Source organism: Nycticebus coucang, chromosome 16 (assembly GCF_027406575.1).
Source record: "Nycticebus coucang isolate mNycCou1 chromosome 16, mNycCou1.pri, whole genome shotgun sequence".
Classification (NCBI taxonomy): domain Eukaryota; kingdom Metazoa; phylum Chordata; class Mammalia; order Primates; family Lorisidae; genus Nycticebus; species Nycticebus coucang.
This window is the reverse complement of record NC_069795.1, coordinates 71,284,752-71,419,059: the sequence shown is the minus strand read 5'-3', so window position 1 is coordinate 71,419,059 and position 134,308 is coordinate 71,284,752. Positions and strand designations below refer to the sequence as shown.

Here is a 134,308-nt window from a genome sequence, read left to right as displayed (position 1 = left end):
TGCACTTTCTTCAAGTATTTTTATAGTTTCATGTCTTAAGTTTAAATCTTTTATCCAGTGAGAGTCTATCTTAGTTAATGGTGAAAGGTGTGGGTCCAGTTTCAATCTTCTACAGGTTGCCAGCCAGTTTACCCAGTACCATTTGTTAAATAGGGAATCTTTTCCCCACTGAATGTTTTTAATTGGCTTGTCAAGATCAAATATCGGTAAGTAGCTGGATTCATCTCTTGATTCTCTGTTCTGTTCCAGACATCTACTTCTCTGCTTTTGTGCCAATGCCATGCTGTTCTGATCACTATCGATTTATAGTACAGTCTGAGGTCTGGTAGCGTGATTCCTCCTGCTTTGTTTTTATTGCTGAGTAATGTTTTGGCTATTCGAGGTTTTTTCTGATTCCATATAAAACGAAGTATTATTTTTTCAAGATCTTTAAAAGTGAAATAATATCTTTAATGGACTAAGAAAATAATTGGCAATACAGAATTTTGTATCTGTCAAGAATAAAGGTAAATAAAAACTGAGAGGTTTCCAACAAAAAGAATTTCTAATGTCTATACATTAGATAGAAAATAATCCTATATAGAAGGTCTATGATGTAAGAAGTACAGAGCAGTGAAAGTAGTAAATAAGCAGGTAAAATAAAAGAAAAATTGATTATATAAAACAATAATGATGTGCTCAGTGAATAGGGCGCCAGCCATATACACTGAAGCTGATGGATTGGTTGGAACCCAGCCCGGGCCTGCTAAACAACAATGACAACTGCAACCAAAAAATAGCCAGGCGTTGTTCCGGATGCTTGTAGTCCCAGCTACTTGGGAGGCTGAGGCAAGAGAGTCACTTAAGCCCAAGAGTTTGAGGTTGCTCTGAGCTGTGATGCCACAGAACTCTACCGAGGGTGACATGGTGAGACTCTGTCTCCAAAAAAAAAAGTACTATTTTAAAAGATAATGAAAATACATGTTAAAAATAATATATAATTCGGAAGGGGTTTATGTGGTATTAAGCTGTTCTGTGGGCATTGTGTTGTCTAAGAAAAGACAGTCATTAACTATAGAATTTGATAAGTTTGCATGTTGTAATTTCTAAAGTAGCCTTTAAAATAAAAGCAGCAGAATATTTAATTTCATGTCCAGTAGAGGAAAAACAAATGTTTAAAAACCATCTAAAACAGCGGTTCTCAACCTGTGGGTCATGGCCCCTTTGGGGGTTGAACAACCCTTTCACAGGGGTTGCTTAAGACCATCCTGCATATCAGATATTTACATTACAATTCATTACAGTAACAAAATTACAGTTATGAAGTAGCAATGAAAATAATTTTATGGGTCGGGGTCACCACCACATGAGGAACTGTATTAAAGGGTTGCGGCATTAGGAAGGTTGAGAACCACTGATCTAAAAGAAGGTAAGAAAAAAAGAGAAAAATATGTGTGGGACATGTGAGATGAATAAAAAGTACAAATTAAATGATAGATTTAAGCTGAAATGCATCACTAATTACAATAAATGTAATAGTAATTGATAAACAGGTGCTGTGATTTGAATGTGTCCCCCAAAGTTCATATTTTGAAAACTTAATCCTAAATGAAACAGTGTTGAGAGGTGGGACCTTTAAGAGATTAGGTGATTAAAGTCCTTAATGCAAGGGTGGGTCCATTGTCATGAGAGCAAGTTCACCTCCCCTCCCATGCGTGCTTGTGCTTGTGTGCTCTCTTATCCTACCAGCTTTCATCATGGGGTGATGCAGCAAGAAGCCCCTCACCAGAGATGGGTCCCTTGACCTTGGACTTCCCAGCCTCCAGAAAGGGAAGAAATACATCACTGTTACTACACATTTATAAATTACTCAGTCTCAGGTATTCTGTTTATAGCAGCACAGAATAGACTAAGACACTTGTCTTCCCTGTTGATACTGTAAAGCCCATTTCTCTAAAGGCATCTTGTACTGTCAGTCTTGCCTAGAGATAACAGATGTTACTGTATTTCCAACAATGCTTGTTCCCCTCTCACCAGCACATTTCTGACCACCTTGGTTAATGCAGTATCTTCCAGGCCCTCCTGAGAAACAGTTATGGACTTTCCAATTTTGGCTCATTCTAGTTGGCTCATTCTAGCACTTTAACTTCTCAACGCATTTTGAGCCTTTCTTTGCAGTTTGCCATAGCACTTTTGGCAAATATAAATTGGTTTACTGTGGGCTGTACTTTTTTTAGTCTTCCAAGAGCCAGCCCAGCACACATTAGCACTGTCACCTAGGACCCTGGCCACGCATTACTTTATACCCCTTAGGTTTTTATTCTGCCTCTCTTGATCCAGCACCCCTAAGCTTACTTTACCAGTTCCTGCCAGTACACATGAGCTGGTTCTATAGCTCCCTTTGGCATATTTTCTCTCTCTTCCCTTAGGGAAGCCTTGTACTTCCCCAACTAGGTTTTCTTTTTTGTTTGTTTTGAGACAGAGTCTCACTATGTCGCCCTCAGTAGAGGCTGTGGCATCACAGCTCAGAGCAACCTCAAACTCTTGGGCTTAAGCGATTCTCTTGCCTCAGCCTCCCAAGTAGCTGGAACTGCAGGTACCTGCTGCAACGCCTGGGTATTTTTTTGTTGTTGTTGCAGTTGTCATTGCTGTTTTAGCTGGCCCAGCCAGGTTTGAACCCACTAGCCTTGGTGTATGTGGCTGGCTCCATAACCACTGTGCCACAGGTGCCGAGCCACCCAATCAAGTATTGATGACACTTGATCATCACAATGTGTCTCGTGGCCAGATAGAAGGTGGGGGCAGAGCCTGAATAGAGTTAGCATTGCCTTATAAATAAGGTTACCATATTTAACAAATAAAAATACAGGGTACAAAAGATTGTAATAATAAACAATAAATCATGATTTATCTGAAATTAAAATTTAACTGAGCATCTCACATTATATCTGGAAACTGTATTGGCAGAGCAATGCCTTGCTTGACATCTCTTTATACATGTAGGCTTTAAGCAACAGGTGGGCTCTGTCTTCCAACAAGGGAGAGCTAGTCATTTCTGCAGACTCGGAGGTTCAGGCAATTAAAAATTCTCATTAAATCTTCAACCTGACCCTCAGTTGTGCCTGCTCTCCTGCTGCAGAAAATGAGTGTCTTTAAATGTTGTCAAGGAGATACTCTGACTCTCACTCTTTGCTTAACGTTGTTAATAGATCTGAGCCTGTGATATTTCTTTCTGCAATGAACCCATAATGATTACCAACAGCTACCCAAGTTGACAATCCTGCCTTAAAGGTAATATTGTTCCCATAACTCTCAACTGCCTGAGACAGTAGTTTCTAAATTTGTCAGTACATAAGAATAACTTGGGGATTTTCTAAAAATACTAGTGCCTGTGTCTTAACTGTAAAAGATTGTGATATAATTAGTCTTAGGTGAGTCCTGGGCTTTTGAAGCTTAAGAGATTCCCCAGGTGACTTTACTGTGCAGTCCACTGAACACTGGCCTAGGATACTGTGCTGGTTAAGGCACCCCCTTGCACCTATATCCACTTATGGCTCACTGCAGGCAAAAGTCTTAGTAATCCACTACCACAGTGTCTTAGGTCATCCATGCTGCTACAACAAAATACCTAAGGCTGGGAAATTATAAACAAAAAAAATTATTTTTCACAGTTCTAGAGGGCTGGCAAAAAATCCAAAATCAAGGTGCTGGCAAATTCAATATCTGATAAGGGCCCTCTCTCTGTTTCAAAGATGGTGCTTTGTTGCTGCATCCTCACCTGACCAAGGGCAGGAGGGTAAAAGGGAGTAGGTCACTTCTTCAGTCTCTTTTATAATAGGTCCCAATCCCAATTCTTGAGCTCATGACTTAACCACTTCTGAAAAGGTTCCCACCTCTTAATACTATCGCATTGAGTATTATGTTTTAGCATTTGAATTTTGGAGGGACACGTACATTCAAACCACTGCACAGTGTCCACGCAGTACTAACGCCCAGCCCTATTGCCATCCAGCTGGTGAATAATCCAATTACAAAATTCCACCCTTAGTGTTTACTTCCTAGAACCTTTCCTAGTAGCAACTCTCCTAAGCAGACTTCTCTAAGACAAGGAATTTTATCCAAGTGGTATGTGTGGAATGCTCTTGGGAAAAGAGAATGAGGAAGGCAGGATGGGGCAGGGTAAAAGTCAGCAAGAATGTGGCCTTAGCTGGAGACCAGCTTTAGATTCTTGGAGCCTGGTCTGGTGGGGAGCCCTAGAAATTCTCCCACAGAGTTAGGCCTACCTTGAGGCAAAAGGGTAACCTTTTGTACCCCTACCTCAGTTAATCATTGGCTGCTGTCTGAACCTAGAGTCTGATGGAGGGCTGGAGTGTAGCTTCTTTGCCAAGGCCATGATTGGGGTGAAGTGTGCAGTGTAAGATTTGAGGGGGTGCCAAAAATCCCAATAATCAAGATGAATACTATTTTAATGTCATATATTAAATAAATCAAAATTAATAAAAAATTCATGATTAATAATATCAAATTTTAAATAAAGATAGAATTAAGGGAGGAGGTTCTTACTGGGCCAATGGCAAGTCTCGAAGACAGGGCACTGTTTAGGTTGTTATCAGTTAATATTTATAGCATCTGGGGGATGGGTACACTGGCCAGGTAAAGGAGGGACTTGAGTAGGAAACCAACAGCATCCATTATACCACCTTTTCCATATTCTATTTAAGTGTGGGTTAATTCCATTTCCACTAGGAGGGATCAGGATAGAACAATACTTGGGCCTGTTAATAAAGTTAAAAGTCTCTGGCCATGGTGATTGCTTCAGGGATGAATTTATTTATTCATTTATTCATAGACAAAGTCCCACTCATTGCCCAGGATAAAGTGCCATGGCATCCCAGCCTTGCTCACAGCAAACTCAAACTCCTGGGTTCAAGTGATGTTCCTGCTCCGACTACAGGTGCTCACCATGATGCCTGGCTAATTTTTCTACTTTTTAGAATAGATGGGAGTCTTGCTCTTGCTCAGGCTGTTCTCAAAATTCTGAGCTCAAGCAATCCTCCTGCTGCTGCTTCTCAGAGTGCTAGGATTACAGGCTTGAGCTACTGCACTTGAGGGATGAACTTGTGACCCAGGTGAGTACGATAAGCATCCTCTGAACCTTTCTCCTCAAGCAACAGATAAGATGCTCTGGATAACGTAAGTTAGAGCTATCTGTGGCCACCTTTCCCAGCTGCAGCTGCATGGAGGAATATGCCTATCATGGGAGAGAGGGAGGTCAACATGAAAAGCCAAGAACAAAGCTAGAAGGAGGAAAACTGGCCTAAAAACATGGATTGTTCTTTTAGACTCAGCTAGGCCAAAACATTCTCACTCTGTGATGTATCAATTGGAATATGTTTGTTGCATAGAACAGAATGCCTTACGAGGAATAAAAACAATTTGAGGAATAAAAATGAATTTGGAAGAGAGAAGAAGAGAGAGAGCAAGAGGAAAACAATTTATTGGCTTGCATGCCTGAAGAGCCCAGGATGAGGTTCATTTCAGGTGTGGCTGCCAACAGGCCCTGCTGACATCACCACCATCTAGCTCTCAAATCTCCTTTCTTAGAACTGGCTCCATCTTCAGGTTAAACATGAACCAAACAATAAGCTAAGCGACAGATACTCTAGTTTCCTCAAAATCTACTTATCCTCTTTTTGACGATGGTTCCACGATTCCTAAATCAAGGATCCATGCCTGTGTTCTTTCTTTCTTTAGCATGAATTATTTCCTAGTACCCTCTTTTCCCCTCCCCATAATCACTTTTACCTTTTAGCACAGGACTTGAGCTCAAATTGTACTTCCCCTTCTTGCCCCAGTACAACAAATCACTGGCTCACTATTCTGCTGCTCTCAGAAATTTTTTTCTTCTATAAATTCTCAGACTATCTTACTTCACTCTGCTACCCTTTGGTTCCCAGTTTCTCTTCTTAAAACTTTTTAAACTTCTGCAGGATAATGCAAGCTTTGTTCCTTCTTCCCAAGATAATGTATGTTGGATATTTAACACAATGCCTGGGACACAGTGTGCTCAATAAACAGCACTGTTGATGTTGATGAAGAGGAGGAAGTGGAGGAGGAGAGAACAATGATGCACCTTACATAGAAGTGGGAAGATTTAACAATTGTTTGCAGTACGTAAGACTCTGCTGATCAAGATTTTCCTTATGTCTCTACCTATATTTCCTGCTGCAAATAAACCATTTCTAGTTAAATTCTGAATATAAGCAATTATTCGGGGATGCTGAAAACTCTTAAAATTCTCTTAAAAACTCTTAAAATTGAGCTTCCATCTTGTTTCTTTAAGTCTTCTTCAATATGTATTTTTTCCAGCTATGACTCTTTAAACCCTGAGAACATTTGCACATATTAAATATGCATGGCTGGTTTGGACACAGGAACAGGATTTATCTTTAACATTAAAAAAAGTATTCCCCCCTTTTCCCTTTCTTTTTACATTGATAACGAGAGTCTGAAATAGACTCTAAAACTGTGACTCCAAGAGAATTCAACAAGTATATTGAAAATTGGAAGAAAATTAGTAAATCAATAAAAAAAGTGTAAAAGAATTGATTTGACTGTTTGGGTTGACTTTCTGTTTCTTTTTAACTTAATGTTTCCCATCAAGTGTTTTTACAGAGAGTGTGAGGTCTGAAGCCTGAGGGCAAATACTTGATGTGTGCAGTTAAAAAATGGCAAGTGGGCTGGCAGAAACAGCATGTAACTAGTTTGTGTTACCAGTAGGCAGAGTAACTATACTCTGACATGTTCTAATAATAAGCTTCAGGTGTATGCTCTGGGTTGAAAAACATGACTTTAAGAAAGAGTTTCAGTTATTTGGCAACCAGTGTCCTGGAAGCACTCAGTTCCTGCTTCCTGCTATGGGGCCTGTGCCTCTGGTTTCTCACATCAGAAATGAACCCCTGCCCTACTTCTGTGCAGGATGTATGATAGAGAAAAGGATATTTTCACCTTGGTGACTAAATTAAAATCTGTGCTCATTTCCTGACTGGTGTTCTTGCCTCCAGTTTGCACAGCCCTCCCGTACCCAAACCATCCTCTGCATGGCTGCCCCCAAGATACTGGCCTTCTAAAATCTTGGCTGGGAGGCTCTGGCCATTGAGAGACCCTGTTTTTTCTCCCTCAGCCTAACTGCTTACAATTTCACATTTGGTAAGGATAGAGCTTCCTGCTGCCTTGAAAGAGAGGTAAACACACTTACTGAATGTCTGGAAATAATCTTGACAAAGGGAAGATAAAAGAGGTTCTAGGAAGAAGGCTTTGGCCTCAGAAGGTAAGGATGGAAAAGTCCCATTTGCCTAAGTGCATGAATCATCCCAGTTCCTAAGTTGAGATGCTGAAAGTGGGAATTCACGTGAGGCTGATGCAGGAGGAGTCATAGGAGGGTTTCTAAATTTCAGCAGGGTGTGGGGGGACTTCTGGGCTAGTGTTATGTGGAAGAACCCACACCTATGCCTATAGCTCCATGGGGCTTCCTGTTGCCCTTCTTCCAGTGTTACTGCTCACTTGCCACTCTACCCAACCCTGCTGACACAAGCTACCCAATTGCTTGTTTGCTGTGAGAGCACATGCAGTAAGGATAAAATGGAATTAGTCAGATGAAAATCAATATGGCACAGTTGGTTTAGTTAGTTTAAATTTTAAGTGACTTTTTTTGTCTTTTATTTTTATTATTTAATAAATTTAATTTTATTTTAAAAATGTCTATCAAATAGTTTAAATAGATTAGCTTAAGAAATTAATTTTTAAAATGGAATGTTATAATAGATTATTAATTTATGCTGATTATTATTTAAAATAAAAGTTGGGCAGTGCCTGTGGCTCAAAGGGGGAGGGTGCCGGCCCCATATGCCAGAGGTGGTGGGTTCAAACCCAGCCCCGGCCCAAAACTGCAAAAAATAAAATAAAATAAAAGTTAATGTAGTCTTTAAACTTTTATGTATAAAACTATAATTTAAAAAATGAAAGAATAGAGCAGTCATAGAGAGGCTACTCTCACTGTTCTCCTGAGTCACTGGCCTTCTGACAAAGTTTGATAAACCTATCCCTGTCTCTACGCATTAACTGACAGTAATAGGTGGCTGGATCTTCTTGATCTGGTAACATTTCTGGTGATCACAAAGGGACCCCGAGACTACTCCAGTAAATGTGCCAAGAAAACCTAGCAGTTGCCAGGACAAGCAGGCCCAGTGGTGCTGGGCTCAAACACTCCTTGCAGCACTACAGGGAGATTTCTCTTCAGGCTGTGCTCTCACACACCTGCCGTCCCTCACCAAGGTCCACCTGCTTTATTCTGGTTATGCACTGAGAACTTTAGTTCTCATCAGTTCTGGTTTTGTTCTCCAAAAAATCTGGTGTTTCTGGCTTAGTGCCTGTAGTTCAGTGGTTAGGGCACCAGCCACATACACCAGAGCTGGTAGGTTTGAAACCACTCTGGGTCTGCCAAACAATGACAACTACAACTAAAAGAAAAATAGTAGGGTATTGTGGCAGGTGCCTATAGTCCCAGCTACGTGGGAGGCCAAGGCAAGAGAATCGCTTGAGCCCAAAAGTTTGAGGTTGCTGTGAGCTGTGATGCTACAGCACTCTACCAAGGGTGACATAGTGAGATTCTGTCTCAAAAAAAAAAAAAAAAATCTGGTGTTTCTATACCTAGTCCATATTTTAAGAACTCAAGCCTCAATAAGGCTGTCTGATTAGTCTCATAACTGCCTATAACTAAAAAACAATGAAATTTTACTGTAACACAGCCTGACTAATAGATCATCTTAACTCTGAAGAAAAATTGCCTTTGAATAGATCCTTGAATTATTATAATGTTACACTATTTAAAATAACAAATCATATAAAATACTTAGGTTTATTTTCTCTTAATAAATTCGTAAGTTTAAATACAACAATTAAAACTATATTTATATATCTAATTTACAGTGTGTAAAAATAATTAACAAAAAATAACTTAAAATAATAACTAAAACCTAAGTAGACTGCTAAAATAAATAAATTAGGTAATGGAAAAAATTAATAATCTAAATAAAAATGTATATTTAAAAGGCAACAAATATAAATTCTGCTTCTGTCCATATGTCTGTCTGCTTGTGGGTCTGTACATGTCATATGCCTGTGACATTTCACTACCAAAATATACCCAAAACTCTAATTAATTGGCTTAAAAAAAAAAAGTAAACATATCAAATATTTTATCAAGAAAAAAAGAACTCAAATGCCTTTTTGTTCAGATAACTTTAATATTCTTTGATAAATAATATTAATTATAAACTTGTTAAAGTTCAGATGTTTAAAAATTATAAAGCCTTGGGCGGCGCCTGTGGCTCAGTGAGTAGGGCGCCGGCCCCATATGCCGAGGGTGGCGGGTTCAAACCCAGCCCGGGCCAAACTGCAACAACAACAAAAAAATAGCCGGGTGTTGTGGCAGGCGCCTGTAGTCCCAGCTGTTTGGGAGGCTGAGGCAAGAAAATCGCGTAAGCCCAAGAGTTAGAGGTTGCTGTGAGCCGTGTGACGCCACGGCATTCTACCCGAGGGCGGTACAGTGAGACTCTGTCTCTACAAAAAAAAAAAAAAAAAAATTATAAAGCCTTCACCTCTATAATATTTTGAAATTTACTGGATTTAACTGTGAGCTTATGTTCTTGATTTTGAGCCTCTGAATTCTGAGGTCAGATAGATGGCTGTGATGAGGCCTAGGGACATGTTATCCTTGCCTAAGACAACAGGTACAGGGCACAGTCTAGCCAACGTGGCCCCCTCCCTGCTCTAACTCTGCCCCTTGGCTGTTTTAGGAAAAAGTAAACCCTCCAGTCTTCCTGCTTTCTGTCTTGAACTCTGTACCTGGTAAATGAATTAAGGACACAGATAAGTCCCTGTCCTTTACAAGCCTATTTGATACCAAGTGACTATGTGAGACTTAAGAGAAACAGAAAAGATATCAAAGATAACACCTAAGTTGTGGTTTTAAAACATTTTTAATAACTTAAAGCCTTAAAGTCATGTTATGTTCCACAAAATATCTCTCATTTGTAAAATATAATACTTTGGCTATTTAGATTATTTTGAAAAGTAAGACTTTATCAAAGTTTTTGCCTTTTTAAAATCTTCTAATTATCAATTTGGCTGAATAATTAACTTTATAGTAAACTAAAATCCTGTTTTATAAAAAATAGTTTTTTGAGAGCAAAATAGGTTAAACAGAAACAAAATAACATTATATTAAAAAAGATCTTGTGTAATAAATTTTGTCCTGAAACAGAATGACTGGTTATTTAAAAAAATAAGAGAAAACTCCAAACAGAAAGTTTAACATGTTTGTAAATTATCTATGCAGGTTAAATAAAACTCATAAAAGACAATTTATAAAATATTACATATAATCCAGTTAACTATAATTTATAAAATTTAGTTACCTATTTCCCTTTAATTTAAAAAACTACAAAAAGTGTTTTTTTGTTTTTTTTTTTTAACTTTTCAATAACTGGCCTGAGAAAAACAATCCCTCTGTTACCTATGTTAAAGTTTTGACTAATTAAAAAAGACTAAACTTGGAGGCAGAGGCAAGATGGCTGACTGGAGCCAGCTTTCCACAGAGGTTCCCATCCAGAAGGAGAGTTAAAGGACATAAGTTTAGCAAGTCACCTGGTAGATTAGAGCTGAGCCAAGAGGGAAGGTTGAAGAATATACATCGACCCTGCTGAGGCAAGTTGCAACCCTAAGGATACAAATAAAAGGTACAAAATCCATCGCCAAGCGGACGGGAGTCCCATCCCCATGAGAACAGCTCACAGTATTCCATACAAACAAGCGAGCAGAGTTCAGACATCCTCCCATTTTATCTCATGGGAGAGACCCTCTAAAAACTGGACCTAGTTCCCCTATTAGGGTGCCATGGCACTCCCCTGCCAGGCACAAAACTGTATATATTCTCTACCTGCAATTCTGAACTCCCAGCATTCCCTTCCACTCTCACTCCAAGGTCTGCAAGCCTGTCCCCCAGGAGTCCAGATTCTTGGGTATTTTCTCGAGAGGTGTGGACAGGGCTTGGCCTGCTGCTGGTCATTGCTGATTCTGCTGCATGGGAATAAGGCAAGGATGGTCAGCTGAGAGGGAACCATACAGGAGCAACAGTGCTCTGAAGCACAGAGCAGCAGGGGCAGCAGTAACAATAGGGCTCACACCCCTGGATATTACAGAGTCACATACCCTGTCTCTCTGGGCAACCAGAGGAGGCTGGGCATCTTTTCTGGTGGCAGCCACTGGTGGAACAGATCCAGGATGGAAATGTAGGCCCCATGAGTAAAGGGTTTGCCTGAGGTGATGCCAGTCTGAGCGGAGCGGGACTAGAATACATGCACATGCAGAGACCGCAGACTCTCAGGGTGGGGCTGACCCAGAGGACCGCTTTACTGAGCCTAAGACACACCCGGCCCTCAGGGGATCATTAGCCAAGACAAAGGAGGGCAGACAAAGGCTGAAACTGACAGCTAACCATGCCACTCTAACACAAACTGCCGCTGACACCGGGCAGCGGCACACACTGGGCCTGCGTCACAATTTCTGTGAACTCAAACACCTGATCTCCAGGGGAATATAGCCAGGACAGAAACAAATTATGCAAAGTTGTTCTGTTCTGTCAGTAACATCAATCAGGGGTGGGGCTGGAACTGAGTGAACAGCCCCAGCCTCCATTAAGCACCTGAGGTTGTCAGACCTCACCTGCCCCTGCTGGATAGTGGCAGAGAGCAGCAGCCTGGCTGAGGGAACATAGATCTCCCTGTGATTCAGGCAGGTGCAAACCCCTGGAGTATCTGCTCATTGGAGGCAACTGGGTCACAGCCCTGCAGAGTTATTAGTGACTGGGTGTGACACAGGTGCAAGGTGGGGAAGGAGGCATCAACCTTCCCAGACTAATCTATTTGCTGGGTGGGAGCACCAGACCTCATGGAGCACCAGAGCAAGCCATATTTGAGTTGCCAGCAGCCCCTGTGATCTAGTTGCCAGAGACCTTTTGAACTCTCCCACCTGAGACAGGTGCTAAGTGAGACAATTTATTTGGACCTCTTGAACTGGGCGAATCACCCAAGGACAATCCAAGTGGTACCTGGGTGTGGTTGTGGGAATGTTTGATTTTCCTTTTCCAATTGTTGCCTGTGGGGGGCAGGGTGACTTAATTCCTGGTATTTCTCCACAGCTGAGACTTCAACCTAGCATAACTGATTCACTAGGATAGGACAGAGACCAGCTGAAAACAAGACAGAGCCACTTAGCCCCACCACACCAAGCAGATCCCCAGTTTCTCAGGCCATAGCACTGTACGGGTCCTTGGTAAAGCTCCAGAGGAAAAGGTACAGACACCAGTCCCAGATTTGGGGCAAAGGGCTGGTTAATCACTACTCCTGGATGCCCCAACCCAACTTCTCTGTGTCTGCTCATCTAGTCAAATGGTGTACAATAATCATGGGGCGGAATCAGCAGAAAAACTCCTGTAACATGAATAACCAGAGTAGATCAACCACCACAAGGAAAGATATAGCAAACACAAGAGAAGATCCCATTCATAAATAGATGGCTGAGATGTCAGAAATCGAATTCAAAATTTGGATTGCAAACAAGATTAATAGAATGGAGGAAAAGTTGGAATTAGAAATTCCAGGAGCATTTCAAAAGTTGTCTCAAGAATTCAACAAATTTAAAGACAAAATCACCAAAGATTTTGACACATTGAGACAAGAATTTACAGCCCTCAAGATCTGAAAAATACAGTAGAATCCCTCGGTAACAGAATGGAGCAACCAGAAGCAAGGATTTCTGACATTGAAGACAAAGCTTTTGAATGCTCCCAAACTCTCAAAGAGGAAGAGAAATGGAGAGCAAAATGGATAATTTTCTCAGAGAGCTCAAGGATAATTAGAAGAAAACTAATATTCACCTTAAAGGAATCCCTGAAGGCAATGAAATGGCTTCGCAAGGCACAGAGGCTCTTCTTCATGAGATTATGAAAGAGAATTTTCCAACTTTCCAGGAGGTTCTGAAATTCTGATAGCAGACAGTTTCAGAACCCCAGCACCACTCAACCTGAATAAGACATCCCCCAGGCACATCATAATTAACTTCACTAAAGTTAGTATGAAGGAGAAAATTCTGAAAGCAGCCAGACGTAAGAAAACTATAACCTACAAAGGGAAGGATATTAGAATGACTGCAGATCTCTCCGCTGGAACCTTTCTAGCCAGAAGAGGGTGGTCATCAATTTTTAATCTCCTAGAACAAAATAACTTTCAACCCAGGATCCTGTATCCAGCTAAAATGAGTTTCATTTATAATGGAGAAATTAAATACTTTAATAACATTCACATGTTAAAGAAATTTGCCATAACCAAACAAGCTCTTTAGGATATTTTCAGACCTATCCTCCACAATGACCAACACAATACTCTATGACAAAAGTAAACTCACTCAGAAACTTTTCATCAAACTCCAACTTCCACAGTGGCGAAAGGATTAAAAATGACCACTGGACTTTCAAATAACTCAATACCCAAAATTCTACCAGGCTTATCGATATTCCCCATTAATGTGAATGGCTTAAATTGTCCTCTAAACAGGCACAGGTTGGCTGACTGTATACAAAAACTGAGGTCAGATATCTGCTGCATAGAAGAATCTCATCTTACCTTAAAAGATGAATATAGATTCAGGGTGAAGGAATGGTTATCTATATTTTAGGCAAATGGAAATCAGAAAAAAGCATGTATTGCAATTCTACTTGCAGATACAATAGGCTTTAAACCAACAAAAGTAAGGAAGGATAAGAATGGTCACTTCATATTTGTTAAGGGTAATAATATGATGAGATTTCAATTATTAATATTTATGCATCCAACCAGAATGCACCTCAATTTATAAGAGAAACTCTAACAGACATAAACAACTTGATTTCCTCCAGCTCCATAATAGTTGGAGATTTTAACACTCCTTTGGCAGTGTTGGATAGATCCTCCAATAAGAAGCTGAGCAAAGAAATTTTAGATTTAAACTTAACCATTCAACATCTGAACTTAACAGATATCTACAGAACATTTCATCCCAACAAAACTGAATACACATTCTTCTCATCAGCCCATGGAACATACTCCAAAATTGATCACATTTTAGGTCACAAGTCTAACCTCAGTAAATTTAAAGAAATAGAAATTAATTTTTGCATCTTCTCAGACCACCATGGAATAAAAGTTGAACTCAGTAACAAAGGAATATGTATACTCATACAAAAACATGGAAGCTAAATAACCTTATGCTGAATGATAGCTGGGTCATATGTGAGATTAAGAAGGAAATTACCAAATTTTTGTAACAAAATGACAATGAAGACATGAATTATCAGAACCTCTGGGATACCACAAAGGCAGTCCTAAGAGGGACATTTATAGTGCTGCGCCTTCCTCAAGAGAATGAAAAGAGAGGAAGTTAACAACTTAATGAGACATCTCAAGCAACAGGAAAAGAAAGAACATTCCAATCCCAAACCAAGTAGAAGAAAAGAAATAACCAACATTCGAGCAGAATTAAATGAAATTGAAAACAAAAGGATTATACAATAGATCAATAAACCAAAAAGTTGGTTTTTTGAAAAGGTCAATAAAATAGATAAACCTTTGGCTAACCTAACCAGGAAAAAAAAAGTAAAATCTCTAATTTCATCAATCAATCTCTAATTTCAACAAAGATGAAATAACAACAGATTCCTCAGAAATTAAAAAATCCTTAATGAATATTATAAGAAACTTTATTCTCAGAAATATGAAAATCTGAAGGAAATTGACCAATACTTGGAAGCACGTCACCTTCCAAGACTTAGCCAGAATCATGTGGAAATGTTGAACAGGCCTATATCAAGTTCTGAAATAGCATCAACCATATGAAATCTCCCTAAAAAGAAAAGCCCAGGACCAGATGGCTTCACGTCAGAATTCTACCAAATTGTTAAGAAGTACTAGTACCTATATTACTCAACCTTTCCCAAAATATGGAAAAAGAAGGAATACTACACAGCACATTCTATAAAGCAAACATCACCTTGATCCCCAAACCAGGAAAACACCCAACAAGAAAAGAAAATTATAGATCAATATCACTAATGAATATTGATGCAAAAATATTCTACAAGTCTTAACAAACAGAATACAGCAACACATCAAACAAATTATACACCATACCAAGTGGGTTTTATGCCAGGGTCTCAAGGCTGGTTCAATATATGTAAATCTATAAATATAATTCAGCACATAAACAAATTAAAAAACAAAGACCATATGATTCTCTCAATTGATGCAGAAAAAGCTTTTGATAATATCCAGCATCCCTTCATGATCACAACACTTAAGAAAATTGGTATAGAAGGGACATTTCTTTTTTTTTTTTTTTTTGTAGAGACAGGGTCTCACTTTATGGCCCTTGATAGAGTGCCGTGGCCTCACATAGCTCACAGCAACCTCCAACTCCTGAGCTTAAGCGATTCTCTTGCCTCAGCCTCCCGAGTAGCTGGGACTACAGGTGCCCGCCACAACACCCGGCTATTTTTTGGTTGCAGTTTGGCTGGGGCCGGGTTTGAACCCATCACCCTCGGTATATGGGGCCGGCGCTTTACCGACTGAGCCACAGGCACCGCCCAGAAGGAACATTTCTTAAACTGATAGAGACCATCTACAGCAAACCCACAGCCAATATTATATTGAATGGAATTAAATTGAAATCATTTCCACTTAGATCAGGAACCAGGCAAGGTTGCCCATTGTCTCCACTGCTCTTTAACATTGTAATGAAAGTTTTAGCCATTGCAATTAGGGAAGAAAAGGCAATCAAGTGTATCCATACAGGGTCAAAAGAGATCAAACTTTCACTCTTCGCAGATGATATGATTGTGTATCTGGAAAACACCAGGGCTTCTCCTACAAAAACCCTAGAAGTGATCAAGGAATACAGCAGCATCTCAGGTTACAAAATCAACATTCATAAATCGGTAGCCTTTATATACACCAATAGTCAAGCTGAAAAAAATGGTCAAGGACTCTATTCCCTTCACAGTAATGCCAAAGAAGATGAAATATTTGGGAGTTTATCTAACAAAGGACGTGAAAGATCTCTATAAAGAGAACTATGAAACTCTAAGAAAAGAAATAGCTGATAATGTTAACAAATGGAAAAACATACCATGTTCATGGCTGGGAAGAATCAACATTGTTAAAATGTCCATACTACCCAAAGCAATATACAATTTTAATGCAATCCCTGTTAAATCTCCACTGTCATACTTTAAAGAACTTGAAAAAAATAATGCTTCATTTTATATGGAATCAGAAAAAACCTCGAATAGTCAAACATTACTCAAAAATAAAAACAAAGCAGGAGGAATCACGCTAGCAGACCTCAGACTGTACTATAAATCAAGAGTGATCAAAACAGCATGGTACTGGCACAAAAACAGAGGTAGATGTATGGAACAGAATAGAGAACCAAGAGATGAACCCAGATACTTACCGTTATTTGATCTTTGACAAGCCAAAAACATTCAGTGGGGAAAAGATTCCCTATTTAACAAATGGTGCTGGGTGAACTGGCTCGGTGACCTGTAGAAGACTGAAACTGGACCCACACCTTTCACTATTCACTAAGATAGACCCTCACTGGATTAAAGATTTAAACTTAAGACATGAAACTATAAAAATACTAAAAGAGCACTGCCCCTTCTCCCAGCCCAGTGCTGTTAGGGCAGGGAACACTGCTGTGCTGGCCAACAGCACAGGCTTTGCAATCAAATGGCTAGGATTTGAATTTTTGTTCTGCTGCTTACCAGCTATGTAACTTTGGACAAATTACTTTACCTTTCTAAGCCTCAGTTTTCTCTATACAATGGGCATAATAAGGTGTTTGGCAGTGGTTACTAGAGATAAGACAACAAGATGTGGGAGCATGATGGCGGACAGGACGGACGTGTAGCCCACCTCTCCCAAGCCATCAGGTGAGAGGAAAGGCGTTCTGGACCTTCCCTGTGTGTGGATTATTGGAGTGGACAGACAGCTGGAGATGCCCAGCAAACTGGCGGATTGCTATATACGAGGGGTAATTTAAAATCACAGACTCTTTGTAGAGATTCTTCCCTGCTCAGCCATGCCAGCCAGCAGGCCCCTCCCCTACAGAGGTCAGCAGCTTGTAAATGCTGACAAAACCCAAATGACAAATAATTATTCCTGAACTGAGGGAGGCTTCCAAAAGGAGAGCCACTCAAAACCACGGGGAGCTGGGCAAACTGTTGGACAATTGAAAGGAAGGGATCCTGCCTGGGAAACAGACATTTTGAACTACCCAAAAGGGCGGGCACCTTTCCCCAGGCGTTGGAGGGGGCTGGCGGTTTAGGCTACGCAGTGAACTGGCGGGCGCCCATCCAAAAGGGAAACTCTGAACCATAAAACCCAGAATAAGTCCCCCGAACGCTCCAACCACAGGACCCTGCTTGAAGCTGCGGACCCTGCTGAGGCCGCAAATTTGGCTTCAGCCCCGGGAGCCAGCTGCAGCAGATAAAACCGCAAGCCCGCCAACAACCGCGAGAACTCAGCACCACTCCACCTACAGCCGATTGCAGTCGCCAGTTTGCAGGAGAACCTGGGAACAGGGTGGAAAGACTTGAGAAGCGTGGACACCTGCACTGAGTGGGAAGGTCAGTTGCAAGTGCTGTCTGGAAAAGAACAGCCGAGGTTACACAATTCTTAGGTGACAAACTTCTGCAGAAATTCCAAAATGGCGATTGGCCATGGAAGGTGGTTACCATGGTAACACTGTAAACTGTACATCAGGTATACGCCTCGGAACCATTCACAGCGCCACCTGGTGTCCAGGAAGTATATTGCAGTATGAATATATTCCTACGAAAGTTGATCCCTACAGCAGACATATAGATATATATAGGTATATTTCCACACGCAAGAATATTTTTGTAGTTGGTGCCTTTTTTTTGTTTTGTTTTGTTGGGTTTTTTTTTTTGGTTTTCGTGGGTTTTTTTTGTTTGTTTGTTTTGTTTTTGTCTGTTTTTTCCTCACCATTTTCTTAGAGGAGATTTTGATAATTTTTTATTATTACTTTTTATATAAATATATTTTATATTTCTATGTCTTCTAATTTTAATTTCTTCTTTCTTCTCATTTAACATTCCTACTAACACCACTTTTCTCTCTCTTTTTTTCCCTGTCTTTCAATTATTTTACAATTATCACTATTTTTATTGCAGTTGTTCTTATATTGCTGTTGTCGTGGCTGTTACCTGTATGTCTATGTGTTTCCGTCTGTCTCTGTATCTATGGGCCCATGTGCCTGGTAACCTTTGTATCTGTTTATTTGTTCATTTGGTCTCAATGAGCTTGGTGTTATGACCTGCAATTCTGAGCTCCTAACACTCCCCTCCACTATCACTCTGTGATCTGGAGACCTGCCCCCCCAGGAGTCCAGATTCTTGGGTGAACTCTCGAGAGGTGCAGACAGGACCTGGACTGCAGCTGGCCAGTGCTGACTCTGTAGCAAAGGAGCGAGAAGATGACAGTCGGCTCAGAGGGAATTACACTGGAGCGGTGGTGCCCCGAGGTGCAGAGCAACAGCCGTCTTCAGCAATAACAAGGCCCACCCCCAGATATCCCATAGCCTCTCATCCTATCTTCCTGGGAAACCAGATGAGGCCGAGCATCTTCTCAGATGGCAACCACCATGGAACAGACCTGGGACTGAAACACAGGCCCCGTGAGTAAAGGGTTTGTCTGAGGCGGCACTGACCTGGGTGGATCACGGGGACTAGAAAACACACCCGCAGAGCTGGGAAACTCCCAAAGTGGGGCTGATCCAGAGGACCGCTTGACTGAGCCTAAGATGCACCTGGCCCTCAGGGGATCACCAGCCTATAGACAAAGGAGGCCAAGAGGCTACAGCCGACAACTGATCGTGCTGCGAATACAAACCCACAGGATTAAAGACAGGGCCTGAGGCACAGGTTCTGGGAACTCAAATCAGCCTCTCCTCTGCAGAAGAATCTAGCAGGGTCAGAAACAAACTCCCACAGGGAGTTAATTTATGTTACCGTTCACCCAGTAACATAAATTAAGGGTGGGGCTGGAACTGAGTGAACACCTCCAGCCTCCATCAAGTGCCCGAGGTTGACAGGCCACACCACCCCCTGCTGGATAAAGACAGAGAGTAGCGGCCTAGACTAGCAGACACAGACTACCCTGTGACTTAGGCAGGTGCAAACCCCTGGAGTATCTGCTTACTGCAGACAACTGACTGGGTCACAGTCCTGTGGGGCTAGCAGCGACTGGGTGTGACAGAGCTGCAAGGTGGGGAAGGAGACATCAATCTTCCCACACTGATCTATTTACTGGGTGGCTCTTCCTGACTCCACGCAGCACTGGAGCAAGCCATATTAGAGCAGTCACCAGACCCCTGTGATCCAGTTCCCAGGTACCTCTTGAACTCTCCCACCTGAGGCAGCTGCTGACTGAGACAATTGATTTGGACCTTTTGAACTGAGCCACTCACCTGGGGACTATCCAGGTGGTGCCCTGGGTGTGTGGTTGTAGGAAGGTTTGATTTTCCTTTTCCATTTTTTGCCTGAGGTGGGTGGGGTGACTTAATTGCTGGTATTTCTCCGCACCTGAGACTTCAACCCAGAGTAACTGTTTCACTAGGGTCAAATAGAAACCAGCTGAAAAACAGACAGAACCACTTAGCCCCTCTACACCAAACAGGGCCCCAGTTTCTCAGGCCACAGCACTGTACGGGTCCTTGACAAAACACCAGGGGAGAAATCAAAGGAAGTAAAACAATTATGGGGCAGAATCAGCGGAAAAACTCTGGTAACATGAATAACCAGAATAGATCAACCCAATATGTTCTATGAAGCAAACATCACCCTGATCCCCAAACCAGGAAAAGACCCAACAAGAAAAGAAAATTATAGACCAATATCACTAATGAATATACATGCAAAAATATTCAACAAGAGTCTAACAAACAGAATCCAGCAACATATCAAACAAATCATACATCATGACCAAGTCGGTTTTATCCCAGGGTCTCAAGGCTGGTTCAATATACTTAAATCTATAAATGTAATTTAGCAGATAAACAAATTAAAAAACAAAGACCATATGATTCTCTCAATCAATGCAGAAAAAGCTTTTGATAACATCCAACATCCCTTCATGATCAGAACACTTAAGAAAATTGGTATAGAAGGGACATTTCTTAAACTGATAGAGGCCATCTACAGCAAACCCACAGCCAATATCATATTGAATGGAGTCAAATTGGAATCATTTCGACTCAGATCTGGAACCAGACAAGGCTGCCCATTGTCTCCATTGCTCTTTAACATTGTAATGGAAGTTTTAGCCACCGCAATTAGGGAAGAAAAGGCGATCAAGGGTATCCACATGGGGTCAGAAGAGATCAAACTTTCACTCCTCGCAGATGATATGATTGTATATCTGGAAAATACTAGGGACTCTACTATAAAACTCTTAGATGTGATCAAGGATACAGCAGCGTCTCAGGTTACAAAATCAACATTCATAAATTGGTAGCCTTTATATATACCAACAATAGTCAAGTTGAAAAAACAATTAAGGACTCTATCCCATTCACAGTAGTGCCAAAGAAGATGAAATACTTTGGAGTTTATCTAAGAAAGGACGTAAAAGATCTATATAAAGAGAATGATGAAACTCTTAAGAAAAGAGATAGCTGAGAATGTTAACAAATGGAAAAATATACCATGCTCATGGTTGGGAAGAATCAACATTGTTAAAATGTCCATACTACCCAAAGCAATATATAATTTCAACGCAATCCCCATTAAAGGTCCACTGTTATACTTTAAATATCTTGAAAAAACAATATTTCGTTTTATATGGAATCAGAAAAAACCTTGAATAGCCAAGACATTACTCAAAAATAAAAACAAAGCAGGAGGAATCACGCTACCAGACCTCAGACTATACTACAAATCGATAGTGATCAAAACAGCATGGTACTGGCACAAAAACAGAGAAGTAGACGTCTGGAACAGAATAGAGAACCAAGATATGAATCCAGCTAATTACTGTTATTTAATCTTTGACAAGCCAATTAAAAACATTCAATGGGGAAAAGATTCCCTATTTAACAAATGGTGCTGGGTGAACTGGCTGGCAACCTGTAGAAGACTGAAACTGGACCCACACCTCTCACCATTAACTAAGATAGACTCTCACTGGATTAAAGATTTAAACCTAAGACACAAAACTATAAAAATACTAGAAGAGAGTGCAGGGAAAACCCTTGAAGAAATTGGGTTGGCTGAGTTTTTTATGAGAAGGACCCCCTGGGCAATTGAAGCTGCTTCAAAAATACATTACTGGGACTTGATCAAACTAAAAAGCTTCTGCACTGCCAAGAACACAGTAAGTAAAGCAAGCAAATAGCCCTCAGAATGGGAAAAGATATTTGCAGGTTATGTCTCCGACAAAGGTTTGATAACCAGAATCCACAGAGAACTCAAACGCATTAGCAAGAAAAGAACAAGGGATCCCATCACAGGCTGGGCAAGGGACTTGAAGAGAAACTTCTCTGAAGAAGACAGGTGCACGGCCTTCAGATGTATGAAAAAATGCTCATCATCTTTAGTCATCAGAGAAATGCAAATCAAAACTACTTTGAGATATCATCTAACTCCAGTGAAACTAGCCTACATCACAAAATCCCAAGACCAGAGATGTTGGCGTGGATGTGGAGAAAAGGGAACACTTTTGCACTCTGGTGGGAATGCAAATTAATACATTCCTTTTGGAAAGAGATATGGAGAACACTTAGAGATCTAAAAATAGATCTGCCATTCAATCCTGTAATCCCTCTACTGGGCATATACCCAGAAGACCAAAAATCACATTATTACAAAGATATTTGTATTAGAATATTTATTGCAGCCCTATTTATAATTGTTAAGTCATGGAAAAAGCCCAAGTACCCATCAATCCACGAATGGATTAATAAATTGTGGTATATGTACACCATGGAATATTATGCAGCCTTAAAAAAAGATGGAGACTTTACCTCTTTCATGTTTACATGGATGGAGCTGGAACATATTCTTCTTAGTAAAGTGTCTCAAGAATGGAAGAAAAAGTACCCAATGTACTCACTCTTATTATGAAACTAATGTAGGACCTTCACATGAAAGCTATAACCCAGTTACAACCTAAGAATAGGGAGAATGGGGAAAGGGGGGGGAGGTAGGTGGAGGGAGGGGGATTAATGGGATTACACCTGTGGTGCATCTTACAAGGGTATATGTGAATCCTAGTAAATGTGGAATGTAATGGTCTTAGCCAAATAACTAAGAAAATGCCATGAAAGCTATGTTAACTAGTGTGATGAAAATGTGTCAAACGGTCTATGAACCAAGTGTATGGTGCCCCATGATCATACTAATGTACACAGCTATGATTTAATAAAAAAATAAATAAAATAAAAAAATACTAAAAGAAAGTGCAGGGAAAACTCTTGAAGAAATCGGCCTGGGTGAATATTTTATGAGGCGGACCCCCCGGGCAATTGAAGCAGCATCAAAAATACACTGCTGGGACCTGATTGAACTAAAAAGCTTCTGCACAGCCAAGAACACAGTAAGTAAAGCAAGCAGACAGCCCTTAGAATGGGGGAAGATATTTGCAGGTTATGTCTCTGAAAAAGGCTTAATAACCAGAATCCACAGAGTACTCAAATGTATTAGCAAGAAATGAGCAAGTGATCCCATCTCAGGCTGGGCAAGGGACTTGAAGAGAAACTTCTCTGAAGAAGTCAGGCATATAGCCAACAAACATATGAAAAATGTTCATCATCCTTAATCATCAGAGAAATGCAAATCAAAACTACTTTGAGATATCATCTAACTCGGTAAGATTTGCCCATATCACAAAATTGCAAGACCAGAGATGTTGGCATGGACGTGGAGAAAAGGGAACACCACTACACTGCTGGTGGGAATGCAAATTAATACGTTCCTTTTGGAAAGATGTTTGGAGAACACTTAGAGATCTAAAAATAGACCTGCCATTTGATTCTACAATTCCTACACTAGGTATATACCCAGAAGACCAAAAATTACATTATAACAAAGATATTTGTACCAGAATGTTTATTGCAGCCCAATTCATAATTGCTAAATCATGGAAGAAGCCCAAGTGCCCATCAACCCACAAATGGATCAATAAATTGTGGATATGTACACCATGGAATATTATGCAGCCTTAAAGAAAGATGGAGACTTCACCTCTTTCATGTTTACATGGATGGAGCTGGAACATATTCTTCTTAGCAAAGTATCTCAAGAATAGAAGAAAAAGTGTCCAATGTACTCAGGCCTACTATGAAACTAATTTATAGCTTTCATATGAAAGCTATAACCCAATTATAACCTAAGAATATGGGGAAATGAGAAAGGGAGGGGAGGGAGGAAGCTGGGTGTAGGGAGGGTAATTGTTGGGATCACACCTACGGTGCATCTTACAAGGGTACATGTGAAATTTACTAAATGTAGAATATAAATGTCTTAAACACAGTAACTAAGAAAATGCCAGGAAGGCTATGTTAACCAGTGTGATGAAAATATGTCAAATTGTATATAAAACCAGTGTTTGTTGTCCCATGCTTGCATAAATGTACAGAGCTATGATTTAATTTAAAAAATGACTAAACTTCAAAAAGTTATAGTTTATGCACTTATAACCTCCTATTATACCTTTAAAATCTTTTGACTTATGATCCTAAGTCATATTTGACAAATCTTCTAAAATCAAAACTCTAAATTCAGTCTTTTTAAAATACTAAAACCACTGAAAGTCTGAGAAACATGTTAGGCTTCTTCAGTGTGTTAAAACTATATTAAAAAATTGTCAAATGTAAAATAATGGTTAATTTTCTATAAATTATGTTTATATGTACATATGTTCTAATAGCATAAAATATTAATACCTGAATATGTGTTATCAATAATAATGTTTAATTCATCTCAGAAAAATTTCTTTTTAACTAAGTCCAAAGTCTTTCCTTCAAAACAGGTAATAGAAAAGCTATCAGGTTCTCTGAAATACAAATTTCTAATAACTTATAAATTAAATACCATTAGACTGAAAACAAACCAAACTTCCAGGACTTTAAGTAGAAAACTAACATGTCCACTAATATTACTAACCTAACTTCAAACAGAACAGAAATCAATGGCATAAGACTAAGCTGATTTTTAAGGACTTTGTATTTAAAACATTGCTGATACTTTCTGTGTTCTGTTTTCCAGAAGCACAACCACCCCACTCCCAAAAAAACCCCTTTTTCCATTTCTTATTTATAGCCTACATAAACAACATATATACATATATATATATACACATATATATGTAAACAAAATTTAAAACATTTCTTTTTCTTTCTCCTTAATTTCTTTGGAATTTAAAAACTATTTATAAATATTTCTAATTTCTGACAATATAGTTATTTACATAAGTTCAATTAAAAAGAACTGTTTTCTTCTATAAGACACAATAAAAAAACACTGGTTATTTTACCAAGACTTTAACTAAAATAACATATTTTCAGAAGTGTCCAGACTACATTAAAAAATTAAGGTTTTTAATAAAAAGCCCATTTATAAAACTAGCCAGATACCTTATCAATAACATTTCTTAATCTGTAATAAATAAAAAATGCCACTTTATGACAAGTTTAGAAATTCCAAGTTACTTTGAGACCTCAAAGAAAAACAAAACAAAAAGAATGATTTTCCCAACACATACGGATATCTAATGGCACAGATAAAACCTTAACTTGTGAAAGACTTTCAAACTGAACCTGAAATTCCTTATAAAAAGTTCGAGAAAAGCCAATAAAAAAACCCTAAATGATTAATAATTATTCTTACTACATTTTATACAAATAATCAAATCCAATATACTAAAAATATAGTTTATTTTAACAAATAAATTAATCCTACTATAAATTGTTTTTAATAATTTGTCCCAACTACTTGGGAGGTTGAGGCAAGAGGATCATTTGAGCTCAAGATTTTGAGGTTGCTGTGAGCACTGATGCCATGGCACCTTACCCAGGGTGACAGAGTGAGACTCTGTCTCAAAAAAAAAAAGAAAGAAAGAACTGTATAAGGAACAGATGGAGATAAATGGCTACACAAATGAGAAGTGTTTTGTTATATGCTGGGAAACACAGCTGTAACAAGTTTTGGAAATTTTTCTGTAAAAGGGTGTTTGTCCTTTTCTGTTCTACTTTCACCCTGCCAGCACTCCACACATCCCTGTGCATGCCTGTTTGAGTCTTTGTTTTCTGTTTCCCACCTCTCCATACCATGTTTTTCAATTCATATGGTATCCAGCCCCCATTTCCCAGGAGGACCAAGTACCATTTGGCTTCTTTTAAGTTCAAAAAGTATTATGATTTCATAAAATGAGAGGTTTTGGTTTAGTTAATAAGTACGTCTACTGAAATCAAGGGGAGATACACAGCATATACTTACCTACTGTGCGTTCTGTGATCTTGCTTCATGTTGGCCATAAAGAACTGGTCTGGTGTGAATGCTCTGAAATAATGGGTCCTGGAGGCTGAGCTGGGTGAAGGGATGATTATCCTGGGTTAGACACAGTTTCCCTGGGTAGAGGCAGTTTCTTTAGGGAGTAAATATAAGGGTGGGAAAACAAGGTCCAGACCTGGGAGGAGATGCTGATGGTCAGGCCTAAGTGTATGGCAGGGATAGGTGCAAGGACAGGAGGCAAATGAGTGGTCAGAGCTATGGGGGTTGCTGACATGTTGGCATGTCTGAGATCAAACTGCCCAGGCAGTTTAGGGCTAAGTCTGTGCACAACAAAAGAATACTTGCTTATTCAGTGGTTTTCAAGTTCCCACTGGGAAGCCTGGAGCTCCTCTCTATGTTGGCCAGTGGTCAGGGTCATGGTGCTAGTTTGGGCAGGAGAGTGTTGAGATAAAAGCTAATTATTGCTGGATGGTATTCTATGATCCAAGGTATTCTATTGATCGACAATAAATCCTTATGATCCAAGGATTTATTGTCTATTATATGCAGTCTGGGTAGTGAGGTATGTAGCCCATTACAGGTAGTTATATTTGAACTGGGTTTTCAAGATGATCAAGATTCAAATAAACAGTAGGAAATAGGAAAAAATATTCCAAAGATACAGAGTAACACGCATGAAGACAACCCAGATAAATGCAAGTTGTATTAGCAGAATGAACAGCAATTAAATCTGCAGGATCATGGTTTTCCAAGATACTAAGAGGAAAACATAAAGTTTGTAAGTACTTGAGTAAGTTTGTAGTCACATTGTTGATGACTTTGGATTATAAGCTGAGGGCAGTCGATGGTAGAATTCTTGGAAACGTTAAACAGTGGCGTTCCAAGTAAGATGGCAGACTAGATATACACATCTAGTTCCATTACTTTCTGAAATTCCACTAAGACTAAGGAAAAATTGTTTTTTAATTTTAAAGGCAAAAATTAGCAAGTGCAAGAACAGGAAAGGAGACAACAGTGACAATAGTTTGGAATCTAAAAGTAGATGGATGAGTGGTAACTGACTTAACAAGCCAGGGCAGTCAAATCTTTTTTTTTTATTGTTGGGGATTCTTTGAGAGTACAATAAGCCAGGTTACACTGATTGCATTTGTTAGGTAAAGTCCCTTTTGCAATCACGTATTGCCCCCAGAAGGTGTAGCACACACCAAGGCCCCACGCCTCTCCCTCCTTCCCTCTCTCTGCTTTTCCTTCCCCCCCCCATGACCTTAATTGTCATTAATTGTCCTCATATCAAAATTGAGTACATAGGATTCATACTTCTCCATTCTTGTGATGCTTTACTAAGAATAATGTCTTCCACATCCATCCAGGTTAACATGAAGGATGTAAAGTCTCCATTTGTTTTTAATAGCTGAATAGTATTCCATGGTATACATATACCACAGCTTGTTAATCCATTCCTGGGTTGGTGGGCATTTAGGCTGTTTCCACATTTTGGCGATTGTAAATTGAGCTGCAATAAACAGTCTAGTACAAGTGTCCTTATGATAAAAGGATTTTTTTCCTTCTGGGTAGATGCCCAGTAATGGCATTGCAGGATCAAATGGGAGGTCTAGCTTGAGTGCTTTGAGGTTTCTCCATACTTCCTTCCAGAAAGGTTGTACTAGTTTGCAGTCCCACCAGCAGTGTAAAAGTGTTCCCTTCTCTCCACATCCACGCCAGCATCTGCAGTTTTGAGATTTTGTGATGTGGGCCATTCTCACTGGGGTTAGATGGTATCTCAGGGTGGTTTTGATGTGCATTTCTCTTATATATAGGGATGATGAACATTTTTTCATGTGTTTGTTAGCCATTCATCTGTCTTCTTTAGAAAAGGTTCTATTCACGTCTCTTGCCCATTGATATATGGGATTGTTGGCTTTTTTCATGTGGATTAATTTGAGTTCTCTATAGATCCTAGTATCAAGCTTTGTCTGATTGAAAATATGCAAATATACTTTCCCATTGTGTAGGTTGTCTCTTTGCTTTGGTTGTTGTCTCCTTAGCTGTACAGAAGCTTTTCAGTTTAATGAAGTCCCATTTGTTTATTTTTGTTGTTGTTGCAATTGCCATGGCAGTCTTCTTCATGAAGTTTTTCCCCAGGCCAATATCTTCCAGTGTTTTTCCTATGCTTTCTTGGAGGATTTTTATTGTTTCATGCCTTAAATTTAAGTCCTTTATCCATCTTGAGTCAATTTTTGTGAGTGGGGAAAGGTGTGGGTGCAGTTTCAGTCTTTTACATGTGGATATCCAGTTCTCCTAACACCATTTATTGAATAGGGAGTCTTTCCCCCAAGGTATGTTCTTGTTTGGTTTATCGAAGACTAGCTGCTTGTAAGATGTTAGTTTTGTTTCTTGGTTTTCTATTCGATTCCAAGTGTCTATGTCTCTATTTTTGTGCCAGTACCATGCTGTCTTGACCACTATGGCTTTGTAGTACAGACTAAAATCTGGTATGCTGATGCCCCAAGCTTTATTTTTATTACTAAGAACTGTCTTAGTTATCCGGGTTTTTTTCTGGTTCCATACAAAATGCAGAATCATTTTTTCCAAATCTGGAAAGTACAATGTTGGTATTTTGATAGGAATGGCATTGAATAGGTAGATTGCTTTGGGAAGTATAGACATCTTAACAATGTTGATTCTGCCCATCCATAAGCATGGTGTGTTCTTCCATTTGTTAAAATCCTCTGCTATTTCCTTTCTGAGGATTTCATAATTTTCTTTATAGAGGTCATTCACCTCCTTCGTTAGGTATATTCCTAGGTATTTCATTTTCTTTGAAACTATGGTGAAGGGAGTTGTGTCCTTAATTAGTTTCTCATCTTGACTGTTATTGGCGTATACAAAGGCCACTGACTTGTGGACATTGATTTTATATCCTGAAACATTACTGTATTTTTTGATGACTTCTAGGAGTCTTGTGGTTGAGTCTTTGGGGTTCTCTAAGTATAAGATCATGTCATCAGTAAAGAGGGAGAGTTTGACCTCCTCTGCCCCCATTTGGATTCACTTTATTTCCTTGTCTTGCCTAATTGTATTGGCTAGAACTTCCAGCACTATGTTAAATAGTAAAGGTGACAGAGGACAACCTTGTCTGGTTCCAGTTTTAAGAGGAAAAGCTTTCAGTTTTACTCCATTTAGTAAAATTTTAGCTGTGGGTTTGTCATAGATAGCTTCAATCAGTTTTAGAAATGTTCCACCTATGCCTATACTCTTCAGTGTTCTAATTAGAAAAGGATGCTGGATTTTATCAAATGCTTTTTCTGCATCTATTGAGAGGATCATGTGATCTTTATTTTTGCCTCTGTTAATATGGTGGATAACGTTTATGGACTTGTGTATGTTAAACCAGCCTTGCATTCCTGGGATGAAACGTACTTGATCCTGATGTATGACTTTTTTGATGATAAGCTGTAATCTATTGGCTAGGATTTTGTTGAGAGTTTTTGCATCTATATTCATGAGTGAGATTGGTCTGAAATTCTCCTTTTTGTTTGGGTCTTTTCCTGGTTTTGGTATCAGGGTGATGTTTGCTTCATAGAATGTGTTGGGGAAGACTCCTTCTTCCTCAGTTTTTTGGAATAATTTCTGCAGTACAGGAATAAGCTCTTCCTTGAAGGTTTGATAGAATTCTGGTGTGAAGCCATCTGGACCAGGGCATTTTTTGGTTTTGAAGATTTTTTTATTGTTTCTTTAATCTCATTGCTTGAAATTGGTCTGTTCAGGAGCTCTATTTCTTCCTGGCTAATTCTAGGGAGAGGATGTGATTCCAAATATTGATCCATTTCCTTCACATTGTCAAATTTCTGGGCTTACTTCTGGCAGCTTGTAGAATCTTTTCTTTTGTCTTGACTTTGGACAGGTTCATCACAATGTGTCTTGGAGAAGCTTGGTTAGAGTTGAGGCGACCTGGGGTCCAATATCCCTCTGAAAGTAGTGTGTCAGAATCTTTGGTGATATTTGGGAAATTTTTTTTTATAATATTCTCTAGTATGGCTTCCATTCCTCTGGGGCATTCTTCTTCCCCATCTGGGATTCCTATAACTCGTCTGTTGGAACGCTTCATAAGGTCCCATAATTCTGACAGTGAACGTTCTGCTTTCTCTCCCTTCTTTTCTGCCTCTTTTACTATCTGAGGTATCTCAAGAACTTTGTCTTCTACTGCTGAAATTCTTTCTTCTGCATGGTCTAACCTGTTGCTGATACTTTCCATTGCTTCTTTAAGTTCCCTAATTGAGTGCTTCAGTTCCTTCAGCTCTGCTATATCCTTTCTATATTCTTCATATCTTTTATCTCTTATTTGATTCTGTTTTTGGATTTCCTTTTGGTTATTTTCCACTTTATTAGCAGTTTCCTTCATTGTTTCCATCATTTCCTTCATTGTTTTCATCATGTGTATTCTAAATTTCCTTTATGTCATTCCTAACATTTCTTTATTGGTGGAATCCTCTGCAGTAGCTACCTCATGGTCCCTTGGAGGGCTTGTTCCGAACTGGTTCTTCATGTTGCCTGGAGTTTTCTGCTGATTCTTCCTTATGAGTGATTTCTTTTATCTGTTTCCTTGCCCTAATTTTCCTTTCACTTCCTCTTGCTCTTTAAGTTCCTGTGCCCATGGAGTAAGGTTTTGATGAGTCCTTTTGGTATAGGACCAGAAGGATGAGAAGGTTGAAAAGCAAGAAGGGATGAAAGAAAGAAGGAAAGAATGAAAAGAAAATAGAGAAGGGATAAGGGGTGGGTAAAAGGAATATTGACAAAAAGAAGAGAGGCACAGAAAGAGGGAGACAGAGCAATATAGGTGTACAGTAGGGTGCTTTGACACAACCTTGAAAAACTCCAACCTCTGGGGGTGCCCGGTTCCCTTGAGGTGAGCAACTCTTTGCTAACCTGATCAGACACAGTACCCCACCCCCACCAAGTAGAGAGGAAAGACAAAAATGCTATAAATCAAACCAAAACAAGCAAACAGAAAACTTTATGGGATAAAATTGGGTGAAAAACCAAATAATAAGGGTAGAAACACCAGCAAAAATGAAGTTCTAGTTATTGAAAAAGGCAGCAATGGAAAATTGTATTTATACTAGAAAACTGGAGAAAGAAATGAAAAAATCTGTACTGAAAAGATTGAAATTAAAAAACAAAACAACAACAACATCAAAATGAACAACAAGCAAACCAACAAAACAAAACAAACAAAAAACAACCAAAAACAAAGCAGTATATATATCTTGTTGAATATTATCTGGGCAACAGGTGGTATTCTGGGGTATGAGATGTTAATTACAATGCTGATATGACTGGAGGCCTCTGCTGATTTCTCATACCCCACGGGGTAGACACCCTAAGTCTCTCTTCAGCCCTCTTAAAAGGCACTTTAAGCTTCTAAACTTGCTAAGCAGAAGCTTTCCCAGAAAAGTGCTTGTCACTGGAATCACTGGTGAAGTGGCTATCTACTTACAGTGTGCCAAAACCGGTCTCTCTCTGCCCCGGAGGGTTAGGGCTGTAAGGCAGCTCAGACCCCGTCTTTAGGCTGCTCAGTCACTAGGTTACTAGGTCCGACCCGATCCTTGCTCTGCAACCCCTAGGGCCGACCTTGTTGGGGCAGTTCTCTCACAATGGCTCCCTGCAGCCCACAGCCAAACACTATTAGCTCCATCCGTCTGGCTCAGCAACTCAGTCTGGGGTCCCAGACAATGCCCAAAGTTCTCCGCACTTCCTCTCAAGGTCTCCCAAAGGCAGTTCAACTGAGTGCCCAGTCCAAAAACAACAAAACAGTTCACAGGTAAGGCCTTTCTGGTTTGCAGTCTTGCTGGTACTGCACTTTCAGCTGTCAGCGGGATAAGACCAATCAAACACACGCAATTACTTGCCAGTTTTCCACTGTTTTTGTCCTTCTCTTGGGGTCCAGAAGTCTCTTGCTGACTCCCTATATCCTCAAAGGGATGATTATAGGCAGATCCCCCCAGCCAGAGATGCCTGGAGTCTTCTCCCCCCAGACTCACGGTGCCCAGATGCAAGGAAGCTGTTACTCAGCCACCATCTTGCTCTCTCTGGGGCAGCCAAATCTTACTTACTTACTTACATTGGCAAACTCCAAAAAACAATATAATTTATGTTCCAGAATTCTCAAAAGCCTCAGGAACTGTCAGGACTGATATCTAATTAAAGGGCGATGGTTGGGGGAACAATGAAGGTCAAAATAGGGAGGACTGTATAAGAGTTGTGTGAGCAACAGTTAGAGCTAAGCTCTCCCCTTCCCCACTCCACACCACTGAGCACCATCCCTCTCCCACCCCAGAAGAAGTCTGTAGTCTTTTTCTCTGGAGACAATAAGGCAGACAGTTTGCATTGGGAGGCATTTCACACATTTCAGGATAGTATTATCATATTGAAAACACGTGGTTTATGTAAATTTGTGCATATTGAATAAAGAATGCAGAGACCCCCCACTTTAACCCCCATACCTATTTGGCTCCTAAAATACTGGTGGCCACACCTCTACCTTCCAAGTAAGACAGTGAAAAATACCAGCTCAAGAAGAAAGACCTAAAGATGATTTCCCAAGAAGTCCTGCTCCAGGTGCCATTACAGTAAAGTTGACAAGCCCATCTATAAACTTAGATCCTCCAAACAAATTTTTGGTTTCTCACTCTTAATCATAAATAATCAAATATTATCAGATATCTGAGGAATCCTCCAACATGGAAGATATAGACCAAAGCAAAGAAAGAATGAAGTTGGAAGATAAAGCTTAAAAACAATCTATTGTTAATATCCTCAGAGAGCCAAGAGGTCATATTGTAATCATAAAACTAGACTCCTTGCAGAAAGAAATACAAAAACCAAAAAAGCCTGGAAATAAAAAATTATAACAGAAATTAAAAATACAACAGAGAGATCGGATGATAAAATTGAAGAAATCTTTAAGAAATGGGACAAAAGACAAAAGGTGGACAATGAAAGAAAAATAAGAAAAATAGGAGGATTAGTCTTGGGGATCCAACATTCAGCAATCTAAAATGAGAGAATAGAGAAACAGAAGGAAGAAAATAATCAATGAAATAATTCAAGAAAATTTCCCTGGAGAGAAGAACATGAATTTTCAGATAGAGAAAGCCATCTAAGTGTTAATCACTGTGGACAAATAGGCATTCCTTGACAATGTTTCAGAACATTGAGGAGAAGATCCTAAAAGCATTCACATAAAAGATAGGGATTCCATTGTGATAAAAATGTGTCAAATGGTCTATGAAGCGAGTATATGATGCCCCATGATCATATCAATGTATACAGTTATGATTCAATAAAACAATAAAAAAAAGATAGGGATTCACCTATGTATTCAATTTTGATATGAGGACAATTAATGACTCAGTACATGGTGAGGGGTGGGGGAACGGGAGAGCAAAGAGAGAGAAGGAGGGAAGGGAGTGGAGGAAAGGAAGAGCAGAGAGAGGGAAGTGGGGGTGAGGTCTTGTTGTGTGACACACCTTTTTGGGGCAAGACACAATTGTAAGAGGGACTTTACCTAACAAATGCAATCAGTGTAAACTGGTTTCTTGTACCTTCATTGAATCCCCAACAATAAAAAAAACAACAACAATAAGGATTCAGAATATTTTTAGGCTTCTCAACAGCAACACTAGAATCTATAGATAATAGAGATATTTCCAACCCCAAATTCCATAGTAAGCCAAACTATTAACTAAGTAGGAAAGTAGGATAAAGGTATTTTCAGATACACAAAATATTGATAAATTTATTCACCACATATCTTTTCTCAGAAAACTACTTAAGGCAGCTACTGGAGGATATGTACCACCAAAATAAGGAAGTAAGTCAAGAAAGACAAATATATGGAGCACGGGAAATAGTAGATCCCATTTAGGGTGACTTGTTCATCAGACCTAGGGTGTAACTTGTCCAGATTGCAGCGGTTTTAAAAAATTTGTGTTTAGGGGCGGCACCTGTGGCTCAGTCAGTAAGGCGCCGGCCCCATATACCGAGGGTGGTGGGTTCAAACCCGGCCCCAGCTGAACTGCAACCAAAAAATAGCTGGGTGTTGTGTCGGGCGCCTGTAGTCCCAGCTACTCGGAAGGCTGAGGCAAGAGAATCGCTTAAGCCCAGGAGATGGAGGTTGCTGTGAGCTGTGTGATGCCATGGCACTCTACCAAGGGCCATAAAGTGAGACTCTGTCTCTACAAAAAAAAAAAAAAAAATTGTGTCTAAAGACAGTGCAGCTTTCTGTATTTTTAAGTTTTCTTCTAGAGTGAACACGTAGACATAGTTAAAACCAGTGGAAGCTCACTTTAAGATCCGCAGTGATGCCAGCATATGGGTAAGACTGAAAATGAATACAACTAAGACATGTATTTTTTTTGTAGGGGATGTTTTTTTGTGTGTTTGTTTTTGAGGCACAGTCTCACTCTGTTGTCTTGGGTAGAGTGTCATGGAGTCATCATAGCTCCCAGCAACCTCAAACTCGTGGGCTCAAGCTGTCCTCCTGCCTTAGCTTCCTGAGTAGCTGGGACTACAGGTGTACATCACAATGCCCAGCTAGTTTTTCTATTTTTAGCGGAGAAGGGGTCTCACTTTTGCTCAATATGAAGGGTTACACTGAAGCACAGTTTTCTCTTAATCATTCTAGCAAGAGTCTTTTAGTTTTCTTAGACTGTGGGGTAGAATAAAACCAAAGCTGCATGAATAGAGAGATACTATACATACACTTACAGATGGCCATAACAATGTGTCCATGGAAGGATACATGGAAAGCTGGAGATTAGAGTTGTGTGGTGAGGGAAAAGGAATGTGAGGGAGGCCTTCTTTTCACTATTACCTCCTTCGTCCTCCTGGTGTTTTAGATAGAATGTAGGATGCAGGGTAAGAGAAACCGGAGACAGGATCAGTTGGGTGGTGACTGTCATGTTCTAGGAATGAGTAAGGAAGGGCCTGAATGAGAATAGGAGTAAGTGGGAGGAATGCTTGCCTTGAACTGATCATTGAACATGATAGGAGGTTGGGGCTAGGCAGTGGGTTCTGAGGGAAAGGTCAGAGGCAGTTGTCAGAGACTAACCCAGACATTAATTCTGGGTTAACAAATGTGAGGAAAGTGAATGAATGAAACTGGATTCAGAATGGTAAAGGAAGCAGGGGGGATTGCCAAAGAATAATAAATGTCCAGGATGGACAGGAAGGAGTCAGAGGCAGCATTATACAGTTTGCTTTCCCTTTAATTCAAATCTCATTTTCACTGGTCTTCTGTGTTATATAATCCACAGAGTTGAGCCTTGTAAGATAATGGAGTGGGTTAGGTCAGGGATGGGTCTGCTGGAATCACCACCTCAGGGTGCCAAGGGAACATAGCACAAGATGTGGGGCAGGTACTCAACCTGCAGCCAACCCAAATACTGTCTTTTGGGTGGTGATTTACAAAGTTCTTTCCGGCACCGCCACTTATAAAGTTAACAATATTGAGTAAGCTACTTTGACACATCTCTGTGCTTTATATTTCATCATCACTGAAATGGACATAATATCACATTACCTATATCACAGGGACATGCTGAGAATTAACTAGTATAATGAGTTAGAGGTTTAGATGAGTGTCTGGTACATGGGAAACATGCAGTAAAATTAGCTACTAGTATTATTATACCTAATGACCTCTTTCAACCTTCTTGTTTTGCTTTCTTTTCCTCCAGACTTGGAACCCAGCACGTCAGAGAATTTAATGTACAAAGAAAGGGTGTTTGCACCAGAGGGAATGTTAATATTTCATTCGGTCTTTAAACAAGTATGTTTTGAAAGAATAAGAGAGAGCTCTGGAAATAAAACATAATAGCAGAAATTTAAAAATACAGTATAAAACTTGGAAATCTTTAAGAAATGGAACAAAAGACAAAAAGATGGACAACTATCTTAGATACCTGGGATCCACTGGTGAAGAAGTTAGACACATCCCTGCCCTCCCAAAGTCTAAATAATTTTCTGGTTCTTCCTATATGGGGTATGTATATATGTGTGTATCCATTTGTTTTGCAATCAGAGTATCTTCAAGGAATATTTTAACATTAAGCATTTGTAAAATGTATATGTAAGCACATAATTTGACAGTTACACAGTATAAAAGGTTACAAACTCAAAAGTAAATATCCCTTCCTTATTCTGAATTTCCTAGTTGTTCTCAGACACAACCATTCTTACTTGCTATTTTTTATGTCTCATCACTGACATAAACATATGGAAACCACCGTTCTTATATATTGGTTGGGGGCAAGGGAGGAGATGATTTGGGATGAGTGAAAGGTTTCTAGCTGTAGAGATATCAAGAGAAAGGAATTACATTTAGAGGACAGAGTGGGGAGTGTCAGATGACTGGGGTGGAGTAGTCTTGTTGAAGTGGAAGCAGAAAATGTAGACTAAAAGCCTACAATAAATTTAATAAACTAAAAGTCTAACACATATTTATTTGGAAAACTTTGTACATAACATGGGAGAAATGAGCCAGGTGCTAAGAGCTAATGAAGGCAGGGGCAGGGCACAACATGGGAATATTACAAGGATGAGATTACTAGCATAGCTATTTACAACCATCTAGGATCCTTCGCAGAAAATAAACAGAACTGTTTTTGTGGCTTGGACCTCCAAAGCTCTCTTTAGGTTTGTACTGAGGTGGCTCCATCCCTCACTGATCTTGCCTTGAAGCCAGGCTTTCTAACTCATTTTCCTCTCCTGTACCCAGTTTTCCTGTGGTTGCTTTGAACATAAATAGTCCTCAAAGGCAAGTTTGCTAGGTCTCAGGCCAGCCCATATTCCCTTAGGACATCTTCAGGCTAAGTAGGCATCCAGTCCTAGTTCTGCTCCAGCTCTTCCTCTCTGCCAAGGGCTGAGAGTCCTCAACGTTCTTCCCTCTATCTCAGTATCAAGATGATGGCCATTGCTCCCCAGCTCAGCTTCCAGCCAGAGGACATTACAATAACCCCTCCCAACCACCAAGGAAATTGCTGTGTGTTATAAGTCCAGTTAGGCAGACTCTCCATCTCTTGCTTGTTCCAAGATTTATTGAAGGATGAGACAGACTGTTGATCAGGATCTCCCATTTTTTTCTCTTTTGAGTACACGTTCTTTCACAGGCCATCACTCAAGCAGTTCTCCCAGAAGAAGACACAAATGCTCATGGGATCCAGCACTTTGCTTTTTATTCAGTGCTTTCTGCCAGGGCTTATTGGGCAGGTGGAGCCTCCTTAATATTAGCAACAGACCAAATAGAGTGGCTTCGGGATCCCAAGTTGGTTCTATCTCTATCTCTCCTGTTTCCCAAAATTTACATGATTGTCTGTGTCCTAGGCTACTGTTTTCTTTACTGTCCCTGGCAGAGGGACAAACACTCCCTAATAGAAGAAGACTTTTCTTTAGAGCCTAGTAATTACATTACCATACCATACAAGGCTTTATATTTTAAAATATTAGAACTATCACCCAGACTGAAGGGGGAGTTGTTCACTCACAGGTGCACAATATGAAGTGAGGCACCACCTTTAAATTCTGGGCAGATAGGGAGCTCTATACAAAGTTAAGAAAGGAATATGAACTAAAACAGGAGGCATTTGTCCTTAACATCATTCTTGGGCTAGGAACCACCAGATGAGCTTCTCTTTTTTTTTTTTTTTTTTTTTGGTTTTTTGGCCGGGGCTGGGTTTGAACCCACCACCTCTGGCATATGGGACCGGTGCCCTACTCCTTGAGCCACAGGCACCGCCCCAGATGAGCTTCTCAAGTGAACAGAAGCAGTGAGAGAATTAAAAGTATGGCAGACTTTAATAGCCCCCATTATTTATTTTTATTTTTTTTGCAGTTTTTGGCTGGGGCTGGGTTTGAACCTACCACCTCCAGGAATATGGGGCCAGCACCCTACTCCTTTGAGCCACAGGCGCTGCCCAATAGCCCCCATTATTAAGAGTGATGTTTTCTTGCTTTCTGGTGGAAATAAAAAAGGTTGCCCAAAAAATTGCAAAAGAGAGAGCTAAAAGTATGGATATTTCGATGGAGGAGACAAGATGGCTGACTGAAACCAGCTTTCCACAGAGGGTCCCGTCCAGAAAGAGAGTTAAAGGACAGAAATTTAGCAGTAACCTGGTGGATTAGAGCTGCGCCAAGAGAGAAGGTTGAAGAAAGCACATCAACACTGCTGAGGCAAGCTGCAACCCCAAGGATACAAACAAAAGGTACAAATTCCATCGCCAAGCAGATGGGAGTCCCCGCCACCAGGAGAACAGCTCAGAGTATCACATAAACAAATGAGCAGAATTCAAAAGTCCTCCCATTATATCCCATGGGAGGGAACCTCTAAAAACTGGACTTACTTCTCTGACTAGGGTCCCAAGGCACTCTCCTGCCAGGAATAAAACTGTATAAAACTGTACATATTCTCGGGGCGGTGCCTGTGGCTCAGTGAGTAGGGTGCCGGCCCCATATGCTGAGGGTGGCGGGTTCAAACCCAGCCTCGGCCAAACTGCAACAAAAAAATAGCCGGGGGTTGTGGCGGGCGCCTGTAGTCCCAGCTGCTCGGGAGGCTGAGGCAAGAGAATTGCGTAAGCCCAAGAGTTAGAGGTTGCTGTGAGCCGTGTGATGCCATGGCACTCTACCCGAGGGCGGTACAGTGACACTCTGTCTCTAAAAAAAAAAAAAAAAAAAAAAAAACCGTACATATTCTCTACCTACAGTTCTGAACTCCCAGCACTCCCCTCTACTCTCACTCTGAGGTCTGGAAGCCTATCCCCCAGGAGTCCAGATTCTTGGGTATTTTCTCGAGAGGTGCGGACAGGGCATGGACTGCTACCGGTCTGTGCTGATTCTGTGGCATGGGAGTGAGGAGAGGACGGTTGGCTGAGCAGGAACCACACAGGAGCGGCAGTGCCCTGAGGCACAGAGCAGCAGCCGTTTTTGGCAACAATAGGGCTCACACTTCTGGATATTCCAAAGTCACACCCCCTGTCTCTCTGGGCAACCAGAGGAGGCTGGGCATTTTCTCTGGTGGCAGCCATTGGCAGAACAGATCTGGGACAAAAACGCAGGCCCTGTGAGAAAGGGTTTGCCTGAGGCGGTACTGGCCTGGATGGAGCACGGAGACTAGAAAACGCACGCACAGAGCCAGCAGATTCCCAAGGCGGGACTGACCCAAAAGACCGCTTTACTGAGCCTAAGACACACCTGGCCCTCAAGGGATCATCAGCTTAGACAAAGGAGGGCAGACAGAGGCTAGAACTGACAGGTAACCATGCTGCTAATACAAATTACCGCTGAGACCAGGCAGCAGGACAGACAGGGCCTGAGGCACAGGTTCTGTGAACCCAAAACAGCTTCTCTTCTGCAGGGGAATTTAGCCCAGACAGAAACAAATTCCTCAAAGTTGTTCTGTTCTGTCAGTAACATCATTCAGGGGTGGGGCTGGAACTGAGTGAACAGCTGCAGCCTTCATCAAGCATACGAGGTTGTCAGGCCTCACCTCCCCCTGCTGGATAGTGGCAGATAGCAGTGGCCTGGCTGAGGAGACATAGACCTCCTTGTGATTCATGCAGGTGCAAACCCCTGGAGTATCTGCTGTTTGGAGGCAACTGGGTCACAGCCCTGAAGGATTATCAATGACTGGGTGTGACAGAGGTGCAAGGTGGGGAAGGAGGCATCAACCTTCCCAGACTAATCTATTTGCTGGGTGGGTCCTCCTGACCTCACAGAGCACCAGAGCAAGTCATATTTGAGTTGTTAGCAGACCCCTGTGATCTAGTTGCCAGAGACCTTTTGAACTCTCCCACCTGAGACAGGTGTTCAGTGAGACAATTGATTTTGACCTCTTGAACTGGGCCAATCGCCCGAGGACTATCCAAGTGGTACCCTAGGTGTGTGGTTGTAGGACGGTTTGATTTTCCTTTTCCAATTATTGCCTGTGGGGGCAGGGTGACTTAATTCCTGGTATTTCTCCACAGTGGAGATTTCAACCTAGAGTAACTGATTCACTAGAGTAGGACAGAGACCAGCTGTAAACAAGACAGAGCCACTTAGCCCCACCACACCAAGCAGGTCCCAAGTTTCTCAAGAACTAGCACTGTATGAATCCTTGGCAGAGCTCCAGGGTAAAAGGTACAGACACCAGTCCCAGCTTTGGGGCAAAGTACTGGTTAATCACTACTCCTGAAGCCCCGAACCCAACTTTACTTTATCCACTCATCTAGTCAAACGGTGTAAAATAATCATGTGGCAGAATCAGTGAAAAAACTCTGGTAAAATGAATAACCAGAGTAGATCAACCCCCACCCCCACAAGGAAAGATATGGCAGATGTAACTGAAGATCCCATTCATAAACAGATGGCCAAGATGTCAGAAATCGAATTCAGAATTTGGATTGCAAACAAAATTAACAGAATGAAGGAAAAGTTGGAATTAGAATTTCCAGGAACAATTCAAAAGTTGTCTCAAGAATTCAATGAATTTAAAGACAAAAATCACCAAAGATTTTGACACATTGAAGCAAGAATTTGCAGCCCTCAAAGATCTGAAAAATACAGTAGAATTCCTCAGTAACAGAATGGAGCAAGCAGAAGAAAGGATTTCTGACATTGAAGACAAAGCTTTTGAAAGCTCCCAAACTCTCAAAGAGGAAAAGAAATGGAGAGCAAAAACAGATCATTCTCCCAGAGAGCTCTGAGATAATTTGAAGAAGGCTAATATCCGCCTCACAGGAATCCCTGAAAGCGATGAAGTGGCTTCTCAAGGCACAGAGGCTCTTCTCCATGAAACTATGAAAGAGAATTTGCTAGACATGCCAAGAGATTCTGAAATTCAGATAGCAGACAGTTTCAGAACCCCAGCATGACTCAACATGAATAAGACATCCCCCAGGCACATCATAATTAACTTCACTAAAGTTAATATGAAGGAGAAAATTCTGAAAGCAGCCAGACAAAAGAAAACCATAAGCTACAAAGGGAAGAATATTAGAATGACTGCAGATATCTCTGCTGAAACCTTTCAAGCCAAAAGAGCGTGGTCATCTGCTTTTAATCTCCTAAAACAAAATAATTTTCAACCCAGGATCCTGTATCCAGCTAAATTGAGTTTCATTTATGATGGAGAAATTAAATACTTTAATGACATTTACATGTTGAAGAAATTTGTCATAATCAAACCAGCACTTCAGGATATTCTCAGACCTATCCTCCACAATGAACAGCACAATTCTCTACAATAAAAGTAAACTCATTCAGAAACTTTTGATCAAACTCCAACTTCCACAGTGGCAAAAGGATTAAAAATGTCCACTGGACTTTTGAAAAACAAACTTGATACCCAAAATTTTACCAGGCTTATCAATATTCTCTATTAATGTGAATGGCTTAAATTGTCCTCTAAAGAGGCACAGGTTGGCTGACTAGATATAAAAACTGAGGCAAGATATTTGCTGCATATAAGAATCTCATCTTACCTTAAAAGATAAATATAGACTCAGAGTGAAAGGATGGTCGTCCATATTTCAGGCAAATGGAAATCAGAAAAATGCAGGTGTTGTAATTCTATTTGCAGATACAATAGGCTTTAAACAAACAAAAGTAAGGAAGGATAAGAATGGTCACTTCATATTTGTTAAGGGTAATACTCAATATGATGAGATTTCAATTATTAATATTTATCCACCCAACCAAAATGCACCTCAATTTATAAGAGAAACTGAGCAACTTGATTTCCTCCACCTCCATAATAGTCAGAGATTTTTAACACCCCTTTGGCCATCTTGGATAGATCGTCCTATAAGAAGCTGAGCAAGGAAATTTTAGATTTAAACCTAACCATCCAACATTTGGATTTAGCAGACATCTACAGAACATTTCATCCCAACAAAACTGAATACACATACTTCTCATCAGCCCATGGAACATACTCCAGAATCAATCACAACTTAGGTCACAAGTCTAACCTCAGTAAATTTAAAGAAATAGAAATTATTCCTTGCATCTTCTTGGACCACCATGGAATAAAAGTTGAACTCAGTAACAACAGGAATCTGCATACTCATTCAAAAACATGGAACTTAAATAACTTTATGTTGAATGATAGCTGGGTCATAGATGAGATTAAGAAAAAAATTGCCAAATTTTTGGAATAAAATAACAATGAAGACACGAATTATCAGAACCTCTGGGATACCACAAGGGCAGTCCTAAGAGGGAAATTTATAGCACTGCAAGACTTAATCAAGAGAATGGAAAGAGAGGAAGTTAACAACTTAATGGGACATCTCAAGCAACTGGAAAAGGAAGAACATTCCAACCCCAAACCCAGTAAAAGAAAAGAAATAACCAAAATTAGAGCAGAATTAAATGAAATTGAAAACAAAAGGATTATACAACAGATCAATAAATCAAAAAGTTGATTTTTTGAAAAGGTCAACAAAATAAACATTTGGCTAACCTAACCAGGAAAAAAGAGTAAAATATCTAATTTCGTAAATCAGAAATGACAAAGACGAAATAACAACAGACTCCTCAGAAATGAAAAAAATCGTTAATGAATAATACAAGAAACTTTATTCTCAGAAATATGAAAATCTGAAGGAAATTGACCAATACTTGAAAGTACGCCACCTGCCAAGACTTAGCCAGAATCAAGTAGAAATGTTGAACAGGCCTATATCAAGTTCTGAAATAGCATCACCATACAAAATATCCCTAAAAAGAAAAGCCCAGGACCAGATGGCCTCATGTCAGAATTCTACCAAACCTTTAAAGAGGAACTAGTACCTATATTACTCAACCTTTTCCAAAATATAGAAACAGAAGGAATACTACCCAACACATTCTATGAAGCAAACATCACTTTGATCCCCAAACAGAGAGGTAGGTGTATGGAACAGAATAGAGAACCAAGAGATAAACTCAACTACTTAACATTATTTGATCTTTCACAAGCCAATTAAAAACATTCAGTGGGGAAAAAATTCCCTATTTAACAAATGGTGCTGGGTGAACTGGCTGGTGACCTGTAGAAGACTGAAACTGGACCCACACCTTTCACCATTCACTAAGATAGACCATCACTGGATTAAAGATTTAAACTTAAGACATTCAACTATAAAAATACTAGAAGAAAGTGCAGGGAAAACTCTTGAAGAAATTGGTCTGGGTGAGTATTTTATGAGGAGGACCCCCTGGGCAATTGAAGCAGCTTCAAAAATACACTACTGGGACCTGATCAAACTAAAAAACTTCTGCACAGCCAAGAACATAGTAAGTAAAGCAAGCAGATAGCCCTCAGAATGGGGGAAGATAATTTGCAGGTTATGTCTCCAACAAAGGTTTAATAACCAGAATCCACAAAGAACTGAAACATATTAGCAAGAAAAGAACAAGTGAGATATCATTATGGGATATCATAATCAGTAAGATTAGCCCATATCACAAAATCCCAAGACCAGAGATATTGGTGTGGATATAGAGAAAAGGGAACACTTCTACACTGCTGGTGGAAATGCAGAATAATACATTCCTTTTGGAAAGATGTTTGGAGAACACTTAGAGATCCAAAAATAGATCTGCCATTCAATCCTATAATTCCTCTACTAGGTATATACCCAGAAGACCAAAAATCACATTATAACAAAGATATTTGTACTAGAATGTTTGTTGCAGTCCAATTCATGGAATTGCTAAGTCATGGAGAAAGCTAAGTCATGGAAAAAGTCCAAGTACCCATCGATCCACGAATGGATTAATGAATTGTGGTCATGGAAAAAGTCCAAGTACCCATCGATCCACGAATGGATTAATGAATTGTGGTATATGTACACCATGGAATATTATGCAGCCTTAAAGAAAGATGGAGACTTTCCCTCTTTCATGTTTATATGGATGGAGCTGGAACATATTCTTCTTGGTAAAGTATCTCAAGAATGGAAGAAAATGTATCCAATGTACTCAGACCTACTATGAAACTATTTTATGGCTTTCATATGAAAGCTGCAACTCAGTTATAACCTAAGAATGTAGGTAAGGGGGAGAGGGAGGGGAGGGAGGGGGGAGGATGGACGGAGGGAGGGTGATTGGTGGGATTACACCTACAGTGCATCTTACAAGGGTACATGTGAAACTTAGTAAATGTAGAATATAAATGTCTTAACACAATAACTAAGAAAATGCCAGGAAGGCTATGTTAACCAGTGTGATGAAAACATGTCAAATGGTCTATAAAACCAGTGTATGGTGCTCCATGATCATATTAATGTACACAGCTATGATTTAATAAAAAAAAAAGAAAGAAAAGAACAAGTGATCCCATCTCAGGCTGGGCAAGGAACTTGAAGAGAAACTTCTCTGAAGAAGACAGGTGCACTGTCTACAGACATATGAAAAAATGCTCATGATTCTTAATCATCAGAGAAATACAAATCAAAACTACTTTGAGATATCATCTAACTCCAGAAAGATTAGCCCATATCACAAAATCCCAAGACCAGAGGTGTTGGCGTGGATGTGGAGAAAAGGGAACACTTCTACACTGCTGGTGGGAATGCAAATTAATACATTACTTTTGGAAAGATTTTTGGAGAACACTTAGAGATCTAATGATAGACCTGTCATTCAATCCTATAATTCCTCTACTAGGTATATGAGATCTAATGATAGACCTGTCATTCAATCCTATAATTCCTCTACTAGGTATATACCCAGAAGACTAAAAATCACATTATAACAAAGATATTTGTACCAGAATGTTTATTGCAGCTCATTTCATAATTGCTAAGTCATGGGAAAAAGCCCAAGTGCCCTTCAATCCATGAATTGATTAATTGTGGTATATGTACACCATGGAATATTATGCAGTCTTAAAGAAAGATGGAGACTTTACCTCTTTCGTATTTTACATGGATGCAGCTGGAACATATTCTTCTTAGTAAATTATCTCAAGAATGGAAGAAAATGTATCCAATGTACTCAGCCCTACTATGAAACTAATTTATGACTTTCATATGAAAGCTATAACCCAGTTATAACCTAAGAATATGGGGAAGTGGGAGAGGGAGTGGAGGAGAGGGAGGAGGATGGGTGGAGAGAGCGTTATTGGTGGGATTACACCTACGGTGTATCTTACAAGGGTACATGTGAAAGTTAGTAAATGTAGAATATAAATGTCTTACCACAATAACTAAGAAAATGCCAAGAAGGCTATGTTGACCAGTGTGATGAAAATAATGTCAAATGGTATATAAAACCAGTGTATGGTGCCCTATGATTGCATTAATGTACACAGCTATGCTTTAATAATAAATAAAAAATAAAAAATGGATATTTCTATGGATTTCATTTTTAATCAAAAACTTGTAGCACTTTTGTCATCTGAGGGTATCTTTGAACTGTTAGCATCATCCTTGACTTCTTCATCAAATCTTTTAGGTACATAGATTTTCACTCTGGAAAACATAGAAAAAAGGAGTAAGATTTTATAGTGGAGCCATTTTCTTTCTCTAGATTTCAACGATAAGACAGAATAGAGGAGGCTATGGCAACAGAGACAAGATGAAATAAACAACTGAAGAGAGAGGTAGAGAAGGTAGGAGAAAAAGGCCCTCCCTGGTCTACACTGTCATCATGCTTCAACAACTACTTTTTAACCTGCTTCCACCCTATGCTGACTCTCTGCCCTCTCCAGGCTCTTCCAGAACATTTCTGGAAAAGAATCTTCTAGGATCTTACCACCAGGCTGCCTAGAATTGCCTCTTGATAGCCTCACAGTGGCTAGACAGTGGTTTATCCTCACAGTGGCTAGACAGTGGTTTATCCAGACAAGTGTTGGGCACTCTGGTGGTTGCTGCAAACTGGGGTCATGACCCTGTCTCAGCAACCAGGCTTGTGAATGAGAGTTACTTTGACCTATGATTGTGTGGTCAGAGCCTTGCTATTCAGTTCCTCAGAAGGAAGGGAGGTACAGATGATCTAATCTTATCATACTGTGAAAGGACTGATCACCCTGAACCTTTATGCACCATTCATTCTTTCAATAAATATTTATTGAGGACCTACTATATTCCAGGCATTGTGCTAGGTGCTGCAGCACAGAGATGAACTTAATTGATATGGGTCTCTTCTCTCCACAGGGCCTAGTTGCATCTAATTTATAGAGTTTTGCAACATAATTAAACAAATATGTAAGTATAATCTGGTGTTATGAAGAAAATTAAGGGGTTCACATGACACTGTGACAGGCAGACATTATCTAGTTTGGGGAAGGGTTTTAAAGAAAGTGCTACTTGAGGTGAGATCTGAAGAAGAGGTGAAGAAGTGGCAGGACCACATTCTAAACATAGGGCACAGCAGGTGCAAAGACATGAGGCTGAAGGGAACATATTATCGCTCCTCACCTATTAATTCCACAATGTAGGACACCATTAGTCCAGGCACTGTGCTAGGTTCTGAGGTTGCCAAGGTGAATTAAGATGTAGTCCGTGTTCACCACATCAGAACCCTTTGGTATTGATGTTTTACATGACAGAGCATGCCATGCTTTGGGGGCATCCATTTACAGGCATTTCTAAGTCCTAATGAGTATCACTTTCTCTCCCTCATTAGTTCATGTTTTCTGAGGTCTCAATATTTCTCAGGCTCAAGGTTATTCAAGTTATAGGTAGTATAACTTGAGAGAGGGGATCATACATCTTTCAACAGTGTTGCAGGGTCAGGGCTCACCTTTTTTTGGTTGGTTCATTCTCTTCCCTCTCATCATTGCTGGCTTCTGAAAGAGACCAAAAACAACCTCTGAAAATGTATTTCCCATAGATATTAAAGGAAGGAAAGTTTGAAGAGGCTCCAAAGTTCTGGGACTCAGAAATTGTTGTGACCTTACATATGGAAGAGAGATTTACTTAAATGATACAATTTCAGGGGGATTGGGAAGGAGTTCCTTGAATCCAAAAAGTAAATCCTTCTTTTGCTCCCGGTGCCTTATAATGTTGAAATAGATTTTTCACTTATAGCCCTATCCTTGCTAAAATAAAATACCACTTGGAAGGGCAATACATTTAGTTTTAGCAATCATTTAGTAATTGAAAAGAGTTTCCAATCCTTCTCTGAAAGCAAAGTTTAGGAGGAGGAGGAAAAGAGATCTTGAAGATGCTGATGTCTAAATAGCCAAATGATGCTAAATAGCTAATGTTGCATGAGTGCGCCCAGGTGAGAAATCTCTAGCCTATGGGGGTTGCTACTGATAGGGACTTACTACTGATGGAACTTGGGATGTAAATTCCTATCAGTTGACTGTTGTGATGGTACTATTGTCCCACTCAGAGCTGCACAGTAGGGATTGTTAAACTAAGAGTCCATTCTTTGTGGATTTATGATTTATTCTTTACTAAATAGAGTTTTCTTAAACACTTCCTATCATTGGAGATTCTTTTATGTAAGAGTGTATTTTTGAAAATCAGCATTATAGAGATATATTTAAAATGAACATTAAAAATTGATCATTTACAGTATAATTTGGTCAGTTTAGCAAGTGTGTACAGTCATGTAACCACCATCACAATCAAAACAGAGAACATTTACATAAGCTTAAAAACTTCCCTCCTGCTCCCTTTCAGTCAAATGCCCCTACTCCTTTTCCTGGTAACTGTTGATCTGCTGAATGTCACAATAGTTTTGCTTTTTAAAAATTCCACATAAATGGGATTTATAAAATGTGTGGTGTTCTTCACCACACATTTCTTTCAGTCTTCTTTAACTTAGCATAATACATTTGTCTATTGTTTATGGAAGGAAGGCAATTCCTATAGCAATTGATCCTTTGTGGAAGGAAGTAGAAATCTATTTCTTCCATACAGTTTCAAAAGAGTTTTAATTGTTAGCAAGTCTCTTATTTCCTTTTACCTTCTCATAACTTTAATTCATTGATATCCCCTTTGGAGCCACACTGTCAATGTCATCTTTGTACCCTATTGCTTTCAGATATTTGAAGGCCATACTTGTGTCCTTCCCAGACTTTCTTTCAGGTGAAGTAGCCTCAGTTCCTTGAGCTATTTCTTATTTGACTAACCTCCCAGACACTTTATAAGTCTGGTTAGGTTTTATTTTTGTCAACGCTCCTCTTAAAAATAACAATACTTAGAGCTGAACACAGTGTTTCAGATGTTTATACACCAACACAGAATAATTAAATTATTCTTTCATATTTATAATAAAATCATCACCATATATATATTTTTTAAAGTCTTGATATAAAAATGAAAGCAGACAAGAAAAAGGCAACTTCTAGGCTTGGTTTTGATGGCAAATTTAGCATTCTGAAGGGCAAATGTGATGATATCACCAACTTTCAGTTTTTAAGCTCTATGAAGGTTTCTGTTTAAATGTTGGTTAAAAACTATTTCTGTAGTATTTGGGGAAAGACGTCAAGCCGTCACCCTATGTAGAGTGCCAGGCATCACAGCTCACAGCAACCTCCAACTCCTGGGCTCAAGTGATTCTCCTGCCTCCACCTTCCAAGTAGCTGGGACTACAGGCGCCTGCCACAATGCCCGGCTATTTTTTGGTTGCAGCCATCATTGTTGTTTGGTGGGCCCAGGCTGGATTTGAACCCACCAGCTCAGGTGTATGTGGTTGGCGCCTTAGCCATTTGAGCCACAGGTGCCAAGCTGTAATCATTTTTTTTTTTTACTAGTAGAATTATAGGTGATTTTAATTTTTGGTGTATTTGATAATTGATACCTATAGCTTGGTAAGCAGTAAAAGTTAGTATTATTTTTTTACAAGTCAATGGGGAAATTTTCATCTAGCTGATTTCAAGGAAAGCTAGAGATGAAAAAGCAAATCTTGCAGTCATCCATCAAATACCTTGCTTGTGCAGACCAGGTCCATAATCTCTAACATTCAGAAGTATTTCCACCATTTTACTTTATTGATTTGTTACAATAAACCACATGAAGTGAGGCAGGGAAAGCAAGTAACAACCATCCTTGCCTGGAAACCAGAAGTACCTTTGTAAACCTTAGGTTAGAGATGCTTCCTTTCTTTGAAGTTCCATAGAAACATTATCAGCTGCTGAGTACAGTCTTTATAGGCTCCAAAGCCTGAAGGAAAACCTTTTCCTCTAACAACCTGCCAACTTTTCACTGGTGGGCTTAGCTAAGCAGCCCTCAAAAGCAGTCAATGGGGAAGTAGCTGCAAAGTGGCATCTGCAAGAAGGACCAGCACTGACTCACCACTTTTATGGGAGACACCATGTTGATTCTTCTTCTTGCATTTCCACAGAAACAACAGCACACATAAAACGATCACTGATACAAGTGCAACTGCAATCCAGACATTGTAGTCCTGGTGAGGGGGGTCCTCAGGAACTAAAAATGACCATAAGTTTTCAATCAGGCAGGAAAGTTTATATCATCTGTTATTCTCTTATGTGCTGTCCAGTTTCTCCCCAGGCCTCTAGGGCCAGAGGAACCTGGAATCCACAATATAAAGCCACACACCAGTGTTTTTCAACTGTTTTAAATCTCATGGCCCACTTGATCCTATAGTTAAACTTCATGGCACACTTAAATCATGTTGTTAAAAAAAAGAGAAAATAAAAAAAGAATATACTTACTGTGCTTTGAACTTCTTTTGAAAATAATTTAATTGATGATCTTTAAAATTTTTTGTAGCACACCTAAAATTTTCTCATGGCACACCAGTGTGCTATGGCACATTGGTTGAGAATCACTGCCACAGAAAGTTTCAGTCTCAGGGCCTCAGCAGCTAACTAAGAAGGCCTGTGCTTCTAGCCAAATGCCTGGACTGAACTGCCTTCTCTTCCTGGATGTGGAAATGACACTGACTATGTCAGCCTGGCCCATGATTCTGGAATTGGGGTGAGCCATCTGTGCTGAGGCTCTGAGCGTGCCGACATCTACCCTGTCCTGCCCACCTGCAGTTAGTCCCCAGGTCCTGAAGCTGCCCTTGTGGTGACTCCCCTGTCCACTGCCATCTTCACTTAAGACACATGGAGAGGCTTCCTCACAGGCCCCTACCTCCAGCTTTTGTTTACTTATTTGTTTTTTTCCACTGAGGTCACCATTTTTCTTCACTGATTTGTCACAATAACCTTATGAAGTGAGGGAGATCTCCCCTACTAGAAAACTTTGGATATTTCTTCATGCCCTGAAAAAGCAGGGTCAAAAGCAGCTCCCTGGAGGCTGAGACTTAATTCTTTGAATGGCATCTCCTAAGTTTCTGGGGAGTTGAAAAAGAGACTTTATAGAGAAAGCTTAGAACTGAGTTACTAAAAAAAAAAAAAAAAAAAAATTGAACTGAGTTGCTCATTTTATAAACACTTTTGGGAACAGTTCTGGTAGTTAATCCTAAATTATAGGAAAAACGAAGCCAAGAAATCGCTTGTTAGCTTAGTTACAATTTGTGGGCATGTGCCCTGGTCCTGGGACATAAAGAAAAGGAGTTGTTGGCATGGCAGCCCATATTCAATCCCCTTTGAGTCTGTCCTAGTTTATCCCACTTGAGCCTGTTTGGCATTCCCAGTAAAGGGTGGTTATACTTGTTAATGTGGAGACTGCTACCTTTTGGCATCCAAAAAGGGTCTAACCCATCTCTGATCAAGCCATAGAATAGGAACCCAGAGAGTCAAACCCCTTTCTGAGGCAACTAGAACTGAAATGTTTCTGAAGCTGGTGGTACTGGGGAGGTTTTGGAAGTACAGAAGTTAAGCAGCAAAAAGATGAACCATGAAAAGGCTAAAGGGCTGGCAAACTCATGTTAATTTGTACACTGTGGGAGCCATAGCAGAGGGCACCAGAACAAATTATGTATGGTGATATCAGTGACTACAAGAAGGTACTAAACTTCAGTTATAGTTTGGAGAGGCTTCTATCAGGCCAAGAGAGGTTAAAATGCAGGCAACTGGGACAGTCTGGGTAGCTGCCCCATTTGCTGGACTCCCAGAGGCTGGATTGAAGTCAATTCTAGGAGAGAAGACTGGCATAGTTTTAAAGTTGGTTCATAGGGATTGACCCCTGGGGATGTCCATAACCGTATGCCCACAGGCCAAGTTATGTCTGAACACAGACAGGAGGAGATTGAGCAAGGAATTGGATGGATGTCACTAGAAGGGGCAAGCCAACCAGTCAGAGCTGGAAAGGGGACCAAGGCGAGTGGAAGGCTGATGCAGGGGGTCAAGGTCAGCTACAAGCAGTGACCGGGTGCAAAGCACCTTTATTTCAGGAGAGAATCTTCCAGTTACTGCTTCTCCCAAGAAAAGTCTCAAATATAGATACATGCCCTCTGGGGCAAAGCCAGGACTTTAAAATGTCAGGCTCCTACCAGTGGGTACTGCTTAGTTTCAACCCTTTTCTCCACTGCATTGGTCCCTGTAGCACATTGTGAACATGCCACAAGCACTTTTGCCCTGAACCTTTACTTGACACGCCTCTGCACTTATATCAGAAGCGGCTATCCACTTGACCCTGTAACCTGCTAATTACAGAGAGTGTCTCAAAATTTCTCCACTTAGAAAGTGGAAATTTAGGAACTCATCATCTAGAAGGCCCTCCCCTCTTCTCACTTATCAAGCCCAATAACTTTTTTTCTGGTATTATCAGGGTCTCTCTTCCTTGGAAACCTTCTCTGACCCTCAAATATCTTCCTGCCTCAGAATGCCCATAAACTTGGTTACATATTTCCACGGAATACAATTTATATTCCAATTCAACCTTTTTCAATCCATGTGTTCTGATTCTATAGGAAGGTCTTCAAGGGTAGAGAGGACGTTTTACACCTGTTAGTTTTCACCCTTGCAACCAATAATGTTTAGATTGGTTCTGTGCTCATAACAAGTGCTGTATGTATCTATGCATATGGTGTGTGGTATGTGTGTGTTTGTGTATATATGTGTGGGCGGGTGTTTTAAACAATGGAAGAATTCTAGCCTGGAAAAATCCTGTGCTTCCTGACCAAAACTTCAGAATACTCCATCCAAAAGGAGCCCAAATGATTGGATTAAGTGTCAGGGCTAATAACATGTTTTCTTCATGTACATTGTAAGCTCATGGCCTCCTGGGTCTTTATATCACTTAGGTGAGGAGTCCTCTAACTGGGTCCTTCCTAAGGGCATCATAAAATGGCCTGATTGGAGGTTTCCTATCAGGCAGGGACTCTGAATGATCTATGGTAAGTATTTGTGTATAATACCTGATGAAAGAAATAGTCTTGGGAAGCAGCTTTACCTATATAGAAAGGTGAGGAGAAAAGCTGCATCTTCATTGGCTCTTCAGTTTGCAGGACACAGAGGATGGTCTTATTACTTGTAGCATCAGTTAATGAAAGAGATGAGCTGATGGAAACGTTGTACAATTCTGTGACCTTATCTTGAGATTTCTGCATGACACCATCATACTCAATAGTTGAATTCTTAGTTCTAAGCCAAAAACTCATCTTATTAGGTTTTGGGTAACCTTGTACGGATGAGCAGGTCAAATTTATGTAGCAATTTTCTGTTTTATTAGAAATTGGTGTAATTTCAGGTTGACTGAAGTTAGCTGAAAGCAGAATAGAGATAAAAAAAAAATCAGTATAAGTTTAGATGTATCTAGAAGAGAACAGCAAATAACTAGGTACTTGATCTCGGGCTCATTGGGGTACATTTGGGAGCCCCAGGGTATCTAAAATGTAGGCCTCACTCCAAGGTGAGAGCCACATAATGACCTCACATTTATTTTTTGAGAATAGAGTTTTGGGTCATGCTTGCTTCCTGTTTATCTAAATCAAGGGAGTGCTCTCTGAGCAACATGAGAGATGAAACTGAGTCACCACAGATTTACAATGAAGCCACTATTCCAGGGAGTGGAGTCTTTGGAAGAAAAAGTCCAACTCTAGGGCTTAGGTTCTCATGGGGTACAATCCAATTCACCAGGCTAAGAAAGCAGAAGGGGATTGAGTCTCACTAGGAACTAACAGAGTTCATGATACTGGCCCACTCTGGGTCATATCTTTCAAGAACCCACCCTGGAAGGTGGTAAGTAAGTGGGTGGGGATTTTAAATTCAGACTAATGGATTTTGGCATGAATGTCAAGATGGCTTCCTGACATACTGTAAGATGAAGGCCAAATCTAGTCATTTTAGGGAAAAATACATGATCTTGATAAAGACACAGCTTCTCTTGCCCTTGTTTGCCATTTGTATTTTCAAGGATAGCTGTTGAGGATAAGTGGTACCTTGTCCCTAGACCAGGCTAGTATACCTGCTGCTAACTATATCTCTTTCTTTTCTATAGTTACTAGGTTACTAAGTAGTTTTCAGGTACTACATACTCATTTTATAATTTACTATGTTGTTTCTAAAACATTAGTCATTTGCATGTCATCCTTACAAGGTTTGCTATAGCAATATACTATTTGAGTATCCTTATACTTGTTGTGGTCTGTAGAAAATGGATTGTCAGATCTTATTTAGCCTTATTAGCAATATCTGTGAAATCACAGCTTGGCTAAGTTAGTTATAGTTTTTATAATATACATTAAAACAAACACAAAACTGTTAAAAAAATGTTTGTGTCCCACCTAAAACATACCATGTTCCTCCTTTGGTACATGGACAGATTGAAAACATTGATTTAGCACTTGGCTAAATGTTCCCAAAGCCCTGCAGCCTTGTTTGAATCACAGGGGTTCAAAGAGAGCAGCTCTCCCTTCCATTTCTATTTTTGCCTGTGTTCTACACTGTGGTTTCTGAGTAGGTGTTGATCTTCCTTTTCCACTTTCATCAAAAATTAACCTGGATCTAGTAAAACTAGGCGCTGGTGTCTTCCCTACAGAAATAAGAGCTTGAATCTACACAAAAGTTATACATGAACATTTACAGCAGCTCTGTTCATAATGGCTCTAAATTGGACATAACCCAATGTTTTTCATTGAGTTGAATGGATAAACAATGAAATGCTACTTAGTAACAAAAACCTCCCAAACTTTTGATACATGTAACAACTTGGATGAATCTCAAAGGCATGAGGAATAAAAGAAGCCAGTCTTAAAAGGTTATATACCACATGGCTCCAAATGACGTTCTCAAAAAGACAAAACCATAGGACACAAAACAAGGGTTATGGGTGCAAAGTATGAAGGAATAGCATGAGGGAAGTGTGTAGGATGACTGGAATATTCTATATCCTGTTAATAGTGGTGACTACATAAAATCATATATAAGCTATAAAACTGATAGAATTGTACACCAAAAGAAAAAATTTAGTTTTACTGTTTAAAAAAATCTATAGTGAAATTTAGACCTTTCAAACTGGTGAAGTGGAGGAGCTGACAGCAGTTTGTGGGTTATGTTTGTTGGGTTATTTCCCTTCTGTCTGCCAGGCTATGGTTGCGGCAAAAAACTCATAAGCAATCTATAGATGGTTGAAGGGAAAACCCAAATCAGTCAGAGGTCACCCTTGCTATTAATGCCAGGCAAAGATTTAGTAGGTGAAAAATATTGCACCAGAAGAGAAAATGATTGTAAAAGATTTGAGGTTTATATGGTTATATAAACATAGCAAAGGCCAAATTACCCACAGTTTTCCCTTAGCCATACTACCTTTATTCAATTGGTTCTATTTTGTCCCCAGAGAAGATTCTTACTGATCCTTCAAAAGTAGACTATAAAAGCACAAAGGACTTTCAGTTCTCTACTCCCAGACTCTGAACTCCCTTCAGATAGACTTCCCAGAAATGGCTGTTCTTTGTTTCTCTCTACAGACCCCCCTTCTCCTCTGGTCCCCTCTATGTTCTCTCCCCACCCCACTCTAATGTTTCCCTATTCATTTGCAATCTCATCTGAGAAGGCCAAGAATCAGAATACATCACTGAACACATACCAAGCACTGACAATTCAGAACTCATCTGGTAGATGAGAACCAGTCCTGTAGGCCGTTTGTGCTGGATGAAGCATTGATATGAGCCCTTGTCTTTGATCTGAACGTTGTGGAGTCGCAGGATCCAATTGTCCCAGTCAAAACTTGTGCGGCCCATATACTTGGGATTAACATTGTCAGGTTTCTCTTTGCCTAAGTATTCCTCATGCACAACCAGCTTTTCGTGGTTCTGCCAAAACAGTACTAGCTCACTCCGGCTTAAGTTTTGAGAGTTTGTAAATGGGCATGGTAGGTCTGCAGTCTCATTGAAATAAGCCCGGATATTCAGGGAACCAGCGTCTAAAAAAGAAAAATTAGGGATTAGGGAAGGAGAAACAAAAGGGAAGGAAAAAAAAAATCACTCCATTTCTCTTTATGATACCCAGATGCTATCTAATCAGTAATGATACTGAAGAACTAGATATTAAGCATATATGCTAGGTCTCTGGAGATCAGGACCTTTGTCTTTGCTTCACTGCTAACTAAATATATGACCTTGTGCAAAGTGGAATGTTTATGAGCTTCAATTTCCCATCTGTTAAATGAAGGGGTTGATTAAAAGTTCTAATGCTCTTTTGAGTACTAGGGTTTATAAATTTAAATCAGGCTGGGCACGGTGGCTTACGTGTGTAATGATAGCACTCTGGAAAGCTAAAGCAGATGGATCACTTGAGCTCAGGAGTTCAAGACCAGCCTGAGAAAGAGTGAGACCTTGTCTCTAAAAATATTTAAAAAATAAAAATTAAATAAAAATTAAAATCCCAGAACAGGGAAAACCAGAAGAGACAACTCATTTACGCACCAGTTATTTTCCTGTATCCTGAATACTGATTCCCCATCGCTGTAGCTGTTATAGGCTCCATAAGTTCCACAGTATCACCAAAACTCTCCCCTTCCCTCCCTATTCCCTCATTCCTCACTCTGCTATGGTGAAAAAATGGCTGATCTAGTTGATCACCTCTCTAAATCGATCACCTGCTTAAGTTGACCTAATTTTCATTGACCAGACATGAACCAGACATATGTATCAGTATAGTAGGCCTAGTTCCTTACGTTGACCATCTCCATATGTTAACCAGTTTGTTACAGTCCCTTGGATGGTCAACTTACAGAGGTTCTACTGTATATTTGATAGCTCCCCTTTATTATGCCTCATTAATTAGGGATCACATTGAGTACAATATTTGAAATTCAAGTAGTTCTCTTTATAGAACGTCTCCCTATGCCTGCTGCTTCCATGGCCAGCACCCACAAGAGTGTCAACTGGTTTGGAAATGATGCAAATAGAGTGAACTAAGGCCTTTATTCTCAGTGCTCTCTCTAAGCTCTTTCAGGGATCAGAAAGAGAACTGGGCAAATCTGATTATTCTGTTGGGATTGTGGTAGTCAAGAGATATTTAAGGCACATGAATAAAATGTTGGGAGTGAATAATAGGTGGGAAGGTGAAGATGTGCTCTGGGAGCACCACAGGCTTGTTGGTCCCAGTATAACCTGCCCCCTGGATATTTTCACAGCTCACAAGGAACTTACTAGACGAGTTCAGAGAAAGACTTTTGTTACGAAGAGCATATTGAAGTTTATGAGAGGGATTTGGGCCACCCAACTCAGAATGTGGGTGAACTCAGAAAAGGTCTACAGGGTTACTTGAGACTTGGCAAGAAAGTAAGTCAAGGTGGGTAAGATGTTCAGGGTGGGGGAGAGTATAAGAAGTTATAATTGGTTCTAAATAAAGTTTTATCATTCAGGGATGTTAACATGAAGGGAGGAATGGGTTGGTGAGAGAGATGAGAGGAGTATCATCAAAGGGCTTTTGAGGGGGAAAAGCTAAATTGATCCAATTAGTGTGTTTCTTTTCAAAGAGGGAATAGAAAGACAACAGGGCATGCATTTGGCAAAACCAAACTGAGTGCAGAATAGTCCAGAGAGAAAACACAATCAAGGGGTTGGTGGTGGTCTTGAACTCTAAGGAAAGCAGACTCCGGGTATCTGTGAGAATTGCCAGAAATTTAAATCACTGTATATTGCATTATACTCACTAGAACTCTATGAAGCACTTGAAGTATAAAATGCACCATCTGTATAGGATGCATCCTATGTTGGAGTGAGGAGGGAAAATCTATGTGGGTAGGCAGAGAAAGGGAAACATAAGGAAGATTTACTGTATTCTATAAATTACCTTACACGGCAATCCTGAGGCTTCTGCCTTGCCTTTGCTAAACTCTTAATGCAAGAGTGCCACCTACTGTAAAAGTTTCTAGCGCCGTCTCCGGGAAAAATACATTCCAACGGTTCTAATTTGGTTCAAATATGCCTTATGATATATGGCAGATGACTTAATAGAGAAACCAAAAACATAGCTGAAAATTCTGCCAATAAACGGCTGATGTTATGTTATTACTCAGCTGTCAGTGGTGCCTTCTGGATCTAGAAATGACTTCACTCTTTGCCTTTGGTGTTCTTGATTTACATTTTTTTTTTTTCCTCTGCAGAGCCTCATTAGTATCATCTCTTCTTCCCACCCACTTTCTATACTCAAAGACCAACTTCTCTGACTCAGGCTCCTTCTCCCAAAGATGACACCTCACAATTGCAACTGTGATCTGTGCATCTATAGCACTGGCATCCCCTGTGAACTGATCTGAAATACAGAATCTCTGGCCCCATCCAAGACATACTGAGTCAGAGTCTGTATTTCAGCAAGAGCTCTAGCATGAGCAGCTGCTGTAGAGAATATCTGCTTCTGGATGACAGATGACAAGACAAATTTGTTTCCATCTGTCCCTCCCAACACTCCTTCTCCTCCCCGTGGGGTGGAAATCACTCTAAGTGGAACTGAAAATATTTCACAATTTACCCTCTGTCGCTGCTCACCAGCCATGGGCTTCCATGACCTCACTCAGAGCCAGGCGTGGGGGAATCCTGCTAGTCTCTGATCTGACTACATGGGGAAGATTTTGCTCAAGGTCTGTTTTCCCCGAGTACCTTCAGGCCTCTGCTATTATGACCAGACCTCAGGCCACCTAGCAACTGGACTTGCTGGGACTGCAGGGGTAGGTGAGCATTGAGAATTTCTCCTTTCCCTAGCACTGGGCTAAGAGGATGGTCAAGGTCTAGTTACAACCAATCATTATGTTGATGCCAGGAATGAGCATTCATGAATCCAGACACCTCCCTAATCAGCTGAAAGAGTTAGTCTCAAAGAATACTTAAGGAATTCCTCAGAAATATACTGTACTGTTGAATGCCACAGAAAACTTTAGTCTTCTACACTTATGAGGTCTCTGACCCCACGCAACTTCAGTCTTCCTTGACCACTACCCCAAATGCATGTCATAACATATTCAAGAATCATCTCTTCCTCATGTTACTTAACTATTTTCACAAGTTGTACTTCTTTTACTAAACTGCTTTCAAAGCTTTACTAGGCCCTCTAAAAGCCTTGTTCTATTGTTTACTACAAATAAACTCTTCTACATCCTCAACTTCTCCACCAAGGTTCCCACAAGGTTGCTCCTTCACAGAAATCTGCCCTACTAAGCAACACCCTCCCCTTTTGGGGTATCTGCCTGTCTCATTGCTACTAATCATTGGTCATTACCCTCTTGCTCATGGAGGATTTTGGAGTTAGATGCAAGGTCTTACTTTCTAACCAATTCTTGCCATCAATTTGGGTGACTTCTTCATGGATGAGTATACCAACGACCATACCTCAAAATTCTTTGATCTTGACAACCCCAAAGGTCTTCATCCACAGATTATTTCAGCAGCTTCCTCCCCATGACATAACCCTGAACTTTATCACCTGGAAAAGCACAACCCCCAGAATCTTAATCTCAATATACTCATCTCTGTCCACCACTTCATTCCTCTAGCTTTTGCTCTTACTTACGAACATTACATCCGCCCAGCTTCATCAAGGCCTCAGCTTTATCTAGGTTAGTCCCTACAGTGCAGTGTTTCCCAAAAGAACTCTTTGTGATGATGGAAATGTTCTATCACTGTGCTGAACAATATGGTAGCCACCAGCCACCATGGCTAAGAGCACCCAATAGGTAGCTAGCATGACTGAAAAACTGAACTTTAAATGTTATTTTATTTTAATTAATTGAAATTTAACTGTCATATACAGCTAATGGCTATTATATTGGACAAAGCAGCAGTAGAATGTCTTGTTAATTATTCCTTGCCACAACTTCAATAAGCATTTTTTCAATATGCCTGGGTCAGGTTTGAACCCGCTACCTTCTGTGTATGTGGCTGGTGCCATAACCACTTGCTACAGGTGCCAAGCCAGGACACTCTACTTTCAATTGACATATCTGTCATTACAACCGAGTGGCTGAACATTCCAGAGGAAATTGTCCAATTGTACAGACTGGTGACTTTACAAATCTGTAGTCCAGTAACCTTTAGGTTGACCTCTGTACTGCTCACCAGGCTGTCTGCCCTGGCCCTCACTCACAGGACTTACTTCACATATCCCCTCTGCTACTGCTTTTAGTTTCTCTTTCCCAAGGAGTCAAACTTCCAGAAAGAGTAAGCAGCAATTGCCCTTTCACTCCCAGCCTCCCACCCCGCCTCTGCACTGACAAAGGTCCTCATAACTCCCCACGGTCAAGCTTTGGCTCTTTTCAGCCCTCATTTGACCACTCTGGGGAATGTAACACTGTTGGCCTCTCTCCTTTTAAAATGCTCTGTTCTTCCCCACTGTCTGCCCTCCTGGTTAATTTTCTCTGGTCATTCCTTAAGTGCTGATGATCTTGGGTGTATGTTCTTCATCTTCTTATTCTCCATGCTGTCCTCTAAAGGGTAGTAGGTTTTTCTCCTCCAAATCTATGGATTCAATGGGCAGGTATAAGCTAAACAAGTCACAGATACTTATTGCCAGCCTGTAACTTTTATGGAATTCCAGATAAATGCCTCCATCCAGATAGCAACAGATACTCTCTTCCTCTCCTTCTGCCCTCCTCTCCTCTGCCTCAATAAACAATTCCCTCACCTGCTGCTGTCTATGATCATCTGAATCATATGTAGAAAATGCCCAAGAGAGGTTCTGCATGAGTGCATCTGAGTTCTAGAACTACTATAGCCAGAGCTGAACTTTAATATGTTAAGGAAAGGGTGGGGTCAGAGGCAGTTATGGGGCAAAGAGGAAGGGTGATCAGAGAAAAAGAATTTTGTATTTATCCAGAGACCTTCAGGACATTGATTATCTTTTGGGTTACCAGAAAGAGATTTTCTGTTGTAGGGCAGGATGGCTTTCTAGGAATTTTCATGGCCTGGATCATATTTCTGTTAACATTATCTTTGCTTGGCTCAGCACCTGTAGCTCAGGCGGCTAGGGCATCAGCCACATACACGGGAGCTGGAGGGTTCAAATCCAGCCCGGGCCTGCCAAACAACAATGACAACTACGACCAAAAAATAGCCGGGCCTTGTGGTGGACACCTGGAGTCCTAGCTACTTGGGAGGCTGAGGCAAGAGAATCATTTAAGCCCAAGAGTTGGAAGTTGTTGTGAGTTGTGACGCCACAGCATTCTACCCAGGGTGACAGCTTGAGACTCTGTCTCAAAAATGATGATTTCATGCTCATCATTCATCCTATTATATAGATAATATGTATTTGTATAATGATGTACATTTTATACAGATACCAATCTGTATGTATTTCACAAAATATATAACATATGCCATGTTATATGAAATACGATTTACTGAAATATATCAAGTATCATATAATGTGTAGAATATGATTATAAAACCCAGCTCCTTTGAAGTACAAGACATTGGACGATAGCACCCAGTTTCCTTCGTAGCTGGCGTTACCCATCTTCCTCCCAGACGCCCCTTGATTCACTGGAGGTCTGGGCACCTGGCTGCTTCTGTCATCCTGTCCACCACGGCTGTCATTACCCAACCTCATGCGCATAGTACCCTGGCCTCCCACTTTCTCACCCTCCTTCTCCCAGTGTCTGGTCATCTATTTTACCCCAGCCATCTCCTCTCTGAATCAGACCCAAGGCCCTATTTTTATCACTGTAGCCTCTCAAAAATGTCAGTTTCCTGCATCTCACCTGCCATTTCATTTCCTTCCTTCTAGTACCACTCCTCCATCGGTTGCCCCATCTCTCCTGATTGATCATGAATGAGAACACCTCTCACTGTATCTGCAGAGCTTACCTTAAGCCAAGCCCCTAGTACCTCTCCATTGGATAATTGTAATTGCCTCCTAACTGATATGCCTGCTTCCATCCTTGCCCCCAAATCTAGTTTCTCAAGCCAAAATGATCCCATAAACACATAATTCAAAAGCCACTGATGACTTCCCACCACACTGAAAATTATATCCAAATCCCTTTCCCTCACCCTGAAAACTATATCCAAAATCCTTCCTATGGTCTGCAAGGCCTCATATAATCTGGTCCTTGGTACCTGTCAACGTCAACCTGTCCCTCACTGGCTCTGCCCCAGCCACACTGGCTCCTTTCTATTCTTCCAGGAGGCCAGAGACACTCTCTCAAGTTCTCTTATCATTCCCTCTGTCTGGAATTTTCTTCCTTTAGTCTTACGGTTACTCCCTTACTTCATGTAGGTCGCTCATCAAATGCGACCTCCCAGGGAGATTTCTCTGACTGTTCTATTGAAGATAACATCCATGTCACTCTCTATCTCTTAAGCTGACTAATTTTTTATAGTGGTACTTATCATGACATGACATGATGTGGTATGTCTGGTTATTACCTGCCTCTCCTGAGGAGTCTGGCTCCTAGTTAAACACCTATGTGTAATTTTTCAGGCCTGAAACATAGCCTCTGACAGGTAATTTCAGAGGCTTGACCTGAGAACTCTCAGTAGGGAAGCTGCCTTCCCAGCACCAGGCGTGGTGTACAGCTGTGGGTAGAAGTCTCTGAAGGGGGTTGCAGTTAAGGTCTTAGCCCTCCTGGCCAGTCATGCTCTTTGACATACTGAATTTGCAATCCTAGCCCAGGTACCTTATTCCTAAGTCTCTTATCTGAGGCCTCCGGGCACCTCTGCTAAAGCCTCTTTATCCGGAGGAGGAGGGGAAACCCTGAAGACACTTTCCCCACTATGAATCAATACCTAGTACTTTTCCAGTCCTCGCCCTCCCAAGGTTCTCCCTACCTTCCTCCCAAGGTTCTCCCTACCCTGGGATTGCTCTGCATCCATAAAACTGCCAGAGCCTTTTGTTTGGAACTCCCCCGTGTTTGCTCTGATCCATCCCACTGGTGTACCATGCCATGGGGGGAAGGAGAACAGAGGGAGTCCACCCTGCCTCCTATCGTAGGCTGTTGGTTAGACATCATAGTAACAGATTAAAAGCTGAACTCTTTCATTTTTGTTTTGCTATTGCAATCAACTCCTCTGACACCTGATAGCTCAGAGCTCTCTTCTTCAAGCTCAGTCTGAGCACCTGACATCTCCCATTAGAATAAGCTCCATGACAGCCAGGGCTGAGTCACTTTTCCTCACTGAAATTTCTAGTACCTACAACTGTCCCTTGCAAATATTAAGCAATCAGTAAATACTTACTACACAAATGAATGAAATAATCATCTTAATAAAAATTAGGGAAATGGCTCAGTGCCCGTAGCACAATGGTTACAGCACTTGCCACCTGCACCGAGGCTGGCGTGTTTGAACCCAGCCGGGGTCTGCTAAACAACAATGACAACTACAACAAAAAAATAGCTGGTGGTGTGGGAGGTGCCTGTAGTCCCAGCTACTTGGGAGGCTAAGGCAAGAGAATCACTTAAGCCCAAGAGTTTGAGGTTGCTGTGAGAAAAAAAAAGCCAAAACCAGAGAAATGCAATTTAAACTTCTATGAGATACCATTCTGTTTGCTTGATTGGAAGATATTAAAAAATACCATAAATACCCTGTGTCTGTAAGAATATGTTTGGCTCGGCACCTGTGGCTCAAGTGCTTAAGGTGCCAGCCACATACACCTGAGCTGGTGGGTTTGAATCCAGCCCAGGCCCTCCAAACAACAATGACGGCTGCAACCAAAAAATAGCCTGGCGTTGTGGCAGGCGCCTGTAAGTCCCAGGTACTTGGGAGGCAGAAACAGGAGAATAGCTTGAGCCCAGGAGTTGGAGGTTGCTGTGAGCTGTGATGCCACAGCACTCTACCCAGGGCAACAGATTGAGGCTCTGTCTCAAAAAAAAAAAAAAAAGAATGGGGAAATGGGTCCTCTTATGTACTGTTGGCAAAATTCTAAATTGGTATAACCTTTTTGGAGGACAATTGGTAATATGTAAGAAAATTAATTGTGGGCTTAATCTTTGACTTAGCAATTCAATTCCTAGGAATTCATTCTACAAAAAGATACATGTGCACAAAATTGGATGTATACAGATATTCATAGTTTGTAAGAACAATACACTAGAAAAAAGTTAAATGGTTTAATGAATAATGATACCTCAACACAAAGGCATGTCTATGACTGTGAAGTAGAATGCGATCTGGTAGTATACTATTGTATACTGGACAGGGCAGGCTTAATCTCAGCTCAACTACTAACTACCTATGTTACTGTGGGCAAATTACTTAACTTCCCCATGTCTCAGTTTTCTTTTGTGAAAAACAGGAATGATAATAATAATTATTATTATATTTAGTATCCTCAAAAAGATATTTGAAGGAGTAACATTAAAAAGTACAAAAAATCATAAAATAAAAATAGGGACAATGCAACAATATGAATTATGAATGTGTTAATTTTGGAAACTAACAACGAAGATACAGATAAAAACTAAATAGGTAGAATAAAATCTCGATTAAACACAGTAAAGAGAGAGCTATGAATTGGAAGATACTACTGACAAGCCCACCCAGGGGATAGCATGAAGAGAAAGAGATAAAAGTAGAAGAACAGATTAAAAGTCATAAAAATGTAGTCTGAAAAGCTATAGTAGTTTTTAGAAGAAGAGAATGGAGGGAATGATAGATAAACAATATCTGAAGAGATAGATGTTGTGAATCTCCGAAACTGAAGGAAGACATGAGTCCTCATGTCTTGGCATTCAGTACTAAGCAAGATAACTTGAAATAAATCTACACCTAGAAATATGGTGGTGAAGTGACTAAATATACAGTATACATTTTTTCAAAACTATAAAGAAGAATCAAATAGTTTCTCTTTATTCTTTAAATAATGAAGAAATAATTATAAAACAATGACAATTAGATCGAAAGCTCCTTAGCAATTATACACCAAAGAAGACAATGGGGCAATAATGTCCAGATGAAAAAACACAAAATAGAAAAATAAAGTAAATTATAATATTTTGACTCAAAGACTGTTACACTTTCAAAATTTATAAAAATGGAATGCATTTAGAAACTCAAGAAAGTACGTATGAAACAATGTTGAATAAAACATATTCAGAGACCTGCAAATATATTGTGATCACAATTATATGTGACTTTTTTTACTTTCTTACCTTTTTCTTTGAAAAAGAAATAGTTGAGGCTAGTTCAATATTTTTATTTTATTTTATTTTATTTCATTTTATGACAGAGCCTCAAGCTGTTGCCCTGCATAGAGTGCTGTAGCATCATAGCTCACAGCAACTTCCAACTCCTGGGCTCAAGCGATTCTCTTGCCTCAGCCTCCCAAGTAGCTGAGATTACAGGTGCCCACCACAATGCCCGGCTATTTTTTGGTTGTAGTTGTCATTGTTGTTTGGCGGGCCCGGGCTGGATTCGAATCTTCCAGCTCTGGTGTATGTGACTAGAGCCCTTGCCTCTTGAGCTACAGGGGCCGAGCCAGTTCAATATTTTTAAATAGAGACATTTAAGAATCTAAGGAGAAAGAATGAAAAAAAGAGTGAAAATGAAACTAAGAAAGGGTAAGTATTCTCCAGGATGTTAAAATGGAACACATTATTCTTAGTAAAGCATCACAAGAATGGAGAAGCATGAATCCTATGTACTCAATTTTGATATGAGGACAATTAATGACAATTAAGGACACTGTGGGGGTGGGGAAAGGGGAAAGCAGAGAGAGAAAGAAGGAGGGAGGGGTGGGGAAAGGAAGAGCAGAGAGAGGGAAGGAGGGAGGTGGGTGTAGGCCTTGGTGTGTGCCACACCTTTTGGGGGCAAGACAGAATTGTAAGAGAACTTTACCTAACAAATGCAATCAGTGTAACCTGGTTTCTTGTACCCTCAATGAATCCCCAACAATAAAAAAAAGAAAAGAAAAACAAGTATTTCCTTAATTTTTGACGTCTTAGAATTTGGCCTATGGCTTGGTATTATAAAAGAGTTAGTTAACATGTTGAATAGCTTGGCTGCAGCTTAAATCTCGTCTATGAAAGAAAAGCTACAAGTGTTTTTGCTTCCATACATCTCAAGAGTACTGAGGGGGCCAAAATCCCAGGTTATACTGGGATAGTATGGTATCAAGTCTTGATACTTGAAATAGTATCAAGACTCCCACTGTCATCAAAGAAAAATAAGCCACTGTTTTTCAAACTCCTGTTCCTGCCAGAAGGAGTCTTCTTGCCATTGAAGCCTCTCTCTTCCCTACCAATTTCACTCTTGCTCCCTAACAATCCTATCAGCACCCTGTTCAGTGATAGTCTGTCACTAAATTAATTTGCATGATTGCCTATTTTCTCTGGAGCCTACTAAAAACATTATTAAAATAATCAACTAATTTGGGGGTTACTTTGTAATACCCATGTGTTTCAAAAGACCCTGCAACAATCAATACCTTAACACAAAGGAATAACTCCAGTGGAACTATTAGGTTCCATGATAATTCTTTCAGAATGATAGGTCTGAACTGCCTATTAACCTACAGGTGGTAGTTTCAGTGAGCTCTCAATAACAGCAAGAAATGAGAATCAAAAGTAACTATATAAAGATTATCCTCATGCAACCATCCAGCTAGGAACCTGTAAAAATCTAGGGAAAAACAGTGGACCTTGCCACAGGATGTGGAATGAGGGTTTGAGCCAATTTTATATAAATCTTAAAGTGAAGAAAGATTCCAACTACCACTCCACATACGTTGATTGAATCAGAGATGTTCAAGTGAAATGAGAAGCCTCACCCTGAAAACCCTCAGACAAAAAAGAGAGCAACACCAAAAGCCAAATTGGAAAGATACTTCCTTCAGCCTCTACTACTTATTTTTCAGAAAACCACTCTGACTCCAGCCTAAAAATGCTATGGCGCACTCAGGATAGCAGCAAACAGAACCTGACACTTAGAGGTGCTTCTGCAAGTGGCCATTTCAGTCTTAAACTCTCAACCAATTTTAGCCTCAAGAGCAGGGTTAGCAACTACTACCCTGTTTCCCCAAAAATAAGACAGTGTCTTATTTTAAGGTGTGCTCCCAAAGATGCACTAGGTCTTATTTTCAGGAGACGTCTTATCTTTCCTGTAAGTAGGTCTTATTTTTGGAGGATGTCTTATTTTCGGGGAAACAGGGTATTATGTTAAATTTCCAAGACAGAGGGCGTACACAAAAGATATGAGAGGAAAATTAGAAATAGAATTGTTTCACTGGACTTTGTGTCTACACCATCAAATGAATTATTCAGCCTCACATTTTTGCTATGGGTCAATTGCATCTCCTTTCTCCTGTTGGGTGCCTGCCCTATGGCTAGGTCACTGTTGCCCAGCCCAGTAAGCAGAGGTGCCTCTAAGAAGAAAGACATAAGATGCAAATATATTCTTTTATAAAGAATGGCATCTGTTTTGCTGTTGTTTTTAATAGTGTATGAAGGATTGGTGTTATTTTCTAATCGGCTGTCACATGTTTTCCATCGCACTTTAAATTCGTTCTGTTAAAAATACAGTCACTTCTTTTCTCAGCACCATAAAACTTAAACAGTTACCAATTGGGGGAGTTATTTTTAAGCTTTAGTTTCTAAGCAATTTCAAAGGCAAGCCAAGGGCAAAAGTGACACCTGAACTCAGTTTTGATGGGATTTCTAGCCTTTACTATCTCCCTTTCAGTGGACAGAGTTAGAAAGTTTGGGGAAATGGTGTTCCAGTTTAGTATTTTCTGAAAAGTTGTTTCCAGGGCATTTTTCTTTCCTCTTTCCCAGGTCATAAGAACTGGGCTTGTTTTGATGAAAAGGGCTGGGGACCAAGTTTTAGGGTCAGCTGAGGTGTCAGCTGCAGGCAAGGTGGAAGACATGCTGGTGAGGAGCTTGTGAAGAGGGATGGAGCTGAGGCCACATTACCCACCAAAGCTGTTCAGGGCCCCAAGGAACAATGCTCACTAGCAAGGGTTAGAAGCAGCATAAGGTCATGGTTAAATGAACAGATGCTAATCTACACCACTGGGACCAAGCTGTGCCATTTAGCAGCTATGTTGAGCTTAGGTAAATTACTTAACCTCTCTGGGCTTTAGTGCCCACACTTAAAATGCAGAATAATAACAAGACCTAAAAAGCAGAAAGATGATGCTTACGTGAGACCATATTTATTAAATGTTTAGAACACCTGGCCCAACAGAATTATCATACAGTCATGCACTGTATAATAACATTTTAGTCAGTGACATTCCACATATACCATGGTAGTCCCTTAAGATTATAATATTGTGCCGGGCGTGGTGGGGCTCACACCTATAATCCCAGAACTGCGAGAGGCTGAGAAGGGAGAATTGTTTGAGCTCAGGAGTTCGAGACTTGCCTGAGCGAGAGTGAGACCCCGATTCCTAAAAAAATGGAAAAACCCAGCCGGGCATCCTGGTGAGCACCTGTAATCCTAGCGGCTTCCAGAGGCTGAGGCAGCAGGATGCCCACAGCCCGAGTCTGAGGTTGCAGTGAGCTATGATGCCATTGCACTGTGCTCAGGGCATAGGGTGGGATTCTGTCTCAACAACAACAATAACAAAAAAAGCAAAGACATAAAAATAAAAAATAAACAAGGAAATTAAAAAAAAGATTATAACATTGTATTTCTACTGTACCTTTTCTATGTTTAGACATGTTTAGATATACAAATATTTAACATTGAGTTACAATTGCCTATAGTATTGAGGACAGTAACATATCACACAGGTTTGTAGCCCAGGGGCAATAGGCCAGACCATGTAGCCTGGCTCTGCTGTCTAGGGACGTGTAAGTACACTCTATGGTGTTGGCTCAATGATGAAGTTGTCTAACAACACATTTCTCTGCATGTATCCCTATCACTAAATGACTCATGACTGTTGATATATATTCAGACAGTGCAAAAAAATGTACACACATTTAAGAGGGACTTTACCTAAAAAACACAATAACTGGTTCTTTGTACCTTCAATAAGTCCCCAACAATAAAAAAAAGTACACACATTTTAAGAAATGAAAAATTGTAATGTTTAATATATATGAATAACAAAAATTGATACAAGTCATGTTGAGCACCTCTTAAAATTATGGAAGTCAAACGTGACTTGAGTGTTACAAATGTAATACAGTGTTTTCCTTTCTTAAGATGTGTATGCATTTTTTTGGCAAATAAATAAGACATGGGATAAGAAGAGAGTCAAACTAGATAATGTTCTCCAGGGTCTTTTCTTCTCCCCCTTCTTTCTCTCTCTTGCACTCTCACTTTGTTCACACACACATACACAGACACACCTTCCATCCCCCCAAGAGCTGAGGTGGCAGGTCATGGGCCCTGGGAGGTGGAAGCTGCTGGAAGCTAAGTCAGTGAAGTGATCAGTTGCCCCATCTACAGACCTCATGTTCAAGGGCTAATTAAGATTTGACCAGCAAGCTCAAGGTACTAGGCAGAAGCAGAAATCACAAAAGGCTTGTCCAACCCAGCCAGCACTGATCTGAAGGAGCACCTCTCCCTTGTACCCTGACTCCTCGTCACCCCCAGCAGCCTGGGGGTGGGGACCAAGGGCTTGATGAGGGGCCCTCTGGAGCAGGTGGACTCGTGGTGGGGCTGCTCCATCAGGGGTGGCTCAGCTCTCCTCCCTGTCTGCCTCACTTGGTGGCTGGGATGGCCTCCCTCTCAGGGCTGCTGCAGGAAGGGGCAGACTGGAGAAACTCAATGGCACTGAGTCACAGGCTGCACGGCAGGGACTCTGCCAACCCTAGTTCACAAATGAAGAAACTGAAACTAGGAGAGGAGCAGCAAACAGGGAAGATCTGAGTTTTGTGAGGCCTGGAGTTCACACACACACACACACACACACACACACATACATATATATTTTTAGAGTGGGTAGAGTGCTGTGGTGTCATCATAGCTCACAGCAACCTGAAACTCAGGGCTCAAGTGATTCTGTTGCTTCAGCTTCCTGAGTAGCTGGAACTACAGGCACCCAAGATAATGCCCAGGTTTTTCCCCCTATTTTTAGTAGAGACAGGATCTAACTCTTGCTCAGGCTGGTCTGGAGCTGAACTCCTAAGCTCAAGCAATCCACCTGCCTCGGACTCCTAGAGTGCTAGGATTCCAGGCATGATCCACTGTGCCTGACCTACTATTAATATTTTGAAGGGGAGCTTGAAAGAAAATAGAATTCAAATACAAAATGCCACGGTCACTACACCACTGCCCAACAGGAGGAGAATGTAATGGAGGGAAGAATCACAGTGGAAAGAGACAGTGGTCATAAGTACTTGTGGCTAAAATATCTACTTAGTCAAATTTTGCCAAAACATAAGAAATGTGACCACACTTCTAGGTCTCTTCAAGGGGTCCTGAGGGGAATTGGAAAGGGTTTGAGTGGGTGGGTGGGGGCCTGAACTTCAGCTTCATTAGCGTAGTGGTAAATGGGCTGATGTGATTTGCTAAGGGTCTGCAGTTGTCAGTGGCTGGTGGCAGCCATGATCTGTGGGCTTGGGCATGGAGAGAGGGAGTGGGAGGAGGAAGGGGAGGCAGGGAACATGGATACCAATGCCCTGTATGGAAGGAGACATTTAGAAGCCCATTAGTTGTTTCCTAAGAGTCTGAGAATGCCAGAAATGGGGTCAGAGAAGACCACAAGGAAGTATGTGTGGAGCCACAGTAGCCAATCTCAGGGGTCTTAGTGCAGTGACCTTCCCGCAGCCCCCTGAGCACTGCAGGACTGGCTGGGCCACACTACTCTGTGCATCTAGCCTCAGTGGTGTGAGCTAGCAGAGGAAGAAGTTGCAAACAGGGGGAAGGCTCCATCCCAGGCTGAGTCTACCTGCCATCAACTGGGCTACCTGGTTTCAGTCACGACACTTCCTTCATCTCCAGAAAGTCTTTTTTTGCAAGTGGTATTGCGCAATGCTCAGTAGAAACTGAGTGAAACCCACCAAGTCTCAGGCCTGGGTTCACAGTGGTCAGAATCATCAAGAGACAGTAGAAGTATTCAGGCACTTTACAAAGCTAAAAGGTTCTTACCTGTATAGAGCAGGAAGACCATCAGAATGAAAGTGGAAGTCAGTCTCATAGTGCTGGAGTTAAAAAAAAAAAAAGATAAAACTTGATTAGATAAGGAAACTGAAAACAAATGTTCACCAAAATAGGACCTAGAAGTACAGTTTGGGATTCCCTTGGGTTGCTAGGTATGGCAGAGACAATTCTCTATGTTCACCAAAGCCATTTCCTTCTCCTCTTAGCTCTACAGAAAGGCCATATTTCCCAGCCTCCCCTGCAGTCAGATGGGACACATGTCTGGGTTCTAACCAGTGGGATTGTGGGCGGAAAACATGTTACTTTCAGACGTGGCTTCTAACACCCTCCTCTCTTTTCTCTTTTCCCCTTCTAAGCTGCAGGGGATCCAGAGGAAAAGTCCCGGGGTCTAGAGGATGGCAAACAATGGAAGGGACCTGGTTTGCAGAATAAATTAGTAAACAGCTGCCTTCGCCCCCCCACCCATGAAAACCCATATTCTGTTTCACGTTAGCTTTGACATCAGCAAAAAATAAAACTTTATTGTGTTAAGCTATGAGATTTGGGGGATTGATTATTGTAGTAGGTGGCATTATTTATTTTGATCAACATAGGTATGATGGGGCAAATGGGGAATACTGTATTCATGCTTAGAAATCAATCGTGGTTTCCCTATGATTCTCAAACTTTATGTAAAAATCACTTGGAGGGCATATAATACAGTCTCCTGGGCTTTGTCCATAGAGAATCTGATTTAATAGGTTGGGATGAGCCCACAGATTTTTATGTTTAATGAAGGCACAGGTGGCAAGGATGCTGATCCAAGGACCACACTTTGAGAACCACTGCACTGGAGTATTCACTTAATCTAGGTTGATGGAGCCAGGGAAATGACATGCATTGCTTTGTAACCTCTATCCTCTTTTTCTTTTTCTTCCTCCCTCCCTTCTTTCCCATCCATCTACTTACCCCACCTTAAACTAAAAAGGCTATAGGGTGCCTTATAGGGCAGATAAAATAAAGAAAGAGGACTAACATTAAACATAGATGAAAAAACAAACCAAATATACGGAGTATAACATATGGAGCCAGGGACGTGGGCATTGCTAATCGCTGACCACAGAAACCTGCTCACCTTGCACTGGGTGGGACATAAGTTTGGCTTATTGGTTTTCGACACCCTGTGTGCAAAGGAAAACCTAAACAGTGAATTAATTCACAAATTTGTCCACTAATTCTTAGTCTATTGACAGAAACAAACCAATGCTCCGAAAGAGATGTACAACTACTTTTGATCTAATAGCAAAAATGTCTTCTTTGGAGAGTGTTGTCTAGAAGCCATTTCTGATCCCTTTGAACTATGCTGGATACCTTTCCTCTCTGCTTGCATTGTACTCAGCACAGGGCATAATTATATAACTTTTCTTTTCTTCTAGACTATAACTTTTCCTTTTCCAATTAAACTTTTTTGAATAGGTCACACCTATATATGGTATTAAATGTAAAAGGTAAAGGTGATAATCAGTGGAAACCAAGTCTCTTTCCCAATTCTGTGTCCTGGGTGTCTCATTTTCCCTCATAGATGTAACTGGAGTGACCATTTTTACTTGTTGCCAGTTTCTTGCCTCTATTTAAAGTTATTTTAGACAAAAGTGAAAAAAAAAAAAACATAGACCCATGTTCCGCTTCTGTTTTATTTTTTTCACACATATGATAGCAGAGTATGCACAGTTTTGCACACTTAGCACCACCTTGGAGATTGTTTTGTATCAGCATGTAATGAGAGTCCTCATGCTAATCATTGTGTATTATTCTATTGTATTCTAATTAGATAGCAATAATGTATTTTGCCAGGTCACTACTGATGAACATTGAGGTTGCTTCCAACCTTTTATTGCAATGGAAAACCTTGATTATATGCAATATCACCCATGTAGTTGTAAGCTATATTCCTAGAAGTAGAAGTATGACCAAGGGTCAAAGGGTAACTAATTTTAGTTTTTGCAGATATTGAAAAGTTGTTTTCCCCTAATATTATATGTTTAGGTTCTGATCAGCAGATCACAAGAATGTTTATTTTCATTTTCATTTTCATGTACTTTTTGCCAACACTAATAGGGAAGGCTACAAATGGCATTTCAAGTTTTAAACATTATTTTCAATTGTGGCAAAATACACATAAAATTTACCATCTTTAGGGGTTTTTTTGTTTTTGTTTTTTGTTTTTTGAGACAAGAGTCTCACTCTGTCCCCCTTGGTAGAGTGCCGTGGTATTATCACAGCTCACAGCAACCTCAAACTCTCGGACTCAAGCGATCTTCTTGCCTCAGCTTCCTGAGTAGCTGGGACTATAGGTGCTTGCCACCATGTCCGGCTGGTTTTTCTCGGCTGCTGTCTTTAGCATTTTTAACTGCCCAGTGGTATTAAATACATTCACATTGTTGTGTAGCCATCCCCCCCTCCAATTCACCTCTGTTTTCATCTTGCAAAACTGAAACTCTGTGTCCATTAAACAGTAACTCGTCCTACTTTCCTCCTTTAAACCCCGGCAACCACCACAACACCTGCTGTCTCCATGAATTTGACTACTAGATGTGTAAGTGGAATCATACAGTATTTGCCTTTTTGTGACTGACTTATTTCATGTCACATTATGTATTAAAGGCTCATCCATATTGTAGACTATGCCAGAATTTCCTTCCTTTTTAAGATTGAATGAGATCCTACCTTATGTGTAAACCACATTTTGTTTATTCATTCATTTGCTTGAGTTGCTTGAGTCCGCTTGAGTTGCTTCAGGTCTTTTGGCTATTGCGAATAATGCTGCTATGAACATGGGTGTGAAGATACCTCATCAAGACCCAGCTTTCACTTCTTTTGAGTATATACCCAGAAGTGGAATTGCTGGGTCATGTGGTAATTCTATTTTTAAATTTTTGAGAAACTGCTATACTGTTTCATATAGCAGCTTTTCCATTTTACGTTCCTACTGGGGTTCCAATTTTTTCACATCCTTACCAACACTTATTTTCTGTTTTGTCTTGTCTAACAGTAGCCATCCTAATGAGTGTACACTGGCGCTGACATTTTAAAATAAAGTTCTCTTATTTTGAGTATGGGAATCTTTTAAATATATAAGAGATGATATTCCTTGTTCCATGAAATATTTGTATTATTTTTTAGCTACCATATTCTTTTTTTCTAAATTCCTTATGCCCACTTTTAATTTGGGTGTTTTCCTTTTTCTTATTGATTTGTAGTCACTCTTTTATATATGGAAAATCAAATACAGTAGATAGACAGTACAAATATATATGCAAATACAGTAGAACATCCATAGTTGACCATCTTCCTACATTGACCATCTGTTTAAGTTGGTCAATTTTCATAGACTGGGCATGCACCACATGTATATATCAGTACAGTAGGCCTAGTTCCTTATGCTGATCACCATCTGTATGTTGACCAGTTTCTTATAGACCCTAGGGTGGTCAACTTGCAGAGATTCTATTGTACATTCAGTTGCTGAAATATATAGTAGGTGTTCAACAAACTGAATGACTGATTCCTGATTCCTGATTTCTCTCTCCCTCCCTTCCAGCAATTTTAACAGATTTCAGAGTTTGGGCCTCATCTATTGAGCCAAAGCTAATGCCACTCAAGGGAAAAACCTGGAAACAGAGTTCTCTCTTTGATTCCCATGTACTTTCTCATCCTGAATTGCCAGCAACAACCTATTTATCACCGAATCTGAGGACTGGGGGCCCTTTGGGTCCAAACTCCCACTTAATATAGAAGCCACTCTGTGTGCAAACCAAAATAAGTTTACTTGACCTAACCAAAGATATTTTTTTTTGGGGGGGGGGGTGACATGATAAGCAGAGATCTAACATCAAATTATATTTTGCTATAAATTTAATAAATTACCTTTAATTCAAATAATTACATGAAATCAGTGTGGCCCTAAGGAATCATGGACAAACAGTCCATATAATTCACACAGTGGAAGAGACACTGGCCCTGATGAGGAAGTCAAGACCATTTTTGACTTCTCTATTTGAAACTCTCTCTTCCCCTCATAGCAGCTGCCTCCCTTTAACTTCCCCTCATTGTTACCATTTTGTCCTCTGAAGCTACCCACAATCAGCCTAACACTCCTCTGCCAAAGACCTTTAAGGATGTGGGGACAGCAATCACATTCCTCTTCAGAATCCTGGCCTGGCCTAGCAGTGATGATCCTTCCTGTAAACGTCACGAACATTAATTTGGAGACCACACACCATCCTAGGAAATGCTTTGGACATTTAGTTTTTCAGTAACTCTATTAGAATATAAAGCTAAAATACTCAAGGTTGACGTGATTCTTTCTATAAAGTATAAATGCCTGCCCCGTGTGAAGAATTTGTTTCAACTCCAGCCATTGTGTGTGTGTGGGGGGGGGCTGGGGTAGGAAGTCAGTTCCTCTGCTGTTGTTGGCTGCAAAGAGCAGAAATGTTATTGCTCAGGAATGAGCCCCCAGCCACAACTACAGGTCATATCTTTCTCCAGAGGGCCTGCGAAGTGGAAACTCTTGGTTTTGGAGGGAGAGAGCAAAAAGGGGAATGGGTGAGGAAAGAACCTAAGAATTCACGGGGGGATTCTCTGAGAGGAGATTTCTGAGACCTTATTCTGCTTACAGAGTAAGGTCTGTGAGGTAGAGTGAACTAGTCAGAAACCTAAAAAGAGGAGTCTCCACATAACTGGAGGTTCACTTCAGTAACCAAAGCAGAGCACCTGCCATGCCTCCCTTTCACTCACTTTGCAGGCTGGCCCACACAGAACAGGAGTAAGAGTTGGGCCAATGATTAATTATGCTGCCACTCCTCACAGCAAGGTGAGGGTATTACAGATGAAGAAATGGAGTCTCAGAAAAGTTGAGGTACTTTTCCAGCAAGTAAACGGTAGAGTTGAGATTTAAACCATGCAGCCTCACTGTATTCTATTTCATGTGGGTGCCGCTCCTCCTTTAAAAATGCTGTGGGTGGCTCCGTGTCCGTAACTCAGTGGTTAGGGCACTGGCCACATACACCGAGGCTGGCAGGTTCGAACTTGGCCTGGGCCTGCTAAACAACAATGACAACTACAACCAAAAAATAGCTGGGTGTTGTGGCAGGTGTCTGTAGTCCCATCTACTCAGGAGGCTGAGGCAAGAGAATCACTTAAGCCCAAGAGTTTGAAGTTGCTGTGAGTTGCGACGCCGTGGCACTCTACCGAGGGCGACATAATGAGACTTTGTCTCAGAATAAAAAAAATGCTGTGGTAGTGTGCAGAAGGGACTCAGAGACTCCCCACTCTTAGGGCAGCAGGGGAGGAGCACAGTTCCAGGGCCAGGCACGGTGGCAGCTCCAGCATCAGGAAGGACACTCAGGGAAACAGATTGGGATGGAGGAGAGGCCTAAAGAACCCCTTTGCATCAGGGGAGTTTCTGTCCTGAGCTGCCATTGGTTCCACAAACAGTGCTTGAGCACCCACTATGTGCCAGGCAGAGAGAGCCCTTCTCTGCTCCAACCCTGGACAGGTAAAGAGTTTCCTGGCCTGGGCTTAGCTTCAGACACACCCTACTGTGTTCCTTCTAAGCAACACCTGGAAGAACTCTGGGGAACTATGACTCTTTGGGCAGAAAGAAAAAGGGGCCAAAGGAAGGATATGTTTGTATTTTAGGTATTAGGGAGAATACAGGATGTAGTTCTAGGCAAAAGGCAGGATGGGGAGGCTGTGGGACGGGGGTTCAGTAGTGGATCGGGACAGAGGAGTGTAGCTGTGATGAAACAAGAAGTGAGAGAAGGGCTCCAAGGTAGGGGGTGGATAGCAACGAAGAAAAAGATTTCCAATTTCACAACTTTTTCTGGACTGTTAGTGGCAATCGAGGGGGAAAATGGTGGTAAATTTGTTGGGGTCCCAGAAGGTTATTCATCGAGATAGTCTCTCAGGCAAATATTTACTGCATTTACTTACTGTCTGACTTGTTCTAGAGGTGGGGTGGGGGAGGATTACAGATGTGTAGGCCTTAGTCCCTAAAAAGAAAAATAGAGTGTCCACAAGTAACTGCACTTCAAGCTCCATGCTCAGCTCTGCCTGATGCATGCGAGGGTCCTTGTGCCAAGCAAAGCAAGAGATACCACAACTTCCATGGAGGAAAGACTGGGGCTGCCTCAGCCTAGCAGCACTCAGGGCCCAGCCCATTGCCTTCTGCAAGTTCATACCTGCTGGACTGGCCTCTCGGCTGGGTGAGAGGAGAGGAGAGCTCAGGAGGAGCCAGCTGCCTGGGTCCTGGCTGCATCTCGGTGTGACATGCTGCACTGAATTACTCCGCAGAGCACCAGCACCTGAAGCTGGATGCTTAGAGGGGCTATGACTATGTTTGAGGAACCGAAAGGAATAGGGTAGGCTTATTTCCTTTCTTACAGTCTCTGAATTGTGAAATAAGATGGTGCTAGTAATCAAATGCATCTGAATTTAACAAGGTTTTTGACAGTGTCTAATGATATGCTTGACAGCAATATGGACAAAAGTGGGTTCAATATTAGTACAGTTATTAACCGTTCACTCCTTCATTTGTTCATTCACCAAATATTTATCAATCTGGTTTTGTGCTTGGTGCTGGGAATAGGATGATAAGCAAAACCAGAAACATTTCCTCTTCATGTGGTTTCTTATAGTTTAGTAGAAGAACAAGACAATGATCTAATAATCATACAAATAAATGAAAATTATAACTAAATGCTATAAAAGAGAGGTTCATAGAACTTTGAGAGCTTATAATAGGACAACACTAAACTGAGATTTGAAGAATGATGTGGCAGATTAAAGATCGACACACATGCATTGCTGTTCCTCCTCCCATGAGAAGGTGGAATCTAATCTCCCCTCCTTAAATCCAGGCTGGCCTTAGTGACTTGTCTGAACAGTAGAACACAGGAAAAAAGACGTTCTGGGACTTCTGAAGCTAGGTCATAAAATATTGCAGCTTCTGCTTGTCTTTTTTGGAACAATTTTCTAGGGTTCTGGGTCGTCATATAAGATGTCCCACTGCCTTAAGACCACCAGGCCAGGAAGACAATGTGCAGGCATTTGGGTCAACAATTCCAGCTGAGCCCCGCCTTCCAGCCATCTCTGCCAAGTCACAGATTCGTATACATACGAATAAAACCTAAGATCTTCTAGATCAGGGGCTAGCAAACTACAGCCTGCAGACCAAATCTGCTACCACCTATTAGAAATAGCTTTTTTTTTTGAGACAAAGTCTTACTCTGTTGCCCTAGGCTAGAGCGCCATGGCATCATCATAGCTCACAACAACCTCAAACTCTTGGGCATAAGCAATCCTCTTCCCTTAGCTTCCCAAGCAGCTGGGACTACAGGCATGTGCCATTATGCCCAGCTAGTGTTTCTATTTTTAGTAGAGATGGGGTCTCACTCTTGCTTAGGCTGGTCTTGAACTCCTGATCTCAAGCAGTTCACCCATCTCGGTCTCTCATAGTGTTAGAATTACAGGCCTGAGCCACTGTGCCCAGCCTTTAAAAATAGTTTTATCAGAACATAGCCAGATCTACTTTTTGAATTATTGTCTATGGCTGCTTTCACACTACAACGACAGAATTTTAGCTGTGACAGGGACGATCTGAGCTGTAAAGTTGAAAACACTTCCTATCTAGCTTTTCATAGAAAAAGCTGCTGTCACCTGCCCTAGATCAGCACCATCCAATAGGAATAGAATTCAAGGCACAATCGCAAGCCACATATATAATTTGGAACATTTCTGGTAGTCACATTAAAAAGAAATGTGATATTAATTTTAATATTTTCATTTAAGATATCTAAAGTATTCTCAACTCAACATGTAATTAGTATAAAAAATTATTAATGGATTTTTAAGTTCTATTATTGCACCAAATCTTCACAAATATTGTGTGCACCTAAAGGACTTCTCAATTAGGACTAGCCACATGACAAGTGGCCAGTGGTATGAGTTGCACAGTGCATCTGTAGACCAGCCCATCCATCAGTTTAGTGCTATCAAGTGACCCCATTTGATGTCATAAGGAACAGAAGAATCAGCCAAGACCCACAACATTGTGGGAGAGAATAAAATGTTCATTGTTTTTAGCCGCTAAGTTTGGGGGCAGTTTGTAATGCACCAACAGGTAAACAAAACAGACTGAACAGGTGCTAAGTTGGTGAAGAGCTGGATAGGAAGACTTCTAGGGAAAGGGACTAGTATACCCAAAGGGCACTGAGGCAGGAGGGTGCACGAGAGAACATATGAGAAGATGGTTGTGGCTAAAATGCAGAGAGAGGGGGAAGACAGAGCTAATGAGGTCAGCAGAGGCCAGACCACACTCGTCTGATGGGTCAGGTTTTATTATGACAGCAGTGTGAACCACTGACATGGAGGAACAAAGCAATCAGTTTAGCATCTTGAGAAGATGAGTCATGTTGATGTAGCACACAGAAAAGCCAGAACAGGTGCAGGAGGACCACTCGCTGGCTATTGTAGTTGTTTGAGTGAAAGAAGATGGTCATTTGACCTAGGAGAGAAGTGGATAGATCTAGAAATATTTAGGATTAAAATGCACATGGGTAAAATACAGGGGAGGAGGACAAAGTATTGATACATTCATTCATTCACTCACTGACTCAACAACTAGGTGTCAAAAGAGTTCCTGTTTATCAGCCTGATCCCGCAGTGGGTGCTACAGGAGTCTAGTTTTTACTTTGTTGCTTTCATGTATTCAGTAAAACTGTGCATGAAAGCAATAGAAATCATATGTGGAGCACATGCTCAAAAGTCGGTCAGCTGAATTAATATTCATAAAGCTGAAAAGAGAGACTAATATTAATGTGGTGAATCTCATGAGGTTAAGTGCAAAGATCTGTACTTCTTTGTTATTTTAAAATAACAACTGTGTAAGTGAAATAAGTGGGCACTAGAGCAATAGCCAGCTTATCCATAGTAAATATGTATAAAAATCACATAAACGTTAGCGTGGCATGGCTACCCAAAACGTGATTCCATCCTAGCACAGAATTTATTTACTGAACTGTCTGCTAATCAGACCAAATCACTTGTGGTATCATGTTCAGTGAGGTCGGTTATACTTGAATGACACTGGCAAATTAGAGTTTATCAAGAGAAAGGGCAGCATAGTTCAACAGTGAATGTGAAATTAGATCAAATGAGGAACAATAAAAAAGACTAGGGATGATGAACCTGGGGAAGAGAAGATTGCAAGTGCACGCTGCTGTCTGCAGGTATGTAAGGGCCATCCCATGGGAGGACATATACACTGTTGCTGAAAGGCAAGTCATTCGAATAACCGGAAGTTACAGGGAGCCAGAGTTCAGCTCCAGATGACAGAAACTTTTAATAGAGACACAACCAAGGACTGGACTTTCTTGGGAGTTACAAGCTCCCTGCCACTAGTGCTGCTCAAGCAAAAGTCAGATAATAACACTGAAGAGACATTTTATCTGGGAGAAATGCTTGAACTGGGTGGGTGAGTGAATTCTACAACTTTTACATTCACCTCCAATATTGTCATTTTATTCCCAGAAAAGAGAAAAAATAAAGGACACCTGCATGTTCCATCTCCCTCTCTTCCCTACCGTGAGCCCATTCCTCTCATTTTTAACATAGTGTACAGTATGGAGCGTTTAAAGGATTCCCCGACCTGAGGAGAACTTGCTGAGCTGACTACCAGTGACCCAGAGCTTCAGAATAGTAGGAGAGAATACTGGAGAATAGTAGGCACTCCTATGGCTTGGAAGGGTGAAGTAAAGAGCTGTACCCTGCCTGGCCCCCTTTCTTCTGCCACCAGGGTACCTCGATTACAGTATTTCTCAATTAGGACTAGCCACATTACAAGTTGCCAGTGGCTACCGAGTTGCACAGTGCATCTGTAGACCAGCCCATCCATCACTTTAGTGCTATCAAGGGTACCTGGTGGCAAAACAAAGGGGGCCAGGCATGTTCGTGCTTGCCCAAGTCGGTTTCTGTTAGGGCAAATGAGGTTCCACCCAGTATTAATTCAAACTAAGTCTACTCATTCTGATACTCCCATTTAACAGGGTGGTCAGCCTATGCCACTGTATTGTTTAACAGTCTTCCTCTGAGAACTGCTGTTTTCCTTTAACATCAACAACTGTTAATTTCCTAGAACTCAGTGTGGTGGCCATCTGCCTCTTCCCTTTGAAAGGCTTTGCTAGCTTCCAACAATTCTTTCCAAGACAGTTCATGAAACGGATTTCAGATAACATACAACCTCGTAGCTGAGGCTTCTGCTTAATGGGTCTTAAATAGCTGCTGCCTCCTGAAGAACCACTTTTAAACACTGATGAGTTTAACTGGATAAATATTTTGGCCATGTTTTTGATAAAAACATGTGTACCCACATAAAAAATCAGATATAACCCTATATTCGATGCTTTTTATTGGTATAATATTCTTTGGCAACTTTCTGAGACATGATCAAATATAATAGTTTTAAAGGACAGTATTGACCATGATTTTTTTTTTTTTTTTGGAGACAGTCTCACTATGTTGCCCAGGGTAGAGTGCTGTAGTGTCACAGCTCACAGCAACCTCAAACTCTTGGGCTTAAGTGATTCTCTTGCCTCAGCCTCCCGAGCAGCTGGGACTACAGGCACCTGCAACAACATCTGGCTATTTTTTTGTTGCAGTTGTCATTGTTTTTTAGCTGGCCCTGGCTGGGTTTGAACCCACCAGCCTTGGTGTATGAGGCTGGTGCCATAACCATTGTGCTATGGGCGCCAAGCCCGACCATGATCTTTGTATAGGACAATGAGAAAAGTTTACTGGATTGGAAGAATAGTTGACTTTGGACAAATAATTGGAAATTAATTTCTGTAAGCAGAGCAAGATTGTTTATTAGGCCCTAGAAAGTTGAATAAGGACCTTGTATTTGATTTAATAGAAAATTGGGAGTTTGGAAGCTGAAAAATGATGTAACAAAAATTTAAAGAAAATAAGCCCATCAGGGACCCAGGGAAAGGGGTGGGATCAGTGTGAACAAGAAGAAAAACTTGCAGAGCTCTAGCATAGAGCAGCGGGCATAGCAAGAAAGAGGTGAGTTTGAGTCATGGTGCGATGGAGACGTGGACGCTTTCTGGTGCCTGGTGGGAACAGGAGATGACCCATCCTGAGCCCTAACTTCTCCACCAGTCAGGTCTCCTTCCAGCTCAGGCCATATCACATGCCTGTCTCAGCTTCCAATCTCCCCTTGGACAAAATCTCCCTGAGCCCCCTTTTGTGGATAATTTTCTGACCTTTCATCAGGTGTTCTTTCCCTCACCCAATCGGTGAGGAGAGTGGCATCGAGGTCGCACAGGCACAGAGAAGAAGCATCTGTGCCGATCGTAGGCAGCAGAAGAGGCTTTCGCCCCTGCCCTTCACCCCCACACTGCTGTAGGTGACGGAAGGATTGAAATGAAGAGTGGACTCCCCTCACTGGCCTGGAGGAAGGCGCACAGCATAGTGATAACCTTTAGCTTCCCAGTTCTCCAGGAGCAAGTTCACATGTAAGACATATGCCCAGTTCTATTGTATCTGGAATTGGACCTTCTGAGTCAAGCAGCACTCTTTTTTCAAAGTAATGGTTTTGGAAACCATTTTTTTTTCTTTTTGCCAAAAAAAGCAACTAAAGTTAAGCATCCTGTCAAGTTTTCCAGGCCCCTCTCCTAGTCTGTGCACATCAGTGAAGGGCTCTGACTGCCGGGAACGAGGCCATAGAACTCACTAAAAAGTATCCATGCTCATCTCAGCCCCCTCAAGGAACGCCTTTCTTGTTTTCTCAGAACCAGAGTCACAGTCGAAGACAAAAAGCCAGGGTTTCCAGAGCACAAATTGAGGGAAGGGCCCTCTCCCCATTTCATTTACCAGCTATACATGATGCTTGGAATTTCTGCATTACTCATTCCTTGGGTAAAGGCATTTTTTGAAAGCCCCTGTTAAAATGCAAATGCTAACTGGAAGGGTGAAATTCTTTTTGTTTGTAGCCATTAGGAGTTAAGTTCAAGTTAATTTATCAAAGTAGGAAATGGAGCTTAGAAGAGAATCCCATCCATGAATAGGGCAGAGTGCATAGGGAATAGGACACTTCCTAGTTTTGAGGTCTCAGGGGCTTGACCGACCAGGAGATGGAAAGTGCTGAGGTCACACATCTCTTCTCCACATATTCACAATGATACCGCTTCCCCAACCCCAGCCTGAGTGTCCTCCAATGTGCTGTTCAGAAGCATCTCCCCTTCAGAGGCTAGAGAAATATTCTGACCTGGCCTGGCTGTGGAAGGTGGAATGCCAGCACTCACTTGGACTGTGGAAAACTGCCCAGGAATCTCCTCACCATCCGCATTGCTTGTTTCAGACATACTTTTACTCTAGTTCTAATTCCTCACAGCTTCAATCCCTTGGCCCAGAGACTCCTAACATCAACTCCCACCTCTATGTGATTTTTGAAGGATGATGTTTGATCCTTGATTTCTCTCCTAAAGAATCTGGTTTAGCTAGGCTTCTCAGCTATCAGGTTTTCTCCCCTCCCCCTTTAGCCCGAACTTCATAAAATCCAATCCTCATCTCTACCCATGAAGGGACATATGAAATCCAGGGATAACGGAGTAACCAAAATATCAAATGCAATTAATCATTTGGCATAGTCACACAGAACCATTTCTGTACCTTCAAAGCACTGTTGCTACATAGTCAAGTTTAGCACAATTATCTCACTAATATGATTTTCCCACTAGGCTAGAAACTTCACTTTACAACTTTTATGAAAGTTGAAACATAGCAAGTACTTAATAAATATGTATATAAGTGTTTTTGGAATTCACACATAGAAATTCATAAAAGCTTCTATTACACCGGGGATAGTTCACATAAATAGCGTTAATGGTATCTGCAATAGCAAACAGCAGACAGAACACAGCCCTGCAAATCTGAGCACATAAATGCTTCACTTTAGTCCAGAGCTTAGTCCCAAGATTGAGGTTTTATGCCTTATGAACAGGCCATCTCCTTAGTTATTAAGGTAAGTAGAGAGGGAAGTTCCTGTGGCCAAAAATGATTTTCACCTGTGTCTCCAGAACCTTAAATTACTATTAACAGAGGCAGTATTTTAAGTCAATTTGCAAATGCAAATGTGTTCACAGCATGTGAAATATGTCAAACCACTGCCTGGTCTCTTTTTTGACCTAAGCATGTTTCTTTTCAAATGAGCTCTTAGTCTGTGGTGCCAAGAGGGTCTAACATTGGGATGAGGCACTTAGATAGGAATAAATGATGAGGAAGAGTTTCTGGACCAGAGAAGGGAAAGGCCAAGCAGGAAAGCAGAGAAGATGTGCATTTTGGCCCCCCTCCTCTGGATTTCTCACTCTCACGAAGGGCTCAGGCAGAGCCAGCAGGCATCCTTGGACAGCTTCTTCTAGAGGAGAGAGGCTTAGAGCCCCCAGCATCAAGGCCAAGAGCGTCTGCAAGTTATCTGGTAAGTGGCACCTTCTATATCCTGCCTGTCCTGTCTCTTAGCTCATGAAAACAGACGAAAGGATCTGGCAGGAGAGACACATTTTTGTAATGTCTCACCTTCCAGGTAGTCACTCTGGGAATCAAGCCCAGTGGTCAAAGGTTTTAAGCATGTTCTGTGTACCTGTTCCCTTGCCAGCCATCAGCACATCCCCACCTCTGTCCCAGATACAGCTGCATTTCCCTCCACTCCCCAGGGATCTGAGAGGACATACCTGTCACAGATGGCCACCTGCTGCAGCTCCCAGAGACCAGACGCATACGCACAACAGCATTCCCGACGCACACAGAAGCAGGGTGCTAAGAACGAAGCAAAAGGAGCTTTTGTACGCTCCCCATGCCTCCAGCACCCCTTGTAGAGAGACAGACTGAGGGCTACAACTCAGATACAGAAAGGGGAACTAACTAAACAGAAACACCACCACCGACAGGGACAGTGTTCTTGCTTGCTTCCAGATAACTTCTGCTGGCAGGTGGGCATTTCCACTGATGAGAATGACTACAAATGCACCCTGGGAGAGGGAGTGTAAAGCCCTGAGGAAACCCCCAACACAGTCTCAGCTACAAACACGCCAAAGACACCTTCTCTTATGGTCTGACAGAGATGTGGGGGCACAGCCTTTGTAGCCCATAGGTAGAGAGATTGTGCTCAGTCCAGCAAAGGATTTTACCAGGCAGCCACGTGGCAGGCCCTAAGGCTCTACAGAGCTCCATAGGGTTGCAGAAGACAGTCCCCAACCAGAGAGAGCAGAGAGACCAGGTGCTTCGCTCTTGCCCTCCCTTCAAATCTTTCATTATCTTTCCACAGATCCTGCTAGAAGGAAATTAACATACACAACCCCCATTTTCAGATAATTCTAATCCACTCCTAGTTGCATGGATGTAGAATAGCGGTTCTCAAACCTGTGGGTTGCGACCCCTTTGTAACAATGAAAATACATCCTACATATAAGATATTTATATTACAATTCATAATAGTAGCAAAATTAGTTATGAAGTAGCAACGAAAATAATTTTATGGTTGGGGGTCATCACAACATGAGGAACTATATTAAAGGGTCGTGGCATTAGGAAGGTTGAGAACCACTGATCTAGAGTGTTGCTGTTACATTGGTCCACTATGCTTGGAAGTGAGTGGTACTCTTGAATTTGGGGACAAGTCACAAGCAGAAGCAGGAAAGGTGTGTGAATACCCAGGAGATTTCTCTGAACCTTAGGGCGTTAGCAGCGGCAAGCTCCAGAGGCATAAAATCCCACCCCAGGTGCACGCTCCTGTTTCTGACCTGATCACACACCACAGAGCCCTCTGCTCAGCGTGGGGAGCATTATGTGCCTCTGAGGTCTATAGCACTGAACTCAGAAGGAGAAAGGCTGCCCTTGCTGAGCACACCCCCTCTCCCCCTCGAGAAAGGCTATGTCCTGAAGGCAAGAGAAAGGAAATGTGACAAAGTGAAAGTTGTTGGTGGCTAGTTGAGGAGGCTCAGCTAAACAAAGGCTCGTGGTACGGGTGAGGGAGCCTGGGTCTGGGACCAGGGGTCTGAGATCCAGTCCTGGCTTGACCACTGGGCCCTGGGCAAGTTGCTGAACATCAGCAAGTGTCAGTCTTCTTGCCTCTGAAATGTGGCTTGTGATAGTTTCCTGGCTGCGTTGTGTGAAAAACAAAGGAGACCTTGCCTATAAATCACCTGGCACAGCACCCACGGCGGTGCAGCTAGTCAGTCTTCATCACTACTCTTCTATTTTCTTTTTAGACTTCAACCAATTCTCACTTTGACCTTCCCACAAAAATTTTCCTTCTGTCACTGAAGAAGGTCTGTAAACCCCTTTGCCTTCCACCCAGAGCCTCTCAAACCCACAGGTCCGGACCCTGACTCACAGGTCATCAGGGAACTTCGGCCATTTTATGTTCAGACCCTGGAAACCTCATCCTTTGGGCAGATAGGTCCCACCTGGGGTTTTCCTCTGGATTTCACAGTTGCAATTTTTGCTTGTTTGTTCAAAAGGGTCCATTTGGTTTTATTAATGTAACACAGGAAATTACCTATCAGAGCACAGGAGAATTAATACATGATCTACTTAATTTTAAAGTCTCCTTCTTTTCCCGTGCTCGGCAATCAAAATATAAGATAGGCTAAATTCAAAGTCCAGCCAGCAAAATATTGGGAATAATCTTTATCAAACTTCTGTCATTCTGGCTACTAGGACCACTTTATTTCCATGTTTAATCTATTCTATTATTTACATGGTATTTTTCTCTTAATTTACTTTAAGTAAATTTAAGAGGAATCTTCATTTCAATGCCAAAAATTTTAGAAAGCAGTATTAATGGCCATAAATAAAAGATGAATGAAAGTAATGCACCACACAAGGCTTTGGAATCATAGAGATCTGTGTTCAAATCCTACTTCTAGTTCTTAACACCTATGTATTCTTAGGGCAGTTACTTAACCTCTCTGAGCCTTGTTTTCCAGAAGTACTACTAAATATCTTATAGGCTTGTCATGATGATTAAATAAAATAGCCCAGGTCCTGGCATACAGTAGTTTAGTTTTGTTTTTTTAAGCTTGTTTCATTGTTTTTCCCTTTCTATATCCCTTCTCTCATCTACTTATCCCAGTTCCTGCTTGGAGCAGCCTCCTGCAGTGCTGTAACCGAGCAGTAGGTTAAAGGGAGAGAAGGGAGTTGGGTGGTGAGGCAGATAGCAAAAATAAAGGATGATATGGCGTCATGGAACTCTCTTACTCTATGGCCAGGCTATAAGGGACCTCAGAAGTCATCCCTCAGTCTTTCACTCAAGCAAGGAACCTTTCAGTGTCTTGGTAGAGGCACATCTAGCTTTTGCTTTCTTATTTGTCGTGATGGAAAACTCATTACCTGATGGCAGAGTTATAAGAAAAATTTCTTTTTTTATAATAATCTCAGACTGCTACCCATTACTCCCCATCTAGTGATCTCTGTCCTGTTTTCTAGAACTAGCAGAATATACTCTTCTACCATTTTCCATAAACCCCTTCAAAAAGCTGAATGCAGATATTATAAATTTTCCTCATAAACTCTTAGTGTCCTCAACTGCTTCTCATATGATATTGTGTCCAGGACCCTAATTGGCTTGGTGGCCCTCCCACCAGCCCCCTTCTCCCTGAATTAGTCAACATACCTCCTAGCAGTGACGGGTCACAGAACGGAACAAGCAGTGATGAGATCACTTTCATTAACTTATCAGCGATCAAACTGGCCTTTCAATAGCTGCAGGTGGCTGCTGACCATAATTTTTTTTCACATATCAAGTCAGATTGCAACACATAGCAAGTCAGATTGCAACCCCCTCACTCCACTGTGTTCGTGTGCTGGGCCTGCGTTCAGCCAATCAAAATCACTCTGATCCCACACGTGTCATCAGGGCCAAAAGCAGGAAGGAGCTAACAGCGATGGCAGTCGACAGCATCAAATGCCAGAAGGAAGATGAGCAAAATGATGACCAATCTCCTGTGTTTTTGTGAGGAGGAAGTTGCTGATAACATCAAAAAGCTGCTTTCATTGTGAGGCTGCTTTCTCCATTGCCTCGAAGAGGACTGTGACGAAGAGGAGCCAGAGAAGGAGAGACTACAGGTTGCAGCTGGGGCTCTCGGAAAGGGGTGACAGATACCGTCCTGATGCCCTCATGTGGCTTTGCCCAGAGATATTCCCCTGGGGATCACACAGTCAAGATTGACTCTGTGTGCCAAAGCTAGAAACCTGTGGTTATCTGCAAGCATCCAAATGCTTAGCTGAATTTTTCAATTTCAGCCATGTATTTGTTGCTGTGTGGAAATGGCCTCTGTGGCCAGTGGTCAAGAGGCAGTCTGTGAGCATTCTGGGTGTGGTAGTGTTAGTTCCAATGTAGACTAAAGTGGTTCCCAAAAATAATTACAGCAGCGTTATTTATTAAAATGTTTATTTTTGTTTGTTTTCTGAGCTTTCTTGATACAGAGATTTGTGTGGGAGGTGGGTGATGGGGACTTCGAAGGGTTGGCGGAGCAGAAAAGATCCAAAGTCAAAGGCTCTTCTAGACTTTTGTGAAAGCCCATGGAAGAGGTGATGTAAGTGTTCCATAGGGTGAGAAGAGAGGGAGATAGTGCTTTTGAGATGCAAGAGGATGGAGGGCAGGGGATGAATGTGTGGGTCCTATGAGCAGTGGGAACCCAAGCACCCCTTCATTAGTGCTTCTGCATGAGCAGTAACCTCGGGGGCCATGGCTTATGACAGAGAGACCATGTCCTTGGCTCAGGAATGAGAGTAGATATTCTCATTCCTCACGGTGGCATGTGGGCAAGGAGATGCCACCGTGGGCTCAGATAGTGAGCATGCCAATGGCAATCAAGACAGACTAGGGACCTGTGGTCCAGGCACCAGGTGAACTTTTTGAGTTCTGACTGGGCTGCAGAAAAGAAAGGGGACCCCTGAATGACCAAGATGGAATCTCTTATCCAATATGTAGAAAGAAGGTGCAGAGGTGGGATTAGGTTGGTTGAGTTAAAGGAAATATGCAAAGTTGGTTGGACTCATAGACAGAAATTCAGATCCTACGAGGATATCACCTATGAAAGGGGGACTAAGATTCCACTGTAAACACATTTCCTGAATTGTTCTTAATTTAGAAGTGATACATCTCAGGGATGGGTTGGCTTTTTTTCCCATCCTGCGACACAATTGCTAATAAAAGGGTAGTTAGCCACAGCCCCCAGGACTTGACACTTGCCTTTTAATGAAACCCTGGTGGTCCACCATTCCCTGACTTCACCTGAGAGAGAGCATAAGACATTTGTGATGATTTTTTCTTTTTACTACTGCTGTAAAATTGTGTTTTTAGAAAATTTAAAGCATAAAAACACACTAACCCCTAGGAGAATAAAAAGATAAGCCACAGACTGGGAGAAAATATTTGCAAAAGATTTATCTGATAAAAGACTGGTATCCAAAGTATACAAAGAACTCTTAAAACTCAAAGATTAAAAAAACAAAACAAAACTTAAAAACCTAATTTAAAAAGGTACAACAGATCTGAACATGTACTTCCCCAAAGAAGGTATAGAGATGGCAAATAAGCAAATGAAAAGATAGCATGATTTGCCATTAGAGACCTGTAAATTAAAACAACAATGAGATCCTACTACACATTTGTTAGAATGGCCAAAATCCAAAACCCTGACAACACCAAAGATCACCAAGGATGTAGAGCACCAGGAACTTTCATTCATTGCTAACAGAGAAGCAAAGGGGTGAAACCATTTTGGGAGACAATTGGTAAGTAGTTTCTTACAAAACTAAACATAATCTTGCCTTTTGATCCAGCAATCACACTTCTTGGAATATTTCTCCAATTGAATTGAAAGCTTATGCACATAAAAAACCTACACATAAATATTTATAACAGCTTTACTCTTAATTGCCCCAAACTGGAAGCAACTAAGATTCCCTTTAAATATGTAAATGCACAAACTATGGTACATCAAAACAGTGAAATATGATGCAATAATTAAAAGAAATGGTCTATTAAGACATGAAAAGACATAGAGAAAGCTTATATGCATACTGCTTAATGGAAAAGGCCAGTAGAAAAAGGCTACATGCTGTGTGATTCCGATGACATGAAAAGGCAAAACCATGGAGACAATGGAAAGATCAGTGGTTGCTGAGCTCAGGGAGGGGAGGGAGGAATGAAATGGCAGAATGTAGGTAAATTGTAGGGCAGTGATACTTTGCGATACTGTAATGGTGGAAACATGACATTACACATTTGTCAGAACTCATAGAATTATACAACACAAAGAAGGACACAGTGTAAATTATAGACTTTAGTTAATAATAATGTATTTATATTGGCTTATTCATTGTAAGAAATACACTACACTAACACAAGGGGGTAATAAAAAGGGGGGTTGTGGGCTAGATGGGGGTAGATAGGAATTCTCTGTACTATCTGCTCAATTTTTTGTAAACCTAAAACTGTTCTAAAATTAATGTCTATTAATTTAAAAAAAAAGTACACTGATCACATGACTGATTCCTGGTAAAGTAACTAAATTAATGATGTGACATTTTAGAGAGCTTCTAGACTAGTGGGAAAGAAAATTAGCATCAATTTCACAGTCCAAAGGTTCCACTTCCCCACGATGCACATTTGGCATCAAATACCATGCACAAAATGTTGCACAAAGTCTTTAGTTTTGCATTAATATTTCTACACTCTCTTGTGGCATTTTCTGCGTTTTTCTGGTGCAGAATTGTAGATTTTTATGTTACTTCCTTAGGTAAATTAAAGAAAAAGCCCCACCATTTTCTTAGGGCTAGATCAATTAAAAAAAAAAAAAAGCTTTCAGTTCCACGTTTTTGGAGGAACATTCTTAGAAATGTAGTGGGTTTCTTGTTTCTTTGAGGAGGGATACAATTTTAATCTACACTTAAAAGAAAATTTATATAGTCAAGCATTAGAAGTTGAACCTTTTCCTTTGAGCTAAAATTTTACAGCCTCAGTAGTTTTATCATACCAGAGAATCACGGAGGTATGGATTGACCCTCATTATCACAACCTCTAGTACCTAGTACACTCTACTCCCCTCCCAGGCTGGCTTCTTCTGTCTCTTTTGCTGCCCTGAGGTATCTTCTTTTATTCACTTTCTCATGATGCAAATTCACGCCTCTTATTCATGCAAGCGGAGAAAGAAGCAAGGTGTATTATTTCTTGACTCATATTCAATCAGTTTCTGAACTAGAAATTAAGGTGCAGTGACACAATTTTGCCTAGACGTCCTCAAGCGAGACATCAGAACAGCAAAGGACACCACAAGATGTTTTCAGGATTCTATCAAAGTGAATGCAAAAGACTGTCAGCGCTCTCTCTCAAAATCACATGGCAGCTTCAAGCAGCAAAATGCATTTATTTGGATTGAAGATTGCACTCGCTTATATTAAAATGTAGGTTAAGGGAAAATAAACTGTCCGAAAGATAAGCATTTTCAAAAAAGTACTGTTGTACCAGGGATGGGTGTGGCCTTCGGAAGTGTACTTGCTTTAGTAGGCTAGGCGATGCGGAAGATGGGCCTGGGTAGAGCTGATTACTGACAGCAACTGGAGTTGCAACCCCAACACCCCCATCCTCCAGGTCTGAGCTAGGTCTGTGGTCTGGTGGAGACATGGCCGAGAGAGGTAGGGTGTGCTGGGGCATGGCCAGAACCAGGAGCTTCTGGGAAGTATAAGGAACAAGGCCAGTGGAGAACTGGACTGCAGGTCAGGGAAGCAAAACTAAGCCAGTGTGGGTAACCAAGGGCTATAATTTAGCCCATCGACACTAGAGGCCAGGATTTAGCAGCAAGACCACATCCAGGGCACCCCCTCCCACCTTGCCTTCCTGCTGTAAATCCAGATAGCTCACAGAAGGGGCTGGGCAAGACTTTGGGGATGGTGCCAGAGTTGCATGGGAACTAGTAATCAGTGACTAGACACTAGTGACACACATTTTTATGCTTTACTTTTGTTCCTTACCCACCTTTGTATCTCAGTAATATTTCCTGTTTTCCAATAATACCTTAAAATCCACAGATGGAATTGCACCATTCAGAATTTCATTATACTTTTCAATTTGCCTTCATTTCTTCAGCAAATGCTTTTCCAGCCCAGGATGAATGCAGGCTCTGGGCTAGTCCCAAGATCCAAGGTAGGCTAAAGAAGAGTGTTCTCTGCCCTCTCAGAGCCTGTAGTTGAGGAGACCTACTCCAACAGAATAAGGTCAAAGTACTTGCCACCAAGCGATCTTCACAGTGTGAGGTAGATTCAAACTAGGTTGTATAGGTCACAAGCAAGAAAATTTTCCCCCAGGCCCTCCATTTTAGGAATAGGTTTCTCCAGGAGTTTTTGGTTCTCCTCCACATTATATTTTAAATGGGCAGGGTGGGAGTCTGCATAATCATTAGTCATCCATAGAACAGTCAGGAGACTCTACTGAGGGAAGGTGGACTAAGTGATTTAATTCATTGTAATCATTCTATAATGATTAACTTCCCTTCCAATTAGTAATAGCTATATTCTAGCTATTCAATAGGATTTACAAAGCAATCTTATAGTCTCAGGATTTCCTCTGATAGTTTACACAAAAGAAGGTCTATTATTTAACAAATAACGTAATTATATAAAATCTTTCCAAGATGAAAGAAATACATAAAATAGCACAATCAAAAATTGGTACCAATAAACTGCCAACATCCGTGATGTCACTTAAACTCAAGAGTATCTGATTCCAAACCTTTATCCTTTCAATATTTAGTGTTACCTGGGAACATTAAGCCAATATTCAAATGACTGTGATTCTGAATTTAAAGTGGCCCATTTGCTTAAGGGTATGAACTTACATATTCTGAGAAATTATTTCTTTCACAAAGAATCTGACATTTGTCATTTCCTTTATTACCTCAGAAAAACTAAAATGGATTAAGGTTCTAAATGTAAAAGTTGCTCAAAGAGTTAAGTCCCTTTTTTTTCTCTGTATGTGCAGAGGAGGGGGTATAATGCATAACAAAACTAACACATTTTAAGAAATGGCAGCATATTTTAAATTTAGGGAAGCACATGTGAAAGCACCTTTTTATGCAAAATATTTATTTTAGAATGTAAATAAAATGTGTATTACAAAGTAAAATAAGACAGATTGGGGCATATAGGACACAATGAAAATGATTAAACGTGTTAAGTAAAAAACCCAAAACACTGGAGTTTTTAAAGCTTCCATTTCACAGCAAGGATGGCATTGCACACTCAAAGACTCACTTCCCAGTGGCATCTTTGTGACCAAAAGCAATATACACGGAACTTCCGCAAATCTTAAAAATATGCGTTTATCAACCTGGATGTGCCATTTACAACTAGTCTATGGCACAGAACCGTAGACTACTCCCCTCACATGTCTTTATCTGGAAGATTCTAAAAGATCTACCCCTACACAGAGATGTTGTTACTTAGGAGAAATTTTCCAGGAAAACAAGATGTCACCCTCACGACTTTAAGGCAATGTAAGTAAGAGATGACCTCTTCTGAAAAGTGCTTTGATTTCATCTTTACTCAAATCTTATTTAAATTTGCAAAGAATCTTAAATAAGCCTTACACAGCTTGGCTGCAATTTTAAGATGAGGAGTTGGATTTTTTAAGAAGGACAGCATTTATAGAGCAATGCATCTTTGCATTTCATGGATCGGAACAAAACATTGCAGTTGAGTTGCATTTTCACTGTGCATAGCCTATTTGCATGCAAACAAAAAGACTTATTTTTACAAGAGGTTTTCTGTGTTATTGTTTTGGTCCCTTGGGATGACTGTGGTAAGGAAGAAGGGACCAGGAGATTTTCATACCCCGGATTTCACACATTGTGTTTATGTCACCATGTGCTCCCCTTTCTTCCCCATCACCCACTTCCAACTCACGGCTCCCTTCATTATCGCTCATCAAAAAACAATCTGACTATGAAACTTTCTCACATCAAAAAACAATCTGATTATGAAACTTTCTCACTTTAAAGATTTACCCCTGCTGAGTAGTGTTCACACTTCTTAACAGGACACACAAAGCCTTTCTCAGCCTGAATCCAGCCTGTTTTCTATTACACAACTTTTACAACTTCTTCACTAGTCACATTTGAAGTATCCACTATTCCCTGACCCCCTAGACCAGAGGTTCTCAATCTTCCTAATGCCGTGATGTATTTTCATTGTTACAAAGGGGTCGAGACCCACAGGTTGAGAACTGCTGCCCTAAACCCTTTGAAGACTGTTTGCCTTTTTTACCTTTGCACAAACTGTTTTTTCTGCCTGCACTGCCTGTCCCACCATCTCTACTGCAAAAATCCACTGCTCTTCTGAGGTCCACATCACTCCACAGTTGGAGCCTTCCTCTCTTCCTCCTTTTTTCACCATATCTGTATCTTCCTTACTCTTAAGTCACACGATTATTCTTCCATGACGTGTATAACAATTTCCTCATTGTATTAAAATCTCACTTCTCATATGGCTGTCCACTCTGAGTTTCACCAGAGCAGGGGACATGTTTCATTCCCCTTTGTATTCCGGGTAATTAGCATGGAAACAGGTCCAGCGTGGGGGCTCAGTTAAGAGTCTATTTATTAAACTTAGTATCTATTACTGATTGCTATAAGCCGGGCAGTCTGCTGGTACTCCAAGGCACTCTAAGTATTTTAAATGATGACTCCACTTCATCTTCACAATAATCTAAAAAAAATTACAGCTAATTGAGTTTCAGAGAGGTTAGGCCACCTATTCAGGGCCATACAGCTAATGACCTCAAGTTTTTAGTGAAATATAGGATTGAATCTGTTTAATTTCTAGCTGATAATGCTGTGTGACTATTGTTAGAATGTCAGACATATATCATATGTCATACATCATATCAAATGTCAGACACTTTTTCTTGGCCTTAATGCTGAATGGTTTTACCATTTTTGAGTAAGTCCTTCTACTCTGCCCTTTACTGATTGTGCAACCTCAGTTATTAAACTTCTCTGAACTTCAGTTTCTTCATTTTTTTGTCCAACCAGGAAGATAATATCTAACACATGTGGGTACTATAACAATTCAGGGGCAATATCTGCTAGGAAGTGAGTGTGTAACCCAGAAATTATGTGTTGGAAATTTGACTGTTGGCAGTATGTGTAGGCAGGGGTCTTTTTTTTTTTTTTTTTTAATTAAGTCATATATACATAGATCATGAATACATTTATGCCTTTGTGGAACTCAATGTGTTTATTATTTGTACACATTAGAGTGCTTACATCCTACTAATTAACATAGCTTTCACCTCATTTACTTAATCACAGTGTTAAGACATTTGTGTTGTATACTTGATAGATTTGACTTATACCCTTGCAATATACTCCATAGGTGTGGTCCTACCAGTAACCCTTCCTCTATTGAACCATCCCCCTCCCTTCCCTTCCCCCCTACGCTTTCCTCCTTCATCCTAGGCTAAAGTTGTGATTCATCTTTCAGATGAAAGTGTGAGTGATTATAAATTGGTTTCATAGTAGTACTGAGTACACTGGATATTTTTTTTCCATTCCTGAGATACTTTACTAAGAAGAATATTTTCTAGCTCCATCCGTGTAAACATAAAAGAGGTAAAGTCTCCATCTTTTTTAATGCTGCATAGTATTCCATGGTGTACATATACCATAATTTATTAATCTATTCATGTGTCAATGGGCACTTGGGCTTCTTCCATGACTTGGCAATTATGAATTGAGGTGCAATGAAGAATCTGATACAAAGGTGGGTTTCATCCCAGGGTCCCAAGGATGGTTCAATATACGTAAATCTATAAATATAATACATCATATAAACAAAATAAAAAACAAAGACCGTATGATTCTCTCAATTGATGCAGAAAAAGCTTTTGACAATATCCAGCATCCTTTCATGATTAGAACACTTAAGAAAATTGGTATAGAAGGGGCATTTCTTAAACTGATAGATGGCATCTACAGCAAATCCACAGCCAATATCATATTGAATGGAGTAAAACTGAAATCATTTCCACTCAGATCAGGAACCAGGCAAGGTTGCCCATTGTCTCCACTGCTTTTTAACATCTTAGCCATCACAATCAGGCAAGAGAAGGCAATCAAGGGTATCCAAATAGGATCAGAGGAGATCAAACCGTCACTCTTCGCAGATGGTATGATTGCATATCTGGAAAACCCGAGGGACCCAACTACAAAACTCCTAGAAGTGTTCAAGGAATACAGCAGTGTCTCAGGATACAAAAATCAATACTCACAAATCTGTAGCCTTTATATATACCAACAATAGTTGAAGTGAGGGTCTTTAAGGAGCGACTAGGTAGTTAAGAAGAATTAATGCCACTCTGATGGAACTAAGCTAATTCTTGGGAAAGTGAGTTCTAATTTGAGGAACTGGATTACTTCTCAAGAACCTGAGTTGTTGTAAAGTGAAGCTGCCCCTTGTGCTTGGCCACTTGTGCATGAGCCTGCTTTGCTTCTGCTTCCGCTTTCCTGGCATGCTGTGATGCCACACTAGGTCCTTGCTAGATGCGACTGCCTGACCTTGGACTTCCCAGCCTCCAGAACTGTGAGTCTTTTTTGTTTTTTTATTTCATAATATTATAGGAGTACAAATGTTTTGGCTACATGGATTGCTTTTATACCACTTGAGTCAGGGATATATGTCCCATCACCCAGCTAGTGTGTATGGTACCTAGTAGGTATGATTTCGCCTGTCCCTTCCTCTGCCCTCCTGCCTGCTTGATTTCTGATGAGTTTTACTTCCATTTGTGCACCTGTTAAGTTTTACTTTCATCTGCTCATTGGTTAGTTCCAATTTAATAATGAGTACATGTGATGTTTGTTTTTCTATTTTTTAGACACTTCACTTAGAATAAAACTTTTTTTAATTTATAAATTACTCAGTCCGTGGTCCATGGTATCTTGTTATAGCAACAGAAAACAGATTAATGTAGCACTCACACAAAGTTCTTAGCCCTGTCCCTGGTCATCACATTAGTCATTTGTTGCTTTCTACTTTGAGCCAGGCATTTGATATCCCTTCATTTGCCCACTTAATCCTTACTTTCTGAAAATTTGAAACTATTCAACCTCCAAAGACAAAGAACCTGAGGCTCATACAAGTTAGTAAACTGCCCAAAGTTTCTTTAATTTAAGGAAATATTTTTCCTCCGGCTCCTGGAACTGAATGGGACCCTCCTTTCAATACCTGAATAGTGTGTAAAGGGACCATTCTGCCTGTTTGCTAGAAAATACAAGTAGAAGCATTTAAAAGGCTGGGGTTCAGTTTGCTTTCCTTTTGTTTCTAACTTTTTTCAGGCAACCATGAACACTTAACAAGCCAGGGAAATCTCTTGGAGACAGAATCTTAGGTCAGCCACAGAATGGGCATATTAATTTTTCTCCTCCCTGTTTGTCCAAACTCCTTGTTTCCTTTACATTTATACCTCTCCATTGAGCCCCAAGTCAAGTTTGCCACTCTCCTAATTCACTTCCTTCCTACCCTCAGGCAGAGATCTCAGACTGGAGAAGGTATACTGCCTTCGCCTTAGGAAATGACTTCCTAGAGGAAGTGGGATGGCTGGGTCCAGCCTTTCAAATAACCTTTTCTTGTGGACTCCCAGATGTTATCTATTTTGATCCATAAGTTATTCCTTCCCACCTATACTTGCCTCACTTTCTAGACCCAGGCTCTTATATGCAAGCACCTGCAGGGTCTGCGCAGGCCCTATAAATGAGGCAAGCAGGTCACATGGGAAAAGGAGAGTTTATACCCTACTGAAGTCAGGCAGCCTATGCCAGATTTGCCATTTGTTCCCCTGTGTGAATGTGGGCCCACCGTTACCACATATTCTGATTCTCCAGAGGAGCTGGAAACCCAAACTTAAGCGAATTCTCCTTATTTTTGAAATATTGGTAACTCATTATGATTAAAGGGTGCTTTTTTAAATTGTTGTTGTTATTTTGACAACTGTCTGTCAAAGACCATTTCTAATCCCCCAGCCTTAAGTTTTCAACCTTTGTCCCAGATTTTGTGCCTTCCCCAGACCACTGGCTCCCTATTCTTACCCTTAATCATTCGGTTATCAGAGCTTGTTTTGGGCCTGACCAAGCACAGCTGTCTCCAAGCTCAAATCTTTTCATCCACAAATCTTTATCGCTGCTAGAAGCAATCTCTTCCTCTCAGATCTCTCATAATATATAGAATGGTTTTTCAGAGGGTGGGTCTGGAATCAATTTGGCATTTGGAATCCTGCCTCTGTTACCAGCTATGTGACTGGACAAGATGCAATTTTCATTTGTGGAACACGGGATAGTAATAGTACCTACCTCCCACAGCTGTTCCTGCCAGATAATACAGTGTTAACTGCAGAACTACGTGTATGTGGCCAACACTGTAACCACTGAACTACGGGAGCCCAGCCTCCACTATCAATTCTTATGACCTTCAAGGCATTGGTAGATACTGGGACCCTCATTTTATAGAAGAAACCACTTAAGTTCAGGGAGCTGATAGCTTCCCCAAGGTGATAGCAGTATTGAGCAGAGAATAATTTATTAACTACTTATTATTTGACACCAGCTTAAACTGAATCAAAACCTTGGCATTTATCTGAGACACAGTACTGCCTACACACAAATAGAAAACAGCTACCTGCATGCTCCTGGGGAAACTTGCATACTTTACTGTTATAAAGAACATCACCTTTAATATGTTTATCACTAAACTGAACTTCTTGAGGACAGAAATAATGTTTACTCCTGTGTGGTATATTTCTAATGTGTGGCTCAGTTCCTGGAACAAAGAAGATTAATGAACTAAAAGAAATTATTAACAACATGGAGATATTGGCAGTGTCTGCTTGTATAAGCATTTGTAACATTGATATATGTTGACAAAATGCTTTCCAGAAAGGTTCTACTCATTCATATCCCCCCTGTCAATAGTATAGGAAAGTATTTCTTATTGTACACTCATTAGCATTATTACTCCTAAACATTCCCCCAACCAAAAAAAAAAAAATACATTATAATTGGATCAATGAAAATATCTTGTATTTAAAATGGCCTTTCTTTAATATTTAGTGAAGATGGACCTTTTGAAATTTTTAAATTACTTTTTAAAACTTCTTGTTTCTAAATAATCATAGATTTAGAGGAAGTTGAAAAGATGTCAAGGGAAGTCGTGTGTACCCCCTCACCCAGTTTCTCTCAGTGGTAACATCTTACATGACTGATGGACAATATCAAAACCAGGAAATTGATATTGGTGTAATCCAAAGGCTTATTCAGATTTTACCAGTTTTACATGCACTCGTCTGTGTGTGTGTAGGCATGTGTAGGTCCCCATAATGTTGCCATATGTGTAGATTCATGTAATGATTGCCATTATCAAGATAGAGAACTGGTCATCACCACAGCCTCCTTCCTGCTATCCCTTTGTAACCACATGGCCTGTTTCTTCCTCACCCCCCCGCCCAACTATGGCAACTACCAATCTGTTCTCTGTCTCTAGAATTTTGTTATTTCAAGAATGCCATGTAAATGGAATCATACAGTAGGAACTTTTGGTAACCTTGCTATGTTTACTTAGCATAATTCCCTAGAGATTCATCCAATTTTTTTTTTTTTTGTGTGTGTGTGTGTAATAGTTCTTTCCTTTTTACTGGTGAGTATTATTCCATGTCATGCATGTCTCACAGTTTGTTTAAATAGTCACACGCTGAAGAACATTTTTTTTCCAGTTTTGACTACGGTGAATAAAACTGGTGTGAATATTCATGTACTGATTTTTTTGTATGAACATAGGCTTTTATGTATTTCTCTGGGACCAATGCCCAAGAACACAATTACTAGATGATATAGTAAATGCAGGTTTAGTTTTGTAAGAAACTGTCTTCCAGGGTGGCTATACCATGATATGCTTCCAACAGCAATATATGCACAATCTACTTTCTCTGCATCCTGCCAGAATTTGATGTTCTTACTGTTTTGTGGGGGGTTTTTTTGTGGTTTTGGCCGGGGCTGGGTTTGAACCTGCCACCTCTGGTGTATGGAACCGGCACCCCACTCCTTGAGCCCCAGGCGCCGCCCTGTTTTTACTGTTTTTAAAATTATTTTAACCACTATGATAGGTATGTAGTTATATCTCACTGTGGTTTTAATTTTCTTTTCCATAATGGCTAATAATGGTGACCATCTTTTCATGTGTTCATTCACCATCTATATATCCTCTTTGGAGAAATGCCTTTTAATACCTTTTGCCCATTTTTCTGATTAGATTGTTTGCTCTACTGTGCAATCTGAGTAAATGAAAATATCTCACTGATGTTTGAATTGGCATCTTTTTACTATTTAATGAAAATGAATTTTTTGCCATTTACATTTCTTTTAAAAAAATCACTGAATTGATAACTATATTGAATTGCTTTTATCATTTTATGAATAGCTTTTGTTGGTTTTTCCCAATTAGACTTAAAAAACAACACATCAGTCTATTTCATCTGTATTCTCCACAAAGCCTTAAAACTATAAGGTTCCTAATAAAGATCTGTTGTTTAGTTGGTTGAAAATAGTTGTAAGATGGCAGTGATAATCTAGGTTGACCTTTTGGGTAGTGTGTCTTTCAGGTTTAATCAGTTTTACTAGTTTCTGGCTGGTATCAATTAATTAACTTACTTACCTAAATGTTCATTCCTTTTATTTTTATTTGATCTTTTAGCACAGTTAAATCTGATTAATTTGACCCCCATGATACAGAGCTGTGACATTTGAGTTCTTTGACCTAAAATATTCCTGACACTATAGAAAGTAAATTTTATTTTATTTTATTTTATTCAGAAAGTAAATTTTATACTCATTGTGACTAAAAGTTTTCTAAGAAAATATTTCTTAGAATACTTCTCTGTTCCAATTCTACCATGTTTTTCCCCTTCTTGTGTTGATGTAAATTCAAAATGATCCTGAAATTCTGCTTGGGCTTATGTTCTTCTTAAATTACCAAATTCACCAAAGGCTTTATCTCTGAGAAGCTTCAAATATCAGCTTTCTTATGACTTAACAATACAGAATGAAATCTATGTCAGTACCAAAACACCAGTAGGTAAAGTGACAGCTGCAAAAATTTTTTCCTTTCTGAATTCCTTCCCAAACCTGTTTTGGGTGGGAAAAAAAAGTACTGACTTTTCTTTCCTTTCTTTAGCTTTTATTTTCTTCTTCCTCAATTACTCACTAATTATTTCTGTTTTTTTTTTTTTTGTAGAGACAGAGTTTCACTTTATGGCCCTTGGTAGAGTGCCGTGGCATCACACAGCTCACAGCAACCTCCAACTCCTGGGCTTGAGCGATTCTCTTGCCTCAGCCTCCCGAGCAGCTGGGACTACAGGCGTATTTCTGTTTTGTTTTTAAATACTGGATATATATTTAATGAGAAGGTAGTTCCCAAATCTATTTGAATAAAGGACAGAGGTCATTAAATAGACTGAGTATTTTTTATTAGAAATTAAGTGCTGTATGTCCTGAGAATTTTGTTGTTTGAGCAAGACTTTTGCATCAGACTGACTGTAGCTTGATTTCTGATGTAACTTGAGCCCTTAGATTAAGGTTATCTACTTACTTGTCTGTTGGGGATAAATTTCACACTATTATGTGTTATGCCATTAAGTGTAAATTTTATTTCATCCTTTCAGTAAAAAAAGATGCTATAGTGAGTTCCAGCTACTTATTTAAAATGAAAAACCAGACTAGGAATTATCATACCAAACCTTCATTCCATGCATTTTATGCCAAACTCTCTTGCTTTAGGGGATTTAACCTAAGAAAAAGGAAAAAGTACAAATTCTTCTTGAGTCACAGATCTCAAGCAGATATGCACAAATATCACTTCTTAGCCTTAGATGAATCCCATATTTTTCTACATAATATCGCCTAAAAGACTTTTCCAGTTTTGTTTTTGCGTTGTGGTTGTTGTGTGTGCCCTTTGGGTCATGAGAATTTGAACTCCTAAAGTGACAGCATAAGATGCTGATGAGAAGAATGTCAAGTGAATAGTCAACGATTTTCTTTGCCCTGTCGGGTACTGTCTCAATTCTTCTGCCAAGATTGTCTCTGGATTGCTCTCACGATGTAGCAATAGAGTGAAACCTGAAGCGTATTTTCTCTGGAAATTCTACTTCATTCTGATTTGAATGGACTTTTGTGAACTTCAACGATTCAGCTTTGAGGTTTCTGTCCCAAGCAGAAGCCTAACATTTGCTGAGTTTTTCAGAGAGAAGAGGAATTGAAGCTCTTCTATATTTCTCAGCTTTCTCATCCGTAGTGCAGACTGGTAGGGAATGGCGACAGTGTGTAGTATGTTCCGAATTCAGCAATCTACTTCACCTCTAACTTAGGGCCCATTTGTACCAGGAAAAAAAAAAGTATTTGATTACAATAAAAAAAAAAAAAGTTGAAAAAGGAGACTCCGGGTCTGGCTGACTTGACTTTAGGTTATTTCCATGTGGCTCTTTATGAACAGCAGAAGTGAGCTTCCTCTAGTGAAGAGGTCTCTATTCATCACCAAATTTCTTGCCTGAGTCGATCCATGCTGCCTCCTGCTGTCAGCTCACTGGAGGCTTCTCCCTCCATTCAACTGGAAGTGCTCTGCAAAGGTCACCGAGGGCTTGGATTGACATTTTCAGTCATTCTCCTACTTCGCCTTTCTGCAGAATTTGACACTGTGACAACCCCCAGCTTTGTGAAATATTCTTCTAATCTTAAGTGACCTAATCTTCTTTTGGCTTCCTTCTCTCCTCTCTGATATGTTTATTCACCATCTCTGACTGCGTGCCCTTTTACTAAGTGTATTAGTTTTCCAGGGTTGTGCTATCAAAGATCACAACCTGGGGGGCTCATAAAACAGACATTGATTTTTTTCTGGAGGCCAGACTCCTAAATTGAAGGTATCAATAGGACTGGTTCCTTCTGAAGATTGTGAAGAAAGAATATGTTCCAGGCCTTTCTCAGACCACACCCTGGGGGGCTTACAAAAGAGATATCTGACCTCTCTTTCTCTGGCCCCAACCCAGTCCACTTCCTATACCTCCCATTTTGTAAAAGATATCACTGTGGGCTTAGATCTCTCCTTCTCTCCCAGTCTCCACATCTGCCAAAAATTAAGTCCTGTCTATTCTAGTGCTTAAACATCTCTTAAATGCACCCTCTCCTCTCTGATCCCACCATAACTGTTTTGGCTTCATGCCTTCATCACTTCTTATATTATTCTAATAGTTTTCTAAATGATCTCCTTGTCACTATAAATAGATTTTCATTCAGCTACCAGGGGAATTTTTAAAGAAAATTTATCATGTTTCTTTCTGTTTACAATTCTTCAAACCTAGGCTGTACCTTTAGAATAACCACAGCTGGATTCCTGGGCTCCTTATTCTGACCCAGCTCAGCTTTACTTACAATTCCCCCACAAACCTAAACCCCATTTGTCAATTTAATCATTCAGGTCTTGTATCTTTAAACCACTATCCTCCCATGGAGTCCACAGCTTTCCATCATTTGTCTTCCCATTGTGATTAGAGTCCCTCCCTGGAGGCCGGCCTTGTCCTTGATTACTGCCTCTTTCAAGTTATCCCCCCCAAAGTATAACCTGGGGTTGTACTGAATATTTCTGCTAGGGAAAAAACCTTCCTGAATTCTAGTCCTAGCAATGCCATTAAGTGGTTGTATAATCTCAGACAAATCACTTTTCCTCTGTTTCTTAATTCTAATAGTAATAGTAATAAAAAAATAATAATTCCCAAATATTTACCAGGACAAAGTTCTAAATACTTCATGTGGATGATCTCATGAAAATCTCACAACCACCTTATAACATAATGACAATATTCCCATTTTACCGATAAGAAACTGAGGATTACAATGGTTAAGCAACTTGTCTAAGGTCACACAACTAGAAAGGTGGTAGGGGAGTGGTATTCAAACCCGATCATTCTGGTTCAAAAGTATGGCCACTTAACCCCTGTACATCCTCCCTCTGCAGCTCACTGCAGAGCCATGCAGTCACACCTGTGAAAGGAAGAGAGAGTCATTCTCTTCCAAATGTTAACATTCTGTCAAAACAGGTCTTTTAGAACCTAAAGAGTTACGGGTGGAGTGAGTGTATTTTGACGAAAATTCAAGAGATGAAAGACTGAAAGCGCTATTCACAGAATCCCACAAATTGTGACTGCTTTTTCTGAGAAAATCAAGCTGTTATTTTCTTTTTTAGATTTATAGTTTCCTGCCTGCAGGAAAACACAACTTCAAGTACAAAAGTATACAACAGAAAATAAAAACCATGTATATTTCTGATTAATATTGTGTGTATATGTGTATCATGTATAAAAATGGTGACATTGTTCATTCTGCTTTCTCCCCTTAAGCTAAACACATTATGAGTTATTCTACCATAGAATTGTTAATAATTGCATGGTTTCCATTATGGATGCTCCATAATTAACCTATCACCTATTTTTAGACATGTGTTTCTAAGATACTCCCTATTAAAAACAATGGCGAGAAAAATATCCATGTCACTAAAACTTTATAAACTTATATGATTATATCCTTAGAATAAATTTCTGAAAGGTGAAGTTGCTTAAAGAGCATATATGTTTTAAGTTTTTGATATGTATCACCAGATTATTGTTCAGAAAGTTTTTTTTTGAGACAGAGTCTCAAGCTGTCACCCTGGGTAGAATGCCATGGTGTTACAGCTCACAGCAACCTCCAACTCCTGTTCAGAAAGATTGTATCAGGATCAGTGACTAACAAGTACATAAATATTCCTCCCTCCTTAGCAATATGGGGGATTCTTGTTGGCTTGCTTGCTTCTTAGAAAATTTAGTATTTGCCACTTTGATAGAGAAAAAAAAATTTGCATTTATTGTATTTATTACTATTTATTGGTTCATGACCAATTTTCAAGTACTGTGGCACAAAAACAGAATCTCAAGAAGAACAGACAACAGTCTGGTTCTATACACCACAATAGGTAGTGCTAGCATAATTAAGTAGTATCAATTTTATTGTGCCACAAAAATTATAAATAAATTATAAATGAATTATAATTTTGAAATGCTGAAATCATGCAGCATTTCAAAATTCCATTAGAGAAAAACAAACAAACAAAAAATTCCATGAGAGGGAGAAAGAATCTTTACTTGGAAATTAACTTATAATCTAAACTAAAAGAAGCAAAGCTGTTTCTCAAAGCAGCAAACACTGGAAAAATGAACATTACTTAGATTTTCAAAAAATCATAATAACAAATATATAGTGCCTGGTTCTAACCACCATCATCCAAGAGAAGGGCAAGTATGACTTCTTTCAGGAAGTCCCTGTTATGGGAACAAGCCACTGTGTGGAGAAATTTGTGGTGCACAACAAAGTGGGCAAGATAGATTTAACTCTACCCTTTATGAGCAGCATGACCTTGGGCAAGTTATTTAGCCTCTTTAAGCCACAGTTACCTCACCTATAAGAGATATCTGTCTGAAAGTCATAGTAAAAAAAAAAATAAAATTCAGCAGAATACCACCAGCAAGCTACACAGCACATCACATGTGATAGGTAACTGAATCCGTCTCCCTCCTTCTACTGCTCCACCCTGCCCGCGATTTCCGACTGGCAGTTTGTGACTCATTAGTGCTTTGCATTTTTTCCTTATACTTTTTTTCTTCTTTCTTCTCCTCTGCCTCTCTCATTTCACTTTCTCTATTTCATTCCTCAACCCTTAGGCCAAACTGACCCTCCCCTACAAAAACCTTACCCTATCATTTTTCATACTTATACAAACACTTAAAAATTTCCTGATTCTTAACTAAAAATCAATGGCTATAATATTCAATATTTGAATGACAAATGTATAAAACCGAAATTAGTCACTCAAAGAAAATACAACCATCACCAATAAACTGCTTTTTGGCACCTCAAATAATTCTTTCCTTCATAGAGCAAAGACATCTGGTAGAAAAAAAAAAAAGTTTCCCACTAAGAGTTATCGAAGCAACTTACATATGATTGTATCCTTAGATACAGTGGATTCTCTAAGAAGGGAGAATGGCTTCCAGGCTTTAGCTAACCTCTCCCTCCCAAGGCTTTACACCACCACCCCCCCAAGGGTTCCAATTTTGGCCTCTTTGTAGACATACCCTTAGCACATATTTTAGCATTTTCACAATCAGAGCACCGTACCAAACCTTAGACTCCCACTGAGGTCACAACTCATAACTGCCCTGCAAAGAGTAAGAATTACCTCTTACCATTTGGGATCCACCTTGGCTGCTCCTGCCGTGGTCTGCTCCTGGGGAAATGACCCCACTCGCTCGTCTGTCTGTGCTACTCCAGCAGCAGCCCAAGAGCAACCTTTTCACGCCTGCGCCGACCTTCCTTGCAATGACTATATACCTACTCTGTAAACTTCTTTAACAGAAGATGTTCCTCTTTTCTCTACAGATTTTGCCCACACTTGAGGAAGAAATTTAACCCTTTCCTTGCCTTGACCTTAGTCTAAATACATTTTAAAAAATAATTCAGTCGTTTGAATTTCAGACATGAACTCAAACTAGAGAAGTTAGAAGAGGCTAACTAAAAATCTCCCCTCTTGAAATTCCCTCAAAAGTCCTAGAAAATAAAATAATTGAAAAGAGTAAAAAAGTCTCTATATCTACAAAATAGAATAAAAAGGCATTGTACAGGTTTTGGTAAGACAATAAAAATTGATTTATTGTAGGTATGGATTTGGAAGGAGTAGCCTCCTCCTGCCAATTTCTATCACCAAGATGACAGAGAATTTCACTGAGCTTGAAGGTGGGGAAACTGTCCTCTGGGAGGACTGCCCAACAAAGGACTGCAACCACAGACACTGCTTTTATGACTTCATTCCTTCTATAGCCAAAGATTAAATAGTGAAAGATAAGATTCTCAAATAGAAGTCTTTAAAAAGCAACATTTTAAAATTGATAGCTGTGTCTGAGAAAGAAACATGGAATTCATCAAGTCAAAACTATAATAAAAGAAATTTTTCCTCATATGAACTCAAAAGGGCACCATGTAAAAACTCACGTCAAAGCAAAATTTCTAAAATTGGATTTTCATTCAGACAAATCATTGTGAACATTTTAAATTCCAAAGACAAAGACAGCTAAAAACAAAATGGAAAGGTAGGATGATTGCAGAGAAATACAAACCAGCTTTGCCTGTAACTCAAATGGCAGAAAACATCTGAACAATATCTATAGAATTTTGAGTTAGCATTCTACACCTAGGTAAGTTACCAGTTAAATCTGAAGTCAATAGGAATATACTATTGGCTCTGTGCCCATAGCACAGTGGTTAAGGAGCCAGCCACATGCATCGAAGCTGGTGAGTTTGAACCCAGCTGGGCCAGCTAAACAACAATGACAACTGCAATGAAATATACTATCAAGCAAACAAAAAAACAATGACAGCAACAAAAATACCACTACAAAAATAACCTTCTTAAGTAAATTATTTAAAGATGTCTTCTGAACTAGCAAGAAATGAATCAAAACTGAAAGCCTGATAATGGAGAAGCCATGGCTAAAAAACATGAGTGCTGAGCTGTAAAGCTAATTAAACAGATAGAGATAAGACTAAATAATTATAAATTGGTTTAAACCAGAATACTAAATTTAAAAAATTATTAGAAGATTACATACATTATTTTAAGGAAGTTTAAAAATCACAGATGATGTCACTGCCAACTAGAGGAAGGAAGCAAAATCAACAAAATCTTCAAATAAAATAGGCTTAGTGCCCGTAGCTCAGTGAGTAGGGCTCCAGCCACATACACCGAGGCTCGTGATTCGAGCCCAGTCTAGGCCTGCTAAACAATGATGACAACTACAACAACAACAAAAAAATAGCTAGGCATTGTGGAGAGTGCCTGTAGTCCCAGCCACTTGGGAGGCTGAGGTTTGAGGTTACTGTGAGCTGTGACGTCACAGCACTCTACCAAGGGTGACACAGTGAGACTGTATCTTAAAAAAAAAATATATATATATATATATATAGCACAACTATTATTTTGTCAACTTTAATAATTCCATCTAGTTTTGAGAATTAAAAAATCAGGATAGCAATAATATAATTAAAAATAGATTATTCATCTTCCAAATTATTACAGGGAAGGAATGCAAATGAAATAGTATTTAAAGTAAATGATGATTAGAAATAAGATGAGATAAAAAAACAAAAATAAATCCATGTAAACTCACTTTTTATAAATATTAAAGATATGGAATGTCGTCTTTCAGTTTCTTGGTACCAATGTACATAACTCTAATTTTTAATTAAGACAGTATAAGCATTTTCTCATGTTATTATAAACTTTATAGCAGTAATTAAATAACACATTAATAATACATTGAGTAGATACATTGTATTAAAATTATTTCCCTAATATCTGACAATATTTAGTTTTTATTATTTGTAAGTAATAAACAATCTTATAATTAATGTACTTGTAACATGAGTTTTTAGTATTCATTAGTTATCCATTGGTGCATGACAAATTATTCCAAAACTTAATTGCTCGAAACAGCAAATATTTAGATATTATCTAGAATACATAAAGAATTCCTACAGTTCGACAACAACAACCAATTTAAAAATGGGCAAAGGACTTGAATAGACATTTTTTTTAAAGAAGAGATACAAATATCTAATAAGCAAAAAAAATGGTCAAAACCACTAGTCATTAGAGAAATGCAAATCAAAACCACAATGAACGTCAGCAAGATGGCAGAATAGGAAACCCCAGACCCTCCTCCGTCCCACAGAGATACTGATTAAAAATAATTTACAAACTGATTTCCTTTGTAGTAAATCTAGAAGACAATTAAGAGGCTCCATCATACTGGCTATGTACAAAGCCAACTGCACCAAAGCCGGCAGGAAAATTTGCGGCACCCTCTCACCATAGCCCCTGTCCTTGGCAAAGGGTCACATAATCAGGAGGAAATTCCCAGTTCTTAACTTCTCCTAAAAAAGGAGTTCAGAACCAACCAAAGTTCTGAGTTTTGGGCTGCCTGGGGAATTGGCTTCCATCTTGTCCATCTCATACAGCTGCTAGGACCCCAGTTCTAGATACTGTTAGGACACTGAGAAGAAAAAGATTTCAGTGATATGCTGATGCTCTACAGGGCCCTTGGCATAGCAGACACAGACTGATACAGCTTGCTGGCCTCTCCTTCAGGGGTATGGAGAAGAGTGGAGTGTGCATCTAATACTCCATCTTTTTAGGTAGATAGGGAGATGCCCAAGGGATTTGTTCATTTCTTGCCTGTCTTGGAGCACTGGCATACTCTAGATGCCTGTGGGCTCCTGAAAAGATAAAAGGAGATGAAGAGTAGACTGCTATTATACATGACCTGTGATATTGTGGAGGCTGACATAGCTCAGTGCCCTCTACTTTAAGGTGGGTAAGAAAAGAGTGTAGCATGCATCTAATTTTTTGGCTTTTCAAGGGGCTGCCCAAGGGACTGGGCAAAGAGAAGGCCTGACCTATTCTAGGAGTCTCAGGGCTGCCAAGAGCAAAAGAGAGCAAGATGGCTTCTTGCTACTTCAGTGAACACATGGTAAAGCAGATGGACACCAGCAGGGGCAAGAGATTATGAACGCCTAAAAAAAAAAAAAATAGCATTAAATCCTTCTAATTAAGAACCTACATGCACAAATCCAGAGAAAACATATCTACAAAATGTTTGAGAGACTCCTGGAATTTTTAGCTAGGCTGATAGCTAAAGGTCTTTTGCCAGTATAAAGTTAGTAAGGCCTAGAAGAAGCGGTTAAATATGCAGACACCAACACAAAGTTATAAGAAAAAATGAAGAAACAGGGGGAAATGGTTGAATCAAAGAAATAAAATAGACTTATAAAAATGGACCCTAAGAAAACAGAGGTATATGGATTTTCTGACAAAAAACTGAAACTAACCATCATAATGATGTTCAAGTAGTTCAGGAAAGTGATACGTGAATAAAATGAGAATTTTAACAAATATAGATAATATTAAAAGGAACCACATTTAATATTTAAAAGATATTGTAAATATTTAAAAGAATATTCAAAAGAAATTTTAAACCTGAAGAACGAAATAACTGAACTAAAAAAAAATTAACTACCCTGTTTTCCCGAAAATAAGACAGTGTCTTATTTTAAGGTGTGCTCCCAAAGATGCGCTAGGTCTTATTTTCAGGGACTATCTTATCTTTCCTGTAAGTAGGTCTTATTTTCCTAGGATGTCTTGTTTTCGGGGAAATGGGGTAGAAAGTTTCAATAGCAGACTTGATCAAGCCAAATAAATTGTTAGCAACTCAATGACAGCTTGTTTGAAATTATCCAGTCAGAGGAGCAAAATGGAAAAGAAATAATAAAAACGAATGAAGAAAGCCTAAAGGGACTAATGGAACACCATTAAACAGACTAATATAAATATTAAGGCAGTCCAAGAAGAGAAGGCAAACAGAAAGCTTATTTAAGGAAATAATGGACAAAATCTTTCCAAAACTAGAGAAGGAAATGGACATACAGATTCAAGGCCAATGGATCCAAATAAGATGAACTCAAAGAAATGAACACCAAGACCTATATTATAATCAAATTTCAAAAGTCAAAGAGAGAACTTTGAAAGCAACAAGAGAAAAACAACTCATCATATACAAAGGCATCCCCATGAGATTAGCAGTAAATTCCTCAGCAGAAACCTTGCAAGGCAGAAGGGAGTGGGATGATATATTCAAGGTGCTGAAAGAAGAAACTGCCAATCAAAACCAAAAATTCTCGCTCTAGAAAAAATGTCATTCAAAAAAGAGAGCTAAAGACTTTCACCAATAAACAAAAGCTAAGGGAGATCATCCCTGCTAGACCTGTCTTACAAGAAATACTAAAAGGAGTTCCTCAAGTTAAAATGAAAAGATGCTTAGCAGCAACACAAAACTATACGGAAGTATAAAGATCGCTGGTAAAGGTAAATATATGGACAAACACAGAATACTGTAATATTGTAACAACATTGTGTAAATCACTTAATTCTGGTATTAAAGTTAAAAGGCAAAAATATAAAAAACAACTATAACTATGAAAATATATTAATGATTACACAATAGTTAAAAATGTAATTTGTGACATCACTAACAAAGTTTATGTGTGGAGAGAAGCAAAAGCAGAGTTCTTGCGTGCGATTAAGGTTAAGTTTTTTCATCTTAAAGTAGATTGTTTTATCTAAAATAGAGTGTGATAGATGTTTTATGCAAGCCCAATGATGACCATAAGTAATTATTTATAGAAGATACACAAAAGAAAATAAAAAAGAAACTAAATGATGTCACTACTAAAAAAAAAAAAAATCAATGAAGACAGCAACAGAGGAAGAGAAGGGACTAAACAGCTACAACACAAACAGAAAGCAATCAGCAAAACCACAATAACAAGTCCTTCTCATCCATGACTACTTAAAATGTAAATGGATTAAGCTGCCCAAAGGACATAGAAAGGGTTGAATTGACTTAAAAAAACAAGATCCGACCATTATACACTGTTTATAAGATGTTCAGTTTATACTATGAACACACATAGGCTAAAAGAATAGAAAAATATATTCCGTGTAAATGGTAACCTGAAGAGAGCAGGAGTGTCATACTTGTAAATGACAAAATAAACTTTGTCTTCATCTCTTTGTGCTGCTATAACAAAATACCTGAGACTGGGTAATTTATAGAGAACAGAAATTCATTACTTGCAGCTCTGGAGGCTGGGAAGGAGCCAGCATTTGGTGTCATGTGAGGGCCTTTTTGCTGCATCCTCTCTTCGTTAAAGGAGAAAGAAGGACCAAAAGAGATGGACTGCTGTGTCTTCACATAGTGGGAGAGCGGAAGAGCAAAAAGGGCATAAACCAATTCCTATCAGCCCATTTATGAGGCATTAATTCAGTGATTTTTCAACTAGAGTGCTGTGGCACCAGGTGTGCCATGAGAGGATCTTAGGTGTGCTGCCAAAATTTTTAAAGATCATTATTTTCAAAAGAAGTTCAAAGCACAGTGAGTACATTCTTTTTCACTCTTCTTTTTGATCAACGTAATTTAAATGTGCTACAGAAGTTTAACTATTGGTTCAAGCGTACCATGAGATAAAAAAGATTGAAAAACACTGCTTTAATCCGTTCACAAAGGCATAGACCTCAGGACTTAAACACTTCTCAAAAGACCCCACATTAAAATGGGGATTAAGTTTAAACATATGAATTTGGTGGGGGGCATTCGGACCATAACAGACAAAAACTGTCAAAAGAAACAAAGACATTATAAAATCATAATAGGACCAATTCACCAGAAAAATATACCAATGATAAATTTACTTCACATGTGCACCCAGCATCAGAGTACCTAAATATATGAAGCAAACATTGACAGAAATGAAGGGAGAACTAGACACCAACACAGTAATAGTAAAGGATTTTATTTATTTATTTTTTTTGAGACAGAGTCTCACTATGTCACCCTCGGTAGAGTACCGTAGCATCATAGTACACAGCACAGAACACAACCTCAAACTCTTGGGCTTAAGCAATCCTCTTGCCTCAGCCTCCCAAGTAGCTGGGACTACAGGCACCTGCCACAACACCCAGCTATTTTTTTTTGTTGCAGTTGCCATTGTTGTGTTAGCTGGCCCAGGCTGGTTTGAACCCCTCAACCTCTGTGTATGTGGCTATACGCACTGAGTTACAGGCACCGCCAGTAGTGAAGGATTTAATATGACATTTTCAATAAAGGATAGAACTTCCAGGCAAAAGATCAATGAGGAAACAGGGGACTTGATTAATGCCATTGACTAAAGGGACTTAATAAACATACCCGGAAGATTGCACCCAACAGCAGCAGGATTCAAATTCTTCTCAAGCACACACAGACCATTGTCCAGGATAGATTACGTGTTACATCATAATGTAAGTCCTAACAAATTTAAGATAGAAATCATACCAAGTATCTTTTCCAATCACAATAGAATGAAACCAGAAATTGATATCAGAAAGAAAGTTGGAAAATTCACAAATATGTGGCAAGTAAACAACACACTCTTCAATAAGTATATGAAAGAAGAAATCAAAAGGGAAATTAGAAAATATCTTGAAACAAAGAAAATGAAAACGTAACTTAGCAAACTGGATACAGCATAAAGCAATACTAAGAGAGAAGTTCATAGCAATAAACTTTTACATTTAAAAAGGAAAAAAACAGTGGTGTCCGTAGCTCAGTGGGTAGGACGTCAGCCACATATACTGAGGCTGGCAGGTTCGAACCAGGCCTGGGCCAGCTAAACGACAATGATGACAACTGCAACCAAAAAAAAAAAAAAAAAAGAAAGAAAAAAAACAGCCAGGTGTTGTGGCAGGCCCCTGTAGTCCCAGCTACTCAGAAGGCTGGGGCAAGAGAATCTCCTAAGCCCAAGAGTTGGAGGTTGCTGTGAGCTGTGACTTCACAACACTCTACTGAGGGTGACATAGTCAAAAAAAAAAAAAAAAAGGAAAAAACCTCAAATAAACAACCTAATTGTACACATTGAAGAACAAGAAAAGAGGACTAGCTCCAAACTTGGAACAAAATAATGATTAGAGCAGAAATTAAAAAAAAAAAATAGAGAATAGGAAAGTAATAGGGAAAAATCAGTGAAACTCAAAACTTTTTTTGAAAGGCAAAGTTGATAAACCTTTACCTAGACTAAAGAAAAAAATAAGATAAATAAGTAAAATCGAAATGAAAGAGGAGACATTACAACTGATGCCACAGAGATAAAAAAGTATTGTGAGAGGCTTGGTGCCTGTAGCTCAGCAGCTAGGGTGCCAGCCACATACACCAGAGCTGGTGGGTTCGAATCCAGCTTAGGCCTGCCAAACAACAATCACAACTACAATAAAAAAATAGCCAGGCATTGTGGTGGGCGCCTGTAGTCCCAGCTACTTGGGAGGCTGAGACAAGAGAATCACTTAATCCCAAGAGTTTGAGGCTGCTGTGAGCTGTGACACCACAGCACCCTACTGAGGGCAACATACTAAAACTTTGTCTCAAAAAAAAAAAAAGTATTGTAAGAGACTACTATAAATAATTATGCACCAAAAAAGGGATAATCTAGAAGAAATGGATTAATTCCTGGAAACATACAATCTACCAAAATTGAATCATGAAGAAATGGAAAATCTGAACTGGCCCATAACTAGTAATATTTAATCAACAGTCAAAAACTTCCCAACAAAGAAAATCCCAAGACTAAGATGACTTTATTGCAAAATTCTATCAAACATTTAAAAGTTTAAGAAGAAAATCTTTCTCAAACTCTTTCAAAAAGTTGAAGAGTAAGAAACACATCAAAACTCATTTTATGAAGCCAGTATTACCCTGATACCAAAGCCAAATACTACAAGAAAAGAAAACTACAAGCCAATATCTTTGATGAATATAGATGCAAACCTTCTAAAAAAAAATACTAGCAAACCAAATTCAACAGTACATTAAAAGGGTCATGCACCATGATGAAGTGGGATTTATCCTTGGGATGCAAGAATGTTTCAACATAGGGGCACCATGTTCCATACTCTTATAATTAACCTCGCTTTAAAAAAAAAAAATATATATATATATATATATATATTTTTTTTTTTTTGTAGAGACAGAGTCTCACTTTATGGCCCTCGGTAGAGTGCCGTGGCCTCACACAGCTCACAGCAACCTCCAACTCCTGGGCTTAAGCAATTCTCCTGCCTCAGCCTCCCGAGCAGCTGGGACCACAAGCGCCCACCACGACACCCGGCTATTTTTTGGTTGCAGTTTGGCCGTGGCCGGGTTTGAACCCACCACCCTTGGTATATGGGGCCAGCGCCTTACCGACTGAGCCACAGGCGCCACCCATCGCTTTAAAATATTTTAAAATACTTTTAGTCCCTATTAAGTCATTTCTTTTCTTTTCTTTTTTCCCCAAATCTTCAAAAGTCATAGCTATTTTTCTTTCTATTTACACTCTGGAGTAATTTTTTTATATTTTAAAAAAATTAACTGAGTCTTTTAAGAGATCATCTGTAAATTTTATAATTGTGCTATTGTCATTTATTTTAATTTTTATGTGTTCTATAAATACACAATACATTATTACAATTTTGCTTTAAATAATCTATTATCTCTTAGCACATATAAATTGAAGGAAAATCACCTGAAATCACCTAATATTGTATGCTATCTACATTTTTTATACAATCCTTTAGTATATTAATTTAATTATTTTAAATATTTTGGATTCAGGGGAAGATGGCTGACTGGTAGCAACCCTTGGCAGAGGCTCCTGACCAGAAGGAGAAAAACTGGATAAAATCTGAGTCTATGAAGCCAAAGGTGGGAAGCTGAGCCAAGAAAGAAGTTTGGCAAGAAGTTAAGGAAGAGCATTTAACAAAACAAATTACAGTTACAAAGCCTATGGACTAGAGAACGGGAGACCCCTACCCCAAGCAGGAGGCCCTCCGCAGGCTATCTGTGAGCGAGCAGAGAACAAAAGACCCTTTATTTTACTTCCCCGGAGAGAGCTGCTAAGCACCAGGTCTCTTTCTCCAGGGAGTTCCCACTTATGAACCTACACACCACCCCACCAGGCATAAAATTGAACAGATATTCCCCCCCCAAGGCAAAACACAGTCCACCCTTCCCCCCTTGCATGGCGGTCTGAAGTTCCGCCCCTTGTAGAGCACAGAGTGTTCAGTATTTTCCTGAGACATCTGGGGATAGTGTAGACCGCCAACCATCAGGATGGAATCTGTGACTACTGGGGGAGAAGGAGGGTGTGGAAAGAAAGGGACACTTGACAGTGTCCTGTCAAGGACACTGGGAGGAGCAGTCCCCTGGTTATGACTATGCCCAGCCAGTGGTGGTGTTGACCCTCAGTTTGGGCTGTGTCAGGCAGGACGGGGTGCAGAACCCCTGGCTCAGACGGCACCCACAGTGGGAGAGTGGTTGCTCTGTGTGGACTGAGTTCAGCATGCAGGGCTGTTTCCCAGCCCCTGCTGGGTCTGTGAGCAGAGGTTTGCCAGTTGTGGACTGAGACAAGGGCGTGGTCCTCTGACTCCAACAGACCTCTCAAGCAGAGGCTTGCTGGGTGTGAATCAAGACCTGAGGGCAAAGGTGTGGTCCCCTGTCTCCAGTGGGGCAGTGAGCAGAGGCTTAAGGGTGAGGACTGAGACCTGCGGGCAGGGCATGGTGCCCTGACTCCAACAGAGCCTGTGAACAGAGGCTTGCCAGGCAGTGGACTGAGACTGGCAGGTGGAGGCCTGGTCCCCTGACTCCAACTGCTCTGGCAAGCAGAGACTTGCTGGGTGTGGACTGAGATGGGTGTGCGGAGGCATAGCCCCTGGTTCCAACTGGGCCTGTGAGCAGAGAAGGGGATAACAGTTTGGACTGAGTCTGGCAGGCATGGGTGTGTATCCTTGGCTCCAATTGTGCTATTGGAGACCCTTGAATCCCTCTCTGTTGGGTAGGGTTTGCACTGCCTGAGACAATCTAATTGGAACTCGTGTCTGGGGCTGTCCACTTGGGGACATTCTGAGGTTGACTTTCGAAGTTCTGTAGTGGAGAAGAACTGAAGGGTGGAGGCTGGGCATCTCAGCCATTTGTATTTCTTCACAGCTGGGATTTAAACCTAATGCTGTGGCTTCTTAGGGGAGGGTAGAGGTTGGCTGATATCAAAACACAGCTAGGTTGCGCTGCCTCAATAAATAGGTCCTCAGAGACTCCTCTGGAAGGGGCCTTTGTAAGGTTGTAGGAGATAAGACACAATTACAAAGCCTAGCGTTTTGGTAAAGGGGCTATCTCTACTACCTGGAAGCCCCAATTCAATCTCACCCTACTAGTTCTAGTAACCAAACAGTGGAAAATAAACATGGTGCAGACCCAATGGCAACATGAATAACCAGAGTAGAACAACCCCCCAAGAAATGACAAAGGAGATAGAACTGAAGATGCCATGCATAGAGAAATGGCTGCAATGTCAGAAATCAAATTCAGAATATGGATGGCAAATAAGATAAATAGAATAGAGGAAAAGATAGAAATTGAATTCCAAAGATTATCTCAAGAAATTAATGAATTCGAAGACAAAGTCGCCAAAAATATGGACATAATGAGAAAGGAGATAGCAGAGCTCAAGGAAATGAAAAAGTTAGTTGAGGAGCTCCGAAATACAGTTGACCAGGCAGAAGAAAGGATCTCTGAAACTGAAGACAAAGTGTTTAAATGTTCCCAAATGCTCAAAGGGGCAGACAAATGGAGAGCAAAACCTGATCATTCCCTGAGAGAGTTATGGGATCACTCCAAAAGATCAAACATTCATGTTATAGGAATTTCTGAAGGAGAAGAAAATGGTCCTAAAGTAATAGATGTTCTACTCTAAGAGATTTTGGAGGAGAATTTCCCAAGCTTTACAAGAGGTACATAACTTCAGATAGTAGATAGTTTCAGACCCCCAGCAAGACTCAATCCAAATAAAGCATCTCCTAGACACATTGTGATTAACTTTGCCAAAGTTAAAAGGAAGGAGAAAATTTTGTAAGCAGCCAGATGTAAGAAAAGCATCACTCACAAAGGGAGAAATATCAGAATGACTGTAGACCTCTCAGCCAAAATGTTTCAAGCCAGAAGAGGATAGTTATCGACCTTCAATCGCCAAAAACAAAACAACTTCTAACTGGATCCTCTATACAGCTAAATTGAGTTTCATTTGTGATGGAGAAATCAAATACTTTAATGACATACACATGTTGAAGAAATTTGCCATAACTAAACTAGCTCTCTGGGATATTCTCAGACCCATCCTCCACAATGACCAGTGCAATGCTGTACCTCCAAAGTAAACTCAACCAAAATTTTTTCAACAAAACCCAACTTCCACAGTAGTGAAGGGATTAAAAATGTCCACTGGTCATCTGAAAACCATGATATCAAATTCTCTCGATTAATGTGAATGGTTTAAATTGTCCTCTAAAGAGGCACGGGCTGGCTGACTGGATACATAAACTCAGACTAGATATCTGTTGTACAAGAATATCATCTTACCTTAAAGGATAAAAATAGACTCAGGGTGAAGGGATGGACTTCTATAATACAAGCAAATGGAAACCAGAAAAAAGCAGGGGTTGCAATTTTAGATGCAGATACAATTGGCTTTAAACCAACAAAGATAAAGATAAGGATGGTCACTACATATTTGTCAAGGAAAACACACAACATGAAGAGATTTCTATAATTAACATTTATGCCCCTGGAGTGAGAGCTGGATGGCAGCTGAGTAACAGCTTCCCTGCAACTGGGCACCATGAGTCTAGGGAGATAAGACTCTAGGCATCTCGGGCTGGTGGGATCTGCCTATCAACATCCATTTGAGGATACAGGGAGTCAGTGAGAGACTTCTGGACCCCAAGAGGAGGACAAAAACAGTGGAAAACTGGCAAGTGGCCATGTGTGTTTGATCCCATCTAATCCCGCTGGCAGCTGTAAGTACAGCAGCAGCAAGACTACAAACCGGAAAGGCCTTACTTGTGAACTGTTTTGGTGTTTTTGGACTTGGCACTCAGTTGAAATACCTTGGGGAGAGCTTGAGCAGGAGTGTGGAGAACTTTGGGCGTTGTCTAGGGCCCCAGATTGAGCCGCTGAGCCTGACAGAGCTAATAGAGTTTGGCTGTGGGCTCTGGCAAGCACCACCCTCAAGGTCGCAGAGCAAGGATTGGGCGGGAGATGGTAACCTAGTGACTAAGCAGCCTAAAGGCAGGGACTGAGCTGCCTTACAGCCTTAACCCTCAGGGGCAGAGTAAGACTAATTTTGGCACACTAGGTAAGTGGATAGTCCCTTAAGCAGTGATCCCAGCAACAATCATTTTCCTGGGAAAGCTTCTGCTTAGCCAAGTTTAGAAGTTTAAAGTGCCTTTTAAGAGGGCTGAAGAGAGATATAGGGTGTCCACCCTGTGGGGTTTGAGAAATCAGCGGAGGCCTCCAGTCATATCAGCTTTGTGATTAACATTTCATACCCCAGAAGACCATCTGTTGCCCAGACAATATTCAACAAGATAGATATACTGCTTTTTTTTTGGTTGTTTGTTTTTTGTTTATTTTGTTGTTGTTGTTGTTGTTTTTTAATTTCAACCTTTTCCATACAGATTTTTTCCTTTCTTTTCTTTTCTTTCTTTCTCCATTTTTTTCTACTTTAAATACAATTTCCCACTGCTGCCTTTTTCAAAAATTAGAACTTCATTTTTGGTAGTTTTTCTACCCCTATTATTTGGTTTTTCACCCAATTGTATCCCATAATGTTTTCCGTTTGTTTGTTTTGTTTTGATTTATAGCATTTTTGTCTTTCCTGTCTAGTTGGTGGAGGTGAGGTACTGTGTCTGATCAGGTTAGCAAAGAGCTCCTGACCTCAAGGGAACCAACCAACCAGGCACCCCTAGAGGTTGGGCTTTTTTAAGATTGTGTCAAAGTACCCTACTGTATGCCTATATTGCTCTGTCTCCCTCTTTCTGTGCCTCTCTTCTTTTGGTCAATATTCATTTTTACCCACACCCTCTCCTTTCTCTATTTTCTTTTCATTCTTTCTTTCTTTCTTTTTCTTTCTTTTATCCCTTCTTGCTCTTCAACCTTCTCATCCTTCTGCTCCTATACCAAAAGGACTCATCAAAACCTTAGTCCACAGGCATGGGAACTTAAAGAGCAAGAGGAAGTGAAAGGAAAATTAGGGCAAGGAAACAGATAAAAGAAATCACTCATAAGGAAGAATCAGCAGAAAACTCCAGGCAACATGAAGAACCAGTCCAGAACAACCCCTCCCAGGGACCACAAGGTAGCTACTGCAGAGGATTCTACCTATAAAAAAATGTTAGGAATGACAGAAAGGGAATTTACAATACACATGATGAAAACAATGAAGGAAATGATGGAAACAATAAAGGAAACTGCTAATAAAGTAGAAAATAACCAAAAGGAAATCCAAAAACAGAATCAAATAAGAGATGAACAATATAAAGAATATAGCAAGGATATAGCAGAGCTTAAAGAACTGAAGCAGTCAATTAGGGAACTTAAAGAAGCAATGGAAAGTATCAGCAGCAGGTTAGACCATGCAGAAGAAAGAATTTCGGAGGTAGAGGACAAAGTTCTTAAGATAACTCAGATAGTAAAGAGGCAGAAAAGAAGAGAGAGAAAGCAGAACGTTCACTGTCAGAATTATGGAACTCTATAACGTGTTCCAACATACGAGTTAAAGGGATCCCAGAAGGGGAAGAAGAATGCCCCAGAGGAATGGAAGCCATACTAGAGAATATTATAAATGAAAATTTCCCAGATATCACCAAAGATTCTGACACACTGCTTTCAGAGAGATATCGGACCCCAGGTCACCTTAACTCTAACCGAGCTTCTCCAAGACAAATTGTGATGAACCTGTCCAAAGTCAAGACAAAAGAAAAGATCTGCAAGCTGCCATGAGTAAGCGCCAGTTGACCTACAGGGGCAAATCCATAAGAGTCACTGCAGACTTTTCTAATAAAATTTCCAAGCAAGAAGACGATGGTCATTTATCTTTAATCTACTTAAACAGAACAATTTCAAGCCCAGAATTCTGTACCCTGCTAAGCTAAGCTTTAAAATTGACAGAGAAATCAAATCATTTACGGATATACAAACATTGAGGAAATTCACCACAACAAGACCAGCTTTACAGGACATACTTCAACCTGTTCCACACACTGACCATCACAATGGATCAACAGCAAAGTAAGAACTCAGAAATTAAAGGACACAACCTAACCTCCACACTGATGCAAAAGATAAAATTAAGCAATGGACTCTCACAAAATAAGATGAATAGAATACTGCCACACTTATCAATTATCTCAATAAATGTTAGTGGCTTGAATTCCCCACTGAAGAGACATAGATTGGCTGACTGGATTAAAAAACACAAGCCATCCGTTTGCTGTCTGCAAGAAACACACCTGGCATCAAAAGACAAATTAAAACTCTGAGTTAAGGGTTGAAAGACAATTTTTCAGGCAAATGGAATTCAGAAGAAAAGAGGAGTTGCAATCTTATTTTCAGATACATATGGACTTAAAGCAACTAAAGTCAAAAAAGACAAAGATGGTCACTTTATATTGGTCAAGAGAAAAATACAACAAGAAGATGTTTCAATTCTAAATATTTATGCACCCAATTTAAATGCTCCCAGATTCTTGAAACAGACCTTACTCAGTCTGAGCAATATCCAATAATATAATAATCCGATATCTGATAATACCATAATAAGAGGGGACTTTAACACTCCTCTTACAGAGCTGGACAGATCCTCTAAACAGAAATTAAACAAAGATATAAGAGATTTAAATTAGACCCTAGAACAACTGTGTGTAATAGACGCATATAGAACACTTCATCCCAAAGATAAAGAATATACATTCTTCTCATCACCCCAGGGAACGTTCTTCAAAATGGATCATATCCTGGGACACAAAACAAATACCAAAAGAATAAAAAGAATTGAAATTTTACCTTATATCTTCTCAGACCATAAGGCACTAAAGGTGGAACTCAACTCTAACAAAAACGTTCGACCCCACACAAAGGCATGGAAATTAAACAACCTTCTGTTGAATAACAGATGGGTTCAGGAACAAATAAAACAGGAAATTATTAACTTCCTTGAGCATATCAAAAATGAAGATACAAGCTACCAAAACCTGTGGGGTACTGCAAAAGCAGTTTTGAGAGGAAAATTTATCGCTTTAGATGCCTACATAAGAAAAACAGAAAGAGAGCACATCAACAAACTCACAAGCAATCTTATGGAATTAAAAAAAGAAGAACAATCTAAGCCTAAACCCAGTAGAAGAAAAGAAATATCCAAAATCATATCAGAGATTAATTAAATTGAAAACAAAAGAATCATTCAGAAAATTAATGAAACAAGGACTTGGTTTTTTGAAAAAATAAATAAAATAGATAAACCATTGGCCAGACTAACGAGAAATAGAAAAGTAAAATCTCTAGTAACCTCAATCAGAAATGATAAAGGGGAAATAACAACTGATCCCACATAGATACAAGAGATCATCTCTGAATATTACGAGAGACTTTATGTCCAGAAATTTGACAATGTGAAGGAAATGGAGCAATATTTGGAATCACACCCTCTCCCTAGACTTAGCCAGGAAGAAATAGAGCTCCTGAAGAGACCAATTTCTAGCACTGAGATTAAAGAAACAATAAAAAGTCTTCCAACCAAAAAATGCCCTGGTTGAGATGGTCACACCAGAATTCTATCAAACCTTCAAGGGAGAGCTTATTCCTGTACCACAGAAATTATTCCAAAAAATTGAAGAGGAAGGAATGTCCCCCAACACATTCTATGAAGCAAACATCACCCTGATACCAAAACCAGGAAAAGACCCAAACAAAGGAGAATTTCAGACCAATTTCACTCATGAATATAGATGCAAAAATTCTCAACAAAATCCTAGCCAATAGATTACAGCTTATCATCTAAAGAGTCATTCATCATGACCAAGTAGGTTTCATCCCAGGAATGCAAGGCTGGTTTAACATACACAAGTCCATAAACGTTATCCACCGTATTAACAGAGGCAAAAATAAAGATCATATGATCCTGTCAATAGATGCAGAAAAAGCATTTGATAAAATCCAGCATCCTTTTCTAATTAGAACACTGAAGAGTATAGGCATAGGTGGCACATTTCTAAAACTGATTGAAACTATCTATGACAAACCCACAGCCAATATTTTACTGAATGGAGTAAAACTCAAAACTTTTCCTCTTAGAACTGGAACCAGACAAGGTTGTCCTCTGTCACCTTTACTATTCAACATAGTGCTGGAAGTTCTAGCCAATACAATTAGGCAAGACAAGGAAATAAAGGGAATCCAAATGGGAGCAGAGGAGGTCAAACTCTCCCTCTTTACTGATGACATGATCTTGTACTTAGAGAATCCCAAAGACTCAACCACAAGACTCCTACAAATTATCAAAAAATACAGTAATGTTTCAGGATATAAAATCAATGTCCACAAGTCAGTAGTCTTTGTATATGCCAATAACAGTCAAGATGAGAAGCTAATTAAGGACACAACTCCCTTCACCATAGTTTCAAAGAAAATAAAATACCTAGGAATATACCTAACAAAGGAGGTGAAGGACCTCTATAAAGAAATTATGAAATCCTCAGAAAGGAAATAGCAGAGGATATTAACAAATGGAAGAACATGACATACTCATGTATGGGAAGAATCAACATTGTTAAAATGTCTATGCTTCCCAAAGCAATCTACCTATTCAATGCCATTCCTATTAAAATACCAGCATTGTACTTTCAAGATTTGGAAAAAATGATTCTGAATTTTGTATGGAACCAGAAAAAAACCCATATAGCTAAGGCAGTTCTTAGTAATAAAAATAAAGCTTGGGGCATCACCATACCAGATTTTAGGCTGTACTACAAAGCCATAGTGGTCAAGACAGCATGGTACTGGCAGAAAAATAGAGACATAGACACTTGGAATCGAATAGAAAACCAGGAAATGAAACTAACATCTTACAACCACCTAATCTTTGATAAACCAAACAAGAACATACCTTGGTGGAAAGACTCCCTATTCAATAAATGGTGCTCTGAGAACTGGATATCCACATGTAAAAGACTGAAACTGGACCCACACCTTTCCCCACTCACAAAAATTGATTCAAGATGGATAAAGGACTTAAATTTAAGGCATGAAACAATAAAAATCCTCAAGGAAAGCACAGGAATAACACTGAAAGATATTGGCCTGGGAAAAGACTTCATGAAGAAGACTGCCATGGCAATTGCAACAACAACAAAAATAAACAAATGGGACTTCATTAAACTGAAAAGCTTCTGTACAGCTAAGGAGACAACAACCAAAGCAAGGAGACAACCTGCACAATGGGAAAGGATATTTGCATATTTTGAATAAGACAAAAGATTGATAACTAGGATCTACAGTGAACTCAAATTAATCCACATGAAAAAAGCCAACAATCCTATATATCAATGGGCAAGAGACATGAATAGAACCTTCTCTAAAGAAGACAGACAAATGGCTAATAAACATAAGAAAAATGTTCATCATCCCTATCTATTAGAGAAATGCAAATCAAAACCACCCTGAGATATCATCTAACCCCAGTGAGAATGGCCCACATCACAAAATCTCAAAACTGCAGATGCTGGCGTGGATGTGGAGAGAAGGGAACACTTTTACAATGCTGGTGGGACTGCAAACTAGTACAACGTTTTCTGAGGAGAAACCTCAAAGCACTCAAGCTATACCTCCCATTTGATTCTGCAATCCCATTACTGGGTATCTACGCAGAAGGGAAAACATCCTTTTATCATAAGGACACTTGTACTAGACTGTTTATTGCAGCTCAATTTGCAATTCCCAAAATGTGGAAACAGCCTAAATCCCCACCAACCCAGGAATGGATTAACAAGCTGTGGTATATGTATACCATGGAATACTATCAGCTATTAAAAAAAAATAGAGACTTTACATCCTTCATATTAACCTGGATGGAAGTGGAAGACATTATTCTTAGTAAAGCATCACAAGAATGGAGACACATGAATTCTATGTACTCAATTTTGATATGAGGTGGGGGTGGGGGAAGGTGAGAGCAGAGAGAGAAAGAAGGAGGGAGGGGTGGGGAAAAAAAGAGCAGAGAGAGGAAAGGAGGGAGGGGGTGGGGCCTTTGTGTATGCCACACCTTCTGGGGCAAGACATGATTGCAAGAGAGACTTTACCTAAAAAATGCAATCAGTGCAACCTGGCTTATTTTACCCTCAATGAATCACCAACAATAAAAAAAAATCAAAAGAAAGAAAAGCACACTTAACCATTAAAAAAAAAAAAATTATGCACCTTACCAGAATGCTCCTCAATTTATAAAGCAAACCCTATTGGATATGAACAACTTGATATCTTCCTGCCCTAAAATATTTGGAGATTTTAACACCCCTTTGACAGTTTCATATAGATGCTCCAAGAAGAAACTAGACAAAGAAATATTAGACTTAAACCTGACCCTAGAACAAATGGACTTTACAGACCTCTACAGAACATTTCATCCTAATAAAACTGAATATACATTCTTCTCATCAGCCCATGGATCATCCTCCAAAATAGATTATATCCTAGGACACAGCAAATTTAAAAGTATAAACATTATTCCTTGTATCTTCTCAGACCACCAAGGAATAAAAGTTGAACTCAACAGCAACAGGAATCTTCATACTCAAACAAAGTTATGGAAATGAAATACTCTTAGGCTGAATGATAGCTGGGTCAAAGACGAGATTAAGAAGGAAATCACTGCACTGCTGGTGGGAATGCAAACTAATATGTTCCTTTTGGAAAGATGTTTGGAGATCACTTAGGGATCTAAAAATAGACCTGCCATTCGATCCTGCAATTCCTCTACTACATATATATCCAGAAGACCAAAAATAACTTTATAACAAAGATATTTGCACCAGAATGTTTATTGCAGCCCAATTCATGATTGCTAAGTCATGGAAGAAGCCCATGTGCCCATCAACCCATGAATGGATTAATAAATTGTGGTGTATGTACACCATAGAATACTATGCAGCTATAAAAAATGATGGAGACTTCACATCTTTTATGTTTACCTGGATGGAGCTAGAACATATTCTTCTCAGTAAAGTATCTCAAGAATGGAAAAAAAAAATTATACCCCATGATTGCATTAATGTACACAGCTATGATTTAATTAAAAAAAAAAGAATGGGGGAAAAAGTATCCAATGTACTCAATACTACTATGAAATCAATATATAATCACCTACACATTTATATGAATGGCAAAACATAACTATAGTCCAGACAGTAGAAGGGAAGAGGAGAGAGATGGGAGGGGAGGGAGGACATGGGAGAAGGGAAGGTATTTGGGGGACCTCACCTAATGTGCATGACACAATGGTACATTTCAAAACTATTAAGAAATGAGTATAATTGTGATGGATGTGTTATCTAATTAAATGTAAGCATTTCACATTGTATATCAAAGCAGTACACTGAACCCCATAAATACATCAATGTACAAAGTTATGATTTAATAAAAAACTAAACTAAAATAAATATTTTGGATTCAGATAGTTCTAACATCTTTGTCATATCTATGTGTGATTGTGATGATTGCTTTATTCCCTCACATTTTGGTCTTTCTTGCCATTTCGTGTGCCTTATAGTATTTTTGCTGCAAGTCAGATGTGTTGTATAGGAATAAATAGTGGAGTAAATATATTTTATGCTTGGAGATAAAAATGCCTTTCCTCTGCTAAGCCCTTGGTAGTGTGAGGATTTAAGTTAATTTATCTGGAGTTGAGATGGATTTGAAGTTTATTGTTATTATGGTTAACCTCAGTGCACCATAGGCTTCGAATTTCTCTTGCAATACTTATGTTAGGGTAGACACTACTTGCCCGAGTGTTTCACTGAATATCTTCTCCCCACTTGGCTTTGTGTCTTCCTGTTTTGTTTTAGGTCTTACCTTCACACTGCTCCTAAGAAAGAATCTATCTTACAGTTCTCCAAGCTGTATTTTACTCACCTGTGAGAGTAACTATGGTGGTTCTCTGATGTTTGATCAGGTTTCCATTTTAATCACATGTTGTAAACCTGCTTCTAGGGGATCTTCCCTGGTGCTCCTTATCCTCTTCCAGATCCAGTGCTAAGCCTAGAACTTATTTTTGCCTCTCTCCCAGGATAAACGTTTTTTTTCTTATTTTCCTCCTCCAGTGTTAAAGGGTTTCCGTAAGTTTTCTTAGTATAATTTTTCCCACATTATGCCTGCATAGTAAACCTTCTATTCCACATGGAAGATAGAACAGATCAATCTGGGCAGAGTTTGGCAGTGGTTTATATTCCCTTTACTCAGCCAAACTTGTAAAAAAAATTTTCTAAGGATTTTCTCCAATTTTCCTTGTGAGCTCTTTACAGAAAAACCTGCAAGGAATTATAAACTACAAGGGATTCACTATACAACACCAGCCTTTAACAATTTATTAAGATTTTCTAGCTGATTCTTGTTACTTGTTAAGGCATCACCTGCAAGCATCCAACTCAGGTAAAAAAAAATTCTTTGATCTTCTTTTTCCATACATGATCCTGTCTCTTCTCTTATTTTTTAAAATTTTGCCTGGTGACATCCGTGCTCTCAGAATTGAAGAATGAATTCAAGAGACTTCATTAGGTTACAGTTTGTCCAAGATTTCCCTTTTTCTTTTTTTTAAGCTTGATTATGAGATTTTTATTTTAAATTTTAACTGCATAACCAAAAGTAATTTCTTCAAAGGGAATGGTGGGAGTAAAGATAAACAATTAAGTTTTCAAGTGGGCAAACATTCAGTATTTCATTAGGAGCTTGTGTGTGTGTGTGTGTGTGTGTGTGTGTGTGTTGGTTTTTTATTTATTTATTTATTTTATTGTTAAATCATAGCTGTGTACATTTGTGCAATCAAGGGGTACAATGTGCTGGTTTCATATACAATCTGAAATATTCTCATCAAACTGTTCAACGTAGCCTTCGTGGCATTTTCTTAGTTATTGTATGTAGACATTTGTATTCTGCATTTAGTAGGTTTTGCCTGTACCCATTCGAAGATGCACCGTAGGTGTTGCCCCACCCATTATCCTCCCTCCACCCTGACTTCCCCCCTGCCTTCCCCTCCCTTGGCCCTTTCCCCATATTTTTGTGCTATAGTTGGGTTATAGCCTTCATATGAAAGCTATAAATTAGCTTCATAATAGGCCTGAGTACATTGGATACTTTTTCTTCCATTCTTGAGATACTTTGCTAAGAAGAATATGTTCCAGCTCCATCCATGTAAGCATGAAATAGGTAAAGTCTCCATCTTTCTTTGGGGCTGCATAATATTCCATGATATACATGTACCACAATTTGCTAGTCCATTCGTGGGTCGATGGGCACTTGGGCTTCTTCCATGACTTGGCAATTATGAATTGGGCTGCAATAAACATTCTGGTACAGATGTCTTTGTTATATTGTGATTTTTGGTCTTCTGAGTATATACCTAGTAAAGGAATTATAGGATCGAATGGCAGGTCTATTTTTAGATCTCTAAGTATTCTCCAAACATCCTTCCAAAAGGAACGTATTAGTGTGCATTCCCACCAGCAGTGTAGAAGTGTGCCCTTTGCTCCGCATCCATGCCAACATCTCTGGTTTTGGGATTTTGTTATGTGGGCTACTCTTACTGAGGTTAGGTGATATCTCAAAGTAGTTTTGATTTGCATTTCTCTGATGAGCTTTTTTTCATGTGTCTGTAGATCGTGCATCTGTCTTCTTTAGAGAAGTTTCTCTTCAAGTCCTTTGCCCACCCTGAGATGGGATCACTTGTTCTTTTCTTGCTAATACGTTTGAGTTCTCTGTGGATTCTGGTTATTAAACCTTTATCGGAGGTATAACGTGCAAATATTTTCTCCCATTCTGAGGGCTGTCTGCTTGCTTTACTTACTATGTTCTTGGCTGTGCAGAAGACTTTTAGTTTGATCAGGTCCCAGTAATGTATTTTTGATACTGCTTCAATTGCCTGGGGAGTTTTTACCTCAGAGACTTAGAGAGCTAGAAAGAGAGTTGTTGCCACTATTACATTAAGAAAATCTTGGTAGGGACCCGTGATTTTTTGTACATAATTTCTAGAACTCAACAAAAAATAATCAGATGCAAGAGGCTGCTGGTTACAAGGTCAATATACAAAACTAACTATATGCCTATATACCCACAACCAATAAAACAAAATTTAAATAATACCATTAACCAACAAACTATGTCACCATCTAAAAATCTCATGAAGATATGCAAAGTTTTTGAGTCCTAAAGTGGAAAGCCTAATAATATAAAAATTATAATTCTTCTCAAATTGTTCTATCAATTTCATGCAATCCCATTCAAAACCCTAGCAGGTTTTTATAGAAATTGGCAAGTTGATTCTGAAATAGAGTTAGAAAATGCAAAGACCCAAGAATTGTCAAGTCATTCTTGAAATTAAAAAAAAAAAATGAGGTGGAAGAATTTTTCTGGCATACAGCAAGACTATTCTAGAGCTATAATTAAAACAGTGTGATATTGGCACAAGGACAGGCAAATATATCAATGGAAGAGAATTTAGAATCATATTCATACATGCATAGACGCCACCACTGAAGACCTCTAGACTGATCAGGGAGCTAGCCACATGGAGTCTGTGAAGCAACATTGTACCAGAGATTGGGTACAGCAGGGACACAGTGACTTTTGTTCCTGGGATGCTGCAACTAATGGCACTCTGAGCTCTCAGGTCCAGAGTACCTGGTCCACACAGGGCCTGGCTTTGCTGCAACAACCTTCACATTGCCCCAGCCATGCCAGGGGAGAGTAGGGAGGGCAGACACTCTCACATGCTCCATAACTGGAAGCCAAGCACCCCTCCTCCTCATAGAGGATTCAAGCACACAGGTACCACACACTTGAAAAACTCTGTGGTAACTGCCTTGGTGGTATCTGGACAGAGGTAAACCCTGGCTGTCCTGTGGCTTGACCACACATCCCTGCCCCCAAGTTCCCTACCCCACCTCAGGCCCTGTGACTCCACTCTGAGGCTCCCACTGTCTGGTGGGAGCCACCCCTATAGTCCAGTGTTCTACCAGAGACCTGCTAGTCATTAACCACTATCACCCCTGCACCTAGGTGGAATTGAGTAGCCATAGCCATGGCTCCAATGACCATTGCCTTGATAGCCTCACCCAGCTGTCACTGCCACCACAGTAGGAACTTGAGCAGAGCAATGTCCCACAATGCTAGCCTCTGTGTAGACTGACTCACCCAGCCTCCTCCCCCAGCTTCCAGCAGTGGCCTGGAGAACAACTCCCCACTCCACATGGAGGTCATCCAGCACTGGCTTGGGCTGTGACAACCACAAGGAATAGGAAAACACAGAACAGTGGCATTACAGGCTCTCAGAGTATTTACCCCTCTCCTGACAGATCAACCGTCAACAAACTAGGCAGAGAAGGTAGGAACATACCTCAAAATTATAGAAACCACAAATAATAAACCCATAGACAACATCATATTGAATAGAGAAAAGTTAAAAGCATTCCTCCTAAGAACTAGAAAAAGATAAGGGCACACACTGTCACCACTTCTATTCATTATAGTACTGGATGTCCTAGTAGGTCAACCAGGCAAGGGAAAGGAAGAAAGGTATCCAAATCAGGAAAGAAGAGACTACTCTACTCTTGTTTGCTGATGATATGATCTTGTATCTAGAAAACCCTAAAGATTCCACCAAATGAATCCTGAAATTGATTATAAATTCAGCAAAGTCTGAGGTTACAGTATCAATGTTCACAAATCAGTAGTGTTTCTATGTACTAATAATAGTTAATCTGAGAGTCAAATCAAGGACTCAATACTGTTCGCAATAGATACAAAGGAAATAAAATACCTAGGAATATGCTGTGAATGATCTATACAAAAACAACTATAAAACACTGATGAAAGGAATTATAGATGACATAGACAAATGGAAAAACATCCCATGCTTATGGATTGGTAGAATCAACATCATTAAAATGTTCAGACTTTCCAAAGTGATTTACAGATTCTCTGAAATCCCTATTAGAATACCAATGTCCTATTTCACAAATTTAGAAAAAATAATTCAAAGCCTCATTTTGGAACGATAAAAGAGCCCAAATAGACATAGAAATCTTAAGCAAAAAGAACAAATCTGGAGGCATCACATTACCTGACTTCAAACTATACTACAAGGCTACAGTAACCAAAACAGCATGGTGCTGGTGTAAAAGTAGCCAGGCATGGTGGCTCATGCCTGTAATCCTAGCACTCTGGGAGGCCAAGGTGGGTGATTGCCTGAGCTCACAAGTTTGAGACCAACAGTGAGATGCCATCTCTAAAAATAGCTGGGCATTGTGGCAGGAGTCTGTGGTCTCTTGCCTCAGCTACTTGGGAGGCTGAGGCAAGAGAATAACTTGAGCCCAAGAGTTTGAGGTTTCTGTGACCTGTGACACTATAGCACGCTACCCAGGGTGACAGCTTGTCTCAAAAAAAAAAGAAAGAAAGAAAGGAAAGAAAGAGAGAGAGAGAAAGGAAAGAAAGAGAGAGGGAGAAAAGAAAGAAAGAAAAGGAAATCATGTAACTGTCAGAAATTAAAAAGTGCATAAAATTGCAAGAAATAGAATGGTGAGATCTGTGGATCGGAATTCAAAGGACAGAACACAACCAAGTACACACAAATATCTAAACCTACTTATTCAGTCTATAGTAGTTGTAAATATAATTTTCTGCAGACCTCAAAACATATGGGTTATGATACTTTGATAGTAGCATCAGTTTATTCCTGTAGAATTTAGAACTAACTGTAGAATGCTGGTTCTGGAGAAGATCTTCTGGGTCATTAGTTCAGGGATTTTTCAAACTGACCTCACTGGTAGAGGCTTCCCCTTAGGTACTCCACAAAATGTCAGAACTTTTCAGAACACAGCATGAAAACCACTGATCTAGCTAACTCCCTGGTATTACAAATAAGGAAACTGAGGTTTGAAGTGACTGTGTTACTTCTTTAGGGTCATGGAACTACTCATAGTAATGTCTGGAGATTCACTTTCATCTGAATATACCATGATCATGTCATGCTTTATGCTTTTCTGGTGGAGAAGCAAGAAAGGGGAAAAGTTAGACATCTCAGGGCAAAGATTTTGGGGGTAAAAAGCTGTCCTAGTTTTCAAGCTAGGTGGTGGCAAAGCAAAGTTACCAAAGAGCAGCTGAGATAGAAAATGTGTTGGAAAGTATTCTATTTAGGGGCTACCCAGGGAATGCCCTATTTGGTCACAAAGATATGGGGTATTCTCTCATTCCCCCACCCCTTTAGCTTCTCAGCTCTAGTTATACATTAGAACCACCAGGGAACTTTTAAAAAATACTGTTTCCTGGGCCTGCCCATAGAGTAATTGAAACAGACTTTCTGGACTGTAAAGAACAGGATATTGTTCTGATTCTTTAAGCTTTACTGAGATGTGTATGGACTGAGTTCATCATCACATCAGAGGAGCTCTGAGTCTGAAGATCAAACAGGGCCCTTAAAAATACTTTACTTTTGTATTTCTCTGTCCACCTCAGGGAGCCTGACAGTGTCCTAACCAGAGTTCTTCTCTCCTTTGAACTGTAGAATGCCAGAGGTGGAAAGGACCAAAGAGGTTATCTCACCTAGTTCTCCATTGTATAGATTAAAAACATTCCTGGACAAAAGTGATTTACTCAAAGTCACAAAAACAGTGGTGGAAAGGTCATGGCACAAACATACATGGTCTCATTCTACACCAAGAGTTCACTCTTTTTTTCTCTTAAAGGTATTTATAATAAGAAAATATGCCAAAGGTACACAAAAGCACAAAAAATAATAAAGTAGGCACCACCTATCCTACACCACTTAAATTTAACTAGTTTTACGTATTTTCAGTATTTTGTTTCATACGTTTATTTAAAATAAAATGTTAAAGATTCAGCTAAAATCCTCCAGAACTCAACTCTCTTCCTTTCCTCCTTAGGAATAATAGCCTTTAAGACTTGTGAGTCCCGTACGCCTGAATATTTTTATACTTATACTTACAAACACGCACACACACAATCTTCCCTATGTTATTTTGTATTTTTTCTTTTCTTTTCTTTTTTTTTTTTGAGACAGGATCTCTTTTGCCTGGGCTAGAGTATAATGGCATCATCGTAGCTGAGTGCAACCTCAAACTTCTGGGCTCAAGTGATTCTCCCAAGTGGTAGGATTTCAGGCATGAGCTACTACCATTCACAGCTTATTTTGTGTCTTAACAATTGATACAGGCTCGGCGCCTGTGGCTCAAGTGGCTAAGGTGCCAGCCACATACACCTGAGCTGGCGGGTTCAAATCCAGCCCAGGCCCGCCAAACAACAATGATGGCTGCAACCAAAAAATAGCTGGGCGTTGTGGCGGGTGCCTGTAGTCCCAGCTACTTGGGAGGCAAAGGCAGGAGACTCCCTTGAGCCCAGGGGTTGGAGGTTGCTGTGAGCTGTGATGCCACAGCACCCTACCCAGGGTGACAGCTTGAGGCTCTGTCTCAAAAAACAAATAAACAAATAAACAAACAAAAACAATTGATAAAATACTGTAGTCTTCTGCATCTTCTTTATTCATATAACATTATATTTTTAATATCCATCCATGTTGTAGATCTAGCTGATTCATTTTTAACCGCTGCATATTATCTTGTTCATGAATCAACACCAATACACACCACCCTATTTGTTTATTACCCCTCCAGTGGAATGTTGTTTTCAAAGTTTTGCACAAATTGCTTAGCAATGAACATCCTTGCATGAGCGTGACAGTGTCCACAGAGTGGAGACCAGAAGGGAAATCACAAGGTCCTAGGATTTGTGCACTTTAAATTTTACATGGTATTGTTAAGTTGTTCTCCAATATGGTTGAACAAATTTACACTTCTTACAACTTTAGCAACCCTTCATTGACTCAGATGTCCACATTTTAATTGATCTGATGGATGTGAAATAGCACTTACTGTTTTAGCTTCCATTATCCTGACTACTGGTTCAAGTTGAACATCTTTTAGTGTGTTGAATTAGATTGCCTCTTCTGTGAATTGTCTGTTTATCTGCCTTACCTGAGTTATTTGTCTTCTACTGATTTTTAAGAAGTTCTTTATATAGTCTCATTATCTATTTTTTGCCTTTTTAATACACAGTAACTCTCTCTTCCTAGTTTGTGGTTTGATTTTTAAATTTTGTTTGTGTTTTCCTTTGTAGAACTTTTTCCTTTCTACACAAGCTATTTTTCTTTCTCTATACTTTCACACAATATTTTTGATACCAGGTAGGTGGTAGATTTCCCCCCATACCAAGCAATTCTTCACTACTTGGAGGCCACCAATTGGACATCCTATAATTTAACTCAATTCTTACACTCTCCTCCTGGAGATATCATATCCCACAAGGGCTCAGTCCCACAAGGCTGTCTCTCCCAACTTCAGATGCCAATTGCAAGTCAAGGTTGTCACCTATACTTCCGACCGTCTGGCTATAAATTGGAGGTTCTCTCAACCCCTCCTTGGGGTCAATAATTTCCTGGAATGTCTCATAGAACTCAGGAAAACAGTTTATGTAGTAGATTACTAGTTTATTATAAAGAACACAACTCAGGAAGAGCCAGATGGCAGTGACGCAGAGGTCAAGGTATGGAGGAATGGGTGTGGAGCTTCCATACCCCCTCCAGGTGCACCACCCTTGGCACCTTCACATGCTCAGTGACCTGGAAGCTCTCCAAACTCCATCCTTTTGGGGGTTTATGGAGGCTTCATTACATAGGCATGATCGACTCACTTTTTCACCTCCTGAGAGGTCAGAGGCTGGAGCTTCAAGTTCCAACCCTGTAATCACATGCTTGGTTTTCCTAGCAGCCAGAAGCTCCCAGTCACCTGCTATCTCATTAGAATGCAAAAATACACCTATCACTGCAGAGATGCCAAGATTTTCAGGAACTGTGTGCCTGGAAAGGGGTGGGGGAGCCTAAATACACATATCTTTTTATGTGATAATAGTCTTCTGAATGAATCTTCTTTAACAAATTATTCTTTTTATTTTCTTTTTAAAATTTCATTCTTTTCTTCAACAGCACATAGGTATTCTACCATTTTTTAAATGCTTGAAATTTTTACATTTAACATTTGGATTTTAATTAGTTTGGAATTTACTTTGTATGTTGTGTGAAGAAAGGATACCTTTTATTTTTTAACATAAGGAAAGCCAATTGGCTAGGCATAGTGGCTCATGCCTGTAATTCTAGCACTCTGGGAGGCCAAGGCAGAGGATCACTAGAGCTCAGGAGTTTGAGATCAGCCTGAGCAAGAGGGAGAGCAGCTAATTTTATATTTTTAGTCTTTACCAAAAATAAAGAATGAGCCGGGCCCTGAGGCTGGTACCTATAGTCCCAGCTACTCTGGGGGCTG

At 40.0% G+C, this 134,308-nt stretch overlaps 1 protein-coding gene across 3 annotated transcripts; it reads right to left on the bottom strand.

Annotated features, from left to right (window-relative positions):
- Positions 1 to 44,468: 44,468 nt before the first annotated feature.
- Positions 44,469 to 105,534, bottom strand: CD86 (CD86 molecule). Of its 3 annotated transcripts, none has more exons than XM_053565174.1 (7): positions 105,396 to 105,534; positions 69,977 to 70,029; positions 54,586 to 54,921; positions 51,952 to 52,263; positions 48,940 to 49,074; positions 46,433 to 46,478; positions 44,469 to 45,159 (listed from the first exon to the last, which is right to left on the bottom strand). In XM_053565174.1, the coding sequence occupies exons 2-7, from the start codon at positions 70,023 to 70,025 to the stop codon at positions 45,060 to 45,062; spliced, it is 978 nt and encodes a 325-aa protein (XP_053421149.1). In that variant the 5' UTR covers positions 70,026 to 70,029; positions 105,396 to 105,534; the 3' UTR covers positions 44,469 to 45,059. The 3 variants fall into 3 exon arrangements, with proteins under 3 accessions (XP_053421149.1, XP_053421151.1, XP_053421152.1); XM_053565176.1 differs by lacking the exon at positions 105,396 to 105,534 and adding an exon at positions 83,758 to 83,909; XM_053565177.1 differs by lacking the exon at positions 105,396 to 105,534 and adding an exon at positions 58,331 to 58,424 and having other exon boundaries at positions 69,977 to 70,008.
- Between the last annotated feature and the right edge of the window lie 28,774 nt (positions 105,535 to 134,308).

Excerpts from the sequence above, each read along its gene's own strand:
- CD86 (XM_053565174.1), bottom strand. The coding sequence starts at position 70,025 with ATGAGACTGACTTCCACTTTCATTCTGATGGTCTTCCTGCTCTATACA. Across the intron at positions 52,264-54,585 it reads TTCTGAATTGTCAGTGCTTG|CTAACTTCAGTCAACCTGAA; the intron begins GTATGTGTTCAG and ends TTCTGCTTTCAG. Across the intron at positions 45,160-46,432 it reads AATGAACCAACCAAAAAAAG|AGTGAAAATCTATGTACCTA; the intron begins GTGAGCCCTGAC and ends TATGTTTTCCAG.